Raw genomic sequence first — 144,179 nt, 5'->3', positions numbered from 1 at the left:
GGATCCTTCCCATCCCTCCTCATGCAGACGTCACCCCAGCACCCTGAGCAGCCTCTGCACTGCCAGGGTGAAAACACAAGACATGTGGGGATGGGGCTGCCCCTGCCAGTCAACCAGAGGGCAGGGCTGAGGGGCAGGGGGACAGGTGGGGGCAGCGTAACAGGAGGTGGGAAGAGGGACAGGAGGGGGGCAGCAGTACAGGAGGAGGGCAGTGGGACAGGGGGTGGGCAACATCATAGAAGGTTGGGGCAGCAGGGCAGGATGGGGTCTTTGTCTCCTGCTGATTGTCTCCTGCTTGACCCCTGGCTTGACCTGACCATTCTTCTGCCTGATCCTCTGTACTGGGCTGCCCGTTAGTTGATGAACCCGGCTCGTGACCCTGACCATTCTCTTCCTGCTTCTCCGGTACCTCGCTGCCCGCACGTTGCTGACCTGGCCTGCCTGACTACGCCTTACGTTACCCTGACGACCCATCCATCCATCCCGCACGAATCTGTCCCTGTTACCAGGCCTGCCAGCCTCTTCACGTCAGGTTCCATTTCCTGCACACCCCTGACGGTGCTCTCTACCACTGCCGGACGTACTCAGGGGTCGCGACCTGGTCTCAGTCTGCTCCAAGTCCATCTCCACCATCAGGGGTCCTAGTGAATAAGCAGATTGGGACTTAGACCCCGCGCCCTGAGGAACCCCGTGCTGTGGGCTGCTAGAGACACCACCAGGCGGTGCATGACAGTACCAAACGGCCAAATGTCAGAGCCTGGAAGAGGACCATCCCCATTGGAGGACATATGCCAGCACCTTGTGGCACTAACCCAGGCAGTAAAGACGCTGCAGGAGGGGTATACCCTTTTGGAAGGACAGATCCAGACAATAACTACGTCCGCCCCTGCATCCCAGTTCTCGGGTCCCTCATCATCGGCTGGAAGTTCACCGGAAACACCTGCCGGGGCAACGGCCTCTATGCCTGTACGGGAACTTCGTGTGCGAACACCTGAACGGTTCAATGGGGACCGCACCAAATTCAGGGCCTTCCGCAATGCCTGCCAGCTTTATTTCAGTTACGTTCCTGCCCAGCGAAATTGGGTAAGTGTGCATCTGTGTTTTCTGCCACATCTTCCACTGCCGTTAATAGTTCTAATTACTTAGCAGTACCTTTTTCCAGCTTCCCGGAAGGACCGTGTCAGCGACGGCAATCGTTGATTCCGGGGCCTGTAGCTACTTTGTAGATCTAGGTTTTGCAGCACAGCATTAGATCCCCCTGCAAACCAAAGAATGTGAATTGAACATCTTTTTGGCCGATGGGTCCCGAATCAAGTCAGGAGTGGTAGACCGGGAGACCCCACCTCTCTGTGCTACAGTGGAGGGTCACAATCAAGAGTTCCTTTGTTTGGATGCCATCGCATCCCCTCTGTTTCCAATTATTCTGGGGCTTCCTTGGCTACGGGCACACGACCCCCAGATTAATTGGAAAACTGGTACCCTTCAGTTCAGCTCCCCATACTGTCAGGAGCATTGCTGTCCCCAGGCGCATTTAGCTCCACGCTCTCTGTTATGCTTGGACACTGACGCAGAACTGATGCAACTCATTCCCCCGGCCTACCACAGCTATCTCGATGTGTTCAGTAAACGAGGAGCGGACAACCTTCCCCCATATAGGACCTATGACTGCCCCATTGACCTGCTTCCAGGATCTGAGGTACCCTTAGGGCGAATTTTTCCCTTATCGGAGCGAGAGTTAGGGGCGGGAATTTTCTTCGTTGAGAAAAAGGATAAATCCCTAAGGCCCTGTGTGGACTACAGGGAACTAAATAAGATCACGGTAAAGAACGGTTACCCACTTCCATTGGTACCAGAACTATTTCAGAGGCTCAGGACAGCATCCATTTTTACAAAATTAGATCTAAGGGGGGCTTACAATTCGGTCCGCATTCGGGAGGGAGATGAGTGGAAGACAGCCTTCCGTACCAGGTTTGGGCATTTTGAGTATTTAGTTATGCCCTTCGGTCTGTGCAATGCCCTAGCAACCTTTCAAAACTTCTTCAATGATGTGTTCAGAGATTTTTTGGACTTTTTGTGGTCATCTATTTAGATGACATCCTGATTTTCTCTGCATCCGTGGAAGAGCATAGAGGTCATGTTGGAAGCGTGTTGGAACGGCTCCGTCAACATGGGCTGTACGCAAAGGCAGAGATATGCAGCTTTGAACAACGCAGCATTTCCTTCCTGGGACTAATCATCTCTACCACGGGAGTAGCTATGGACCCCCAAAAGATCTCTGCTATTCTGGAATGGCCGGTGCCGGCCGACAAGAAGGGTGTACAGCGATTTATTGGCTTCGCCAATTTTTATAGAAAGTTTATCAAGAACTTTTCAGGCCTTGTGTCCCCCATCACCCAACTCACCAGACAAGGGGTGCGTTTTAGGTGGACACCTGAGGCACAGATGGCCTTCGAGTCCTTGAAGAGGCTGTTCACCGAGGCCCCCATACTGAGCCACCCGGATTCCTCGTTACCCTACATTCTGGAGGTAGACGCGTCTGAAAACGGCCCGGATCAAAGAACACAAAACCCGACGCACTCTCGCGTATGTTTGAAGACCCTGAAGAAACCCACCAACTGGACACCATCCTGTCTACAGAGAATTTCCTCGCTCTACAGACCGACCTACGGTCCCAACTACAGGCTGCGTCCGTGGGGATGCCGAGTCCACCGGGGGTTTCGTTACAAAATAAGGAAGGACTTTTGTGGAAGGAGGGATGGATCATGGTGCCCAAAGAAACCCGTACCGCAGTCTTGGGCCACTGCCATGATCACCCTCTGGCTGGCCACTTCGAGGTACAGAAGACCCTGGAACTGCTGCAACGTGCGTTCTGGTGGCCCAGCATGACTAAAGATTGTGAAGCGTACGTGAAAACCTGTGCAATCTGCCAGAGGAACAAGTCCACCAGGAACAAGGTCTGGGGTCTGCTATGACCCTTACCAATACCTAACAGGCCATGGGAGATGATTTCCATCGACTTCATCGTGGAGCTCCCACCATCCCAAGATCACACTGCCATTTTCATGGTTGTGGACCGCCTGTCCAAGATGGCCCATTTCCTGCCTCTGAGAAACACGCCATCAGCTGCGGAGACAGCACAAGTCTTCGTGAGGGAAGTGGTGAGACTTCATGGGGTCCCGAAGGACATTGTCTCAGATAGAGGGGTCCAGTTCACCTCTAAATTCTGGAGAGCACTGTGCGAGACCCTGGGAATCAAGCTGTCGTTATCTTCGGCATATCATCCACAGACCAACGGGCAGACGGAATGCACAAACCAGACCCTGGAGCAGTATCTCAGGTGCTACACCTCCTTCCTTCAGGATGATTGGCTAACTCTCCTGCCACGTCAGGTTCCATTTCCCGCACACCCCTGACGGTGCTCTTTACCACTGCCGGACGTACTCAGGGGTCGCGACCTGGTCTCAGTCTGCTCCAAGTCCATCCCCACCATCAGGGGCCCTGGTGAATAAGCAGATTGGGACTTAGGCCCCGCGCCCTGAGGAACCCCGTGCTGTGGGCTGCTAGAGACACCACCAGGCGGTGCATGACAGCACCTTTAAAGCAAAGCTGAAGTCAGGTATCTTTAGGTGCCTAAAGGTAAGGTTAGCTTGTCTGCTAAGCACCTGAGGAGCCCCCATACTCTGGGGTGCTTTGTTATGTCCAACAATGGATGTGGGAGGGGGTAGGGCAAGGTTTTGACTATGATATTGGGTTGAAATCAGCAAACTATTGTGTTCCACAGAGCTTTCAGTGCCCTTAACAGGAAAGTTACATTTCTGGGCACAGCACTCTGGGATGCCCAGCATGTCATATATTTTGGTCTATCTAACTTTTCCTGACTAGTGGATGTCTTTGAAGCCCAGGAAAACATTTTGGTAGAGTTGAAATGCAAGGCAAAGCAGCATATTCTGTTTTATGGTTAACATTTATGGTTAATATTTATTACCTATTTTTTTCTCTTATGATTGTACAAATATTTGAAACAGCCATTGTACTTCATCTGTGAAAACATTCTATGGAAACTTTAAATGACTGTATAAAGCTTACTGAAGACTTACAGAACAAACATTACTGGACAGTTGACACATTAGGCTGATTTACTGAAGGCTAATAGGCTATTCATTTTGCAAGAAGATTTTCGCTTAGCTTAATAAATGTGGTGAAAATTCACTTTGCAAAGACTACGCAATAACATGCAAGAAAAGTAAAAAAAAAAACTGTATTTTTGCTTGCACATGATTGGATGATGGAAGCCAGCAGAACTTCACCTCGTACACTAAGCAAAGGGGCAATTCACTTGCAAAGCAAACAGCTTGATTGCTTTTAATAAATCAACCCCACTGCATACAGATAACCTGCAAAAAAAACACAATAGAGGAAGCTGATGATTTCACCGTACAAAATTCCATTTGCAGACACTAATAGTTATTCCTTTTTGTATGAAATGTAAAAGTGGTCATACATGTACCATTTACCAATGTTTAATTAGCCCACTCTTTGCTATACAGGAGTATTCTACAAAACATATGTGGGGATGATTGACCTAAAAGCCAAAAAGCCGAAAAATGTCTGTATTGTTTTGATTAAGTTGTGTATGTTCAAATAAATGATGATTTTTGATTGCTCCATATTTACAGTCAAAATATTTAAAAAAACACATAATTACAAGTACATATCAGAAAGAAATCAATAGCATTTCTATTTATCTATCTCAAAGTATAAATGAACCCTCACCTTGTAAAACAATGTATTCAGCTGTAAAATAGAAATGCAAGGCAAACACATCTGTATATATATATATACATTTATAAATACTTTTTTTCTCTTTTTAATAAGTTATCACATGAATTCTGTTCTCAGCTGCATAGGGGGCTTAGAGAGCTAGGGATTGAGACTACAGGGGGCAGCGTCAGCAGGAGGCAGAGATAAAGCAATACATTTGTATTCCCAGTGAAGAGCTGTGCAAGGGGGCTGTCAGCACAAGCATTTTCCATTGGAGGACAGGTAGGCTATTTTCCCAGCACAACCAGAAAACTAACCACACTGGGTTGGATGTGCTTCTATGCCTACCGTGGTCAGTTTGATATTGGAAATCAGGGGTACTGGCTGGATCTCCAGGTATTTCCCACAAAGGAAGAAATGAAAAGAGAACAGGATACTTTTTAACTCCAGTACATGATACAGCATACACATATCAAGTATATGAAATGTTGGAATACCATACTCTTTAAGTACATGTTTTGCATTGTAAGTTTTTTTTCCATGTACAATGTAGGGAAGCATGAGAGTTATGTGCTACATAAACTTCATCTGAGTGAATTGGAGTAAAGAGTTACTTAGTTAAGTAAATATTTCCATTCAGCGTCACTATTCTGATCTTTGAAAATTAAACTATACCTAGAAAAAGAACATTTCTTTTTGAAATGGTGGTGAATAAAGAAGCAAGGACAAACATATTTACATTGTTTTTGAAAATTTGTCAGCTGCAGCAGTAATTGCATCTCTGCCAAAGGGCTATGGTGAGATCCTGTCTTCACTCTAATCCAGTACATTGACACAGGTCACATCACCAATGCCTTCTGACCTACCATACTACTCACTACACTTTAGAATGATTTAACAGCACAGCCATACATAATTTTTGCACAGTGTCATTTCATTCCTGTAGGCAAGATATAAATATTATTAGCAGGATGAACAAAATTGTTTCTGTATGGTTAGACATAGCAGACTCCTGCAAGATAACTGCCAGAGAGCTGCATGTTATAACAAACTGGCCAATATAAAGACTAGAGATGAAAAACTGGAACACATGTAGGGTTGTTGCCCATAATGACCAATTAGGCTTCATTTTTTATTGTAAATTAAATGGAAACAAAGAACCTGAATGGGCAGCACCTAAACTCTAAATTGTATATCCTCAGTGGGTTCATCTTCACACTGCCATCATAAAGAAGGAGTGTGCATAAGTTAAATGCCCCAATGCCCTTACAATAAAAGGGCCCTGGCATTGAACAATGTGAGGGCATCTCAGATGAGATTTTCACAACACAATTCATATTAAATATGAAAGGCTAAGTGTGTAGTAATTAACAACATGTTGCAGGTAAAATAAGACATTATTCAAACCTTAGTCAAATGAATAATAATAATAATTATTATTATTATTATTACTGCTATCCACACTTTACAGAATCAACATTTCTAATAATTCTTTGTACATCTGTGGATGTGGCCCAGCAAAACATGAATAACAACACAGGCATGCAAACAGAATTTAGCCAACAAAATATATTTTCAAAAAATCAAACAAATGTTTTTTCAACTTTGGAATATTCAGTAAAAATTAAAACTTAAAAAATCCTCTTCAATATGAAGTGATGCTATTGTGTACAGTGGAAATTCAAAATGATAATATTACCCTTAGCAGTGTTCCAGTGATGTTCCAGTGTTTTCATGACTTTGATCTATTAGCAACGCCTTTTATTTACCTGGCGTTGCCTTATAATTAAAGGGCGTGCCAGTGCTTCACGGCTAATTACAACTTTGCAACATCTCTTGATTCCCCTAACTGCTGTAAATAATGGTTTGACTAAAAAAAAAAAAACAGTAAACCGGAGAAAATATGGTTCCCTCTGAAAGGCAACAGAAGTCTGAATGACTGGAATACATTATTAAAGCTGATCATTCTCATGGCAATAAATAATGTATTTGAAAAACCCAATCACAAAAATCTCAACTTTAACATGTTAATGTAATTTCAAAAGTGATTTTCAGTATTATCAAATCTCAAAACTTTCAAAAATATATCTGTGAAGGTTCTCATTTATCCAGGTCATGGCATAACCAGTAGTGGTATGTCATTCATCTGGATTTGTTCTGTAGTGTTAAAGACATTTCAAAACCCATCCAAACCACTTCTTCAATTGTAATGGGTGTCAAAAAAATGCCCCAACATTGATATTCACACATGTAGCACAGACATCTTAACCAATTACCATGGAAAGGAAGTTATTAATGTTCAAGAACAGGATGAGAGGTGTGAATATTGTGGAACCACCTTGTTTTAGTTATCCAATCCCATCCTTGGTCTCAGGAAGCTTTCACATGTTAATCCTTCGATTTACATGGCTGAAAGTTTGGATTGTTGCCAAAATGCCAGGGTTGGACTATGGGTTACATGTCAAGGAGACAGAAGACTTGGACATTGAGGTCCATAGAAAAGCCACTCACACAAATCATATCTGCTTTTTGATTCCCATCACCCACTGGAACTAAAACTAGTAGTAATTAGAGCATTGTAACATAGAACTGAGATGGTAATAACTAATACGAAGTCAAAAGACAAAGAACACAGACATCTCAGGAGTACTTTGAGAGTTTGTGGTTACCTAGTGTAGTACTGGGCAGGGTTCTTTACATTTTTGCCCAGCAGTGCTGACAAAATAAATACAGAAATTACTTTTTTTCTCTTCTCTCCTGTGATGGACAGCTGGCTGCAGGGAGAAAGGGGGCAGGATTGTGCTCTGACTGGCTGTTGCTACAGCTGAAGAGGATTTGCCCCTAGCAACCCTGGGGAAGGAGGACTTCTGATTAGCTGTCTGAGGCAGGCTGGCTCCCAATTGGCTTTGGGACTTTGTTTGCCCCACCACCACTGGGAGAAGCAGGAGATCCATGTGGGATCTGATTGGAGGGCTCTGGGACCCATTTAGAGAGCTTGGGAAGCACTTGGGGAACAGGAGTGCCTGGTCAGTACGATATATGCCCAAGAAGTGTTCTGTCAGTGGGGAAAAAGGATCGAGTCACTTTCTGTGACTGCTATTACAGAGCCTGGATGCTGAATTGTGTTGTGTGTGCCTACAGAGTGTTAGTCTGGAATCCTATGTTTCCATTCCAGTGTGCACAGTTCAGTTCCAACACAGTTACCATGTGTTCCTGCTAAAGCTGCAGAGAGCTGGCTTGAGAGGGAAGTCCCTTTTGCCAGCCACTGAGGGACCCCTCAAGACCAGAATCTCTCATTAGTGGTGAGAAGTTTCCAGCCACCATCTTGTTTACTTTACTCTTCCAACACAAGGGCCCCATCCCCAGCAGACTCTCTACATAGTCCCACTGGTCAGTGGTTAGGCAGGGCATCTCTGCATTAGGTAGTAGGTAGGCTGTATTGTCATTGCAAATGCCATTTGTATTGCTGTACTGTGTTTGATTGTCAGTAATCTGCAATTACATGCCATTATCGCTCACTAAGACCTGCCTAGTGCACATTTTGCAGCAGTCGTCAGGCAGATGTGGTGAACGAAAAGTGACACCCTGTAAACCGTGTCACTTAACAATGTGTCCACATTACTGTATTGTAAACTGTTGTTAATTAACCCATTCCTTTCTAGGGCGTTGCTGTTAAATAAAGCCCATTTAAACCTTCAAGGTGTGTCAGTGTTCTGGGGTCCAGGAAAGGGGCGGGTCATTACAGGGGCAAGGCAGAAGGTACAATTCAGTGGCCCCAGTACAATTCAGCGGCCCCCTTGGGGATGAGTGCTACACCAGACTAGAATCCACAAGGTCAATCAAAAACACAGGACTAAAAGGGGAGAAGCAGGACATACAGAATAATATAGTCATCCCATATGTTGCTGTAGTGTTGGAAAAACTCAGCAGGATCTTTAACAAAAATCCCATGCTTGTATCTTTCAAGCCCAGAAATACACTTAGATAGAATTGCTGATAGCATGGGCCATGACAGGTCCTCTTTACAGAGAGATCTGGGGTTTTTTAGACCCGATATCCCTCCTCTGGCTTCTAAAGCATGGGTGCTCAACCTGTGACCCTCCAGGTGTTGCAAACTCTCATGAGACATTGCAAGGATCACAGTTAAAAGCATGACTCCCAAAGGCAAAGGCATGATGGAACTTGTAGCTGGTTGAGCACTCATGCTCTAAAGCAGTCCTTCAAACTTTAGGGGGGGCCAGATTGGCCAGTGGGAGTAGAAAATGTCCCAGCGAAAGTGGGAGATAAAACAATGACATAAAGCTTTTAGTCAGTGGAAGGAGGAATAGTGTCCAGTCATTGGTATTAGTTGGAAGAATAGTGCCCCATCACTGATATTTGCTGGCAGAATAATGCCCCATCATTGGTATTAGTGGGATGAATAATGCCCCATCATTGGTGTCAGTGAGAGGAATAGTTCCTCATCATTGGTACCAGTGGGAGGAATAGTGCCCCTTAATTGGTATTGTTTGAAGGAATTGGCTGGAGGAATAGTGCCCCATCATTGGTATCAGTGAGATGAATAGCGCCCCATCATTGGTGACAGTGGGATGAATAGTGCCCTATCATTGGTATCAGAGGGAGGAATAGTGCCTAATTGTTTATATCAGTGGGAGGAATTGTGCCCTGTCATTGGTGTCAGTGGAAGGAAAAATGCACCATTGTTGGTGTCAATGAGAGGAATGGTTCCCCACCGTTGGTGCCAGTGTAAGAAATGGTGCCTCCTTGTTGGTGTCAGGGGGAGGAAAAGTACCCCGAGGGCTGGATAGAGGCAAGCAAAGGGCCGCATTCGGCCCACGGGCCACAGTTTGGAGATCACTGTTCTAAAGCATCTGATTAGATGCTTTCACAAGCCAGTAATGGCTTGTTTACATCAGATCATAACCAGAAGTGACAAAATCCTTGTCGATAACAGTTTCTGATGTCACACAGTGGGAGGAACAACATCAGTTCCTCTCACTGTGTACCCAGAAACCAATGCTGCTGGTCTTCTCCTTACCTCTGGTGAGATGGGAGAGCCTGGTAAATGCGACGGGGGTGGAAGGGGGGCTGAAAAGAACAATACTAGGAATATGACTGTAGTTGGAATCATGATCCTGATATATATATATGTAACCACTTAAACCCAACGGGATTTATAAACAGCACACAGGTGGGAAGTGGTTAAAGTGATTGGATTCTGCTTTTTTTTTTTTTAAAATAACAAACATGTTATACTTACCTGCTCTATGCAAGAGCAGCCTTGATCTTCCCTTTCTAGGGTCCCCATCAGCGTTCTCCACTCCTCCTCTTCAGTGTCTGCCCCCATAGCAAGCTCTTGCTATGGGGGCAGACGTGTGGGCTCACTAACATTTGTTGCTTCCATTTGTGAATACATGTGAAGGCACACTACCCAGTAGGCAGGGGCGGACTGACAACTCATGGGGCCCCCAGGCAATAGGGGATCATGGGGCCCCTGTGTCCTTGCCCAAACACAAAAGCCTATGAAAAAGGTACCAGGGGCATCTCATGGGGCCCCCTACTGACCCCGGGTCCTAGGGCAGTGCCCGAGTTTCCAAATGGTCAGTCCACCCCTGCCAGTAGGGCACATCTGTTAGGGTTTCTCTGACATCTGCGCACTCTGGTATATTATAGTTGAAGTACCCTCCTAGTGTACAGTAGGCTGCTAGGTAAATTAAGTTGGCTTCATTGTAATCAGTGGACCAGAGGGTTGATTAAATAGGGCTGCCTCATAGGCTGCTGCTCTGTTACTTCCCCCTATCTTATAGATGATTCTAGAATCATAGTGGGAGGAAGAGCAGTGCATGCAGCCTGAATGTATATGGAACTCTAGCCAATCCCTGGGGAGGTGTGTCCAGTTGGTTGTGAGACTGTCCATAAATAGTCTGGGACCTGAGCAGCAGGGTGCAGAGTTCCTTGGTCCAATCCTGCTGGAGGAGACCCCTGTGCAAGGGAGGCCTTTGCTTCTGAGGCAGTTTTCTACAAGAAGCCATTAAGAAGCCTCCAAGGTCCCAGTTAGGTTTAGCTGGGGTGGGGGGCAATTCCCTAGCTTGAGTCCACAGTTTAAGTTGGGTCTGGAGATGCTCACTGGATAGAGACCAGGAGGTGAGAAAGAGTCCAACTGTCCTATGGTGGTATGAGTCTACATCTCCCTCACTAGTAAGTGCCTGGTGGATATCAGCAGGAGGCAACCAATGATCCTGTGGCTATATGAGTAAGTGACTTTAGTGCTGAAGAATTAGTGACTATGTGAAGCTTTCAAAGTCTGGAAGGAGTATTAGTCACAATCAGCATAGAAATCCTGTGGGACATTCCATTTTGTACTGCACAGCCAGAAAGTTGAGGAGTCTTGAAGTTATTCAGTTCTACATATTTTTTGGGTATTCCATGCTCCCTCCCCCTATCTAAGTTCATTGTTCCCAATAAAACCCCAAAAGGATACCCATAGACTGTTTCTTGGAGCCAGTGGAAGAGTGTAAAAAAGCCTGTATGCCTGGCTGTGTGCTCTAATTGGGTAAATAGGGCTGCATTCATCATCAGCTCCTACAGGGGGTGCGCTGCATAGTAAAACACTCCATTAGTTTGAATAGGCTGCCAAATCACCAGAATGGACATGAAACATCTCTGCCCTTTTTTCCAATGCAGTGCACTGCAACACAGGTACTTTAACCACTTCAAGTCCAGACACTTTTACCCCCTTCCTGTCCAGGCCAATTTTCAGCTTTCAGCGCTGTCACACTTTGAATGACAATTGTGTAGTCATGCAACGCTGTACCCATATGAATTTTTTAGAATTTTTTTTGAGACAGATAAAACTTTATTTTGGTGGTATTTATTCACCACTGGGATTTTTTTTTTTTTTTTTGCTATATAAATGAAAAAGTCCAAAAATGTTGAAATAAAATGTTTTCTTATAAAATTTAGCAAATAAATAATCTTTCTTCATAAATCTTGGCCAAAATGTATTCAGTTATCATTTTAGTAGAAAATGATAACACAAATTAGTTTATAACCAAAAATTATAATTTTTCAAAAAATTTTTTTTAACATATTGTCACCCTAGCAGTACAGTGTCACCACAGTGACACTGTACTACTTATGGGGGGTGATGAAGATTTTTTTTTTTTACACCGATTGGTTTTACACCCATAAAGGCTGTAAAAGCAATCATTTCTACTTCTCTCTGACTGCATTTTTGCAGCCATTGAGAAATACTGTGAGAGCTGTGATTGGTCACAGCTCTCACAGTATTTGTGAATAGCCTTGTACCATGTGATCTATGTGATCATTCACAGATTTCACAAGTAGTAAGCAATGATGTCAGAAGTGATCAATCAGTGATCACATGATCGAGACCTCACACAGAGGTCCCGCACAGCGATCGGTGTCGCGCGCTCCCAGGGAACATGTACAGGCTGCACTGCTCCCATCAGGCCATTTATGTACATGGGCCAGATGGGAAGTGGTTAAGGTATGTTACCATGCATTGGTACAAAGCTAAACTAAAGGAAGGTTTCAGCCATGAGGCATGTAGACTGCTGCAGGCCATGGCTATCAGATTCAGGTCTGTATGCATCTGGGGTTGGGGGGTTACTTGTGTTTAGGTTGCTAGGCAAGGGCAGTCAGGATAACTACTTATTCTAAAATTATAGTAAGGGCCTGTGTACTATGGACTTTTGTTGGTGTCAGAACTGCTCTTCTACCCATACATGTGGGAAATGCAAAAGTATATTGATACAACTTAGATAGAGGTCAACTACAGGTATTAAGGAGGTCAAATACACCAATGAACTCTGAATGATCTCAAAAGCATCTCAAATACAAACTGAATGCACCAGAAAACATGCTGCATCTACCCATTTACAGAAGTCGTTAAGGATTGCTGCATTTTGGTGCCTTTTGTTTTGAATGACAATCCACACACCTGCATAGCAATATGCTGAAATGCACAGGAATACACCATTGCATTTTTCATTACAGTGTAGTGACATCTGATTTTCAGGACATTAATTTCAATGTTCTGCCTTAACACAATGCATGGCAACACGTTAACACATGACCGTTAGTAAACCCCACAAAATCTAAATGGGGACTTAACCAGTTGTGGACAAAAAAAAACTTCAACAAAGTACTTTGAGCATGCTCTTCTCATTTTCCCTGGTGCTTATGGGCTCTGTGTCCCTTGGCTGCAGCCACTACCATATAAAATATTTTTTTTTCATATCTTCATTGAGCAAGACAATGTAGCAATATTACGTCTGTAGCCAGGTGCCAGCTATGTTATAATGGAAACAAAAGGACACTTACAAGTGGAACCACGGACTAGGCATTCTCCCTCAATCTCAATATTCAGTCGATTGGATCACTTTCTGCCTACAGAGTGAGACAGACTACCTTCCTGAGTACAGCAAAGGATCTTGGAACATGTAGTACTGCTGCAACCCCGCACTGTATTCCTGAGTGCTGTTTGAGCTACACATCCCAGGAGGATGGCGTAGCAAAGAGAATTGTAGAAGAGCCTATATATTTGTCTGAGATTGGTGGGCTTGCTCTCTTCAGACAGGGTGGTTGGAAGCTGCCAGTCTGCCTACAGTTGCATGGGACCCTTGCAACCTACCCGATCACAGAGATGTTCCAGATGGCAGATCTGCATAGCTGTGTTGCAGATCAATAGACTGGGTGTCACAGCTGTTCATCTGCACCCCGAAATTCTCACAGCCCATCTCCATGCTCTTGCCACTGCTTTAAACACAATTACAGCTTGCTGGGTGATCATTGCTCACCTGTTAGCTGAGTCACAAGAACTTGCACAGCACATTCTGCTTCCATGGAAGCAGCCTATAATCATCCAACATCATCTACGGGCCCCAACATTGCTAGCAAAAGACAGCCTCCTCCACCAAACTGGAACCGTCTCTGACACAGGTCCTGGGAAACTACTTATCCATTCAAGGAAACACTCCTATACCCATGTATACTATTACGAAACCAAAAAGGGTATCTTAGTAACAATTGGTCCAGTGGTCCAGAGGGAGCTGATGAGTTTCTAAGTTCTGCCAGTGTTGCAATTTGACAGTCATCTTTAAAGGATAAGTTCATCTTTTTTTAAAAAAAATAATGAATGCACAGGTAAAAAAATGTGCATTTATTTTTTTTTTAAATTAAGCCTGTAAAGCATTGCACCCATGATCAGCAGATTGCAGGTGCCATGCAGGACTCCAGCAGACTTGTCAGTTTATCTATCTGCTTGTACCTCATACGGGAAGGCAGATACACACTGACAGGAAGAGATAATGAACTACCACAGCACTCAACAACGCCATGGTAGTTTACTGAGAACTACAAGCCAACAGCTGTAAAGGCTGTCGGTATTTTTCTCATTCACAGAACTCTAAAAGAGTGACAGCTAGTGGGAAAAGAAGATCACCCACTAGCTGTCACTAGATGTGGGAAGTGACTGCGGGAGTGGGAATATGTTACATGTTCCACCCTAATGTAGCACCATCTAGTGTACTTAGTTGGTCAGAGTAGTTAGAGGCTTGCTAGAACATTGCGTTTAGATAAAAGGCTACTTCAGGTCAAGCTGGAGGGCTCTACAGGTCAGTCCTTTGGTGCCTCCCACTGCTCTAGAAACTTGGAGAAGCCTCTTGAAGCCAGTAGGTGGAGGTGAGGAGGGTCTGATCTGCATATTTATGGGAGTCTGACCAATCCCAGGCCAAGGGGCCTGGCTGTGTGGCAGACCAGCCCATAAATATGACAGAGCTTGACTAGTAGGGAAGTCAGGTGGAAGATGGAGTGCTCAGAGGTGCTTCTATGTAGCCTGTGAGAAGAAGGGGGGGGGGTCCTGCCTCCAGGCTGGAGGCTGGAAGCTGAAGGAGGAAATAAGAGAGCTGAAGAAGGGAGCTCCACTGCCCTGCAGCCCACTGGGGAAGAACAGCCTGCAACGCTTGGAGAGGAACCAGCCCAGCCACAAAGGCCTGAAACCAGTTATATCCAAAACTGCAGTTCAAGGACAGTGTGAGTACCTCTACACCCCCAGGGCCTAGAAAGGAGAAGTCTCCTGAATGCAAGTTCTTGGCGAGTCTTCAGGGGACAGTTCATAGCTTACCCAACCCCTTGTGCTGGGATCAGATACTGTAGCCAAGGTGGCCTGGTATTTTGTCCACTTAGGGGACTTAGAGCTCCTACAAGTTGGGACTTAGCTAAATATCCATTCAAGGGGACTCAGAGCTCCTGCAAGCTACCACTTTGCTACAGACTGTCATGGTTCTGTCTGGAACACAGTCATTCATCTGCAATTATTTTAATATTTTCTACAGAAGGAAATTGTCCTCAAATTGTCATTTTGCAATCAAGTTGAGCATTCCATAACCCCCTTATCCTTTTCAAGTTACATCACCTAATAAAACTAAAAAAACAAGCCCATGGACTGTTTCTTGTGTTTGGATACAAGTGAAAAATGCGTCTTGCCTGGCTGTGCAGGAAATAAGGGGGACCAAAAACCAGCAGTTCTCAAGAGGGTAGTGCTACAGTTAAAATGAGTGGAACATGTAACATGGTTTCAAAAGTGAACTTGTCTTTTAATTGCATTAAATCTGTCTTTATAGATATATACATACTTTGCTATTGAAGCCTTATTTAACCTGCTAGCATTGGACAGGAAGGTATATAATATTTACTTGGTTTAAACTTTTTTCTACATTTCTCGAATTCTTTCCTGGTTTCCAAGCATGGGGAAATTATGTCATACATTCCAGGAATCTTTAGGAGGGGTGGAGGGTTTTTCTCAGCTAAGCACAACCTCCTGAGCTTCAACCTTCCTGCATGCCTGAGCTAAGGGCAGATAGATTTCAGGAAGTAACTGCTACTTGAATCATATGACCTTACTCAAGATGACCATAGCCAGAATGCTAGGGGTGTTTTTCAAGTGTTTTCTCAGTAAAATAAAGCATTTAGACATGTATAGGTGGGTGAGTTTGCTTTGAATATTAAATATTCATTAATTAAATGTAATTTTTGGTTTGTGCTGCTCAGATGCAGTGTAGTTCCTCTTTATTTTTTTTCCTTAACTTTGTTAGTGTCACATAAACTTAAGACAGCACCCTTTTTATGTGTAAATATATTTGCAATGCTTTGCATCGGAAACTTAAAATTATATTTGCATTTGAAATGAGACAAACTGTAAAATAAATGTGGTACTTTTTATGGACAGCGGCACTGGTTGTTTTAGAACTAGCACTGGGAAAAAAAAAGTAATTATTTTTACTTTTATCTACAGAGTGCATAATAGGATAATAGGGTTGAATTACAAAAGACAAATAGACTGTGCACTTTGCAAATGGAGGTGCACCCTGTAAGGGCATTTTCTGCAGAGCTTAGTAAATGAGCGGAAGGTCTACTAACTTCCATTATCCAATCATGTATAAGCAAAAATGCTGCTTTTTTTTATTTGCATGTGATTGGGTTTTCTTTGTAAATCGAAGCATTGGACTTCTGGAGCAAATACCCTTCCCAAGTGCAACTGCACTTGCAAAATGAACAGTCTGTTTGCTTTTAGTAAATCAATCCCAGATTTTGCCAATTAAAGATTTTTTCAAGAGTGACAGAAACAAAAACTATAGAGCTGTATATTATCTCCATACAAACATTCAATGTATAGTGTACTACTGCCCTGGAAAATGTATTTGATTTGATGCGGTTTACAAGAAGCATGTTTTCTGATATATGTGTAGAGCTTTGATTAGCCTTTATCGTTGGTCACACAAAATTCGACTTTGAAACTGTGCGACTTCACTTGAAATCACACAATTTCAAAGTCGGATGTCAGTGTGACTTCAGGTGCGACTTGGAAGACATCTGTGCGACTTCATGCACAAATGTCTATCAAGTCGCACCTAAACTTGCAAAACGTAGTAGATGTAAAGGTCAGGGGTTCTGCAGCCTCATAGGACAATCAGGGAAGAATGAAAACTCCTCCTTAAAACTTTAACCAGTGCTCTACTGGATATTGATAGCAGTCTCAAGACTGCTCTAACTGCTGATGAGAAAATATATTTAGCAGTTTATATTTACTGAAATAATTGCATTTCCATGTTGTGTATACTGTGGGAGACCAGATATAGTGGATGCAGGGTCCTGGGTTTAGTAACACTTTAAGTGTATCAAATCAGTTACTGCCAAGAGTGAACAGCTATACCCAATTGATACAATGTTGACAAGTTAATTGACTGAAACCCTTTTACAGATCATCCCAGGTAAGCAGTGGAGTTCTGTCTCTGTAACATTTTATCAATTCTGTATAGCAGATTCCTCTCTGCAGTAAATATTTCATTACACTGTCAGTGGCAAGCACAGAAATATCTGCACACCTAGCAGAGATTTTCCTCATATTATTTCCTCTGCTGGTCGGATGTTCTTAGCCTATAGCAGTGATCTCCAAACCAGCTGAATGTGGCCCTTTGCGTGCCTTTATATGGCCCTTGGGGCACTGTTCCTCTTATTGATAAGACACCTTATTCCTCCCACTAACACCAATAATAGGGCACTATTCCTCCCACTGACACCCAGAGGTGTCCCTAGGGTTGGTGTCACCCGGTGTGGTAACACATGGTGTCACCCCCTCCAGTGAGGAAGGAGCGGTGCTGGTGTACTGGGAAAATGAGTATCCCGGTCCTGTGAAGATATGTATCCCCTGAAGCAACTGCGCATGTTTCAGGTTGAAGAAGCCGATCTCCGACTTTAGCACAGAGCTGCCACACAGTTAACCCCTTACAGGCTGCAAACCGCTGAAGCTGATCTCACGGATCACTACAGGTTGCAAGATTAGCTAACCCCTGAAACTGGCACATGTGCAGTTGCTTCAGGGGATACATATCTTCACGGGTCTGGGATACTCATTTTGCCGCTACACCGGGGGCAGCTGTCACTGTGCCAGGAATCCGGGATCACCCTAATAACTGGCCAGGACCTTCACAGAGCCCAGAAGTTCTGCTGGCATCCTGCTCCTGCACCCCCTGCAATGGTGTCACCTGGTGCGGCCCACACCTCCAGCACCCCCCTAAGGATGCCACTGCTCTTCAGTTTGGACATATTTTGGCTTTCATGCAGGCTGTTTGTATCGATTTTATGACTCTACTGTCATGATCCAGAATTATTTTGGCTACATGCTCCTTAACACTTTTGCTGCCATCAGTGTCAGACCTATGGCCTGCCAGCAGCTGCTTTTACACATGCTCCTGGAGTCTGCAGCTACCGGGAATGCCTATGTACTTCTTCAGCCAACTGTCAGCTTTCTCCAAGAAGCTGTCCAAGCACTTCAACAGGCATTTGAACAGACTGTTCACATTACCCCCCCCCCCCCCCCAGCCATGTGTTCCAGGTTCTGCTGTCCCACCTGTGGGTGGGCATGTCAGATGTTGTTAGATAGGATGGAAGGGGCTCAGCAAAAATGTATTCACTGATCCTCCCTACTGTGAATATACCAGGAGGCAAAATGTATTACATCACTCCCTGCCTTGAAGTTGTCATTCCCCAGTAGCGCTTACTTGATAGGCAATTAATAGAGCATGATCTGTGCTCCATTAGCCATAGTGGTGTACAGGGTAGACATCAGGGGGTCTAACAGACCCCTAATGTCTCATTAAATAAAACCTGTTACAACCTATATACTATCACATAGGAGGTAGTATGTAAACACGGTCATTGGGGTGCCTACAAATGAAAACAGTGATTGTTCTACACAATGATATATATTGCCATGTTCCCCAGAGTGACAGCAATAATTCTGGGGCCATAATCCATTCCATGGTTAACTCTAAACTGATGATCTGTAAGGACTTTTAAGTCATCACACATAGGCAATTTTGGGTATTTGGAAAGCTGATGCCATTTCCCGGGCTTATGCAATTTTAAAGCTTGACATGTTAGGTATTTCATTACTAAGTGCAACCTCACGCTTTGTAATTTACCAAAAAATTGGTTAATATTTTGCTTTTGTGTACAATAAAAATTACTTTAGTGTATTTTTTTCTGAAAATACATGTTTGATAAACCATTGCGGTAATGTCATGTATCATTAAAAAATTGCACCTACCACCATTTTATTCTCCAGGGCTTTAGGAGTGTGAGTCAAGCTCATGCTCCTATTCTGTTCTCTGCTGCCCAAGACCAGCCTGCATCTCCACCAACAGGCAATGGAGACAATGCTCCTTCACTTCCTATTGGTCAGAGACAGCCGCAGTCTTCTCTCTGATCTGTGTCTCTGTTCCCGAATGATGGGCTTGTGTCTGCGGACACCTCTACCTTCCTTATTGGCCAGCAGGGCCGCCTTCTGGGTTTGTAATAGCATCTACGACCTAGCTCCATACTTGATGTGCTTTGCTTGTCCCTGACTCCTAACCTGTCTTTGGACTCCCTTGTTGCTGACATCTGCTTTGCACTTAGATTACTCTTTCAAATTGCCACCTGTTTTTTTTATCTAGGATTGTTTACTTGATTAGCCTTGCCTGCTGCCTGCCCCGACCTTGAAACTTGACTATGCTTGCCCGTTACTTGCCCTGACCTCAGAAATGTTAACAGGATTATCCTGGCCCACTACCTGCTCTGACCTTGGACTGTCTCTGGATTACAGTGCCAGCTACTGTCTTCTCAGACCACCATCAGCCTCTGGACTGTTGTACAATGCTCTTCAGCAGGGACATGTACAGTTGCAAGAAAAAGTATGTGAACCCCTTGGGATTACGTGGAGCTTTGCATGAATTGGGCATAAAATGTGCTCTGAACGTGATCTAAGTCACAACAATAGAAGAACACAGTCTGCTGAACATAATACTACACAAACATTAGATGTTGCCATGGTTTAATTGCACATAACATGTAAACATTCACAGTGCAGGGAGGAAAAGGTATGTGAGGCCCTAGCTTAATGACTTCTCCCAGAGCTAATTGGAGCTAGGAGTGAGCCAACCTTGACTCCAATCAGTGTGATGATATTGGATGTGTTGCTGACAGCTGTCCTGCCCTTAAAAAACACACACCTGTTTTGGGTTTACTGGTTTCAAGAAGCACTGTCTGATGTGAATCATGCCTCGCAGAAAAGAGCTCTCAGAAGACCTACGATCAAGAATTGTTGACTTGCATGAAGCTGGAAAGGGTTACAAAAGTATCTCCAAAAGCCTTGATGTTCATGTGTCCACGGTAAGACAGACTGTCTACAAATGGAGAAAGTTTAGCACTGTTGCTACTCTCCCTAGGCGCGTTCGTCCTGTAAAAATGACTGCAAGAGCACAGCGCAGAATGCTGCATGAGGTAAAGAAGAATCCCAGAGTGTCGGCTAAAGACCTACAGAAATCTCTGGCACATGCTAACATTTTTGTTGACACATCTACAATAGGGAAAACATTAAACAAGAATGGAGTACATGGGATGACACCACGGAGGAAGCCATTGCTGTCCAAAAAGAATATTGCAGCACGTTTGAAGTTTGCAAAAGAGCACCTGGATGTTCCACAGCACTACTGGCAAAATATGCTGTGGACAGATGAAACCAAGATTGAATTGTTTGGGAAGAACACACAACAGTGTGTGTGGAGAAAAAAAGGCACAGCACACCAACATCAAAACCTCATCCCCACTGTAAAACATGGCGGAGGGAGCATCATGGTTTGGGGCTGCTTTGCTGCCTCAGGGCCTGGACGGATTGTTGTCATTGATGGGAAAATGAATTCCAGAGTTTATCAAGACATTTTGCAGGAAAACGTACGACCATCTGTCCACCAACTGAAGCTCCGCAGAGGATGGGTGATGCAACAGGACAATGACCCAAAGCATACAAGTAATTCAACAAAACACTGGCTGCAACAGCACAGAATACACCTTCTGGAGTGGCCCAGTCAGAGTCCTGACCTCAACCCGATTGAAATGCTGTGGCATGACCTTAAGAGAGCGATTAACACCAGACATCCCAGGAATATTGCTACACTGAAACAGTTTTGTGAAGAGGAGTGATCCAAAATTACTCCAGATCGTTGTGCAGGTCTGATCTGCAACTACAGGAAATGTTTGGTTGAGGTTATTGCTGCCAAAGGAGGGTCAACCAGTTATTAAGTCCAAAGGTTCACATACTTTTTCCTCCCTGCACTGTGAATGTTTACATGTTATGTGCAAATAAACCATGGCAACATCTAATGTTTGTGAAGTATTATGGTCAGCAGACTGTGTTCTTCTATTGTTGTGACTTAGATGATGTTCAGAGCACATTTTATGCCCAATTCATGCAAAACTCCACATAATCCCAAGGGGTTCACATACTTTTTCTTGCAACTGTATATATGCATACACTGTATGCATGCGAGGTAGGCTGCATTCACACTTGAGTGTTTTGTAGCTTGAAGCTCGAAGTTCAAAGCTCCAAAATGCTCAAATCATTTGTTCTGTATGGTGCCTATTCCCGTGATCAGGTGTGAACAGCCACCATAGAGAACATTTGATTTTTTGAGGTTGAGCTTTTTTGGAGCTTCAAGCTACAAATCGCTCAAGTGTGAATGCAGCTGTAGGGGCCTTGGATTGTAAGCTCCTTGAGGGCAGAGACTGATAAAATGTACAATATATGACAAATCGTTGGTGCTATATAAATACCTATCATCAGGGGCGGACTGACAACTCATGGGGCCCCCGGGCAATAGGGGATCATGGGGCCCCTGTGTCCTTGCCCAAACTCAAAAAGCCTATGAAAAAGGTACCAGGAGCATCTCATGGGGCCCCCTATTGACCCCGGGCCCTCGGGCAGTGCCCGAGTTTCCAAATGGTCAGTCCGCCCCTGCCTATCATAAATAGCAAAAATACATTTAATATTTTATGGCTGACTTATGCTAACCCTCTGCTTCTCAAACTGTCTCCCATGAATAAGGATACAATTTTAGTTAAGCAAATCCTTACAAAATAGATGTATACCACTTTATTTTAAATTTTCAAGCTGAAAAGGGGCTAATCACTGTCTCAAACATTAAAATAGACAATATTCTTTTTTAGCTAATCTATGCAATTTTTACAGCGGCTAAGTGGTTAGCACTTCCACCTGGCAGCACTAGGGTCATTTGTTCTAATCCCAACAACAGCACCACCTGCTTGGAGTTTGTATGTTCTTTCTGTGCCTGTGTGGGTTTCCTCCGGGTACTCTGGTTTCCTCCCACACTTCAAAGACAAGCTGGTAGGTTAATTGCCTCCTGTCTAAATTGACTCTAGTATGTGTATGAATGTAGGTTAGGGACTTTAGATTGTACACTCCTTGTGGGTTAGGGGCTAATGTGAATATTATATGTAAAGCGCTGTGTAAATTGACAGCGCTATATAAGTACCTGAATTAAATAAATAAAATATGGTGTCCTTTTATTCTTTCTATTAAAACTAGTACTTCAGAGAAATAACTTACTCCTTTAAGATGCACTACTACACACTATGTCGCGCGCAGGGGCGGACTGACCATTTGGAAACTTGGTCACCGCCCGAGGGCCCGGGGTCAGTAAGGGGCCCCATGAGATGCCCCTGGTATCTTTTTCATAGGCTTTTTTGAGTTTGGGCAAGGACACAAGGGCCCCATGATCCCCTATTGCCCGGAGGCCCCATGAGTTGGCAGTCCGCCCCTGCTCCAGACCCACAATCCACCAATGAGCGCTTTCTCTACTCATGGCGCTCAGTGCATTTTTTTCTTTATACATGAATGCCTCCTTCTTGTTCCAAAATTAGAACTATATTTAAATCTTGGAATATCCTTTTAAGCAGACATCTAGTATTTTTAGCAGACTTCTGCTTCTTACTGTCCTTAGAACAGTGTTTCTCACCCTTGTTTTTGTCAAGGCACCCTTTAAAATTATAGACAGTCTCAAGGCACCCTTTAAAATTATGGACAGTCTTGAGGCACCCCATTTTAGAATGGGGTGCCTCAAAACTGTCCTTAATTTTAAAAGGGCACCCCATTCTAAAATGTGAAAAACTATTCTAATAGTTTTATTTAACATAGCAACATCCACACACATAGGGCCCAACATTAGAGGTGATTTATTCTTCCAAAGCACTTTTGCACACTGGTACAGAGTAGTATCCCAGTGTTTCTCTTCCCCCTCGGTTTTTCTCCATCATTGAGTTAATGTGACCCCAGCACTGATAAAGAGGGGCAGGGGAGGATCAAACTAGGATGCTGTGCAGGCAACTGACATCCTCCTTATCAACTGATATCATTGGTTTTCAGGACGCAGGCGGCTAGAAGGTCGTACACAATGAAAACCTGTGGCCAGGGGCAGACTGACAACTCATGGGTCCCCCAGGCAATAGGAAATCATGGGGCCCTTGTGTTCTCACCCACACTCAAACCACACCAAAAAAAAGCCTATGAAAGGTACCAGGGGCATCTCATGGGGCCCCCTACTGACCCCGGGCCCTTGGTCAGTGCCCAGGTGGCTAAATGGTCAGTCCGCCCCTGTCTGTGACTTTGTATAACTAATAGGCAGTCTTGTTCCACCCGCTGGCTTGTATACAAGTTTTGGACAATTTTTAGATATTTTGCCAAGGCATCCATAAAGAAACCTCAAGGCACCCCAGGGTGTCTGGGCACCCTGGTTGAGAAAGGCCGTCTTAGAAGATGAGATAAATAGGTTTACAACCACTTCAACTGCTGTGGGACAATTATCTATTTATTCTTTAATTTACAATTAATTCATTTACAATGATTGTGTAAAAGTTTGAGTTAGGCTGTAATGCATTATAATCATTGAAAGCATTCATTTTTCATCACCAATATTTATGTAAGGAACAATTTGATACATTTGTATGCAGTTAAAGCTAGTTGATCATTCAGCAACCCAGGTTTTCATCGGAAAACACCTATTCCAGCAATCTCTATGCTTTTTCTATAAACCACCAGCAGGGAGCAGTATTGCAATAGAACTGTCAGTTCCCTGTGTTCCCTAGAAACCTTTTTATGCTCACATATATCTGAATAATGCCGGCCATGGCTTCAAATAAAATGGGTTCTCAGTACGTGTCAGTGTACGTATTAAAACTCAAACAATATTACGAGGGAAATATATATGAATTTGGTTGTATTAAACAGGTGACTGGCTGTTTAATGAATTACATTTGCCATGATTAGTCATAGAAGAGGAAACATCGTGTTTGGGATAAAGATAGATAGTTACATTTTAAAAGGGAAATAATAACAACAGCGGCATGTAAATATTTTAATACTCAATTAAGAAAAAAAAAAACAAAAAACATAGTGGAAGGCCCCAGCGAGATTTGAACTCGCGACCCCTGGTTTACAAGACCAGTGCTCTAACCCCTGAGCTATGGAGCCATCTGGCTGTCATTGAGAGTGTTTCTACTAAAGATACTAGAACTATGCATCATCGATTTTTTGCAATTATTGCAAAAATCTATTTAATTGAATGTTCTGTCTGTGTATAAATACAGGGTACGAAAGCTGTAATTACAACATGCAAACTCAGCAATCACCGAGATGCTTGGTGTTTTGGCTCGTTATCCTGAGACTCATCAAAAGCAGGTGTAAAATTTCAATCTGTAGTCTCTCAAGAGCCCATTACCTCCTCATTTACTTGTTACTTCCTTTGTGTCCAAATCAATTATGATTAATGACAGGCCTGGTAAATGCCAGATTTACACTTTCAAGTAACAAGACCACAGGGATGCCTTAACTAGACACTATGCAATATAGAGAGCCTCCAAAGGAAAGGATAACTTCACTTACTTTGGAATACTGTATGATCAGCACAAAAGTTTGATATTCCCAAACCCATAAATCATGTTGATTTAATAATTGTAATAATAAGAGAGATTGCTTTCCGTGCACATTATATTATGGTAAAACATTTCTTGAACTTTCTTTTATTCTTTCTATTAAAACTAGTACTTTAGAGAAATAACTTACTCCTTTGAGATGCACTACTACACACTATGTCACGTGCAGGGGCGTACTGACCAGTGGTTTTATGGTGTGTAGCGCCATTAAACATGGTAATGTGGATAGTCCAGATGCACAATAAAGAGTATTACATGTAGCTGGTCCAGCTGCACCTTGAGCAGTGAGTGATGACAATGGACAGGTCCACTACAAAATAGCCACTGCGCTTTTAATCTGTTAAAGTGAAGATTACTGTTTTATAAAGAATATTTAGGTTACTTCTAGCTATACAGTATCCTACAGTAAGATGCCTTGAAGTTCTCAAGAGACGTTTCAGTGCACTTTCTGACTGTAATGTCCTCCAGGTTAGCTAGATAGGATGCTTTTTTTCTTTTTTAGATAAAGGCTGAGTATCAGCCTCAGGATGAGTCAGCCTGGGAGTGAGGTAGTGAGGTCACCTCAAGACAGGCTGGAAGGCTATAACAGGTCAGGGCTTCTGGAGCCCTCCCACTTTTCCAGAAACCGGAGAACTTTCTGGAGCAGGGGAGAAGAGTGGAGGAGGCCCAGATCTGCATGTTTGAGGGACCTTGGTCAATCCCCTGGCTGGAGGCTGGGCATGGTGATCAAGGCAACCCTAAAATGTCAGATAGCCTGGGGAATAGTGTGCAGTGTCAGTTGGAAGACAAATTGAGGAAGGCTAGAGTGAGGAGCCTGGGAGGGGGCCCCAGGGAGTGGAGCCTACCTACAAGCAGATCACTGGAGAAGAGGATCTCCACTGCCTCAACATCTCCTGGGGAGGACAGCCTGTGTTGCAGTGAAGGAGCCAGCCCAGAGTAAGGCCTGAAGGCAGCCGCCAACTCACTAAGCTAACAGGAGAGGACAGTGTAAGTACTGCTACACCCCCTGAGCTATATAAGAGGAGAGGGCAACCCAACTAGTTTCTCATCTGGGACTATTCATTTGACAGCTTCTGGGCCCCCTTTTCCCAGAGAATATTCTCAGTACAGCTGGGTAAAGAGGCAGAATCATCAAGAGACTGAGGAGGTACACCAAAGAGGTTTAGCATTCCATAAAGAGAAACTGTTGCTAATCTGCATTTTTGTACGTAGTTGCTAAGGAATAGTTTTCAAGTTATACAGATCCCCGGGTATCCTATATACCCCTAGACCCTATCCAAGTTTAATCCCTTAATAAAATCACAAATCCAAGCTCAAGGAGTGTTTATTGACTACAGTGTGCAAAGTGTGAGACATGAATGTTGCCTGGCCTTGCAGAGCATAGGGGGACCCATTCAAACCCAGAGGCCCCTAAGGGGGTAGTGCTACTTGACATATGATAGCGCTTAGGCTCTCTGTCTGCAATGAGAAATCATTTGTCTATGCTAGAGGTCTCCAAACTTTCTAAGCAAACGGCCAGTTTATGTTCTTTAGACGGTAGGGGTCTGGCCTGGAAAATGACCCAGCATCAGCAGGCATAAACAATGCCCCATCATAGGTTTGAATAACAGAAATAGTGCCCCATTGTTTGTATCAATTGGAAGAATAGTGCCCTGTTGAAACTGTCAGTGGGAGGAATAGTGCCCCATTGATGATGTCAGTATGTGGAATAGTGCCCCAGGGACCAGATAAAGGTAAGCCAAGGGCTACATCCGGCCCCTGGGCCACAGTTTGAACACAACTAGTCCTAAGAAAGAGACCATCCACTGCTGCCTCTAAAGACAACTATTCTCTTGTGACTTGGAGTGTCTTCCTGGGTACCATAGTGACTGCTGAAAAAGCCATAGTAGCACTACTTCTGGAGGAGCCACTGGTTAGATGATGGGTCATCCTGCAACTCTCAGTGATGACCCACTCTGATCTAACCCCAAACTCACCGACATGCCAGTAGCATAAAGTCAGCTTTATTAAAGGGGGACTCTACTCATAACTATTGATAAAAAATAATGTTCTTTAGCAAGGAACATGCATTCCTCATTAATAATTATGCTACCAAAATGAGTGTGTGCTGTAAATTGCCTCCAGCATTGCTCCTGTTTCTTCTTGCTGGAGGCTGACATTTTGCTGAAGCCCAGACCCCCTAAGCATCAGTTAAAGCAAAACTAAACCCTCCTATCATTTTCAGCCAAGGAAGCTGCCATGTGTTTGATCTGCAACTGCCATGCTGCTGCACGTGATCATTTATAACACCAGCCATTTGATGGTTTGACAGTTTGGTTGAGAACACAAGCAAATGTGACAGTTATATTCCTGGCATGTACGGAATGTCACTGTTTTTTGAAACTGTTGAATCAATGGGTTTAGTTCCACTTTAACAACTTTACTACCATGTTATACCCGAATGACATTCCTCCCAGAACGTTCCCCCAGCTGCGTGCACCCTGTGCTGTCTGTGATCACTGTGTCCCTTGGACAAAGCTGATCACATGACATGGTAAAAGGCCAATCACAGCGGCCTTTTACCAAGTGATCAGATGTGTCCGATCACAACTGACCACTATGTAAATACACTTGCCTGTTATCGGCAGTACTTTCCTCATGCTGTCACAATGTGAGGAAAGTACTGCCGGAAAGTGGCAACTGTCAAAGCAGACATCCGCACTGCTTATCAGTGCAGTTCCAAAAGTGCCCAACAGTGCTGCCCAGCAGTTCCCAACAGCGCTGCCCAGCAATGCTGCCAGTCAGTGCTTCAGTCAGTTAATTTTCTGACTGAATAAATGAGGAAGGGGAGAGAGATGCCCAAGGAACTAATATAGTGTAGTATGTCATATCATATAATATAATATCATATTAAATCATATATTTCACTCACCAGGATGAAGTGTTTGCAGGCATGTCATTATGGCAGAAGTCCATGTCTAGTTTTACTGCCTTACCTCCAGGATTATGTTTATTCTCACGTCACAGTATGAAGAATTTGTTACATTGTATCATGTCTGTTTACTTTTAAATTGTTACAAGGTTCAGTCAATGAGTAGACCAGGTTGTTACTCAAACGCTAGTAGTGATTTGATCACTGAATTCATTAACATCACCTGATGTGTGAATGAGTGCCACAGGCAATTTTCTTTGTTTTCTTTATTTTCTGACTAAAGTTCCACTTTACAAAGTGGAACTTGCAGAAAAAGGTGTTTGGTGAAGCAGTAAACTTCACTAAACAACACAAACATAGCCTCAGATTTTGCTTTTGTGTATTTTAGGCCTGCAGTGGGTGTGCAAAAACTAAACACCAATAAGTGCACCAAAAAAGTGGATGTGAACACACACAAAAAAGTTCACTTATGGTATGTCTCTGGTCTACCTCCTGAAGAAGTAGAACCCCTCCTTGGCCCCCCAGGGTGCAAAGCTTCTGATGAGGGAAAGGCACACTCAGGTCCACCTTCCAAAAGGCCTAATGAACCCCTCTCCTCATGGTCAGCCAGAGCTGACCAATGAGTACTAAGTGAGGGGCTCTCCCAAAGAGAGTCTCTCCCAAGGAAGGACCCTAATGGCCACACTTCCCCTCCTTAGACATTAGGATAGGAACTACACCCTCCATCTTGAGTGAAAAGAGAGCACATACTGTATATAAGTGCAATGACGCACATGTGGAGAGCAAAAAATAAATAAATAAATATGCAAAAACAAAAAAATTGCAAGTGCAGGTCTATTGGCTAGTGCCAACCTTTGACCAGATAAGGCAGAACTGCTCAAATCAGGAGTCTCTTGGAACCCTCTGTGCCAGAGAAGTACTCCCAATCTACACATTATGTGGAGTATGCTCATTTCAGCTTCCATGCCCCTCGGGAAGACCCCTCAGGACCCCCATCATACCAGCGGGGATTCTATACAGCCAGACATCCAAACCATAAGGCCGTAATGATGAAGGAGTACACCTGCTGGACACTGGTATGAACAGATACTACACTTGATATTACCTAAAAAGCTGAGGCCGATTGGCAAACAACAGACACTAGCTACACCACTGTTGGGCAAAGATCTTCCTACTTCTGCTTCATTCATTCTGTGGCTATATGCCTCCGTCACCAGTTCTGTTGTTTATTGTTGCTCCCTCCATCCTAGCCGGTATTTCACCAGCCAAACTAGTAAAATGGCTCCTTTATGCAATATAATCTTAAAACAATCAGCAAATGATTTCAATTTCAAACACTTTGTTTCATATGCAGAACCTATCCCTTCATTCTATATAAACTTCCTACTAGTATGGTACCTGACAAACAGATAAAGGGAAATACATCCTTGGCTTGGCTTTGTGAAATCCCGTTAGTCATTGAGAGCTGTCTTATTTGACACTACTGAAGTCGCTCCGACTTTAGAAAAGGTTCCTGTACTACTTCAAGGTGCCTTCTATCTGACTTTTGCCCATAGGCTTTAATGGAAGTTACCTCCAAGTGGGATCCTCATCTATATTGATGTGATTTGGATTTGACGTTACAGGAAGATTACCTAGGCAAAGTCGCATGGCATGAAAGTTGCACAAATGTCATACTCAAGTCGCCAGCAAAGCACCAGGAAGTCTCCTGGCAATGTTGCACTGTAATTCGCACAACTTTCAGGTCGCAGTAGTGTAAACCGAGCCTTATTCTTCTTAAAAGGGCTGTGCAGCAGGCTGCTGCTCTTAGGAGAGACTGCCTGCTGCTGTGCCTGCCAATGCCAGAGTGTGGCTGTTACTTTGCTGGGTCTAGGCTGTGTGCTAGGAAGCCCAAGGCCACAGGATGTGCTACTGCAGATTTTCCAGTACTTCAAGAAAGAGGCTCTGCTACAAAGATAGAAGTGCACTTGTGGATATTTTGCTGCACCTGGGGTGAGTATGCTAAAGAGTTTCTAAGGCCATGTGTGCTGTTCCTATGTTTCTGATGCAGAGTGAACTGTTGACTTCAATGCTGACCTATCAAGAGAGAATTCTCCTGTTACTCCAGCATCCTGTTGCCATGGAAAATAAAGCAATCCATGGATTTCCAAATATGAGCATGCTAGAGAGGTAAGATCAAGGTCCGACAGGCTAAATTTGCCTGACTCCATTCAGGAGCTACGGTTCTTATCCTTAGTAGGGCCCTCCTATCCCTCTTGTATTGAACTGTATTGTTTCCCTTTATATTGTAAAGCGCTGAGCAAACTGTTGGCGCTATTTAAATTCTGTATAATAATAATATTTATTACCATTCTGAGTTGGAAAGTGTAAGTCCAGGGCTCGATTACAGCCAAGAGGTCTTCACCCAAATCTTTATGTGACATGCCTATTGGCCACCTTGGGGTTTATTTTGAGAGTGCCTACCTTTTTCATTGTTCATCCTGTGGGGACCAAGTTGTTTAAATTACCCCAGGATTACAAATGTTTCCAAATGGAATAGAGCACTCCAGCAAAAGTGATTGGGTCCTAAAAGAGGCAAGACTGTAGATCCTTACTGGTCAGTGATTTAGAAAGAGGTGTATGGTATTGTGATTTGAAATTACTTGTGTCTGTACCATGTTAGCTGCTTTAGTTACCTTTTCCTAACACTTTTCAGGGTTTCTGTCTTCAATAGAGCCCATTTTAAAAGTTCCATGTGTGTCTGTGCCACTCTGTGTTCAGGGATAGGGTGAATCTTCACTGAAGCCGGGCTTGAGGACCCAAACATTCCAGTGGTTCCCCTTGGAATAGTGCTTCATTACCTTTCCCAACCTTTCCCAACCTCTGTAATCACTATATCCTATAAATCAATTATCCTGTAGTTCCAACAGCATTTAAACACTAGGAGGTGCCTGACACACCTGACTGATTTTGTAACACTCCAACCAAGTTTGTAAGGGGCAACAAAAGCACACCATTAAGAGATACAACTAGGAGGAAAAAGAAAAATAGTCAATATTCAAGCTTATGTGGTCTCTTTATGGGCAAAGGAACCTATGCGTGTGTAAAAAAGATGTATACAGCCTACAATATAGCAGTGCATTGTGAATATGAGCACTATTGAGTAGTGGGCATTTGTCTTAAAAATCTGGCATTGTAAAATTAACATTATAACTGCATCTGTTGGAAAATTAGAGAAAAAAAAATAAAAAGCAGTGATTTGGGGTCAGGGCAAGTTCTTATGGGCATGAAACCATTAGTGTTCACTAACTTGGGAACCCTTTTTGCTGTTCCACAGAACTGATGTTGTGAGGAACTGTCCCTGTGTGATAACATTTTGCCCTTTCTGTTCTGTTTTCATCCCCTTTGTAAAGTTGTATATGTTTCACAGACATTCTACACTGTTTGTTTAGGGAAATGTGACCTTGTAGTCTTTCACTTCTATAGAGTTCCTACCCTATTGTTTGGTTGTAGGGTTTGTTGTGGGTGGGGAAAACCCGGTGCCAGGCTGTCTGGTGGGGGTGGGGGTGAAGTTTTATATACTGAGCTGTGTTTAATAAAGATTCATTAATTTTCACCCTACACGAAGTTCTGACTTGTGGTTTGGGAGAGCAGGGAAGTGAGTGTTTCTTTAGCTATAATACCTGCCTTGGGAGAGTGCTGGAAGACTTGCTGGAAAAGGGGACCATTGGGTGAGACGCACTGCTCCACACAAGGAAGCCCAGGCGGAACGGTTCCGCCACAATTGGTTGGCAGCGGTGGGATCTTTCCTCATTGCGGAGAAAGTCCAAACCACCAAACGGGACCCCATATTTTTCACGGAGACATCCCTGCTCAGCCAGATGGATAAGGGACCTCCGGAAGAAAGCCCTCCAAAGCCTGCTTGTCGCTCAGGGAGGTATCGCTGGCTCCAAGACCAGAGCGGAACTGTTGGACAAGATTATTGCCCTAGACCAAGCGGATGTGCACCCCACTTCACCTGATGCACACTCCGCTACGCTTAAAGCGAACACTGCTCCGCCAGAAGTGAACTCTGCTTCACAGGAGGAGTTGGAGGAACAGAGCAGCTCATCGGCCCCTGAAACACCAGGCCCACTTAGCACCGTACGGAGTCCCCTATATCATTCGGATTTACGACAAGAGGTGGAGTGGCGTTTGGCTCTGTTTGGCAGCGCTCCCACCTCCGAACAGATTTCCAAGGCCCTGGACGATGCCACCCAACTGCGGCTTAGTCACTCCCGGTCATCAACCGAGGACTCGGTCTGGGAGAGGATTACCTCCCGCCTTCTCCAGACTGAAACCGGACCAAAGAAAATTCCGTACGCTTGTTTTAAAACTTTCTTGGAGGCGGATGGGGACATTGACAGCTTTCTTCAGGACTTTGAATGGTTGTGCACCATCCATGCTGTGGCAGCCCAAGACCAGGTCCCCATTTTGAGCAGCAAGCTAACCGGTCGGGCTGCAGACGCATTCAGGACTGTACCGACAGCTACTGCTTGGATTATGATTTTGTTAAGGAACACTTGCTGGCCCGCTACGCTCTCACCCCAGAGGGTACCGCTTAAAGTTCCGGACACTCAAGAAGAAACCCCAGGACACCTTCACTGAATGGGAACATCAGTTACAACACGCTGCCCGCAGCTTGGTCTGAGGGTGTCAGATCACCAAGCTGCTGTTACCACTGCTGTTACTGGAGCAGTTTTACAATGGACTTCCAGGGGATGTTAGACATTGGGTCTGGGACAAACACCCCCTAACTTTAGCCAACGCTAGTCGCTGGGCAGATGAGTACCTGGACAACAGGAGGCTAACTGAGCCCGCCATTCCCCCTGCACCTCATCCACAACCAGTGTTGCCCACTCTGGTCACCTTCCAGATTTGTATATGTATTCACATTCTGTGTCTGCGTGTGGTGACAAACACAAATAACCAGATACACCTTCTGACCCAAAGCGGTCTGGCCCACGCTGTTATGGCTGCAACCAAACAGGGCACATCCGCATTAATTGCCCCTGGAATCCACCAAGGCCCCAGAGCAGCTAACCCTCTCGAGGCACTTCCAACCAACCCACTACTCTCTGTGGCCGAGCCTCTGTCTACTCCCTACAGGACCACCCGAGTGACACCGCCTCTTCATGGAGGAATTTTACTACCGAGGATGAGGACTTTGGGGTCTTTTATGAGGCTAACCCTCTCCAGGCTGCCACCCCGGACAATCGCCAACATCACCAACAGGTTGTCCATGTTAATGGACATCAGGCCCAAGGATTACGGGACACTGGGGCCACACTCACCCTAGTCCCACCCCAACTGCTACCAGACTGGGCCAAGATTAGGCGGTCTGTGGCCGAACGGGTAGCGGGAGGCCGTGTCTACTGGATGCCTACCGCAAGGCTTCATCTGGATTGGGGGACCGGGGCCAGGGACATTGAAATTGGAGTAAAGCAGAACTTGCCAGCTGAGGTTCTCCTTGGAAATGATCTGGGAGTCCTGCTCTCCACTTTTGGCACCGAGACCCCTGCTGAAGCTCATCCAGTCACCACTCGCCACCAAGCTAGAGAGCATGCTGCTGCTCCACATGCCAAGGTTCCAGTAAGAGTCGAGTACCCACCCCCTGCTGAGCTTTTCCCTGCCCTGACCTGGGATTCCCCCGCTGATTTCGCTAAAGAAATAGCCAGGGACCGGACCTTAGACCCCTATAGACAGAGGGCTGGAAGTGATCCTGGGGGATTGGGAGATGTGAGGTATGAGTGGGCCAGGGCAAGCTGTACAGGGTCCACGGGGGAGCAGGGGTGGGCGCTGCCCAAATACCTTACTGGCAGATGGTAGTACCAAGGAAGTATCGGCGTGACCTCCTCCAGATTGCGCATGATATTCCCCTTGCTGGGCATTTGGGCAAGCGATGGACCCTGCATCGCTTAACCCAGAGTTTCTTCTGGCCAGGAGTATCGGGGGACGTTCGGGACTACTGTCGGTCTTGTGAGGTCTGCCAGAAGGTAGGGAAGCAGGGAGACAGGCCCAGGGCCACTCTGAGGCCCCTACCCATAGTTGGGGAACCTTTCAGTTGTATCGCCGTGGACCTAGTGGGGCCCCTGAAACGGCCTAGTCCCACAGGCAAGAACTATATCTTGACCATTGTCGACTACCCGGAGGCGGTAGCGCTGAGAGATGTGCAGGCAGAAACAGTAGCTCAAGCCCTGCTGCAGATCTTTACTCGGGTAGGATTTCCTCAGGAGATCCCGACCGACCAAGGCACGCAGTTCACGGCCGAGCTTACCCAACAACTTTGGAAGTTGTGTGGGATCAGACCGCTGTACAGCTCTCCCTACCACCCCCAGACCAATTGGCTTTGTGAATGGTTTAACGGTACGCTGAAACAGCTCCTCTGAACTTTCACCATGTCCCATAAGGACTGGGAGCGGCATCTTCCCCACCTCCTGTTCGCCTACCGAGAGGTACCGCAGGAGTCCACTGGGTTCTCTCCCTTTAAAGCTGCTGTACGGCCGGAGGGTTCGGGGACCCCTGGATTTCCTACGCAAACACTGGGAGGGAGCAGTGGCCAAGGAGGGGACCTTGGTGGTGGCCTATGTGCTGGAGCTCAGGGAGAGGCTACAACGGTTGACGACCTTAGTATGAGACAACCTTGAGGCCGCCCAGAGCAGACAGAAACGGTGGTACGACCAGTCTGCCCGAGACCGAACGTTTCACTTAGGATAGAAAGTGTTGGCCTTGAAACTAGTCAGGCATGACATATTACAGGCTGCCTGGCAGGGCCCGTACCAAGTGGTGGAACAACTCTGTGATACTACGTACATTGTAGCTCGCTGTTCAGATGGAAGGATCCGGCAAACCTTCCATGTGAATATGCTGAAACCGTTCATCGAACGACAGGAGGATAGTGTAGCTGCTATTTGCGCTCCGGCTACCGATGACTCAGAAACGCTTCTTCTGCCGGGGCTGCTGGGGGGCGGACAGTCCCAGCTGAGTGTAGCGGATGTAGATGTTAGCACACGGCTGCCTCCCAAGGCCCAGGAACAGGCCCGCCAACTGCTCCAAGAGCACCAAGGGCTGTTCTCTGCCCCGTTACACCACCACAACTGCCCACCGGGTAGACATGCAGGGTCAGGCCCCCCTGAAGCAGGCGGCCTACCTAGTGCCCGAGTCCATCAGAGAAGGGATGAGAAGAGAGATTAAGGAAATGTTAGATTTAGATGTGATAGAACCCTCTGACAGTCCATGGGCCTCCCCAGTAGTCCTGGAACTCAAGAAGGACGGAACCATCCGGTTCTGTGTGGAATACCGCAGGCTCAATGACCGGACCGTGACCGATTCATACCCCATGCCCCGGATAGATGAGCTGCTGGACCGGATGGCCAGAGGTAATTTTCTTACCACTATCAATCTCTGCAAGGGGTACTGGCAGATTCCGCTGGATGCGGACGCAGTACCAAAGTTGGCATTCTTCACCCCTTTCGGCTTGTACCAGTCCAGGGTCATGCCATTCAGGATGAAGAATGCCCCAGCTACCTTTCAGAGAATGGTAGAAAAGCTGTTGGATGGACTGCAGGACTTCTCCTGCGCCTATCTAGACGATATAGCTATCTACAGTGATAGTTGGGAGGATCACCTCCGACACCTCAGGGAAGTGCTTGATCGCATTGGGCAAGCAGGGCTGACCATCCGACCTGACAAATGCTATGTTGGAGTGTCCGAGGTCCAATATCTAGCACATCGGGTAGGATGTGGGAAGCAACGACCGGCACCGGCAAAGGTGGAAGTGGAAGCAAATTGGCCCACTCTCCAAACCAAGACCCAAGTCCTTGCTTTCCTAGGCACTGCAGGGTACTACCGTAAATTCATCCCCAACTACAGCGCCATTGCTAAACCCCTAACGGATCTGACCCGGAAGAATCTGCCCTGACAGGCTGTGTGGTCCCCAGAGTGTGAAACGGCTTTCCAAAAGCTCAAACATGATCTGATCCATGCTCCCGTTTTGGCTGCTCCTGACCCTTCCAAATGGTTTTGTGTTCATACAGATGCCTCCACCTTTGGATTGGGCGCTGTTCTGAGCCAAATCGGGGACGACGGGAACGACCATCCAGTGGCCTACCTAAGTAGAAAGTTGTTACCTCAGGAGGTGGCCTACGCTGCTGTGGAGAAAGAGTGTCTTGCCTTGGTATGGGCTCTCAAGAAATTGCAGCCCTACCTGTACGGGCGCTCCTTTACCGTACTCACCGATCACAACCCCTGGTATGGCTAAACTGGGTCTCCGGGGACAATGGTCGTCTGCTGCGGTGGAGCTTGGCCCTCCAACCCTATAACTTTACAATCCAGTACCAACCGGGGAAGCAAAACACCAACGCAGATGGGTTGTCCCGGCAAGCCGATTTGGAGAAGTGACCCTCTGAACCGACCAGCCCCAAGCGGACCCGTTTGAAGGTCTCGCCGGGTCTGGCGGGTGTTACACAACGGGGGAGCCTTGTGAAGAACTGTCCCTGTGTGATAACATTTTGCCCTTTCTGTTCTGTTTTTATCCCCTTTGTAAAGCTGTATATGTTTCACAGACAGTCTACACTGTTTGTTTAGGGAAATGTGACCTTGTAGTCTTTCACTTCTATAGAGTTCCTATCGTATTTTTTGGTTGTAGGGTTTGTTGTGGATGGGGAAAACCTGGTGCCAGGCTGTCTGGTGGGGGTGAAGTTGTATATACTGAGCTGTGTTTAATAAAGATTCAATCATTTTCACCCTACACGAAGTCCGGGAGAGCAGGGAAGTGAGTGTTTTTTTAGCTATAATACCTGCCTTGAGAGAGTGCTGGAAGACTTGCTGGAAAAGGGGACCATTGGGTGAGACGCACTACTCCGCACGAGGAAGCCCAGGCGGAACGGTTCCGCCACAGATGTTAAATACAAATTCCTACACTCACAATGTCAACCAGTAACCCCAACTGACCAAACATGTTTGACTTCTTTAAAAGAAGTCCTGAGTTTCAGAGCTGTATTAGAGGAACAAAAATACCAAAGATCACTTACTTCTTGATATGTAAACATGGTCTACATGCCAAAGCTCAAAGGAAATACATTACCCAAAATAAAACGAAAGAGGACTCTTTGGTATGCAGGTACAGTATGTTCTACATCAGCTCAGGAATGTCTATCAGCTAAGCAATATTTTTTTTCTCATTTCCATCTTGTCCTACAACACAAACCAGCTTTTTTAAAAAATATTTTATTCCCCACTATGTCTAAGCATTTAACTTATTCTACCTTCTGCTCATATATTTTCAATAAAAGGCTTTACTATTTACCCAATGTGTCTGCCCAATCCTTTCTCCACTCTCCTCTAACAAGCTTCAATCTTTACTGAAAAGAGATTTCTTCCCTATGCCTTTATGCAAACAATGGGCAAGAGGTGCAAATATCAAAATTCCTCGATGGGTGGATGTCAGTCTGGAAGAATGGGCATTTCTAGGCAGACTGCACGTGCTTGTAGCCTGCCCTAGGTAGTGGCCATCTGTGATTCTCAGCCTTCATGATTGAAAGAACTGAAGTCCAATTTAAAAAACAGCTGGGTCAGGGACAATAAGGCTGGAGGAGGAAAGCACTAGATCGTGGGCCCCATGGTCCATGGATGAATTTAGTGTGTCCATGATGGTGAGATAAAAAAATAACATTTTCATTCACTATACAGCCCCCCCCCCTTGTTCCAGCCAATGGCTTTCCATTGAAATAAATTGAAGAAAATACACCCTGCCACTGCTGATAGCACCAATTGCTAAGCGTCTCTTGACTCGTTGTTGGTCCATGTTTACCATTTAAATGTACACATCATTCTCTGAATGGCCCCCATCCTGTGCCACTTCACAATACCAAGTGCTAATTCTCCTTTTCTAGTAGAAATACACTGTGTGCACATTTATTAGGCAAGTGAGTATTTTGACCATATCATCATTTTTATACATTTTGTTCAACTACAAGTTGTATAAACCTCAATGCTTATTGAACTTAAGTATATCAGATGATGTATGTTTGTGTAATGAGGGAGGGTGGCCTAAGGAGATCAACACTCTATATCAAGGTGTTCATAATTATTAGGCAGCTTCTTTTCCTCAAGCAAAATTGGCTAAAAAAGAGATTTAACTGACTCTGAAAAGTCAAAAATTGTAAAAGTTATTTCAGAGGGATGCAGCACTCTTGAAATTGCTAAGATATTGGGGCGTGATCACAGAATGATTAAACATTTTGTTGCAAATAGTCAACAGGGTTGGAAGAAACGTCCCAAAGATTTGAGAAGAATCAAACATGAAGCTACAAGGAACCCATTATCCTCCAGTGCTGTCATATTCCAGCGCTACAACCTACCTGGAGTGCCCAGAAGTACAAGGTGTTCAGTGCTCAGAGACATGGCCAAGGTAAGGAAGGCTGAAACCTGACCACCACTGAACAAGACACATAAATGAAATGTCAAGAATGGGCCAAGAAATATCTGAAGACTGATTTTTCAAAGGTTTTATGGACTGATGAGATGAGAGTGACTCTTGTTGGACCAGATGGATGGGCCCATGGCTGGATCAGTAATGGGCACAGAGCTCCATTTAGACACAAGCAAGGTGGAGGTGGGGTATTGGTGTGGGCTGGTATTATTGAAGAAGAGTTAGCTTGACTCAAAATAAACCTACTGCCGGTTTTTAGAAGACACTTTCTTTAAGCAATGGTACAGGAAAAGTTTGCATCTTTCAAGAACACCATGATATTTATGCAGGACAATGCTCCATCGCATGCATCAAAGTACTCCACTGTGTGGCTAGCCAGTAAAGGCCTTAAAGATTAAAAAATAATGACATGGCCCCCTTCCTCACCTGACGTAAACCCTATTGAGAACTTGTGGGACCTTCCTATAGGGGAGATTTATGGTGAAGTAAACAGAACACCTCTTTGAAAAGTGTCTGGGAAGCTGTGGTTGCTGCTGCAAAAAAAGTTGATCGTCAACAGATCAAGAAATTAACAGACTCCATGAATGGAAGGCTTATGACTGGTATTGAAAATAATGGTGGTTATATTGGCCACTGATTTTTTTCTAATGTCAGAAATGTTTATTTGTAAATTTTGAATTGTTTGTTTATTGTTCTCACTTTAACAGATGAAAATACACAAGTGAGATGGGAAAATGTTCCTTTTTCATTTAGTTGCATAATAATTCTGCACACTAATAGTTGCCCAATAATTGTGCACACATAGGTATCCTACTAAGAAAGCCAAAACCTCACTTTTACTTTTTTAAATATTCAGGTTTGAGGTTTAATATTTTGGATTGATCGAGAGTACTGTAGTTCAATAATGAAATTCATTCTCAAATATACAACTTGCCCAATAGTTATGCACACAGTGTAGTAGTAGTAGATAGTAGTAGAATTGAACAGAATTAAAATTGTTTTGTTTAATTTGCACAAGATAATTGTATTTAATATTTGCAATGAGTGTCCATTACATTTTTGCATGAAGTTTATTGTTTATTATTGATGGTGAGGGGCTCCATAGCTTTCTTCAGATTCTTAAAAGGGTCCGTGACTCAAGACTGACTCAAGTTAGGGCTGGGGTTTAGCTTTACTTATTAAAAACCTTTTACTTCCTTGGATCTCTACCTACATTTCTGAGCATTTATTGTTTCCTTATGCTCTGTCTGCTGGTAGCAGTGATGAGCTGAATGTAATTGGGTTCAGTTCAAGGTAGATTCACGAAGCATTAATCAAGATTGGGTGCTGAAACTGAACCCCTTTGAAGTCAATGGAAGCCAAATGTTAACAAAAAAGTAATGGCATTTTTCTTGGCTAATGAGCAAAGGATTGTAACGCAAATGACATGGGGGAACAAGGACATGTACCAAAGCAAAACACTTTCTGCAAAAATTCTGTTTGAGGAGAACAAATAATTAATGTGTACAGGGTAACTTTAAAAATGTAAAGTTCCTTTAAATAACATGCCTGGGAATGCTCTGAACCTGGGGAATCCCCCCCCCAAAAAATAATTTTACTGTTCCCCCTAAAAACACATAGCAGAACCTTATCTTTGATGAGGGACTATATTGGATGCCAAGGGTACCCCACAGAAAAAACACATCATGGTGTCACTCCCAATAGTAGGACCAGACCTTTTGGCCTGTAATGGATATTAAACAAAAATAAAAGTGTGAGTTTCCTTCCAAAGTCCACATCTGAACATGCAACCTGGCTGGCAAAGAAGGCAGGGGAAACTCTTTCCCTTGTGACATCACTGACCACATGGTCAATGATGACATCCAGTAGACCCCGCCTATTTCTTTAAATTTAGTGGTGGGGACCTGAAGCTGTCATTCACAGCGAGTGAGTGACAGCATCAGATGTATTATAGGCTTTTTTCTTTTAGCAAGTTGGTGGGCATTGTTTATCATGATTGACATGGATCTTCATTACTGGACAATGTGACTGACAATGTCTTTACATTGTGGGACTTTTTAGGGGGTATTTTAACTTTTTTTGCTATGTATTTGCATTTACTATGTACACCTTACTCATTCATGTAGGGCAGGGGTCCTCAAAACTACGGCCCACGGGCCACATGCGGCCCGCCGAGCACATTCATCCGGCCCGCCGGCAGGGGACACTAAGTACAGGGGCGGGCAGGGGGCTACTGTCTCTTACCTGGCTCCGGTCCCAGTCCCACGACGATCCAGTCCAGGATGCGCAGCTCCTTCACTCCGGCTGCTCCCTCACTCGATGTCCGCGCTGCCGCTCGGCTCCGCCTCCTCACCGGTGATTGGGCGCCAGTAATGTAGCTCAGGAAAGGCACACACCGTCGAGGAGGCAGAGCCGAGCGGCCCCGCGAAAATCAAGGGAGAGAGAGGCCGAAGTGAAGGAAGGAGGACAGCTGACCGCCCGGTAAGTGTGCTGTGCAGATGGTACTGCTGCAACTAGGTATGCTGGCTGCAGCAGCACCATGCTGGAACAGAGGTCGGCTAGTTAAGTGTCATTGCTGTCAGTGGGAGGAATAGTGCCCCATCATTGGTGTCACTGATAATGATGGGGCATTATTCCTCCCACTGACACCAATGATGGTGCACTATTCCTCCCCCCCACTGACACCAATGATGGGGCACTATTCCTCCCTCCACTGACACCAATGATGGGGCACTATTACTCTCACTGACACCAGTGATGGGGCACTAATCCTCCCACTGACAGCAATGATGGGGCACTATTCCTCCCCCCACTGACACCAATGATGGGGCACTATTCCTCCCCCCACTGACACCAACGATGGGGCACTATTCCTCCCCCCACTGACACCAACGATGGGGCACTATTCCTCCCCCCACTGACACCAATGATGGGGCACTATTCCTCCCCCCACTGACACCAACGATGGGGCACTATTCCAACCCCCCCCCCCCCCCCACTGGCACCAATGACGTACTATTCCTCCCACTGACACCAATGATGGGACACTATTCCTCCCACTGACACCAATGATGGGGCACTATTTCTCCCAATGACACCAGTGATGGGGCACTATTCCTCACACTGACACCAATGATGGGGTGCTATTCCTCCCACTGATACCAATGATGGGGCACTATTCCTCCCACTAATACCAATGATGGGGCACTATTCCTCCCACTGATATCAATGATGGGGCACTATTCCTCTCACTGATACCAATGATGGGGCACTATTCCTCCCACTGACACCAATGATGGGACACTATTCCTCACACTGACACCAATGATGGGGCACTATTTCTCCCAATGACACCAATGACGGGACACGATTCTTCCCACTGACACCAATGATGGGGCATTATTCCTCCCACTGATACCAATGATGGGGCACTATTCTCCCCTTACTGACACCAACGATGGGCCCTAATCCACCCCCCCCACTGGCACCAATGACGTACTATTCCTCTCACTGACACCAATGATGGGACACTATTCCTCACACTGACACCAATGATGGGACACTATTCCTCCCAATGACACCAATGATGGGGCACGATTCCTCCCACTGACACCAATGATGAGGCACTATTCCTCCCACTGACACCAATGATGGGGCACGATTCTTCCCACTGACACCAATGATGTGGCACTATTCCTCCCACTGACACCAATGATGGGGCACTATTCCTCCCACTGACACCAGTGATGGGGCACTATTCCTCCCACTGACACCAGTGATGGGGCACTATTCCTCCCACTGACACCAGTGATGGGGCACTATTCCTCCCACTGACACCAATGATGTGGCACTATTCTTCCCACTGACACCAATGGTGGGGCACTATTCCTCCCACTGACACCAATGATGGGGCACTATTCCTCCCACTAATACCAATGTTGGCACACTATTCCTCCCACTGACACCAGTGATGGGGCACTATTCCTCCCACTGACACCACTGATGTGGCACTCTAATTCCCACTGACACCAATGATGGGGCACTATTCCTCCCACTGACACCAATAATGGGACACTATTCCTCCAACTGACACCAATGATGGGACACTATTTCGCTCCATAAGACACACTTGGGGGGAAATGTCTGTGCGTCTTATAGAGCGGCCCAGTATTCCCACCGCCGCTGTATGTCCGCAGTCTCTGAACAAATGCGGACACAGTACAGGAGATGACCATAGTTTTTTTTTTAAAAACTATAGTCCGGCCCTCCAACGGTCTGAGGAACAGTGAACTGGCCCCCTGTTTAAAAAGTTTGAGGACCCCTGATGTAGGGCATAGGCAGTATCTGGAATCCCATTTATTTCACATCTCAACTCTGCATGAATAACTAACCCCTTCCCATCCACAAAAAAAGCAACCTATAAATAAAGACACCCATGCGCTTGACAAGTTGTTTAAAAAAAAAAAATACAAATCTCCTAAAAAGTCCCTGACTGTCCCATCCTCAATCATGATGCCCACCACCTGCTGACTTGCCTAGAGAAAAAGTTAGTTAGACCCGGGGCACATGACCAAATCTGACAGTACTCCTTATCAAATGATAGCTCCCCAAGCAGTCATCAGCTTTGAAAGGTTTTGCTTCTTCTTGGCTTCAGGGGTAGGTTAGGCCATGATTATTTTTACGAGTACTTAGATAGCGCCATCAATTTACACAGCGCTTTACATATATAGTGGGCATTCACATCAGTCCCTAACCCTCAAAGGGGCGTACAATCTAAGGTCCCTAGCTTACATGCATACATTCACAAACTAGGGCCAATTTAGACAGGATCCAATTAACCTACCAGCATGTCTTTGGAGTGTGGGAGGAAACCGGAGTTCCCGGAGGAAACCCACACAGGCACAAGTAGAACATGCAAAGTCCAGACAGGTGGTGGTATGTTCTCAGCCTCTGACAGTCTCCTGAAGCATGCCCCAAGTCTCTGACCATCTCTTGTATCATGTCTACAGTTTCTGACCATCCCTTGTATCATTAATTATATGATACAAGGAATGGTCATAAACTGTTGGACAAGGACCTGTACACATGGGCAGAATGTTGGCTGGTTTCTATTGTACCAGCTAATTTCAGCCAATATTTGGCCTGTGTGTTACGGGGCTCAAGGCTCTAATCACATTATGCGACTTGAGTCACACGGAATCACATGACAATGGAAATTACATTGTTTTGAATGGTGTCTGTTCACATCAATGCAACAGTAAATGCGATTTTAGAAAAGGTTCCTGGACTACTTTGATTCCAGCGCAATTTTGGCCCCATAGAATATGCAAGCCACATCCAAGTTGCACTATAAAATTGCACTGAAAATTGGATTAAAATCTGGATTTTAGCAGTGTGAGTAAAGTAGGTAGCAGAGCGCATCGGTGGACGATACTGTGGAAGTGTGGCAGCCAATGATAGATAGGAAAACCGGTACTGAGCAGCACTTCTAAAGAGTGGAAGCAAACTCTGTGCAGAAGGAGATGAAACAGGAAGGCACTTCAAAGTGTAGTATTCCAAGGTCAACTTTCAATAAAAGCAGTTAAAAACACTTACAATGTGGTAGTACAGACAGGCTCTAATGTAATCCGTCAATAGTAGGGCTCTGTCCTCTAAGAGATGGAGCCACTGTGCCAGCCAACGGCTGCAGGGGGAGCTTCAGAAGAGGTGTTAAAGATGGCCGCAGCTCTATTCGGACTGCTGGAGTGTACACTGGAACGCACGCTGTCCATGGACCAGAAATGACATGAGCATGGAGTGGTGATGCATTTCAGAGCATGCGCAGAGCTCCTTCTTCAAGACCAATGTCCAGGCTAAGGGAGAGCCAGTTAAATAGGGTAAAGGGGTGGGAAAGGGGCGGTCAATGGGTAGGAAGTTACACACCTCCCGAAGACCAAGCTGGATATAGATACGGAGCGGACTGTATGGTGTGAAACAATAGGAGACTGGGGAAGATGGAAAAGTAAGAGATAAAAAACAAAACAGAAATAAAACAAAAAGGAGGCAAAAACAGGATTATGTTTGTAAGGGCTGAGTAGGGGGTGTAACATAGTAAATAATTTTTAAAAATGGGGTGTGAACATCATATAAGAAGATATATAAAAACAAGAATATATGAAGAAATTAAAATAAGAATAACAATATAATTACAATTAAGAGATGGGCAAGAAGAAAAGGGGGAGAGGGAAAAGGGGGGGGGGGATGAGTGTGCAGACGAGTTGCTGCTGTAATGTGACAAATGATACATATTGGTAACCTGGGCATATTAGATAATAAAGAAAATTCAAATTAAATGCAGGAGGTAACACTGATGGGATGTGAACCATGGTTGAAAGGTCACAGCATAATCATTATACATAGGTACAGTCTAAACCAGCAATGGGCAAACTACGGCCCGGCGGACCTTTTAATCCGGCCCGCGGAGCTAGGCTCCCGCTAGGCTCCTCTCACAGTCCGCCCTGAAGACCGGTGTAGCCTGAAAATCTGTCTCCTATGAGGATCTGTCCCCCTCGACGTATCTGCGCATGTGCCGGAGATCGCCGATCGGCTACTAATGCCTGAAACTGGCACATGCGCAGATACGTCGAGGGGGACAGATCCTCATAGGAGACAGATTTTCGTGCTACACTGGAGCGGCGCGGGAATACGGCGAGAGGAACGCGCGGAGCAAAGGTAAGTGAATTGACTCAGGGGGGACTTAATATGGGGGATGAATTAATATGGGGGATGAATTAATATGGGGGATGAATTACTATATGGGGGATGAATTACTATATGGGGGATTAATTACTATATGGGGGATGAATTACTATATGGGGGATGAATTACTATGGGGGATGAATTACTATATGGGAGATGAATTACTATATGGGGGATGAATTACTATGGGGGATGAATTACTATATGGGGGATGAATTACTATGGGGGATGAATTACTATATGGGGGATGAATTACTATGGGGGATGAATTACTATATGGGGGATGAATTACTATAGGGGGGATGAATTACTATATGGGGGATGAATTACTATGGGGGATGAATTACTATATGGGGGATGAATTACTATGGGGAATTAATTACTAAGGGGGATGAATTACTATATGGGGGATGAATTACTATAGGGGGGATGAATTACTATGGGGGATGAATTACTATATGGGGGATTAATTACTATGGGGGATGAATTACTATGGGGAATGAATTACTATATGGGGGATGAATTACTATATGGGGGGATGAATTACTATGGGGGATGAATTACTATATGGGGGATTAATTACTATGGGGGATGAATTACTATGGGGGATGAATTACTATGAATTAATATGGGGGATGAATTAATATGGGGAATGAATTACTATAGGGGGGATGAATTACTATATGGGGGATGAATTACTATGGGGGATGAATTACTATATGGGGGATGAATTACTATATGGGATGAATTACTATGGGGGATGAATTACTATGGGGGATGAATTACTATATGGGGGATGAATTACTATATGGGGGATGAATTACTATGGGGGATGAATTACTATATGGGGGATGAATTACTATATGGGGGATGAATTACTATGGGGGATGAATTACTATATGGGGGATTAATTACTATATGGGGGGTGAATTACTATATGGGGGATGAATTACTATAGGGGGGATGAATTACTATATGGGGGATGAATTACTATGGGGGATGAATTACTATATGGGGGATGAATTACTATGGGGAATGAATTACTAAGGGGGATGAATTACTATATGGGGGATGAATTACTATATGGGGGATGAATTACCATATGGGGGGATGAATTACTATGGGGGATGAATTACTATATGGGGGATTAATTACTATGGGGGATGAATTACTATGGGGGATGAATTACTATAGGGGGGATGAATTACTATGGGGGATAAATTACTATGGGGGATGAATTACTATATGGGGGATTAATTACTATGGGGAATGAATTACTATATGGGGGATGAATTACTATATGGGGGATGAATTACTATAGGGGGGATGAATTACTATATGGGGGATGAATTACTATGGGGGATGAATTACTATATGGGGGATGAATTACTATATGGGGGATGAATTACTATATGGGGGATTAATTACTATGGGGATGAATTACTATATGGGGGATGAATTACTATGGGGGATGAATTACTATGAATTAATATGGGGGATGAATTAATATGGGGAATGAATTACTATAGGGGGGATGAATTACTATATGGGGAATGAATTACTATGGGGGATGAATTACTATATGGGGGATGAATTACTATATGGGATGAATTACTATGGGGGATGAATTACTATGGGGAATGAATTACTAAGGGGGATGAATTACTATATGGGGGATGAATTACTATATGGGGGATGAATTACCATATGGGGGGATGAATTACTATGGGGGATGAATTACTATATGGGGGATTAATTACTATGGGGGATGAATTACTATGGGGGATGAATTACTATAGGGGGGATGAATTACTATGGGGGATAAATTACTATGGGGGATGAATTACTATATGGGGGATTAATTACTATGGGGAATGAATTACTATATGGGGGATGAATTACTATATGGGGGATGAATTACTATAGGGGGGATGAATTACTATATGGGGGATGAATTACTATGGGGGATGAATTACTATATGGGGGATGAATTACTATATGGGGGATTAATTACTATGGGGATGAATTACTATATGGGGGATGAATTACTATGGGGGATGAATTACTATGAATTAATATGGGGGATGAATTAATATGGGGAATGAATTACTATAGGGGGGATGAATTACTATATGGGGGATGAATTACTATGGGGGATGAATTACTATATGGGGGATGAATTACTATATGGGATGAATTACTATGGGGGATGAATTACTATGGGGGATGAATTACTATATGGGGGATGAATTACTATATGGGGGATGAATTACTATGGGGGATGAATTACTATATGGGGGATGAATTACTATATGGGGGATGAATTACTATGGGGGATGAATTACTATATGGGGGATTAATTACTATATGGGGGGTGAATTACTATATGGGGGATGAATTACTATAGGGGGGATGAATTACTATATGGGGGATGAATTACTATATGGGGGATGAATTACTATGGGGGATGAATTACTATATGGGGGATGAATTACTATGGGGAATGAATTACTAAGGGGGATGAATTACTATATGGGGGATGAATTACTATATGGGGGATGAATTACCATATGGGGGGATGAATTACTATATGGGGGATTAATTACTATGGGGGATGAATTACTATGGGGGATGAATTACTATAGGGGGGATGAATTACTATGGGGGATAAATTACTATGGGGGATGAATTACTATATGGGGGATTAATTACTATGGGGAATGAATTACTATATGGGGGATGAATTACTATATGGGGGATGAATTACTATAGGGGGGATGAATTACTATATGGGGGATGAATTACTATGGGGGATGAATTACTATATGGGGGATGAATTACTATATGGGGGATGAATTACTATATGGGGGATTAATTACTATGGGGATGAATTACTATATGGGGGATGAATTACTATATGGGGGATTAATTACTATGCTTACTATGGGGGAATATTACTATACTTACTATGGATGACACATACACATCATTCATCTACTCTTGGTCCGGCCCCCGGGTCCAATATATGAACCCATTGCGGCCCTCAAGTCAAAAAGTTTGCCCACCCCTGGTCTAAACAAAGGATGACTACACAAAGGCGTGCGTGTAACAGCATGCAGAAAAGAAACGATGTATATACACACGCACATCCACACACGAGCACGTGTGCATGTGCACACACACAACCCCATATAAGCATGCATGTACATGCATTGGCACATGCAGGCATAGTGCTCAGTACAGAACAAAATGTACAATGGGATGGAGGAAGAGGAAAAGGAATTTAACCCTTTGAGGACCAAGGGATGTATTTGTCCCATGATTTTAATTGCCTGTATCATCTGATTAAGAACTTAAAATACTTTTTTTTTTTTGGTTTGAGTCAAAATATTAGTTCTTATCAACAATGGATCTAGCTATTTGCCAATTATTTCATGAAATGGCTTAGTTACAGCAACTGAAGTGTACGAACTTTAAAAACAAAAAATTTATTCTTTTGGCGTTCCGTAATCTTATGGTTCTCAAAGGGTTAAAGGAAGGGGTGAGGGGGAAAAATATGTTGGCACATATATAGGAGCTGATGGTGCTATAGGATGGTATGGATTTCAAGGTCCTCATTAAGACCCCCAGGCGATAGTACGTCTAAGATGTAAATCCAATAGGTCTCCCTATGGCATAAGCGTTGGAATCTCTCAGCTCTCGGGAGGTCAGTGGACATGACTTCAATTACCCAGACTCTTAGACCCTTAGTGGCTTTACCATGTTGTTCTGAGAAGTGTCGGGGAACACTGTGCTTATCAATGCCGTCTTTGCGGTGTTCGCCAAACCGTTTACGCAGGGTACGGATGGTTCTCCCTACATAAAGATCACAAGGACAAACCAGACAATATACCACAAACTCAGAAGAACATGTGTAAAAGGCAGGAATCTTTTATATTGTACCTTTGATATTGAAGTCTTTTTGGCCATGGTGTACAAATGGGAAGTTTAAACAAAGTGGTTTATTGCATCGGTACAAGCCTGTGATGGGGAAGAAGCTGAGGGGGGGGAGGGGGGGGGCAATGTCTGACTTGATTGGTTTTAATTTGCTAAGTGCTAAATTGCTTTTAATGTTACGAGCTTTTTGGTAAGAAAAAAACTTAGGTTTGGTGGGTATACTGTCAAGCAGGTGTGGATCTTGTAATAGGATAGACCAGTGTTTACGCACTATCCTTTCCATGTGTGTGTCGGTTATGGAACTGAGTGGTAAATATGATGGTGGAATTCTTATCCTTAGGGCGAGAATGGATGGTATTAGGTCCGGTGTTGTAGAGTGTATATGCTTCATCAGTGAGAGTGGGTGGGTAGCCTTTCTCAAGAAATTTTTCTTTAAGAGTAATGCTTTGTGTTAAGTAGTCTTGAAGTTTGGTACAGTTATGTCTTAATCTACAAAACTGGCTTTTAGGAATATTATTCAACAACCTGGGGTGGTGGCAGCTCTTGTAATGTAAGAGAATTACCTGCAGTTGGTTTTGTGCAAAGATAAAACTATCTTCATTGCACATAAGTAGGACTAAGAATGCTAAGGTGTTTTTATCGGTCACAGATGTGAAGGGAAAACCCATATTATTGTTGTTGCAGTGGGACACAAATTGTTGGACACTATCAACATCACCATCCCAGATGATGAGGATGTCGTCTATACACCTTCCATAGTATATGATGTGTGATGACTGTGGGTTATTGTTCCAAATGTATGACTCCCAGTAGCCCATGGTGAGGTTGGTGTATGAAGGGGCAAAGTTGGCTCCTATGGCAGTGCCTTAAATTTGAAGATAATAATCACCATCGAACTGGAAATAATTGTGTTTTAAGTAGAATAGAGGGGCATCTATTATGAACTGGGCTTGCTTGGGATTGATGGTGGGATCTTCAGACAGAAAAGATAGTAGTGTTCTAATACCAAAATCATGTGGTATTGAGGTGTAAAGAGAGTGTACGTCTAATGAGACGCAAATATAGGTTTTGTTCCCATGAGTACAGAGTGATTTGTTCTAACCGGTGTAAAATCAGACAGGCTGTGACACACACACACACCTTTTCAAAATCTTACCAGCTGGTCGGTGTCCTTTCCACAGTTTCAGGATTGTCTGCCCTACCCACACAATCATGAAATTAATAGGCTGCAGATAACACTAAGAAACAGGTCACTTGTCTGCAATTCCTCTTGTAATTATAACAATATTGTAATTTGGCCACATCTGTATAGTTTAAATATTACTATATGTTGGAACCCCACAAAATTTCAAGGTTAATTATTTAATGTATAAAGGACACACATTACAATTTCAAATATATTTTATTTAAGCATTCTAGAAAAAAAAGCTCTATACACAGAATAGAGGTATATATAACTTTACAAAGGAATGTTAAGCATAGACAACAGGAAGCTGTTCAACCCACACATAAACATGAGATAGATTACAGAGGCCAGTTCTCTGGAGCTCTAAGCAATAAAGATATTACCCAACACAAGAGTACAACTACTTCTATTATCTTAAGGGTGTAGAACAGTTTATTTAAAACTGAATTAGCAATGGAAATGTCAGAGTAAGAATGCTTTGTGGCAGTAAGAATATTGTAGACATTAAGCGAGCAATTTTTCACAGAACACAGAAATAGGTGTGTATATATATATATATATATATTGTGTATATATATATATATATATATATTTATTTCGTATTTCCAGCTAAGAAGCAATGCTGTGTGAGTTAAGATTGCTGAAAGCCAACTAAGAACTATGAATTCATTGTTCAAAGTCACTTTCTCAGGTCAAGAAGCTGACAAGTCACACTTTCATGCACTATTTTACCATTAAATTTTGTATTCTGTGAAAACTTTAATTTTTAAAAAATGATGCTAATAGATTAGGCTCTATTTATTTTGAGTCGTAGTCAAAAGGCTTTTATATCAGGCCAAGGACTGTAAAAACAGTAGAATGGGTTAAGAAAGTTAGCCTGAGAAATGCACATGTGTACCCAGTTGGAAAAAAAAGCAATAACACTACCACACATTCTAAATATGGTCACAAAGGAGTCAACAGGAGCATTTTTACAGCTACATTTATCAGATTTCTAAAATCAGCCTATCATTACAATCGCATGAATTACTGAAAATGTCTGCCTTAAAAGTGGCTGTAAATGTTCAAGGTTATTTTTACCTTCATGCATTCTATGCATGAAGGTAAAAAACCTTCTGTGTGCAGCAGCCCCTTAGCACCCCCTAATACTTACCTGAGCCCAAGCCTGATTCAGTGATGTGCACAAGAGCCTCGGCTCTCCGGGGACTCTCTCTCCTCATTGGCTGACAGCCACTGAGCCAATGAGGAGAGTCACAGCTCTGTGTGTGAATGGAGCAAACATGCTTAGGTGCCCCCATAGCAAACTCTGGGGGTGCTTGGCAAGAGGGAGGGGCCAGGAGCAACAGTAAGAGAGAAGAAGAGGAGGATCAGGGCTGCTCAATGTAAAACTATTGCACAAGTATGACTTGTTTTTTTGTTTTTTTTTTTTAATCGCCTTTAATATCACTTTAAGTCCTTAGAAAAAGAGCCCTGATTAGCATCAGAAACTTTTTTTTTTTTGGTACCAACTAACACCTATAAACAAAGGTAAAAAGTAATTGCTAATGATGAAAAGAACAGTTAGCATGAAGAATGCTGTAATGCATTACACGTGGACATATACAGTACACTATGAGTTGGCCCTTACTCCCGATCTTGTACCTCAATAATTTAACATTAATTAATTATTTTTCTTACAACCAATTATCATACAGGTTTACAATTTGGACCGTCTTTTAAAAAAATGTAACATGCACTTGACAGGATTTTTAATAATACAAATAAATAATAGTTATTAGAGATAAAATAGTAACATTGTTCACCAACATAATTATCTTATTACAAAAGACTTCAGAATCAAGGTAAAAGGAGAGTGAAATGGAGTGAATAATGGAAACATAAATAAAAGTATCTACAAGCCTAAGTGTGAAACATGCTATAAACCCTTAAATATTGGTACAGACGGGATGTCAGAGTGTGTAACAGAGGAATGGACTGTGGACATTATGATAGTAAAATATTGAGTTGCTGTTGAGGAATGTGCTGTTGTGCCACATGCTGGTATGTGAGTACAGTTAAGATGTGGAAAATAAGTTATTGTGTCTATGATTACAGAACTCTTATGCTCTACTAAGAGGCAATGAGTGCTTGGCCCAATCTGAAGAGAGTAGAGGACAGAATAGCAGCTTTATGCTTTCCCCACCCATGAAGTCCCATCAACTTTAACGCACATTATTGTTCGGTTCTATGCGCTGAACCAATAAAGAAACAAGCTTCTCCAGGAATTTGGCACTGTCTTTTCCAGCCTGCAGCACTTCCTCATGGCTAGCAATTGCTTCACTGTTGTAATCCATAGTAGCCTTGTTTGTAATAAGAGACATGCCCAGGACCCTCAGACCACAGTGTCTGGCCACAATTACCTCTGGAGCAGTGCTCATTCCTGGAAAATGAAAAAGGCAAAAATAAATAAATATAAGTGAGAATTGTTTGATACACTACAAAAGCCTCAAGGTTTGCATAAGAATACATAACATAAAAATAACGGGATTTTTTTGTACTCACCATAAAATCCCTTTCTCTGGAGTTAAATGACGGACACAGCAGCTACTTCTTTGACATTAACGAAGCAGGGTTTATAGCCCCACCTACAGGAGTAGGACACTAGGCAGAAAAAAAGGGACTTGGCACCTCCAATGAGCAGTCCTATCTGGGTATAAAAACCCCTCTATGTTATAGGTCTCCAGTCCACCACAAGCAGTGTCAAAGGAGAGAGCTCCTTAGAGGGGTGGGTTCCGTGTCCGTAAAATTAACTCAGTGAAAGGGATCTTAATGGGAAGTACAAATAAATCAAGATTTCTCTTACGTTCATTGACAGACACAGTGGCTTCTTCTTTAACATTAAGGAAGCAACAAGCCAACACTCTGAACGACCCCAAAATGGGAGGCCTAGGAGCCCTAAAAACAGCCACCTGCAACACTTTGTGGTCAAAACTAGCATCGGAGGACCAGGTCACTGCCTTGCAAACCTGAGAAACAGACACCTGATGTTGGAACGCTCAGGAGGTGCTAACTGCCCTAGTGGAGTGCGGGAAGGGGGGCTCCTGCCCCTTAACAGCATACGCCTGAACAATCGTCTGCTGAATCCAACAAGAAATAGTGGCAGAAGTTGCCGCCAGGCCCTTCTTTGGACCATCTGTGGAGGACAACGAGAGAGTGGGACCTCCGAAAGGCAGCTGTTACAGACAGGTACACGTGAATTGAGCAGACCACATCCAGGGAATGCAGGGCCACCTCTAGGGTGTGTCAGTCGAGGACACAGTTAGTGAAGAAAAGTATGCTCATTCAAATGAAAACCCGACACCACTTTCGACAGAAAGGAAGCACCACTTGTCCTTGTGTAAAACCATATAAGGCGGCTTACAGGACAAAGTTGCCAACTCCGACACCCTCCAAATCGAAGTGATAGCAAAAAGGAAGGCAACCTTTCGCAAGCAAGGGGATTTCCTGAATGGCCTCAAAAGGAGGCCTCTGAAGAGCCAACAGCACCCAATTCAAAAGAGGTGACAAAGGGGGGTATACAGGAGGAACCACGTGATAAACCCCCTGAATGAAAGTACGGACCAAAGAATGCATAGCCAAGGGTCAGTGAAAGAAAATACAGCCAGAGCAGAGACTTGAACCTCAGTTGTACTCAATGCAAGCATCTCTGATCCACACCCCATTGGAGGAAAGCCAACTCCCGAGCCACAACGAAGGAACACGGATGGAACCCCAAGGCTTCACACCAACCAATATAGGCTCTCCACGTACGATGATAAATCTTCCAGTAGACTTACGGGCCTTCAACCGTCAGAATCACCAAGCCAGACAACTCCCTGTCCTTGGCTCTCAATAGCCCTGCCATCAAAGCCAGCAATGGTAAAGCAGGGTGTAAGACCGGCCCTTGAGACAGAAGGTCTTTTCAAAGAGGCAGCCTCCAGGGTGTATCCGCCACCAATATCACATCGGCGTACCATGGACAACGAGGCCAGTCCAGAGCAATGAGGATGACTAAGATCCCTTCGTCCTCTATCCTGCGTAGTAGACGAGCAATCCGTTAAAGGGGTGGGAAGAAACTGATGAGAGTGTAGTGATCCCATGGCGCCACCAGCACATCTGCTGCGTCTGCCAGGGGATCCAACAATCATGCCACAAACCGTGGAACCTTCCAATTGAGGCGGGAAGCCAGAAGATCCATGTCCGGAGTCTCCCAGTGAATGCAGAGCTGATGTAACACTTCCGGATGTAGGGACCACTCACCCTGATCCACAGTCTGACAGCTGAGATAATCTGCTTGACAGTTTGACACCTGGAATGTGTACGACGGACAGAGCTATAATGAACCTCTCTCCTACCATTGCAAAATGCAAGATGCATCCAGTGTCACTGCTGCACTTCTCGTGCCCCCCTGATGATTGACATACACCACCGCAGTTGCCTTGTCTGACTGAATCCTGGTCAGCAGACCCGACAGACGGTCCGTCCAATGCGTCAGTGACAACCTGATCACCGGAAGCTCCAGGATTTTGATGGATAAGCGAGCTTACCCCGGAGTCCAACGACCCTGAGTACAGTCCGCTCCCAGGACGCCTCCCCAGCCTGACAGGCTGGCATCTGACGTGACCACAGTCCAGCAAACGGGGAGGAAAGACTTTCCATTCTGTAGAGCTGGGGACCTCATTCACCAAAGAACCAAAGAAGAGAGTCTCTCATCGACCGTTCCAGGTGAATCCAAAAGTCCAAGGAGGCAAAAGCCTTGTTCCATTTCAATAGGATTTCCATCTGTAGTGTTCTCATATGAAACTGGGCATACAGAACGGCTTCTAAAAGGTAGCCACCATCAAGCCTAACACCTGCATGCAAAGACACAGACGGCATCTGCAAACCAGGAATTGCTGAACCGCAACTGGAGCTTCAACAATTTCCCCGACAGAAGGAACACCTTGGCCTGCTCCAAATCAAGAATCAGCCCCAGAAACTCCAGGCACCTTGACGGAGTCAACACAGACTTCCTGAGGTTCAGGATCCACCCGAAGTCCTGTAGAGAACACATGGTGATCTCCACACTGTCTAATAGCGAGGAGCGAGTCTCGGCACGCAACAGCAAATCACCCAGGTAGCTGATCACTGTGATCCCCCATTGTCTCAAGAAGGACAGGACCAGGGCTAGGACCTAAGTACCGAGGTGAGGAGGCCAGACCAAAAGGGCAACACTACGAACTGAAAAAGCACGCTCCTGATGGCAAAATCGTAGGAAGCACTGATGCCCCTCGCATATGAGGATTTGAAGGTAAGCGTCCTTGATGTCCAAGGAGGCCAGAAAATTTGCCTGGAGGAGGGAGGCCACCACTGAGCAAACAGATTCTATCTTAAACCTGCATGAAGACAACAAGGCCTTAAAAGGTCCAGGATTGGGCGAACCCTATCCACCTTGGGAACAGTGAACAAGTTGGAGTAGAAGCCATGAAAACGTTCCAAATAGGGTACAGTGATGACCACTCCACAGAGCTGCAGTTCCTGCACAGCCCTGTACAGGACTTGCAGGTGACCTGGCGAAAGCCACAGATTGGAGGGAAATCTGGGACTGTCCGATGGAAGGGAATCTAACTATCTTTTATCTTGATAGAATGATTTTGTGAATCTACTTGTGAATGAGAGAGGTCCACGGGCCTAGAAGCCTACAAAGACGCCTCCCCATTCTGGAAGTGGGTGGGGACAAACCTTCATGCTGAGGGAGACTTATCTGTGGGCTTGGAGGACTTCTTGGGTCAGATACTTGGTGCCTCCTGCAAGGGCCTTAAAGGGCCTGGAGCCCTTGGCTACGGAGTCGGAGGGGTGATTAAAGCATTTGTGCCATAAACGTTGGCCCCTTCTTCCAACAAGGTTCTTTCCCCTTCTTGGCCTGAGGGAGGAAGGTACTCTTGCCCCCAGGGTAGGGCCAAAAAAGACAGTCACCCAGAAAGGGCAGGTCCGTCAGAGCCTTTTTTGGAGGTCTAGTCTGCTGACAAACACTTGAGCGAAAGAACCCACTGGAGCACAATGGCCAACTGGTCCACCAGCTCCACATACGTTTGGGGCAACTGACTGAAAGTCAACCCTTGTCATAGAGCCATGGCCCATTCCATCAGTGTCTGGGAGACTAAGGCAGTAGCCAACACTGGTCTAATCAATAAGTGCCACTACCAATGCCTTCTCCTGTTATATTTTTTTAAATATATTCTTCAGATTTTTTTTAACATATAAAAAAGTAATTTTAACATATATTTTTGCATATATTTGTAAATACATTCCAAAAATGTAGACTTGTATTTTAAAGACATACAGTATATTTGAAATATATATATATATATTGAATATGGCCAGAATTGTAGTATTTCAAATATATGGGAATATATTTGGGAAGAATATTTTTAAAATATATTTCAAATATATTTTTCTTCCATGTGGGCAGGAGCTGGCAAGGTGCCCACATGTCCCGCCACAGCGTATGTGTTGAACCTTGCCCCCACAAGTCCGAGGGAATGCTGGCCATGAGCTATGGCCAGTATTCCCTCGGTCGGAGGACACAGCGGGAGGACATTGGGGGATCACAGGACAAGGTAAGGATCGGGGGATAGCAGCACAAGCACTACAGTGTAATCCCAAGTGTGGCTCGAGGTTACCGCTTTTGGTACTGTAAATTAACCTAGAGTCACACTTGGGATTACCGCCAGGGAGGTTAAGTCAATGAGGAAACAGCGGGGGGGAAGGCCGAGCCATGGCTCTACGCGTCTTATGGACCCATAAAGCAGAGCTCAGGGAGCAAGCATGAACCAGTGCCTCCATAGCAAGCAGCTTGCTGCTGGGGGCACTGGTCAAGGGGGAGGACCTGAGAAGTGGAGGATCGGGGTTGCTCTGTGCAAAACCACTGCACATAACAGTTAAGTATAATAGGTTTGTTATTTAAATAAACAGCTGAACCTTTAATAATATACAAAGGCTGATTAATGTAAAATCCACATAGGTTGCCAAGAATGATTGTGCATGATATTTTTAAATTTCTGCAGCATCTAAATAACAGTTAGACAAGCTATATAAAATCAATATATACAGAACATCTGAATGTCTAATTTACGTATATATTCATGAAAGGAATATATATTGTATATCAGCCTGGCTTTCTTCAAAAATACTTACACATGTTATAGAACACTGAATTGTAAATGACACTGCAAAATGTCAGGCTGACCCTAGTATTTAATAATAAAAGATTGTTTCCTCTGTGTACGGTACGTCTATCTGCAGTTTGTTTAGACTGAAAACTAATACATACCCACTGCATCAGCTCCAAGACTGTTAAGCATTCGACATTCAGCAATAGTCTCAAAGTTAGGTCCCCCAAGGCTACAGTATACCCCTTCTCGCATTTTCTCCACATAGCCCAGCTCCTGTCCAACTCCCAGAGCCAGCTTTCTCAAGTCCTTGTCATAAGCATCAGACATGGGAGGAAAACGAGGACCAAACCTTTTGGAGATATAAAAGTGAGACAATATATTAGGCAATTCGAACACTGAGCTATTTTAAACTAATTATATATTCCATTGTAACTGAGGAAAACACTATATAATACAGTAGGTATAAGAGAACACATTTTTGCATAGATTAGGCCCAGATGCCATGCCTATGAGCAGCTTCAGACAGTAATCCCCAATCACCCCAATACTGCTCAGGGAAATAACTGCTTAGAAAACCTTGTCTGTCCACAACTGTTTACCTGAAGTAAGCGAACATGGGTTTTGTTTGCATGTATCTTCCACTGCTATCTGTCTGGGTATAAACAAGAATGCATGGCTGAGCATTCACCTTTATATTAGTGATTAAATGCAGGAGTACTTAAGGGTGGTCAGTGTCTGCACGTTCAAGTGTCCATCACAGTTCTAAGCATACCTATTTAATCTTTTTAAATATGTATTAAGATTTTACAGATTCTAACTAACATTGATTGTACAGTATTTTTAAAACCATGTTGCTATACTGTATAAATAATTACAGTTTTGTTTGTGAAAGTCATATAGTGTTCATTAAAGTAACAGACCAAAACCAGTGCTTTAAATTGAACTTACCTTTCCTCATTTGGACCAATGAGTGGATTCTGTCCTGCAAATCCTGGCATATTAATGTGATCCATTATCACCATAATGTCCCCAATCTTATAGTCCTGATTCAAGCCTCCAGCAGCATTGGTGACAATAAGCGTTTCTACCCCCATCAGGCGGAAGACACGAACTGGAAAGGTCACCTGACATGATATATTAATTATGTTAATACAGCCTATAATTCCCATGTTTTAATATTCAGTAGGACATAAAGTACAAACTATTAAAGTTTAAATTCAATACCACGCACTAAAATTCTGATTTCTGATAATCACCAAATGTAATCACATTTCTGCAGCAACAATAACTGGCTACATGAAAGTCACACTACAATTTCCATACAAAAAACATATTTATTGTAGAAATCTGCTAAACAATGAAAGCAATCCAGATGGTCTGTTGTATCCCTAACATAAGTGTCACTAGGAGTGCAGGTTAAAGCTAGTTGGGTTGATGTTGGTCCTCTACAACAATCTCTGTATTGAGGATGCTTCTGCAATAAAGAGCTTTTATATAATCATACAGATGTTGGACTTTTGCCTGGGTGTACTAGTTAATTTGGTGAAATATGTTGAAAAACAAAACAAAAAACTTTGATTCAAATTACCACATTAAGCCCTGGTTCACACTGATGCTGTGCGGAATTCACAGCGTTTTCATCAGAATCGCACCCAGTTCATGAGAACTGCTGCGGGTGTGTATGTTAACACCCCAAAAGCGGTCCGCAAAACGCAGGGCGATGTGCAGAATTGGATTGCATAGGTGTGAATAACCATGTGATCCAATTCTAGTGCAGACCAAAAAAAGGGTCCTGCACATTTTTGGTGCGGGTGCAGTGCGATCAGAGCCATACAAAATGTATGGCTCCAATCACACCGCACACAAATTGTGTGTGATTTGCACAGGAATGCGGTGTGGTTCCTGTGCGAATCACATGCGATATACCGCACCGCATATATGTGAACCCAGGCTAAAGCTTGTAATGAGCAACAAGTAATTGATTAATATATCAGTATTGATCTGGTCTATTAAATGTGAAGTCTGCCTGTTTTAGATTTAGGTCTTTTCCTCTCTGTTCATGGAGGATTTCTGTATATTGATATTCTTTGCTTTTCTTTTAAAGATTGGCAAGCAAAACAGTAAATGTGCAGGACCATAAAAGGTCAAATTAAGAAGCATGCCTCACTATTTGAATGAAGTTACAAGCTGCATTCTAAAAAGCAAAATGTTTACTTAAAAAGTTCTGACATTCTTTGTATTGTTTTGGATTAAAATAATTCTGCTACTGTTCACCAGGACATAACCATGATTTTATATAAAAAATTCTCACCTTCCACAATGGGTAACCCTCGTAGAAGTGAAATCGTCCTTGCATGCACACACATGGTTTCCCATTCAAGTTCCCAAATATAAGGCGTCCAGCATGGCCAGGAACTGTAGTAGAAAAGAATGGAGAAAAGATTAGCCAGGAATAGTGGGGGAAAGTGAGAAAGCCTTAGCCAGGGACTGGAGAGCAGAGAAAACAAAACAAAAAAAGGATTAGCCAGGAACTGTTGTAAAGGAGAGTCAAGACTTATACCTGTAGTAGAGAAGAGTGGAGAAAGAACCAGCCATGGAGTGTAGTAGAGGAGAGTAGTGAAAGGATTAACCATGGACTGTAATAGAGGCAATTAGAAAATGTATTAGCCTTAGACTGTAGTGGAGGCAATTAGAGGATGGATTAACCATGGGCTGCAGTGGAGGCAATTAGAGGATGGAATAGTCATGGGCTGTAGTGGAGGCAATTAGAGGATAGATTAGCCAAGGATTGTAGTGGAGGCAATTAGAGAATGGATTAGCCTTGAACTGTAGTGGAGACCATTAGAGAAAGGATTAGCTAGGGCCTGGAGTACAGGAGAGTATAGAAAGGATTAACCAGGAACTGTAGTAGACAAGATTAGAAAAAGGATTAGTCATGGGCTGGAGAGCAGAGAAAGGATTCGTCAGGGACTACTGTAGAGTAGAGTAGAGAAAGGATTACTCAGGGATTGGAGATTAGAGAAAAGATTAGCCAAGGACTGGAGAGTACAGAAAGTATTAACCAAGAACTGCAGTAGAAGAGATTACAGAAAGGATTAATATTACAGCCCGTGTATATATTGACACGTTATCTTTACACGTGTTAGATATTTATCTTACTATAAAGCCATTTAAACAAAAGTATGTCTTATTGTAGAATCTCAGCCACCCCTTGGTCTTGTAATTGTGCTTAACTATATTCTTCAGAGTAGCAGATCCTTTTAGTACCTTGGTTAACATACCTGTGCTCTGTGGAAAGTTGGGAATTTCACTGTAGTGGAAAACCACCTGGTCCTTCAACAGTTCACCCAAAGCTCCAAGTCCAGAGCCACATACGATGGCCACTGTCGGACGGTGATCTGTGTTAGCCAAAAGCCATTCTGCGGTGTCTTTGTATTCTTCATAGGTGTATCTGAAAACACAAATCAAGATTACACAATTTGTGCAAATGCCTCTTTAAATGGTAGGATCACATTATCATAATCTTATGAACCAGTAAGTCTCCGCCTCCTGTAAGAGCTGTCAAGTACCCTATAGTTAACTTTTACCATATACTTGAAAACACACGTGTCTAGATTTAAATAATTTCTGGACTGAAACAGTAAGTAGATGTCCTGACTATTTCTGAGGATGTGGAAGGAGGGTCATTGTAAAACATCCATTTAATGTTCCGTATTTCAAGGAAACCAATGAAAGTGGACAGGTTCTCCATTTTACATTAACAGTAGGTCCCAAAAGCAAAAACCACAAGATACCAGATGCCGACTTTATTTGAAAAAGTGCTCTTATTTCGTTTGTTACCGGAGTCTGGTCTTCCCTCTCCAATGAGAGTGATATTACTGTCCACTGAGGTTGTCTCACTGGGCAAAGGAAGGACAAAGGAAGGACATAGCAAGGACCTGACAGGGCTTAGCAATGAAGTAAGGCCCCATTAATAATGCTGAAACTAAATTTGAGGGAAGCACAGAAGCAGCTTTATTAACTAATAGAGAAAGTAGCAGGCATTTTGTGGAGGCTGCATTTAGACAGGAATTTACTTTTAAAAGTTTGAAGTAGAATACATATTCACCCTAAAGCAGAATTCCAGACAAAAACAACAAGATAAATATGAATAGCTAACTAAAAGGATAAAATAAAAACAACTTTTGCATAAATATTCAGCTTCAAATCTAGAGATTTCCCCCTCAGTATTTTTTTTCTTCCACTAGGTGGCCTCTGTCTGATGGCCAACATTATTTATTTCACTCTCTCTGGCCAGGGCATCCTGTGAGTGGACAGTGAAAGGATAAGCAGCAGAGTAAGGAGTTTGCTCTGTTTACTCCTACTGTCTCCATGCTTTCTGTTAGCACATGAACAGATTGGGTCCTTGTGCTGTTTCTTCCTCTCACATTCCAGCCCTGCTGTATAGGGACTGCAGGAGACTCATACCAAAGCACACATAGGTATTTACGCTGCTTGCCATAAAATATATATTTAATTATGTATTCATAATAACAAAGCTGCATTGATTTGTGTCTTTTCTATCTGCCTAGAGTTTAGCTTTAAATGTATGCAAGAAGCGTGAGAAAAAGACTAGGTTGCTTCTGTTTATAATAAAAAAGAAAAAAAAAAAATCAATGTAGCATTTATAGTAATAGAAAAATCTGTCATTAAATGAATCTTACTTATGCAGTTCCTAAAAAGTTGAAACATTTTTTTTTGGATATCAATTTCACACACGCGAGAGAGCGAATTACGGAAAACTAAACAAAATAGGTTTATAAGTGTAAGAAAATACTTCTATAGTTATGTTCCTTATAAGACACTCGTAGTAGTAATAGTAGTAACTTCAGAGACTCAGACAACTATCCCACTGCTTCTGAGTTACTGTTCTAGAAAATTAAACAAACTGCATTATGAACTCGCTTCCCATACATAACTCTGGCTTAAGCTTTATCACGTTACCTCTATTCTTAGAAAAAGACGGAAATTAAGAGCTCAAGGATTCCAAGGCAACCAACACCGCAGGGAAACTTTATTCAAAAACACACCAACATATTTCCCTTCTACCCTTTAGGAACCAAATACTTTAATCGGCTTACTTTCACTATACTGATGTAACAGTACACTCTCCTTTAGATCTATCAACAGCTATGTAGTGAAAGGGTCTGCCTGATTAGATATAAACGGATTGGATAGTTTAGGTAGGTTGACAAGCTACGACCTGAAGATTGAAGGAGCCAGGAGGAAAATTGTCAGCTGAACAATGACAGCAGCCAATCAGCTGCAGTCACTGTTTGGGAATTCTGACAGCCATGGGTGACAGCTGTCAGAATACAACAGTCAGCAGGGGAGGTTCAACCATCTGCGCTATTTTAGCATGGATGGTGGAAACTGTTGGCCCACAGGCTAAGCAAAAGAAATCTATTTGTGTTTGGTCAGTTTCAGGCAAGCCATAGAGGATTCAATTATAATCGCTGGCAGTAATCACTTGCAAAAAGTCCCACAGGCTGGTTGTACTGAAGCTGAAAAATGAATTGACTTCAGCACAACCAACCAACCCATAGATGGATCCAGTAGCATCCTGCACTGGGTGACACTTACCACACAGCCACACAGGGTGACACCGGACCCACTCCACGAAAAGGTAAGCTGTAAAGCAAGCCAACGATCCAGGATGGATCGAATCTGTGAATCGGGGAGCATAATGGATCAGAGTCCGATCCATTATGCTCAATCCACAGATCAGATCCATTCTGCGGGGATCGTTGGAGAGGGTGTCACCAAGTGTTACCGCACCAGGTAGCACCATCCCTAGGGACACCCCTGGATGGATCAATTCTCAGGTGGTTTCTGCTGAACCGGTGGAGATCCAATCCATCTATGGTTGGTTGATTAGTCTGATTTCTGCATGTGAAGCTGATCCAAACATTTTTAAAGTAAATTCAGCTAGAGTAGTTTCATAGTTTCAAGAATCAAGACATCCAATAGAAAAATACATAAACAGAAAACCTCTGTATACAAAACCCTATACCCAAATTTTATTCAGAGGAAGACAAACCCCCCCTCCCCTATAAAGCATGGTCCAACTTGCTCCAGTGGGGGGGAAAAAAAAAAAATTACTTCCGGATACCACGAAGGCAATATAAAAACAATCTAATAACATTAACTGATTGCACAGCTCAGCTCTGTTATTTTTTACTTGGATTTTATTTGACTTATTTACAGGTTATAAACCTGAGCTTCATGATACAGTCCAGCTTTCGCTTTCTCCTACATAGAGCCTTAGCCTGTTTCAATGACTTTCCTGCACACAGCTACTACTTTCAATACCAGCGTTTACTATAAACCAGCAGTGGTCAATGATCAGCCAGGAAAGAGTTTGGTAATTAAAAATAACATAAAATGGTACCTTTCTTTCTTCCCTCAGAATTTGGCCAGCTACATAAAGAATCTCTATCAGTACAAGTTTACTTTCAGATTCTAGGCCATAGAAAGCCGCTGTGTGTAGGCTGAATAACACTGTCTGCTTCTCTCTGAGAATCTGCCAGCTTACATTTTAATCAGATGTACGGTCCAGCCAAAACAATATAGTTCCAGGAACATAATGACCCTTTTCTGTGAGAAAGCTATGAGTGGAATTTATGCCCGGCAATGCCACACTGAATCCTTCCCGTTTAGCAGAAATGAAAAATTCCATTATTGTATTAGAAAAACTCTGACGTACAGCCAGATATAGAGTCTTTAGACTTACCTAGAAACTGGTTTGTTCAGGGGAGTGTGAATCTGGCCTGGCCACATCTAGACAGGTTAAGGCTGGCCATAGATGGATTCCCCCATCAACACAAATGAGGTAGATGGAGGAATCCTTCTTGCTGAGACTCTGGGGGTTCATTTACTAAAACTGGAGAGTGCAAAATCTGGCACAGCTCTGCATGGTAGCCAATCAGCTTTTAACTTCAGCTTGTTCAATTAAGCATTGAGAATAAAACCTGGAAGCTGATTGGTTTCTGTACAGAGCTGCACCAGATCTTGCACGCTCCAGTTTTACTATTATGATTATTATTATATAGGATTTATATAGCGCCAACAGTTTGCTCAGCGCTTTACAATATAACGGGAGACCATATAGCAACAATACAGTGCAATACAAGAGGGTTAGGAGGGCCCTGCTCCTTGGAGCTTACAATCTAAGAGAATTTTAGTAAATTAACCTCAGTGCATTCTGATAGCGGTGACTCTTTGCTGTCAGAATACACTGTTCAGTGGCAGCAGCCCATTGGCTGCAGCTGCTGACCAAAAAAAAAAAAAATCTTCCAACAAGCCTGTCTGACAAAAGTCAATTTTTATGTCAACTTCCATCCAGCAGAGCAGCCACATATGAATCAAAATTCGGCTGGTCCCTGCTGAACTATGCAAATTTTGAGCCATCTATTGCCTTCTAAATATAACTAAAGATATTTTGTTTTGCATAGAGTAGAGAGATTAGAACACCTGTAAAGTTTTTATTGCTGTATGTGCCCCTATTATTGCTGTATGTGCCCCTCTCTCCCTTTATCTTGTTTACTGTTATCACTGAGAGAAAGCGAAGAAAAACCCCACATTTTGGGTTGTTACCCAAATCTTCCAATGGGAACACTAATTCAGGATTCCCCTTATTTTGGTGGGATTTCCTCTCACTGCCTGTTTTGAATATGGGACAGGAAGTGAAGGGAAATCTCCCTAATGGGACATGGATGGCAAAAAAAACTGACAGGGTGATACCCCTCCCATACTACATTCCAAATGAAGAAAGAAAAAAAAACGTTTTCATTTCGTTCTATAAACATGACATCTTTAACCATTGAATAGTTTACTGTTTTTTATCTATGACGCACAATTGTCCGTGGCTAGGGCCTTGTGAAACCGAAGGAGGGTACAGTTTGACGGTAAACAATGAGTCAACATTTCCTGTAACTTCAAGAATGTCAGAACAGAAACACAGGTCTTAAAACCAGCAAACAGAAAGTCATTCTAGAATTACTGTTGTGAGTAGAGAACAGTATTTTTGGAACTGTGGGAAACGCCACTTCATGGTCAGCTGCTCGTGTATACACTTTGGGAAAGGCCACATAAACATGTTCTATTGATAATGACATACTGCAGCACATATCTAGGCAGATGTGCAGACCTGAATGCCTTTTAATAAAATGATTCTACTTTATATGACTCATAGCAGTTGACTTACTAAAACTGGAGAGTGCAAAATCTGGTGCAGCTTTACATGGTAGCCAATCAGCTTCTAAGTTCAGCTTGTTCAATGAAGCTTTGTCAATAAAACCTGAGAGCGGATTGGTTTCTATGCAGAGCTGCACCAAAATTAGTAAATCGACCCCATAGGTCCCAATCACAGGTGAAGATGATGACGTTAGAATGCATTACACGGAGTACCTTTTTATTTTATGTTTTTTGGATACGTGTTTTATATCATTTTTAGCAGTTCATAAAGTACAGCTTTCATGGTTTACAGAATGGAGACATGCACAAAAACAAACAAACAAACAAACTCATTTGTTAAGTTAATAATTTCCTTTTGTCATATTTGTTTCATCATATTCGATATATTGGAATGATTCATTTTTGGAACTTGTTTTGAATATTCAGATTTGTTTTGTATATTTCAGAAGATTGGCTATATTAATTTTAATGTGTTAATTGCTAGTCCAACCCACAAAGAGAAATGGAATAATCTGTTTTTTTTTCTATAATAATAAAAAATGTTAATGCAAAATAAAAATGAACTGGATCGTAAAGATAAATGGAACAAAATTAAAGTGGTTCTAAAAGCTCAAGGTTTTTTTTTACTATTCTATGCATGAAAGGAAAAAAAAAACCTATGTACAGCAGATGCCCCAGCCCCTACCAATCCCTACCTGAGCCCCCTCCGATCCAGCAACATTCTCAACAACATCTGCTGTCTGGGGACTCTTCCTCCTCATTGGCTGAGACAGCAGCCAGAGCCAATTAGCTCCCGCTGTTGTCAATCACAACCAGTGAGCCAATGAGGAGACAGCAGGGAGCAGGGCCCAGCCATGGCTCCATGTGTCTTTTGAACGCATAGAGTTGCAGCTCGGGGGCGAGCACACAATGGTGCCCCCAGGGTGTACAGCTTTCCCTGGGGGAGCTGCTTGAGGGGGAGGGGCCAGAAGTGCCGGTGGGGACCCAAAAAGAAGAGAATATGGGCTGCTCCACGCCAAATCATTACAGGGAGCAAGTAAGTATAAACACGTTTGTTATTTAAAAAAGAAAACTCTAGTGTCAATTTAAATTCGGAATCATTTGTTATCTTCTTAAGTTATTTTGGATGCATCAAAATATTAACAAAAGAGCCAAACTATCGCATCATATCATCCGAATAAATTTTTCGTTTTGCTATAATTTATTTCGGATTCACTGAAACTCATTACTATTGTGATTTGGAGATTTGTATACATACTTCTCCAAAAAACAAAAAATTTAGACTCGTAACAAAACTAATCGCACATGCCAATTACAGAATACAATGCCGGGCTCTTTGATGTATGTATCATAGAAAAGTGATGACAGAACAAAAAAAAAAAAAAAACACGCAAGTGGTCCGTCAAACCTGACAACTACCCCCCCCCCCATTTTTTTTTTTTTTCCCATTTATACATGTTTTTGTACTTTGGTAACTTTTTTGTTATAGGGTATAGATCTATGTTTGTACCCAGCATATTTGAATCCATATACTGTATACCTCAGCAGTCAGGTGATGTGCTTACGGCTATAGCTTCATTACCTCGGCAACGAAACTTCATTATTTACTGCTGCCTGGAGACAAATGAAGGTGAAATGTCACATAGCACATGACGGCATGTGGTTTTTCAATGAGCAGATTTCCTCTGTTCATACCTTTAGATGAAACATAATCCCAATCTTTATGTCATAACCCCAAAATCTGGATGGACTTTTCCAACGTCCCCCCTACAGTGACTCTAAAACTACCATAATAATACTGCTTTTGCTTCAAGTAGTAGTGTGCCGTTGTGTTAACATTTTAAAATGTTTGTACAAATAAAGCTGTTATAATGTCTGTAAACTACAAAATTAAAGCACACGGTCACATATAAAGTGAACTGTAAAGACATAACACCACTTATATATGTAGATAACATGGCTGTACAGTAAGATATGTCCACAGATTACAGAAAGGAATAGGACCATAAATGTTTTACTGTTTACTGCCAAACAAATACTCAGTATATGATCATATTTAATGTACCGATACATATGAATCAGCAAGAATGTATTGACTGGATGTGACAAGTTCACAATGTGAGTCATTCAAAAAGTCTAGATAATGAAACGAGCAGCTAGACAAGACAGCCATAGATGTCCAAACCTTGAATTCATTTTGACCAAAGAGAACAGAACTTCTTGTCATAGCATATATAGTCCATAAGGCTTTATTCACTGACATTAGGTTATGTCACAGCCCACCTATATCAAGATACCTTAAAAAAGTGGGAGGTGACTCATAGAAACGGTAGTGAATACAGTATTTGAACTTTTTAATGGCACAATACAGAAAAATTACCGCCAGAAAAGTGGCGCAGCAGCTATTTCGAATTCCCCTCAGAGTGCTGTTGCTACCTTACATATAAAATCTGTTCATAATCTATAGCTTTCATTTGCTGGGATCATTTTGCCTCAGACAGGAGATGTCCATTGCTATAGGCACTACCTCAGCTATGGAATTTTAATAACTGCGGCCTGGAAGCAAAACGTGCTACCTAGAGGCAAAATGTGCGGCCTGGAAGCAAAACGTGAGACCTGGAGGAAAAATGTGCGGCCTAGAAGCAAAACGTGCTACCTAGAGGCAAAATGTGTGGCCTGGAAGCAAAACGTGCTACCTAGGGGCAAAATGTGCAGCCTGGAAGCAAAACGTGCTACCTAGAGGCAAAATGTGCAACCTGGAAGCAAAACGTGCTACCTAGAGGCAAAACGTGAGACCTGGAAGCAAAACGTGCTACCTGGAGGCAAAATGTGTGACCTGGAAGCAAAACGTGAGACCTGGAGGCAAAATGTGTGGCCTGGAAGCAAAACGATCTACCTGGAGGCAAAATGTGCAGCCTGGAAGCAAAACGTGCTGCCTAGAGGCAAAATGTGCAGCCTGGAATAAAAACATGCGACCTGGATGCAAAATGTGTGGCCCGGAAGAAAAACGTGCTACCTAGAGGCAAAATGTACGGCCTGAAAGCAAAACGTGCTGCCTAGAGGCAAAATGTACAACCTGGAAGCAAAACATGCTACCTAGAGGCAAAATGTGCGGCCTGGAAGCAAAACGTGCTACCTAGAGGCAAAATGTGCAGCCTGGAAGCAAAACGTGCTACCTAGAGGCAAAATGTGCAACCTGGAAGCCAAACTTGCTACCTAGAGGCAAAATGTGCAACCTGGAAGCAAAACGTGCTACCTAGAGGCAAAATGTGCAACCTGGAAGCAAAACGTGCTACCTAGAGGCAAAATGTGCGGCCTGGAAGCAAGACATGCTACCTAGAAGCAAAATGTGCAGCCTGGAAGCAAAATGTGCTACCTAGAGGCAAAATTTGTGGCCTGGAGGTCACGTTTCACCTGAAAGCAAAACATGGCACACTGTATGGCAAACACAATTATATTGTTTGTGCTATAAGTAATAGTGTTTTATTGTGTTAAAATATTTGTACAAATAACACTGTGACAATATCTGTAAAGTAAAAAATTAAAGTGTATGTACACACATATAAAGTGTACGTTTGCTGGGGCTAACCACCATGCATATAGTCAGGGATTGACAGGAATCTGAGGGGTCCCAAGAGCCACACAATAAGTGCCAAAGGGTGGCAGGCTGGCCACCAAGAGGTATACAGTAGATGCCATCTGACTTTGTCAGCATGATGTCACCACATATATGACATCATACTCCAGCATTAGGTTTTCATATTGATTCCAGCCAATTATAATATGACCATGGTGACTCGTTTTTGTTTTCCTTATTCCTCTCTCCCTACTCTTCAAGATTAGAAGGAGCATTGAGTAAATAGACTGAAGCTTTGGAAATAAAATCCAATCTTGAAAATACAAAGATGATACAAGGTAGCAGAGTAAAGCTGGCCAAAGACTGATAGAATTTGATTGGAAAAAGTTTGTTTTCGGAACATTCATTTGATTTTCCAATAGTTGGTGGGGTCAACTGAAAGTTTGATTTCCACTGCAGTAATGAGACATTTTGAAGGAACAGGATGGAATTTTTTTTCTCAAATGAACAATTTTCTAATGGTTTATGTGGTTTTTGTTCAGGATATTCTATTCATACATAGAGATATAGAAAAGTGACGGCAGAAAAAGACCGAGTGGTACATCGAGTCAGCCCATTTTTTATTATTTTTTCTTTCGTTTTGTTTGTTATCTTTTTGCCTGCGTATAGATCTATGCTTGTCCCAAGAAGGAAGGAGCTTGACTTCCAAAAGTTCCCGTTACTTTTCCTACCAGACGGCTCTGCGATGGGACGGGCCTTTTAAGGCTGTATTTCTCATATATGCCTGCTGTTTTCATGCGTTTGAGTATGTTTTTGTCTCTTGGCATTTGTTTAGATTTTATGAAAGTAATGCACGAGGAGTCTGCGCCCTCTTGTATGTGTTCTTGTCCCAAGCATGTTTGAAGCTGTTTACTGTTGGCAGGCTCACTACCTCTACTGGACGTTTATTCCAAACATCAACTACTCTTTCAATAAAATACTATTTTCTGAGATTTTTGTTTTTAGTTTTTGAACTTTCCTCCTGTTAGTTTGAGGTCTGGTCCCCGTGTTCATGATTTTGGTTTCCTGTTGAAAACACTGCCCTCCTGAACCTTATTCCTTGATGTATTTAAAGGTTTTAAAACTGAGTGAGTGAGAAGCTTCCAACGCCTTGTTTCCAGATTTATCTTACTTCACATACTGTGCATGAGACACAATGAAATTTATAAGCTGGATTTTTAAGAAGTGAACTTGAATGGTGTGTGCTCTGCTAGCATCAGTTCCTGAAACTTTTCCTTGTGTCACAATTTCTTTCATGACCTTGAGTCATAAAAGACACCGCCAATGTTCCATGGCACTTCCAACATTGGTTTACCATCAACCGCAAACAATTCCATGGCTTACTCATTTATGGGCAGTCAATATACCCAAATATAGCAGTGAATGAGTCACATGTTCATAAGAAACGGAAGAAGATGATTTATCTCTTAGATAAGATTAAATATAAAACAGTAATAACAGAAAATATTTTTGCAGCAGGTGAAAGAACCTTTGAACCTCCAAATGGGTAAAAGGAATTTTCCCTTTCAGCTACTGAAAACAAAAATACTTTTCTGTAAAAATAAATATAGTAAGGTGCCTATAAGATAGTGTTCCTGCAGTGGTATGCATTACATATACCTGTCACTGTTTTAGGTGGATCAGAATGGAAGGTCAGTGTGAGTCATTGTAAACAGACTTTGGCCCATTTATATCCTATTACTGCCAAGTCCATCTACGTTCAAAAATAAACAGAAAAGGTTTACATCCATCATCACTTTTTATGACCTAAACATTATAGTAAAAGGATGTAAACAAACACGTGTTCTATTTAATCTGCTTGCGCATAGACCTTAAACTAGTTTCACACCTATGCAGTTTGCGTTTGACCCATTTCTGCAGTGCACTTTGCGGTGCGTTTTTGCACATGCGTTTTGACACATTTTTTTTTTCTTGTTGCTAGGCAGATTTAAAATGCATCAAAAATGTGGCAAAAACGCACTACATGCTTTTTCTGCAGCATTTCCATTGAAGTCTATAGAACCAAAAACACAACTTTTTTCATTTAAAAAAAAGTCCCTGACCCTTTCCAAAAAACGCACCAGGTAAAAATGTGATAAAGCTTTGAATTTTTTTTAATAACAAACATGTTATACTTACCTGCTCTGTGTAATGGTTTTGCACAGAGCAGCCCCAATCCTCCTCTTCTAAGGTCCCCCACTGGTGCTCCTGGCCCCTCCTCCCTGCCAAGTGCACCTAAACCAAGCTTTTTGCTATGGGGGCACTCGTGTGGGCTTGCTCCCTAGCTTATTCTGTCTGTCCATTGATACACAGAGCATGGCTCAGTCCTGCCTCCTGCTCCCTCCTCACTGGCTCTGATTGCCAGCAACAAGAACCAATGGCTCCCACTGCCGCCTCTCTGTCTAATGAGGAGAGAGCCGCCACTCTCATGCACATCAAGATGGGGCTCGGGTAAGTATTTAGGGGTAAGGGAGCACACTGAGAATGCATTAAGGTAAAAAAAAAAAAACCTTAAAGGTTTAGAACCGCATCAAGATAAAAATGAAAGGCAAAACATTTGTGCGCATGATATAAAAAACACATTCTAAATTCCCTTTTTTTTATAAGTGATCACATTCCCTCTGTGCTCAGCTGTATAGAAGGATTCAAGAGATGGGGATGGAGAAACAGCAGTACAATGATTTTCCCAGTGAATGGCTGTGGGTGGATGGGCGTGTCAGCACAAGTCTTGGCCATTGGAGGACAGGTAGGCTGTATCCTCAGCACAGCTAGAAAACTGTCCACACTGGGATGGATGTGGTTCTATGCCTAGCATGGTCAGTTTGAAATATGAAAGCAAGAGGGCTGGCAGGCCAGAAAACTGACCACAGTGGGATGGATGTGCTTCTACGCCTAGCATGGCCAGTTTTTAATAGGAAAGCAGAGGGACTAGCAGGATCACCAGCTATTTCACATACAGAAAACAATACAAAGAGAACAGGATACTTTTTGACACAAGCATACGATACAACAGACACAGATCAGGAATATGAAATGTTGGGGTGTAACGCTATATTTAAATCAGTGAGTTTATAGTAATTCTGCTTTAATATGTCTTCCTTTACTTTAACTTCCTTTAACAGACCACTGTCTCTGTGCAGAGAGTCACGAATAGCTGCAGCCGCCGGAAACTTGTCATAGTGAAAGGGGTCGGTGGCTGTACCTAACCGCTGGGAGCTGCAGCTAGAATCAGAAGATTACTGCCGCTACATTTCACGCCAGCCTTAATCACTGCTATGAATGCAGCCCAACAGTCCATTAAGAGCTAAATGAAAACAAATTCACCTTCATTCCAGAGCTCTCCCCCCTTAGTACTTTATTTGCACCACTAGATGTCCTCAGTCTAATGTCCAGCAGCATCAACGACCCCACTTCCTCTGAGCCCAGGTGAGAACCTGGCCCAGACAGTGAAAGAAGAGGCAGCCCAGTGATGAGCTCCTCTCCCTGTCACTGTGTGTATTTTGCTAAACGAACACTCTTCTCAGTCATTTTTCCTAGTCTCACCCTATCAACAGTGGCAGCAGTTTCCTTGGGATAGAACAGTTTTTATCAATGCTTTTTCAAAATCCCAGCCAATTTACAAACATATAAAATAATTTTCCACCTGATTTCCACTTTATAATATCATGTCTATCCTGCCCTCAGCTAATAATGGAATCTGCTACTCCTCCTACCAGTCCATCCCCCACAGTTACTACCTTTTGTATCACTAGCCCCTCCCTCTTAGATTGTAAGCTCCAAGGATCAGGCCCTCCTAACCCTCTTGTATTGAACTGTATCATTGCTGTATTGTCTAAATCTTGTATAATAATAATAATGTGTTTCAGAGTATAAGAGCTCTTCTAAATGTTTTCACCTAAAACTCTTACCCAAGACTTACACATTTTCCAGGTGAATCTCATGTGAAAAATGTGTACACTTGAGTGAAAACACGAACAGACCTGAATGTTCCATGTGCCACTCTCCCTGGGTATGCAGGGCATTATCAGAGATATAAAAAGGAGTTGTCGGCTATAAGTGCCTATGGCTCACTTACCCAGTGCGGGCACCACAGTCTTCTATCCTTCTAGATTCGTGGGTTACCGAGCCAGGTGCTGGGGGAGACATCTCTACACGTGATCCGGCCAAGAAGTATACAGGTCCCCTCTAGCCGCCTCTGTATATATAGCACATGCGTTGTCACTGCCAGTAGATGAAACTCCACTCTGCAGCCCCGCCCCCTCATGGAACACACACACACCAGGGTTTTCAATGTTTTAATGGCTGTTCATCACACTCCCCCATTCTGATTGGTCGCTGCTCTTCTCAATGATTCACTGGGCATTCCAGACAGGAAACATCACGGGTGAGGAGGAGGGTGTGATCACAGGATGTAGAGGGGGGACTCTAGAAATGCATTTTCCTGGTGGTACGTGACGCATCGTGCTTGTGACAACAGAGTGTCATAACAAACACAGTGTACCCGGACGCCGTGACACTGCCCATCTTGTGCCCTGTGAATTACATTGGATGACATCACATTTGTATGGAAGTCGGATCCCTGCAGTACGTGGCTGATTTCCAGGGACACAACAAGGATTTCTGTTCCAATTGTCACAGGTTCCCTGAGCTGAAAACACTCCGCCTTTATAGTCTATTCTACTAAAACTGCACAGTAACCAATCAGCTTCTAGCTTCAGCTTTGAAAATGAAAGCTAGAGGCTGAGCTGCCATGCACCCAGAATCCCCACTCACATCAATGACCCTCCCCCATCATGGTCCCTATTATTATTATTATACAGGACTGCTGAGCACTTTACAATATCAGAATTCCTCATTACATCAGGGTCCCTATCAAAGTCTCCCCCTTACATCAGGGTCTCCATCTAAGACCCCTCCCCCACATCATGGTCCCTATCAAAGTCTCCCCCTTACATCTGGGTCCCTATCACAGTCTCCCCCTTACATCAGGATCCCCATCACAGTCCCTGCTACATCAAGGTCTCCATCAATGACCCCCCGCCCCCCTACATCATGGTCCCCATCAGAATTCCTCATTACATCCGGGTCCCTATCAAAGCCCCCCCTTATATCAGGATTCTCATCACAGTCCCCCTTACATCAGGATCCCCATCACAGTCCCCCTTGCATCAGGGTCCCCATCAATGACCCCCCTACATCATGGTTCCCATCAGAATTCCTGATTACATCAGGGTTCTTATCAGAGTTCCCCCTCCGTTACATCAGGATCCCCATCACAGTCCCCCCGTATATCAGAGTTCACCTTTACATCAGGATCCCCATCACAGTCCCCCCCTTACATCAGGATTCCCATCAGAGTCTCCCATCAGAGTTCCTCTAACATCAGGATCCCCGTAAGAGTCCCCCCTAACATCAGGGTGCCCATCAGAGTCCCCCCCCCCCACATCAGAATCTCCATTAGAGTTTACCCTTACCCCAGGATCCCCATCAGAGTCTCCCTTACATCACAGTCCCCCCTTACATCAGGGTCCCCATCACAGTGCCCCTTACATCAGAATCCCAATCAGAGTCCCCCCACTCCCACATCAGAATCCCCATCAGAGTCCCTCCTTGCATCAGGATCTCCATCAGAGTCTCCCTTACATCACATTCCCCCTTTACATCAGGATCCCCAATACAGTGCTCCTTACATCAGGGTCCTCCATCAGAATCTCCCTTACATCACAGTCCCCCTAAGATCAGGGTCCCCATCAGAGTCCCACCTAACATTAGAGTGCCCATCAGAACCCTAATACACACACACACACATACATCAGAATCCTCATTGGAGTCCCCGCTTACATCAGGATCTCCATCAGAGTCTCCCTTACATCACAGTCTCCCCTTATATCAGAATACCCATCACAGTGCCCCTTACATCAGAATTCCCATCAGAGTCCTCCCTTACATCAGTATCTCCATCAGAGTGCCCCTTAACATCAAAGCGAACCTGATGAGCAAAGCACAAAATTGAGTAGGATAATTGTATGCTTGGTCTGTGGTACAATTACAGTCTGCAGAGGACTAGGTAATCCAGGAGGGGGGTTACAGGTAAGTATGAGCTCTGATCGAACCAAACCTGATATTGCAGTGTGCAAAAGCATCCAACACATGAATAGTTAATCTCAGTAGCAGAGGTTGGTGTCTATATTCAATAGACAAGCACTGATTGTACTTCACAGGAATACTCTATGTGTGTCCAGGACCCTCCAGGATCAGGGGTACCTATATCTTCAAAAGAGAAGAAGAGTAAAGATTGACGACAGGGTTCCACTAAATCATACAATACAATCTGAGATGGGGCTCCTCTTTGAAAGGAACTCCAGACCAAATCAAAGGATCTCAGGTAAATGCCCAATAAATACAACCTTAAAGCTGCAAATATCCACAATGTGTACATTTCAACATTCCCATCCCCCTACAATCATGGTAATGGTCCTAGTTCATGCATGCTAAGCATATGTTTACATTATAATAGGAGGAAGGGTCAGCCGCACACTGGAGGATTGATGAATATAGTGTATATTTATTGATCCATAGGACACACAAAACACCAGGACATGAATACAGGACTTGTTTATGTGTTTCACAGGATCTCCTGCTTAATCATAACAAAGAAAACAACAAAAGTGCTGTCTTAGATGGGAGTTAGTTAAAAAAGTAACACTTGTCCTAATCAGCACTCCTGAATCCTGAGGGTATGCCTACTAATACATTGTAACAAGACATATAAGACCATTGTATCAAAAGTAGTGATCTCAGAGAGCAAGAAAGGAGGAAAAAAAAAGGAAAGGAAAGTGGAATAAAAGTGGAAACAAATAACGAGAAAAAGAATGGATAACAATAATTGTGAAAAAATAATTATGAAAAAAAGTACAAATGAAAAATAAAATAACAAACACAGATAATAGTGAGTAAATATCCCAAGAAGGATATTTGGCTAAGAAGCCACATTTGTAAATAATAAATTTGTTTTTATAAATATATGCACAAAAAGCATACAAAAAACTCATTAAAAAAACGCACGTCTACTTGGGATAAAATATCACAAAAAAACATACATATTCAGACCAAAATATATCAAAACAGCAAAAAAAAAAAATGTATATTCACATGCAGGGGCGGACTGACAACTCATGGGGCCCCGGGCAATAGGGGATCATGGGGCCACTGTGTCCTTGCCAAAACTCAAAAAAGCCTATGAAAAAGGTACCAGGGACATCTCATGGGGCCCCCTACTGACCCCAGGCCCTCGGGCAGTGCCCGAGTTTCCAAATGGTCAGTCCGCCCCTGGTCACATTATGGTGTCCGTTTATGACACAGAGAATAGCTGCGATTCAACAGATCTCAGCTATTCTCTGGTCATTCACAGTTTATGACACTCAAGAGATCATGTCAGCCCTTCTCTGGAGATCTGTGTTCTCCCTCCAGATTCTCCAGCCCAGAGCTGGAGAATCAGAGGGACCGAAAACTAAGCAGAGATAATTTACCTCTGCTTAGTAAACTGATCTTTTACTGTAATCTCGCGAGATTATAGTAAAATGAGCCGTTTTCCAGAGTTTGTAGACCGTTCTCCAGCGTTTGGAGACCGTTCTCCCTTCGTTCGGAGAACTGCTTCATAAACTGCATTCATAGGAGAACTGTGTTCTCTGAGAATGCCGGAGAACTGAGCAGCGATCTATTACCGCTGGTTCATAAACGGACACCAATGTCAGGAGGTCTGGAAGTCTCACATGCATTGAATTCTGCTTTAGGGCCAGTTCACACTACATGCGTTTTAGTTGCTTTTTTTCTGTCATAGTTCATATCAGTGTTTGGAGTTCCAGTGCATTCCAGTTTCAGAAAAAAAAGTAGAACAGACTGCATTTTTCCTGTACAGAACTGTACTTGAACGTGGTAAAGAGCATAAAAAGTGCACCAGAATGCACCAAAAACGCACTGGAACGCACATGTCTCTATTTAAATTGAAGAAAAAGAGAGGGGAAAAAATTAACTGGAATGCATAAAAAACACACTGGAACGCGTCAAAAATGTGCATGCAAAAATGCATCCAGAAAGCATCTGGACTGCGTTTCTATAGTGTGAACCAGCCCTTAGGGCCGGTTCACACTACAGGCGTTTTAGTTGCTTTTTTCTGAATCCAAAATGCACAGAAAGTAGGGTATATGGTTGTCAATGTCATGATTCACATCAGTACTTGCAGTTTCAGTGTGTTCCATTTGCAGAAAAAAGGTAGAACAGGCTGCATTTTTCCTGCACAGAACTGTACTGGAACGCGGTAAAATACATAAAAAACGCACTGGAACACACCAAAATGCACCATAAAAGCACTGGAACACACATGTCCCTATTTAAATTGAAGGAAAAGAGAGGGGGAAAAATTAACTGGAATGCATAAAGAATGCACAGGAACATGCCAAAAATGAGTAAAAATTGCACATGCAAAAACTCATCCGGAGCGCATCTGGGCTGCATTTCTATAGTGTGAACCAGCCCTTAAAATGGTTGCAAACCCCTTACATGTACACAGAGATGAAACCAATTCTCCTACATAAGTTGTACCTGGTTATCTATACAGTGGGGATCGAAAGTTTGGGCACCCCAGCTAAAAATTTGTATTAATGTGCATAAAGAAGCCAAGGAAAGATGGAAAAATCTCCAAAAGGCATCAAATTACAGATTAGACATTCTTATAATATGTCAACAAAAGTTAGATTTTATTTCCATCATTTACACTTTCAAAATAACAGAAAACCAAAAAATGGCATTTGCAAAAGTTTGGGCACCCTGCAGAATTTATAGCATGCACTGCCCCCTTTGCAAAGCTGAGACCTGCCAGTGTCATGGATTGTTCTCAATCATCGCCTGGGAAGACCAGGTTATGTCAATCTCAAAGGTTTTAAATTCCCAGACTCATCTGACCTTGCCCCAACAATCAGCACCATGGGTTCTTCTAAGCAGTTGTCTAGAAAACTGAAACTGAAAATAGTATAGTTGACGCTCACAAAGCTGGAGAAGGCTATAAGAAGATAGCAAAGCGTTTTCAGATGTCAATATCCTCTGTTCGGAATGTAATTTAAGAAATGGCAGTCATCAGGAACAGTGGACGTTAAAGCAAGATCTGGAAGACCAAGAAAAATATCAGACAGAACAGCTCGCAGGATTGTGAGAAAAACAATTCAAAACCCACGTTTGACTGCACGATCCCTCTAGAAAGATCTGGCAGACACTGGAGTTGTGGTACACTATTCCACTATAAAGAGATACTTGTACAAATATGGTCTTCATGGAAGAGTCATCAGAAGAAAACCTCTTCTACGTCCTCACCACAAAAATCATCATTTGAACTTTGCAAATGAACATATAGACAAGCCTGATGCATTTTGGAAACAAGTTCTGTGGACCGATGAGGTTAAAATTGAACTTTTTGGCTGGAATGAGCAAAGGTACATTTGGAGAAGAAGGGGCACAGAATTTAATGAAAAGAACCTCTATCCAACTGTTAAGCATGGGGTGGGATAAATCATGCTTTGGGGTTGTGTTGCAGCCAGTGGCACAGGGAACATCTCACGAGTAGAAGGAAAAATGGATTCAATAAAATTTCAGCAAATTTTGGATGGTAACTTGATGCCATCTGTGAAAAAGCTGAAGTTAAATAGACGATGGCTTCTACAAATGGATAATGATCCTAAACACACCTCGAAATCCACGGGGGATTACATCAAGAGGCGTAAACTGAAGGTTTTGCCATGGCCTTCACAATCTCCTGACCTCAACATAATTGAAAATCTATGGATAGACCTTAAAAGAGCATTGCGTGACAGACAGCCCAGAAATCTCAAAGAACTGGAAGACTTTTGTAAGAAAGAATGGGCAAAGATACCTCAAACAAGAATTGAAAGACTCTTGGCTGGCTACAAAAAGTGTTTACAAGCTGTGATACTTGCCAAAGGGGGCAGTACAAGATATTAACTCTGCAGGGTGCCCAAACTTTTGCAGACGCCATTTTTTTGTTTTCTGTTATTTTGAAAGTGTAAATGATGGAAATAAATCTAACTTTTGTTGACATATTATAAGAATGTCTAATCTGTAATTTGATGCCTTTTGGAGATTTTTCCATCTTTCCTTGGCTTCTTTATGCACATTAATACAAATTTTTAGCTGGGGTGCCCAAACTTTTGATCCCCACTGTAGCTGTCTTTCCCCTACATCCATTCAAAGTGCAGATTTTACACAGTATCTCTCAGCTCTGAAAAGTAGGGGGTAGGGAGCTGAGATTACATCAGTGAGGAGAGTCCTGAGAGCTGATCGGAGGGCAGGGATGCACCTCCCTTCACACAGTTCACAGGAACAGAGCTGAGACTGTCAATCTGCTTGAGGTCCCTCCCGTCATCATTTTTCTCTTGGTGTCAGGAAAACGTGTCAGATGTGAAACATGCTTATAGCAGAGGAACAAAGCAGCAGACCGAAATGTCACTTAGTGTTCTGGATAGAGACAAGTACACACTATAGAGGGATATGCTTTGTTCATATTTGATGTCTGAGGTTTGCAACAACTTTAAATGACCCATTGCCTTCCCATAGCTTTCATGAGCTCTTCTAGTAAAATCTCTGTTGAAATACTTTCATCTAACTTCCTATTCTTGGGAACTCGCTGCTCTACTTGCAACAGTAATGTAACATACCTAAAAAAAAACCTAAAAGAATGAGCTGAACAGAAATAAGTGAAGCTAGTGTGTATTTTATACTTTTAACATTTATTCAAACTAGAAATCTTAGTTTTGACTGGGCTGTTCCTTTACTCTCTGAAAGCACAATTTCAGGCTCAGGATCCACAGATTCATGATCCACTTCATAATGTCTGCCTCCTGAATGATTATAAAATGTAAAAAAAAAAAAAAAGAGAGAGAGAGAGAGATTGGAAGTAATTGCATTTGTTCTGGAATTCTTTGAATTCTTCCCCTCCTCTGATGCCAGGCATATGACCAATATTGCGGCATGGGTCATGTGGTCTCTTCCACGGGGATTTGGGAAAGTGCTCATTTGGCAGTGCTAACAGGTCAACCTTTTACCTCCTCTTCAGATGAGAACATGTGACCAATGCTTCAGCAAAGATAGAATTTGATTATGTTCTGTTCTGTATAGCATACCTATTGTATATGGATGCATGTTTGGGAGAGTCTACAAAGGTGCACATGCATTTATTGGGACATCTATTAGTGAGCTGTGTGTATTTGCTACTCCCATCACAACTAATTATTATTATTATACAGTATTTAAAGGCAAATTTGTCTTTATTACGTTTTTATCAGAATTTACAGAACAGAACAGAAAATAAACATTGACTGCATATACAGGTGATCAAACAAATATCTGGAGCATGCAGAAGATCCAAACAACTTTGCTTAAAAAAATCCCAATACGTGTAAATTAATTAGTTTACGTGAAAATTATAGCGTTTACCAATGGGGGTCTATATAATGGAATTAGCTTTTTTACTAGTAAGGACGGTGCTCAGCGACTTATAGCGGGACTGTGGCGGGCATTCTGACACTGGGGGAACTGATTTGGTGGCACTGACATCCCCAGTGACACCAACACTGTGATCGGTGCTAATAAAAAGCACTGTCACTATACTAATGGCACTGGGCAAGAAGGGGTTAACATCTGGGGCGATCAAAGGGTTAACTGTGTGCTGTTTTACTGCGTGGGTTGTGCGTGTGTTTCACTGTAAGCACATTGCTTTGTATGGCTCTGCTATGCAGAGCCATATAAAGTAGTGTGCAGGAGCTGACAGGGGAGAGATCTATATTGTTTACATACAGGTCTCTCCCCATTCGGAGATACTAGGTGATCACCGGGAACCGGCGAGTAATCACCGGCCAGGACCCGATGATTGACAGCCGTGGCTGTGAATTGCGGCACAGGTAGGGCGTGCGCGCCCCCTATCTGGAACTGCAAAATCATGTATATATATACGTGATTGTGTCCATCCGTGCCACCCTGTAGCAGTATTTCTGATATAGGGTGGAGGGGAAGTAGTTAAAGGGAAATATTTGTATTGCATTTTTCTTGCACTTTTAGCAAAGTAAGGCCTTGTGCACACTGTACTGATGTATGAGCATCAGACATAACAGGCCGAAAAAGCACAGGGGTTGTATATCACTTGTATTTGCTTATGTTTATTTACTTGTTTATATTTGCAAATATTTGAGGATATGCATACTGCTAGTGTGCAAATCCTGAAATAGTTGCAAATATGCACAAGCAAATACACACAAGAAAATACAAGTGGTATACAATCCTAGTACTTTTTTCTGCCTGTTATGTCTAATGCTCATACATCAGTATAGTATTTGCACATATTTGTGCATATTTACATGTATTTGCAGGTATACAAGCAAAAATACTAACCAGTATCTCAAATTTCTGTATTTTTTTAATTTACTGATCAATACACAGCATTTGTTTATGCACCTGTGTGTACAGGGACATTGAAATCAATGGGATGCATTTTAAATCAGTAAAAAAAAGACAAAAAAAAACCAATATATGCTTGAAAACTGAGTGTTTACAAGCAGCAGTGTGCAAGAGGCAAGTGCTGCAAAAATGAATCAGTGTGAAAGGGCCCTTAGATCTTTTTCTAATACATTATTGCCATAATAATTCATAAAAAAAAGTCTTTATGCTTGTGCTAGATGAAATCTAACCTTTATAAATTTATGAAGTTATTTATTTAGTATCAACAACTACGAGATTGCTAAAAGAACAAACTGTTTATATTTTGCCTGCCTTAGTTTGTTACATTTAGATACAAACACAAAAAGTACAACCATATTGTTACACTCTCAATATTCTTTCTGCACTTCGTACACGTATCACCCTTGTCAAAAATGAATATATGAACTAGAATCACCTTTGCATCAGTTTATGTTTTCTAACAGTGAAGGCCATAGTCATTTGCTATCAGACCCCAGTGCTCACAGCAAAGTTCATGGCTTAGAAGGCGGTATGACCTGTTATGGAAAGAACATGCTGGGTGTGTTCAGGTTTCTATGAAAGAGTTAAGTGACAGCCCAAAAAGCTCCACTTTTCAATTTTTAATGCTGTATGAAGGAGGGATGCTCTCCACCTATCAGTGCAAGCAAATTCTCACACCCCCGTAGAAAGCCAATCACAACTCAGCAGTTAAGATCCACAAGAACACACCCTCCTCGATAACACAAAGCCATGAAAACTTTTACTTTTCTAAACAAATGACTCCTCTGTCTCCTGTATTCATTCTTCCCCTATACAAGTCATCAGTACAGTTCTATTGGAATCTTCCTGACTGGTATTCTCTTTCTTTGCATTACTGTATAGTTCCCTTTCCCAAACCAGATTAGGATTCTACTGAAGTCTTGTCTACAAGCAGTTTTCTGTTTCCTGTTCTGAATTTCAATAATTTGGATACTAAAATTGTTAACTTTTTCTGACTGTTGCTTTTGCCATGTATTGCATTTTTATAGAAGCAGCTTGTCCTGTTCTACTGAGTTGTAATTGTTTGTATTCCTTTATACAGATGAAGGCATGTAAATGTGATGTTTTAGGGGTTTTTTGTTTTAACAAACTCTATTAATCAGCTTTCGCAAATACAAGAAAAAAGCAAGAACAGGACCTGGATGCCTAGCGCTCGCAGGGGCGGGATATCCAGAACAATACAGTGTAAAATAGTACACGACCAGGGGCAGACTGACCATTTGGAAACTCGGGCACTGCCCGAGGGCCCGGGGTCAGTTGGGGGCCCCATGAGATGCCCCTGGTACCTTTTTTCATAGGCTTTTTTGAGTTTGGGCAAGGACACAGGGGTTCCATGATCCCCTATTGCCCGGGGGCCCCATGAGTTGTCAGTCTGCTCCTGTACACGACATAACCAAAACAGAACAACGTTAATGAAAAACTAGAAAAAGTAAAAATAAAAAACAAAGGTGTGCGTGTGGCTCTAGTTACAGCAACCGTATTTTGGCATAGATGAGAGCCCAACGTAGGTCCCCCTCAATTACAGGAACAATAAGTAATACATGGCCGATAATCCACCAAAGTCATGATTCCGTCTGAATGCCGGGGGGGGGGTCTAAACCATTGAATGTGATGTTTAATCACATTGTAGGCATATTGTAAATGTATATAATATGATTGCAATTTACAACATTGTAAAAAGCAATCTATTTCTTCCAAATAGAATCTTAAAGCAAGCTTTCTCTTGGTTGCATCTGACCTGATTCTAAACCTGACTCCCGTATCAATATACTGTACATATATAAAGGTTTAGTACAAATAAAAGATACAGGGGTTGGTCTACCAAAGGTAAATAGACTGATCGCTTTTCAACAGAATTTTCCATTTGCTTAGTGAATGACGTAAATACTGTACCTGCTGATTTCCATCTTCCAATCATGTACAAGCAAAAATACTGGTATTTAAAATATTCCTAGCACATGATTATGTATTCTTTGCAAAGATAATTTTGCACCACTTTCAAGGGAAAACTCCTTTGCAAAGTAAACAGCCTGTCAGTAAATCAACCTCATAGTGTCACTTTTTTTTAACAGCTATTCAACTACAAACCTCTTGGTGTTAGAAAACTATTTATGACCATTTTCAATCTCAGGTTTCAGTGCAGTCACCAGATGTTGCCATTTTTTTGTTAGATTAGCAAACAATTTAATGTCTATGCAGAGCCAGTGCTAGACTACTTTGCTCCCTAGGCAAGACCAGCTACTTGCGCCCCCCCCCCCCCAAAAAAAAAAAAAAATTAAAAACAGTAGAAAACATTCAATCAACAAAACATAAAACTGCTACATTTCTTTTAATTTGCAAAAATAAGTGTCATCAGTATTAATGACAAAATATTAACCAAATATAATGTAACTGTATTAACCAATCAGACAGAAAAAAAAAAAAAATAACTCCACAGTGATCAGCGGTTGCCAGCCGGCTTGCAGTAAGGGACTGAGTCTCAGAGGAACACTGGAAGGAGCTGCAGCTCAGCTGCTACACTGGTCCCAGACACCTGGCATCTTCCTCTGTCCTTTCTTCCTCCCCTCTGCCACCCCTCCCCATAGCTAAAGGATTATTCATGACCCGATGGCGTCCCACACGATCAATCACTATCTGCTCCCCTCACCCCAACCATTGTCCTCCTCCCTCCTCCTCCTGTCACCTCCATGACTCGCCATCCTCCTAGGCTCAGCTCATCTCTGATGGCTCCTGCCAGGGTCCGGAGTCCATGTTGCTACTCTCAATGAGGACAGGCGGCCTCCCAGCACTACACAGCCTCCCTCTCATACACTTTGGGCCCCGATCATCCTACTCACATAGGGTTAACCCTGCAACAAGAGCACAACCCCACCTATTGATTGGCTGTGTAGAAGAAGGTGGAGCCAGTGCTGGACACATCCCATTCCACCACCAGCTAGCTCCCTGTTACAGTTGAAGGATCGTGCATGCCAGTGTGTGTACATGAGATGTATGGACCAATCCTCCGATCAGAGACTGCTGACCACCCGGGGTCCTGGCTAAAGTCATCACTTCCCATCCTAGGGGGAGCCAGCAGCAGGAGAGGGGGATTCTGAAGAGAAATGAAGGATTCATACAAGAGGTTCATAGGCCACACAGAGAGAGTGCCGGCCTGTGATGTGCCCAGGCTCCCCTAGGTGGCAGTGCGCCCTAGGCGACTGCCTAGTTTGCCTAATGCAGGGGTAGGCAACCTGCAGCTCTCTAGCTGTTGTGGAACTACATTTTCCATGAGGCATTGCAACATTACAAAACTGACAGTTACAGCTATGACTTGCAGAGGCATGATGGAACTTGTAGTCCTGCAACAGCTGGAGAGCCGCAGGTTGCCTACCCCTGGCCTAGTGGAAGCACTGGTCCTGTGTCTATGGAACACTAGTACATGCTGACAGATGAGGATTGTGGAGGTGAGTGGACATATGCAATTTGCTGTTACGAATTGAAATTCGGACAAAATTTTTGTTATTCAGAGATTTGGATATATCCAAATTTCTGAATCACACTAGTAACAAATTTCAACAAATCTAAAATAATATAACAAAGCGAATTATCCAAATTCTAAAATGAATTCAAATTAAAAAATGTTCTGACTTTTGAACTCTTTTGAACTTTTACCCCCTTCAGGACCAGGCCATTTTTTGCAGTTTGGTATTGCGCTACTTTTGCTGGTGATTGCATGGTCATGAAATGCTGTACACAAATAAAACTTATATCACTTTTTTCACACAAATAGAGCTTTCTTTTTGTGGTATTTGATCACTACTGGATTTTTATTTTTTGCAATATAAATGTAAAATACCCAAAATTTTGAAAAAAAACCCCAATATTTTCTACTTTCTGCTATAAAACATAAACAATAACAAAATAAAAAAAAATCTAATTTAATAAATTTTGCCCAAAATGTGTTCTGCTCAGGGGCGGACTGACAACTCATGGGGCCCCCGGGCAATAGGGGATCATGGGGCCCCTGTGTCCTTGCCCAAACTCAAAAAAGCCTATGAAAAAGGTACCAGGGGCATCTCATGGGGCCCCCTACTGACCCCAGGCCCTCGGGCAGTGCCCAAGTTTCCAAATGGTCATTCCGCCCCTGATTCTGCTATGTCTTAGGTAAAAAATATTCCAATAAATGTATATTGATTGGTTGAAGTGAACGTTATAGCAGCAATAAACTATGGTAAAGATACAGGAATTTTTATTTATAATTTTTTTTTCTTTACTTGTAATAACAGTGATCAGTGACTTATAGCGGGAAGCAATAGTACGGTGGGCAATCTGACACTAACAAACACTGTGTGGGAACTAACTGCCACTGACATCTCCAGTGACACTAATACAGTGATCAGTACTAATAATATAGACTGACACGGTACTAATGACACTGGCTGGGAAGGGGTTAACATCTAGGGGCAATCAGAGGGTTAACTGTGTGCCTAACAAATGTAAAGTGTTTACTGTGTGCTGATTTTACTAAGGGATGTGCTGATTTTTATCTCCTGCTTTGCAGGGAAACAAAAACTGGCACATCATGCTGTCAGGGCAGTGCTCTGTGTTGTTCACAATCACAGAGCTCTCTTCTGTCATCGACTCCCCCAGTCAGCGGGTCATAAATCATTGGCTGGTACCCACAGATCGGCTTGTGCTGTGATGAATCACAGCACAGCTGGGGTGGTGCATGCACACATGTGCACCCTACCCAGGAGAGCAACATCACGTATCAGATATATGATCCAGCACAGAGTGGCCACCCTGCAGCAGTATATCTGCATGAGGCGGTCCAAAACTGGTTAATTACAAACATGTTATACTTACCTGCTCAATGGTTTTGCACAGAGTAGGCCCAATCCTCGTCTTCTCTGGTTGCTCCATGTCCCTTGATCCTGCTGAGTGCTCCCAGAGCAAACTGCTTGTGCTGGGGGCACTCGTGTGTGCTTGTTTCCAAGCTGCCTCTGTGTGTCAATCAGACACACAGAGCATGGCTCAGCCCTGCCCCCCTACTCCTTCCTGACTGGCTGTGACTAATGGCAGCAGGAGCCGTTGTCTCAACTATTGAGGAGGCAGAGACCTAGGAGAGCTTCTGCTCTCATGCACTTCACATGGGTTTAATTAAATACATATTGCAAGCCTGGTGTTCTCATACAACATCATTACCTGACCTCAAAATGCTCTTTTGGCTTAATATGCATAAAATTCCCACAGACAAACTTTTAAAGCTGCAAAAGGGGGGCAACTCCATATTAATGTCCATAGTTTTGTCTATAAATCTTTTGGCCATAAAGTCTAGCTACTTCCTGGGTTGGCTTTATTTCATCATTAACTGGTGAGTAGACTAGAGCTTTATGAATGATTTTTCCCTCTCTTTTCTAAATGCTTTTATATGCAGGCATGAGCTATCCAAGCATGCATGTTAAAGCAAAGATTGTTTTTAAATAATCATCACCCCAACTTGCTAATCCATTGTCTATGATCAGCTGATGTCTACTCAATGTAAAATAAGGGAACAAGGGCGCACCAGTCTAGTGCATTACCTGAGACAAAAAACGACCTAGTCACCAAGTCCAAGAGTGGCTCTGAGGACGAGGGGACCGCCCCTTGAAACGCATCAGCCATCTGAAGGGTCCTCTCATGGTTTGGGAGTTGACTTGGTGACCAGGTCGCTTTGGACTTTGACAAGCTATTGTTATCACAGCTGTTTGTGAGTATGTACTTATATTTGTACTATTAAAGTTTTTGTCTCAGATAATGCACTAGGCTGGTGCACCCGTCTTCCCTTATTTTACAATGATTCTTCTGGGTTTCAAAGCCTGTGCGAGGATTGGAAGTGCCAAAGACCTGACATTTATCCATCATCAGCATACCACCTTTGAGCGCAGGGGATTCTTTGATTTTTCTATTGGATGTCTGCTCAATACCAGATATGTCTGATCAATGATTTTCGCTAACTAAAGGATAAGTTCACCTTTGTAAAAAAAATACTAAATGTACATCTTTTTGCTGGGAAAAAAAATGTACATTTATTTTTTTTTACTAGGAGCCTGCAAAGCATTGCACCCCTGATCAACAGGTCGTGGGTGCAATGTAAGACTCCTGTAGACTTGTCTGCTCGTACCTCATAAGGAAAGGCAATTACGCAATGACAGGAAGAGACAATTAACTACCTAGAGCGCTCAACAGCATCCTTGTAGTTCTTTGAGAGCTACAAATCGATAGCCGCAATGGCTGTCAGTACTTGTAGTTCTTCCATTCACGGAACTCTGTGAATGAATGACGCAGCTGTGTGGGCGGAGCAGTCTTGTCAAATACTGACAGCTGGTACAGACAGAAGATCCCTGACCTGCTGTCACAGGGAGTGTGGGGAGCAACTGCAGGAGCAGGAACATGTTACATGTTCCACCCTAACTCCCAGTTCACATCTATGCGGGTGGTGCCGCTGCGGATTTGCATGAAAATCCGTGCAGCCACATCACCTGCACAGAGAATTGTGGACCCGCGGGCGGGTGCCATTAGTTCTAATGGCATGCCGCCCGCACTGGGAAACGCAACCGTACTGGGAACCTAAGCTCCCGTGTGGGCTGCGGTTTCCAAAGAAGTGCAGGGACTCTTTCCTGCGTGTCATGGGCACGGGAGTCCATTCAAATGAATGGGCTCTCGTGTCCATGCAAAACGGGGGCCGCCCGCCCGCATAGGTGTGAACCGGGGGTAAAAATGGGTGGAACATGCAACATGTTTCTAAAGGTGAACTCAACTCAAGGTCAACCCAAAGTGGCATATGGCTCAGAAGGTCAAAGCAGTGTATTTTAAAATGTTTCACTTTTGTATGGTCTCGAAAACCAAGTACATCACCCAAACAGCCGGTTTAGAACAAAGGAAAAACTTTTTTTCATTTTGGTGGGGTTGTAAGGCTCCAGGCACACTGGGCTTAAAAAAAACACCAGTTCCCTTTGCAGAGAAAGAAAAACCTCTGATATAGATCGTTATTACACACAATTTAGGCAAGTTGAGGAGAGTTTAGCATTTTTTCTGACAGAAAGCTCCAATCAAAAATGCAATACGGAAGCATTTTTTTTCCTGCCTTTATACATTGAGCTTAAAATATGCCTCAAATCATCCTAATGTACATGGACACATAGGATAACACTGAGCTGCTTCTACAGGCAAAACACACAACTCCTGTAGAAGCAGCAATTTTTAAGCCAGTGTTCATTGATCCTAAGGGAAGGTTATAACCCCCATCAGATTTTTTAATCCCTCTCCACTCTATCTACTTTAACATATTTACAAGGGAGCACAAGAGGCAACATGATGCAGCAAATGAAAGCAACCATTGCGATTCCACTTTCATGTAGCACTTTATCTCTCCAGTTAAAGTGTTACTAAACCCAGGACCCTGCATTCACTATATCTGGTCTCCCATAGAACACACAACATGGAAATGCAATTATTTTAGTAACTATAAACCACTAAATATCTTTTCTCATCAGCAGTTAGAGCAGCCTTGTGACTTCTATCAGTGTCCAGCAGAGCACTGGTTATAGCTTGTAGGAGGAGTTTTCATTCTGCTGTAGAAGGATGTAGAACCCCTGACCTCTGTCTAGACCAGTGTTTGTCAACCTTTCTTCAGTCTAGGCACCTTTTAAAATTATGAACAGTCCCATGGCAACCTTTAAAATTATGGACAGTCTTGAGGCACGCCATTCTAAAATGTGAAAAACTATTCTAATAGTTTATAGAATGCAGAAACATCCACACATGTAGGACACCCAATGTTAGAAGTGATTTATTCTTCCAAAGCAAATACACTGTTGCAGATTGGTACTGACTAGTATGCCAGTGTTTCTCTTCTCCCTCAGTTTTTCTCCATCACTGAGCTAATGTGACCCCAGAATTGATGAAGAGGGGCAGGGGTGGGTCAAAGTAGGATGCTTTGTAGGCAGCTAACATCCTCCTTATCAACTGATGTCATTGGTTGTCAGGACGCTGGTGGCTATAAGGTTGTAATGGTGCAAAATGACAACCTGTGGCTTTGTGTAACTAAAAGGCAGGCTTGTTCCACCTACTGGCTTGTATACAAGTTTTGGGCAATTTTTAGACATTTTGCCAAGGCACCCCTGAAGAAACCTCAAGGCACCCCAGGGTACCTGGGCACTCTGGTTGAGAAAGGCTGGTCTAGACAGTGCTTAGTGGCCCAGTGCTGACCACATGCACTCTCCCAAGAAAAAAAAAACCCTCTAGCAATACACACCATACTGAGCATGTGCAGAGTGACTCCACATGATATGTCTTATCAGAAAATAAGAGGGGGACACTGGAAGAAAGGAGGATCAGAAAAGTCAGGATCAAACAGCATTTTTACACAATGCAGAAGATTAACCCCTTAGGTTCCACCATGAGTATAACAAGAATGCTTTACTGCATATACAGACTGATTTTACTGTTGTGGGTTTAGTAACACTTTAAGGGCTGGATTTATTTAGCTAACTAATTACCTAATTGTCATATTATCATTTCTCTTGAGTGAAGAAGGGATCCCCCTTCGAAACACGTTAGCTTCATTCTGAGAGTCTCTCCTCTCGATGGGACCTGCACTTGTCTGCTATTCCAGTATGCTGATGTTGGATTTTATATGCTTTTACCAATGCTACTTTTGTGAGTATATATCTCAATGTAATACATTCACCCTTTACTTACTGAGGTAATGCACAAGTTTGGTGCACTTGTGTTTTTGTTCTCCGTTACAGTTTCTGTTGGGCTTCCCCAGTCTTGTGTTTAAGCTGCACAACCTTTGATCGGCCATTGGATGAACTTTTATATATGGTTCTACCAGCTGAATTCTGATTTGGGTCTCTGAGCGCAGGAGGTTTTGTATCTGCAGAGGATTAACCCCTTAGGTTCCACCATGAGTATAACAAGCATGCTTTACTGCAAATACAGACTGATTATACTGTTGTGGGTTTAGTAAAACTTTAAGGGCTGGATTTCTTTAGCTACTGAATTACCTAATTACCATCAGGGGCGGACTGACAACTCATGGGGCCCCCGGGCAAAAGGGGATCATAGGACCCCTGTGTCCTTGCCCAAACTCAAAAAAGCCTATGAAAAAGGTACCAGGGGCATCTCATGGGGCCCCCTCCTGACCCCGGGCCCTCGGGCAGTGCCCGAGTTTCCAAATGGTCAGTCCGCCCCTGATTGTCATATTATCCTTTCTCTTGAGTGTGGTGCAAAATGCTCACCTAATAGTCAGGGCTGAGTATACAGCTCTGTTGACTATCTTCTCAGACCAGAATTCCACCCAGTAATTGCAGCTCTGTAGATATAGGTTACAATTAGCTGATCTGGGGGATACAATAGGCAACAGAAGCACCTTTGCTACTGTGAATTATTCCACTACTGAAGAGCTTTCCCAGTATTTACTAAAAATGAACAATTTGCACATGGCCCATGTTCACTGTGCTTTAACATTAGAGTCCAACTAGCACATTAAGCCTGGGTTCACACTGATGCAGTGTGGACTTTCTGTGCGAATTCCGCACTGCATCACTATCATACCCCGTTCATGCGAACCGCTGCAGGTGTGTATGTTAACAACACGCTGAAATCAGTCCACAAAATGCGGTGTAATGTGCAGAATCGGATCGCATGGGTGTGAATACCCATGTGATCCGATTCTAGTGCGGACCAAAAAAAGGGTCCTGCGCCTTTTTGGTGTGGATACAGTGCGATTTGAGCCATACAAAATGTATGGCTCAAATTGCACCGCACAGAATTCACATGTGGAATGTGTTTCGGATCCTGTGTGAATCGCATGTGATATGCCGCACCGCACAAGTGTGCACCCAGGCTGAAGAAGAGCTGATCACTGCTATGGCTGGTAATTGCCTCAATTGCATATTTTGATGTACGTCTACTGGTTTTTGGATTAAATCTGCTCACACAGAGCAGCTGTCTTTATAGAGTAGAGCAGTAGTGACATCGCTAGGAATGTCACAGATTTGCTATATCAATCCTAATCCAAAAAGTCTGCCAATAGTTAGAGATATCAGCCAGCCTTCAGAGCCAGTTCACACCAGGATCGCAGAACACTATGCATATGTGTGCGATTCCTGTAAATTCCCATTCATTTGAATAGGTTGGAATTGCACCAGAATGTGGTGCATGCACTACTTTTAAAAAATGTGCTGCAACAAATCGCACAATACTGCAATCATTTGCAATCTATGCTTGGGGTAGACATGTGCGCTTAGTTTCATTAGGAATCAAAATTCAGACCAAATTTTCATTGTTCGGATATTATTATTATTGTTATCACTACACAGCATTTATATAACACCAACAGTTTACACAATGCTTTACAATATAAAGGGGGCAGTACAATTACAATACTGTTCAATACAGAAGGAATAGGATGGCCCTGCTCATGGAGGATATTCAGATGTACCTGAATTTCAGAATCACAATAGTAACGAATTTCAACGAATCCAAAATAAATTATAAGAAAACAAATGATCTGAATTTAAATTTGAAAATAAATCCGATTTCGAAAATGAATTTAATTTCAAAATGGAAATATATTGCAATAAATACAGTAGGATATAAAAGTGAAATAAGACGATGATTTCTCCTTAGGCTGTTCAATAGAATACAAAAAAATAGTATAGAATAAAACAGAATAGAATAGGAAATGAAAGCATAGAATAGAATGAAAGAGGATAGAATAGAATAAAACAAAATGTAATAGAATAAAACAGAATAGAATAGAACAGATTAGTATAGAATACAATAAAACAGAATAGAAAATAATAGGCTAGAATAGAATACAACAGAATAGGAGAGAATATGTAAATGGTCAGCACAGTGGTTAAATGGTTAGCACTTCCGCCTGGCAGTACTAGGGTTGTTGGTTTGAAACCCACCTGCCTGGCGTTTGCATGTTCTCCCTGTGTCTGTGTGGGTTTCCTCTGGTTACTCCGGTTTCCTCCCACACTCCAAAGACATGCTGGTACGTTAATTGGATCCTGTCTAAATTGTCCCTAGTATGTGTATGTATGAATGTGAGTTAGGGACCTTAGACTGTACACCCCTTGAGGGTTAGGGACTGATGTGAATGTACAATATATATGTAAAGCACGGCCCTATATAAGTACCTGTAATAAATAAATAAGAACTAGAATATAAAAGAATAGAATAGAAATTAAAATAATAGAATAGAAAAGAACAGAATAGAAAACAGAATAGAAAAGAACAAAATAGAATAGAATAACAAAAACAGAACAGAATAGACTAAAACAGAATGAATATAGCTGTTGTCTGAATGTCGATTTCTAATTGATTTGCAAATAATGAATATAAGAAACTAAGCCAAATATACGAAATAAATTCCTAAAATGAATCATTCTAACATAACGAATATGAGGAAATTAAATTATTAACGTAAACAAAGGAATTCTGTCGTGCACATCTCTAGTTTGGGGTGCCAGTAACATTACATTGGTACCTGGAGCAGATTGCAAAGGCAGTGCGTTCAAGTACCGTGCGAAGAAGGTGTGTTCTCTGTCCGTTTCCTGCACTGTGCTCAAATGCACTGCCTTTGTGGGAAACGCACACAGAACACAACTTTCTTGCACCACGTTCTGGTTCTTTCTCCTGCCAGGCCATTGTATTCTGACAGCTTTGAAGTGCCAAAGTGTTTTCATAAACAAGACAATGCTGAACACACACAATCAGTCTGTATCCGGACCGATCTGTCAGATCAACACAATTGGCCAATAAAGGTGTATTATGCTCTTCTGCCAGCCTGGATGAAATCTGAAAGGATTGTTTCTGCAGTCTTTTACACAACGTAGTGATAAATGCTGTTGATTTTACAAGTCCACTCTAAAAACAAAACCTTACTGTGTTCATCCATCATACAAAAGAGGACCTCGGCCCCTGTTATTTGGCATCTGGCCACAACCATTACCCACAGTTCTACATGATGGCCATTGTGCAGTCTTAGAAGAAAACATAAAAAAAGTAGGAAAGTCATTGTATCTTGTATAAGCAATGGTGACAGAATGTTTTTCTTCCTATTGGTACATTATGCCAGCCAGACAGGAATTTTCTAGACAGCCAAGGAAGAATATCTCTAAAAAGTGTTAGAAAAAAAAAGGACAGTACCACTTCTGGACAGGGGGAAAGGGGGAATGCACAACTCTTCTCATCGGCAAATGATAGAGCTGCATAGTACATAGGCCTTAAACATAGTATGTGTTTTATAGAACTTGCTTTTTCACAAAAGTGTGATACTACATCTGACAAAATAAATACTGGCTTGTGATGCCATTCTGTTCATGAGCTTGTCCGTAGGCAAACTTTTTTATGTAGAACTTCCCAAACAATTGGGATTGTGACTGGGCTAACCACTGGGAAAAAAAAAATAAACAAAAAAAAACATATATATATATATATATATATATATATATATATATATATATATATATATATATATTTCATTTATTTATTTATTTCAGGTACTTATATAGTGCTGTCAATTTTACGCAGCGCTTTTACATATATATAGTGTATATTCACATCAGTCCCTAACCCTCAAGGGGCGTACAGTCTAAGGTCCCTAACTCACATTCATACATACACATACTAGGGCCAATTTAGACAGGAGCCAATTCACCTACCAGCATGTCTTTAGAGTGTGGGAGGAAACCCATGCAGGCACAGGGAGAACATGCAAACTCCAGGCAGGTGGTGCCGTGGCTGGGATTTAAACCGACGACCCTAGTACTGCCAGACGGAAGTGCTAACCATTTAGGAGAGAGAGAGGGAGAGGGAGAGAGAGAGAGAGAGTATTTCTAATATATTATAGAATTATTTCATATTTTCAAAACAATTTACCAATCTACCAATGATAATATACTGTACATATATCACATAACTATTGTGTGTAATGCTGAATGAGCAATTTTTCCTCATGCTATTTTGAGCTGTGCCATATAAAGCATTTCCTCTATTTAGCAGGCTACCGCCATTTGCAGTTGGTTGTCGAGTTTAGATTTAATATAACCAGGTTGACATTCAAATACACAAAAAATGCATTTTTTATGGACGATTAATGATTTTATAGACAGCCTTAAAGTATTACTAAACCCACAACAGTAAAATCAGTCTGTATATGCAGTAAAGCATGATTGTTATACTCACTGTGGGACCTAAGGGGTTAATCCTCTGCATTGTGTAAAAATGCTGTTTCATCCTGACTTCACTGATCCTCCCCTTCTTCCAGTGCCCCCCTCTTATCTCTTGATAATACATATCGTGTGGAGTCACTCTGCACATGCTCAGTTTGGTGTGTATTGCTAGAAAGGTTGTTTGTTTTTTTTCTTGGGAGAGTGCATGGGATCAGCACAGGGCCAATCAGCACTTTCCAGACAGAGGTCAAGGGTTATGCGTCCTCCTACAGCAGAATGAAAACTCCTCCTACAAGCTTTAACCAGTGCTGAACACTGATAGAAGTCACAAGACTGCTCTAACTGCTGATGAGAAAAGGTATTTAGCAGTTTATATTTACTAAAATAATTGCATTTCCATGTTGCGTGTACTGTTGGAGACCAGATAGAGTGAATGCAGGGTCCTGGGTTTAGTGACACTTTAAGGACATTCTGTACATTTCTGGACAACTGAGGGCTCTGATACCACATGTTACAAGACTGTACACATATATAGGGGATTAAAAAAGATTGGCACATGAGGGGAAAATGTACCAGTTTCTATTTGCACAACAAAATGCATTTTTTGTTGGATGATAGTGGTGGCTGTCCATCTCTACACATCCACATCTCCTCTCCTCCTGTGGTGCTACTTGAAATATATTTTACAACTTTTTAGGGCTGCACTGCGGTTTGGCCACAGCACGGGTGTACCAGTGGTTTTCATGCAGTTTACTCGTGGTTCCCCATAGTCTTTCTATTAGGTTCTGCATTTTTGGCACATTTTCTGAAAGCACACCAGAAGTCCTGTATGCCGTTTCTTTGGTGCACTTTCAGAAAATGTACCAAAACGCATGACATAATAGAAAATCTACGGGAAACTGTAGGTATCTCTGTCTCTAACTTTTACCAATGTCTAATCCCATGAAGGAATCACATACATGAGATCCCCTATATAATTCCCTTATGTAAGCATGATGTGACTTCCACCTATTTCTAATCAGATAAAAAAGCCCCCTAAATAATTCCCCTATGTAAGCATGATTTGACTTTTGCCTGTGTCCAATCCCCATAAAGAAATCAAATACAGCGTTAACCCTATACATTTCCCTTATGTAAACATGATCTGACTTTCACTCATATCTTGTCCCATGAAGAAATCAGATATAGGAGAGCCCCTATACCAGTGGTCTCCAAACTGTGGCCCAGGGGCTGGATGTGGCCCTTTGCTTGCTCTTGCTTTTAATCAGCCCTTGGGCCATTATTCCCCCCACTGTCGGCAACAGTGAGGCATAGTTTCTGCCACTAACAATAGGGCACTCTTCCTTCCACTGATATCAAAGATGGGGCCCTATTCCTTCCACTGACACCAATGATGGGACACCGTTTACTCCCACTGACACCAAGACACTTTTTACTCCTGTTGGCCACAGTCTGGCCCTCCTAAAGTTTGAAGGACAGTGAACTGGCCCTTTTTTAGAAAGTTTGGAGACCCCTGCCCTATACATTTCTCTTATATAAACATAATCACCTATATCTTGTCTCATGAAGAAATCCGATATAGGAAAGCCCCAATACCATGTCCTCAAATTGCGGCCAGGGGGCTGGATGTAGCCCTTTGCTTGCTTTTATCCAGACCTTGGAGCACTATTCCTCCCACTGACATGAACAATGGGGCATAATCCCTGTCACTGATACCAACAATAGGGGACTATTCCTACCAATGACCCCAACAATGGGGCACTATTCCTACCAATGACCCCAACAATTGAGCACTATTCCTCCCACTGACACCAATGGCACAGCATTATTCTTCTCACTGATACCAATTATGGGGCACTATTCCTTCCCTTGATACTAACAATGGGGCAATATTCCTCCCACTAATACCAATGATGGGGCATTTTCTACTTCCACTGGTCACAGTCCAGTTCCCTCAAAGTCTTAAAGACGGTAAACTGGCCCTTTGTTTAAAAACATTGGAAACCGCAACTCTACACATTTACCTTGAGTAAACATGACTTCTGCCTATATCTAACCCAATGAAGAAATCAGATACAGGAGAACCCTTATACATTTCCTTTATGAAAACATGATCTGACTTTCACCCATATCTAATCCCATGAAGAAATTGGATATAGAAGAATCCCTATACATTTCCCTTATGGGTACATGATTTTCACTCATATCTAAAGCCATGAAGAAATTAAATGTAGGAGAACCCCTATGCATTTCCCTTATGTAAACACAATCTGACTTTCACCCATATCTAACCCCATGAGAAATCAGACACAGGAGAGCCCCTATATGTGACCCTTATGTAAACATGATTTGACTTTCGCCCATATCTAACCCCATGAAGAAATCACATATAGGGGAACCCCTATACATTTCCCCCTATGTAAACATGATCTGACTTTCACTATCTAATCCAATGAAGAAATCAGATACAGGGGAACCCTATACATTTATCTTATGCAAACATGATCTGATTTCTGTCCATATCTAATTCCATGAAGAAATCAAATGTAGGAGAACCCCTATACATTTTCCTTATGTAAACATGATTTGATTTTCACCCATACCTAACTCTATGAAGAAATCAGATATGGGAGAACACCTATACAGTAGCCTTATGGAAACATGATCTTACTTTCACCCATATCTAACCCCAGGAAGAAATCAGATACAGGAGAACCCGTATATGTTTCTTCTGCCCATTCTGCCCTTTTCTCATCCCATGAAGGAATCGTATATAAAGGAACCCCTATATAATTCCCTTATGTACTCATTATCTGACTTTCAAGCATTTCTCACCCCATAAAAGAATCAGATACAAAGGAACACCTATCCATTTCACTGATGCAAGCATGAGATGTCTTTCACCCAGGTCTAATTCCATGAAGGAATCACATGCAACGGATCCCCTATATAATTCCTTTATGTAAAGTGATCTGACTTTCACCCATTTCTAATTCGATATAAAGGAATATATATATACATTTATGATATATAAACATGATCTGACTGTAGTACATTTCTAATCCCATGAACGAATCAGGTACAAAGGATCTTCTATATAATTCCCTTATATAAGGGGATCTGACTTTCACTCATTTCTAATCAGATATAAGGGATCCCCAATACATCTCTGATATATAAGCATGATCTGATCATCACTTATTTCTAATCCCATGAAGGAATCGGATACAAATAATTTCCTATATAATTCCCTTATGTAAAGTGATCTGACTTTCACCCATTTCTAATCCTATGAAGGAATCAGATACAAAGGATCTCCTATATAATTTCCTTATGTAAAGTGATCTGACACTCATTAATTTCTAATCTGATATAAGGGAATCCCTATACATTTCCGATATTTAAGCATGATTTGACTGTTGTACATTTCTAATCCCATGAATGAATCAGATACAAAGGATCTCCTATATAATTTTCTTATGTAAAATGATCTCACTTTCACTTATTTCTAATCAGATATAAGGTAATCCCTATACATTTATGATATATAAGCATGATTTTACTGTTGTACATTTCTAATCCCATGAATGAATCAGATACAAAGGATCTCCTATATAATTCCCTTATGTAAAGTGATCTGACATTCACTCATTTCTAATCAGATGTAAAGAAACTATACATTTATGATATATAAGCATAATTTGACTTGTCCATTTCTAATCCCATGAAGGAATCAGATACAAAGGATCTCCTATATCATTTCCTTATGTAAAGTGATCTGACTGTCACTCATTTATAATCCCATGAAGGAATCGGATACAAAGGATCTCCTATATCATTTCCTTATGTAAGGTGATCTGACTGTCACTCATTTAAAATCCCATGAAGGAATCGGATACAAAGGATCTCCAATATAATTCCCTTACGTAAACTGATCTGACTTTCACTCATTTAAAATCCCATGAAGGAATCGGATACAAAAGATCTCCTATATCATTTTCTTATGTAAAGTGATCTGACTGTCACTCATTTATAATCCCATGAAGGAATCAGATACAAAGGATCTCCAATATAATTCCCTTACATAAACTGATCTGGCTGTCACTCATTTATAATCCCATGAAGGAATCGGATACAAAGGATCTCCTTTATCATTTTCTTATGTAAGGTGATCTGACTTTCACTGATTTATAATCCCATGAAGGAATCGGATATAAAGGATCTCCAATATAATTCCCTTACGTAAACTGATCTGACTTTCACTCATTTATAATCCCATGAAGGAATCGGATACAAAGGATCTCCTATATCATTTTCTTATGTAAAGTGATCTGACTGTCACTCATTTATAATCCCATGAAGGAATCGGATACAAAGGATCTCCTATATCATTTCCTTATGTAAAGTGATCTGACTGTCATTCATTTATAATCCCATGAAGGAATCGGATACAAAGGATCTCCTATATCATTTCCTTATGTAAGGTGATCTGACTTTCACTCATTTTTAATCAGATATAAGGGAACCCCTATACATTTCTGATATATAAGCATGATCTGACTGTCACTCATTTCTAATCCCATAAAGGAATCAGATACAAAGGATTTCCTATACATATTCCTTCTGTAAGTAGTGCCAATCATCCAACCAGTGACTGCCATAGATCACACACCTTCTCCATACCTCCTTTTCTGCAATGGCACAGTGATGGCCCTGGGGCATTCTGGAAATCCGCTTACAACCGGTTTTCTGGTACATTATACAGAATCTACACTGCTGGCACATTTGTCTGCTTTGATCAGGATAAGGATGGGAAAACATCATGAAAACAGACCCAGAGTAACGAAGAGGGATAATCCAGTGACTGATGACTGTGTGAAGGAGTCCATCCTCCCTCCCCATTGCTCTTGCTAGGAAAGCTCCATCCCTCCATCTAGGTGTGGACAAGGCAGTCTGTGTGTACACTCCTCCACCATGACACATTAGTCTCCTCTGTCCTAATCTACCTGTTACACCTGAACATCATGACCTTTCCTGTGAATTAGGCTTGATGCCTTCTACTTAGTGATGTGTCATTATGATCTGGCAGGTTCTGAGTGTTAGCCATGCTTTCCTCCTCCTTGGGGTTGTACTACCTGTGCTCCTCTCCGCAGTGTGCCATGGCAGATGAGTGTGGGATGCTCGGCCAGTCCTCCTCCTCCTCGGTGTGTGGCACTGGCTTGTCACGTATGGCTCTGCATCCACCTGATTGATGTCACAGATGACCTCACTGGAGGCAAGTCTCTGGCTGACCAATGGGGAGCGTCCCTGTGCTGAGGATGCTGCCGGGTGTCACTAAGGAGTGTTCTGTGTGCGAGGGATCAGAGAAGGAGAGGTGTATGTCCCATGCTCAGATCACACCTCCATCTCATAGGGAGCTCTGCTCCATGGAGTGTGTCATGAGAAGAGGGGAGAAGAACACAGCCCATCCTTCATGTATCCAGCCAGAGATTCCTGTGTATAGGGCTCCCATAGCATACATTCATCGGTGATGCCAAGCTGGGCTTACTCTACTCACCCAAAATCAAGACGAATGTTGCTTTTGTATTAACCCTTTAATCATCCATATGCCAGACAACTTTTTATTTCTGTTATTAACCCTTAAGTTATCCCTATGCCAGACTTTTTAATTTTTTTTTATAAACCCTTTAGTTATCCCTATGCCAAACATTTCATTTTTTTTTATAAACCCTTTTAGTTATCCCTATGCCAAACATTTCATTTTTTTTATAAACCCTTTTAGTTATCCCTATGCCAGACTTTTTATTTTTTTTACAAACCCTTTAGTTATCCCTATGCCAGACATTTAATTTTTTTTTTGTAAACTCTTTTAGTTATCCCTATGCCAGACTTTTTATTTTTTTTTTACAAACCCTTTAGTTATCCCTATGCCAGACTTTTTAATTTTTTTAATAAACCCTTTAGTTATCCCTATGCCAGACATTTGAATTTTTTTTTTATAAACTCTTTTAGTTATCCATATGACAGACTTTTGTTTTTATGTAGCACTACCCCCTTAGGAGTCGGTAGAGATCTGGGTCGCCCTATAGTCTTGCACAGCCAGGCAACACGCATTTCCTTCCAGCCTTGCACTCCAGAGACAGTAAACAATCGACAGATTTTTTTTTGTGACGTTATTAAGGGGTTGATAATTTGGATAGGGATGAGGGATGTATGGGATGCCCAAGGAACTGTTAAACTGAGGACAACTTTGTGGAACTATGGACAAATGATCAGAAAGGTTTCTCTTCTTTGGAGAGTTATCCAGCCTCAGAACCCAGATGAAGTCTCCTCTTCACCCACCCATGCAGAATCTGTCACTTTAAGATCAGCAGTCCCAGATGGGGGCTAGTCAGGTTTCCTACAGAGTGCCCTCTCACCTTATCTGACCCAGGGGCAGGCCCAGTCATTGTAGTGGGGCCCAAAGCAGCTGCCCCTTGAGCCCCTTGTCTTGGACGGTCCCAGTGGCAGTGGGAGCAGGGGTAAGGCGAGCATCGAGGATGGCTATGATTGAGAGCCTGTGAGCAGGAAGCCCTCCACTGACACCCGGAGCAGCAGTGGGCATAACATCCCCACGGCGGCACCTCCAAGAGCATGGACTCCTTTAACCTCCCAGCTCAGGGCTCCGACAATTGTAGGACAGGCTGACCAGGGGCCCAGAGGACAAGGACGGGTGGGAGAGCAGACAGCCAGGGAAGAAGAAAGAGCAGATCACCTAGAATGAGAATGGATTCTGCCCACTGCTGTCATACCAGGTACCAAGCATTGTGAACACCTACCAGCAGACAGGGACTTAGAGAGACACAGGAAGAACTGCAGATAGGGCTAGGGGTCTCTCTCATCCTCCCCCTCTCTCTCTCACACCCCTCTCTCCCCCTTCTCTCTCTCACCCCCTCTCTCCCCCTTCTACCTAACTCTCACCCCTACCTCACTCTCTCAATCTCTAACCCAGAGCTCAGCCTCCCCCCTTCTCCCCCCTCTCTCACCCACTCTCTCTCCCACTCACCTCTCTCTCTCACCCCCATTCTCTACCACATCACCATCTCTCTATCTCACGCTACCCTCTCTCACCCCCTCTCCTACCCCTTCTTTCTCACACCCGACTCTCGCTCCCCACCTCTCTCTCACCCCTCTCTCTCCCCCTGTCTATCTCACCCCTCTCACCCCTTAAATCTCCCCCTCCCCTCTCTCACCCCCTTCTCCCTCCCCCTCACCCCTATTTCACCCCCCCTCTCTCTCTCACCCCCTCTCTCTCCCTCCACCCCTCACACCCCCTCTCTCACCCCCACCTCCCTCTCTCACTCCCCTCTCTGTCTTTCACCCCCTTCTGTCTCTCATCCCTTTATTTCTCTCACCTCCTCTCTCTCATCCTCCCCCCTCTCTCTCTCATACCTCCTTCTCCCCCCTCTCTCCCCCCCTTCTCTCACCGCCTTCTCTTTCTCACCCCACCTCTCTCTCTCTCACCCCCATCTCTCTCTCTCTCACCCCCATCTCTCTCTCTCACCCCCACTCCTCTCTCTCAACCCCCTCTCCCCCACCTTCCCCCCTCTCTCTTACCCCCTTCTCCCTCTCACCCCGACTCTCACTCCCCACCACTCTCACCCCCTCTCTCTCTCACCCCCTCTCTCTCCCTCCACTCCTCTCACCCCCACCTCCCTCTCTCTCTCACTTCCCTCTCTCTCTTTCACCCCTTCTTTCTCTCACCTCCTCTCTCTCATCCCCCCTCTCTCTTTCTCTCTCTCCCCCCCTTCTCCCTCTCCCCCCCCCTTCTCTCTCTCACCCCCCTCTCCCCCCTCTCACCCTCTTCTCTCTCTCACCCCCACTTCTCTCACCCCGACTCTCACTCCCCACCTCTCTCACCCCCCTCTCCCTCCTCTCTTTCACCCCCTTCTCTTCCCCCTCTCTCACCTCCTTCTCTCTCCTCCCCCTCACCCCCCTCTCTCTCCCTCCACCCCTCTCACCCCCTATCTCACCCCCACCTCCCTTTCTCTCTCACTCCCCTCTCTCTCTTTCACCCCCTTCTATCTCTCTCATCCCCTTCTTTCTCTCACCTCCTTTCTCTCTTTCTCACCCCCTTTCTCTTTTTTCCCACCCCCTCTCTCACTTTCTCACCACCCCCCCCCTCTCTCTCTCTCTCTCTCTCTCTTTCACCCCCTACTCTCTCTTGCCCCCTCTCTTTTTCACCCCCTCTCTTATCCCCCCCCTCTCACCCCCACCCCTCTCTCTCACCCCCTCTCTCCCTTTCTTCTGTCTCTCACCTCCTTTCTCTAATCCCCCCTCTCTCTCATCCCCACTCTCTCCCTCGCCCCTCTCTCTCTCTCATCCCCTCTCTCTCTTACCTTCCCCTCTCTCTTCCTCTTCCTTCCTCCCATACAGGCAGGGGAAACGGAGTGGACACTAACTAGCAGATGACAGCAAGTGAGTGTCACTGATCCCATTGTCCCAGGCACTGCCACTGATCCCATACCCCCAAGCACTGCCACTTATCCCATCCTCCCACCAGCACTGCCACTAATCCCATCCTCCACCAGCAGTGCCACTCATCTCATCCCCCCTTCCCCAGCACTGCCACTCATCCCACCCCCCCCAAGCACTGCCACCAATGCCATCCCCCCCAGCACTGCCAATGATCCCATCAACCCCCCAGCACTGTCACTGACCACACCCTCCTCAGCGCTGCCACTCATCCCATCCCCCCCAGCACTGCCACTCATCCCATTTACACCCCCCACCGCCTGATCTGCTGCAGTAAACTTATTTTGAGGGCAGGTGGAGAGGAAAATTGAATGCGGGGGGGGGGGGGGAGAAAATGTTTGCTCAGGGTCCAATCAATATTAAAGACTGTGCTGCCCAGGGGGTGTGGATTGCTCACTCAGTCCTCAGTCCTCTCCTTCAAGCTTGTGGGTTGGTGGCTGCCTTCAGGCCTTCTGCTGGGCTGGCTCCTTCCCTGCTTCCTATGTGGTACAGGGAACAATTTAGGCTGAGAGATCCTCCCTTCCAGCTCCTCTGCCGGTAGGTAGGCCCCTCTCCTGGACCCCCTCTCAAGCTCCACATTCCATCCTGTTCACTCCTTCTTCCACTCGATCTCCCCTGTTACTGAGCAGGTGTCGAAACTCATAAGGGCTGTCCTAACCCCATGCCAAGCCTCCAGCTTGGGGATTGGCCAGAATTGTTTAAGAGTGCAGACCAGTTCCTGTCAGTTTTTATTGCTGTCTGTTCAGCTAATAGAGAGATTCACCCTCTCTATTTGTCCTGTTTACCATTATCATTAAAAGTGAAAGTAAAAGATGATTCTAAATTTTGGGTTGTCCCCAGAAAAAATAATAGAAGGGAAATCTATGAATGGGGACACTAGTTCTGGTGACTTGGGGGTCCCCAAGGAATTCCTCTAATTTGCAGAGATTTCTTCTAACTTCCTGTTTGGCTATGGGACACTAATGGGACTCTCAAAAAACACTTAGTGTAGCGCTTAAGCAAATAATTGACAATGAAGAATATTAGTGTCCAAATCCCCACCAAAGTAGAATAATTATATGCCGATATGATACATTAAATAAAAGTCTGTATAAAGGTCCACATGGTCTAGTGTTAACAGTGCTGAGTGAGCCAGAGACCAGAAGGAGAGAGAGAGTCCATCACCTTTCACCCAATCACTTAGCCTCTTACCGGAAAAATTGACCATCCAAAGGATTGGTCAAATAATACAGATATCAAGCCCATCAGATGTATCAAGGACTCCCAAATAAATCTCCCAAGAGATTCGGATGATATGCAGACTTCCCTCTAAGCAATGAGGTCTAGAATGGTAAATACTTCTGCGGGTATACTTTTTCCATATGTGGTGTTTACTGCCTGGAGAAGTATTTGCCATTCTAGACCTCATTACTTAGAGGGAAGTCTGCACGTCATCCGGATCTCTTGGGAGATTTATTTCGGAGTCCTTGATACATCTGCTGGGCTTGATATCTGCATTATTTGACCAATCCTTTGGGTGGTCAAAATTTCCGGTAAGTGTTAGTTTTCTGCCACACATAGCTTTTTGCTTTTAGGCTAAAAAGTTAAATTTGGGTCTCATTTGACCAGAGCACCTTCTTCCACATGTTTGCTGCCCTCCCCATTGGCTTCTCTCAAACTGCAAACGGGACTTCTTATGGCTTTCTTTCAACAATGACTTTCTTCTTGCCACTCTTCCATAAAGGCAGGTTTGTGGAGTGCACAACTAATAGTTGTCCTGTGGACAGATTGTCCCACCTGACCTGTGGATTTCTGCAGCTCCTCCACAGTTACCATGGACCTCTTGGCTGTTTCTCTGATCAATGCTCTCTTTGTCCGGCCTGCCAGTTTAGGTGGATGGCCATGTCTTGGTAGGTTTGCAATTGTGCCATACTCTTTCCAATTTCGAATGATTGATTTAACAGTGCTCTGCAAGATGTCCAAAGCTGGGGATTTTTTTTATAACCTGACCTTGTTTTGAACTTCTCCGCAATTTTATCCCTGACCTGTCTGGTGTTTTCTTTGGCCTTCATGATACTGTTTGTTCACTAATGTTCTCTAACAAACCTCTGAGGGCTTCACAGAACAGCTCTATTTTTACTGAGATTAAATTACACACAGGTGGACTCTATTTACTAATTAGGTTACTTCTGAAGGCAATTGGTTCCACTAGATTTTATTTAGGGGTATCAGAGTAAAGGGGGCTGAATGCAAATGCACGCCACACTTTTCACATATTTACTTGTAAAAAATTTTGAAAACCATTTATCATTTTCCTTCCACTTCACAATTATGTGCCACTTTGTGTTGGTCTATCACATAAAATCTCAATAAAATACATTTACGTTTTTGGTTGTAACATGACAAAATGTGGAAAATTTCAAGGGGTATGAATACTTTTTCAAGGCACTGTAATTATCCCACTTTGGTGGGGATTTGGACATTATTATTCTTCATTATCAATTATTTGCTTAAACGCTACACTGAGTGTTTTTTGTTTTTTTTTGTTTGTTTATTCCTGCCTATTTATTGTGTTAGCTGCTATTTTTATTTTAAATTCTCAAGTGCAGGTTTTCTGTTTAATTGCTAATGGGACACTGATGGCAAAAAAATCTCCCAGCATATCTGTCCTTAATCTATCAATTATTATATATGTGCTGCAACTTGGAAGTCTCTCAAAATTATAGTTAGGACTGCAGTGCACTGGAGTGCCATAACGTGGCTGCTGCAGTTTACGCATATTTTTTCAAATGTGCACAAACGAAATCCCTTGTTTTTTAACACAAACTGTTAGACAGGGGCAATTTGGTTTGTCGCAGGCTGGCAATGATAGGGAGTCGTCCATCTCCCTGCCTATCTAACAGCATTACACATCCCTGTTGATCAGCTACTAATGATAGGTCACATAAACCTGGTGAGTAATCCTGAGCCACTAGGAGAGCACTTTTGAAGGTGTGAAGCACCATATTTTATATAAGTACATTTTTTGCAAATTTCCTTCCTCAAATGGTGTCATTGCTATGGATTATTTGAATTTAATTATGTCAGTTAAAGATTGTTGGAATTGCACTAACATCCGCCTATAGCAGTACAAGTAAAACACCAAAATAAATGGGACTTTAAAGGTGCCTGTCAGGTAGACCTAGGTCATGCTCATGCTCAAACAACTGTGCATGTATGCAGAATTGTCAGGGATGTGCGCGCATCTACACGGGCACGTGCGCATGTGTTTGAATGGACTTTGGCTCCCAGTGGCCTTTTTAACCACCTCGATACCGGGCAAATTTACCCCCTTACTGCCCAGGCTAATTTTCAGGTTTCAGCACTCTCACACTTTGAATGACAATTGCGCAGTCATGTAACACTGTAATCAGACTAAAATGTTATCATTTTGTTCACACAACTAGAGCTTGATTTTAGTGGTATTTAATCACCACTGGGGTTTTTATTTTTTGCTAAATTAACAAACATAGACCAAACACTGCCCGGGGGCCCAGGGTCAGTAGGGGGCCCCATGAGATGCCCCTGGTACCTTTTTCATAGGCTTTTTTGAGTTTGGGCAAGGACACAGGGGCCCCATGATCCCCTATTGCCCGGGGGCCCCATGAGTTGTCAGTCCGCCCCTGGTGCCAAGTGTAAAGTTTGGTAGAGGGGGATTATGGTGTGGGGGTTGTTTTTCAGGGGTTGGGCTTGGCCCCTTAGTTCCAATGAAGGGAACTCTCAAGGCATCAGCATACAAAGACATTTTGGACAATTTCATGATCCCAACTTTGTGGGAACAGTTTGGGGATGGCCCCTTCCCATGACTGCACACCAGTGCACAAACCAAGGTCCACAAAGACATAGATGAGCAAGTTATGGGTCGAGGAACTTGACCTCAACCCGATAGAACACCTTTGGGATGAATTAGAGTGCAGACGACGAGCCAGGCCTTCTCGTCCGATATCAGTGCCTGACCTCACAAATGCGCTTCTGGAAGAATGGTCAAACATTCCCATAAATACACTCCTAAACCTTGTGGACAGCCTTCCCAGAAGAGTTGAAGCTGTTATAGCTGCAAAGGGTGGGCCAGCTCAACATTGAACCCTACAGACTAAGACTGGGATGCCATTAAAGTTCACGTGCATGTAAAGGCAGGTGTCCCAATACTTTTGGCAATATAGTGTATGTTAGAGTCTTGCAAATGCTAAGCTCTGCCCCTTCTTTCTAAGCACCACCCCTTTGATGAAGTCCCACCCCTTGTTGGAAGTTTGTCATGTGTAGTGCAAACAGCTGCTCCACAATGTCACATATGATGGGTAATGGGAGGAACTGCCACCTAAACATCAGGAGAGCGAAAATGTCAGTTCATTTATAGTGCATTATTAGCTTCCTCTGTGCCTGCTTGTTTTTTCATACTCTCCTCTTCCCAGGTACTGCAGCTCACGGAGGGAGGGGTTTAGCAAAAGAGGCAGTGCAGCCAATCCAAAAAGCAGTGGGCAGGACTAGGTGTGTTCAGGTGTTGAATGGCAAGCTACAGGTTTATCACTATGCCCCTTGCAATGTCTTCTCACTGTAGTGCAAGCAAGCATAGCCTACATGTCGGTGACAACATTGTTCCAAATTCAGAAGCAATGCAGCAGCATTGCCACCTATCACGGGAAGATATATGTTGTAGACTTGACTAATTGGGTAAAAAGGTATTTGTAAGACTTTGCAGGGGGGCTAAATGAAATGATGCAGCACATATATTTATTTTTTTTAAAGGAAAGACATGGTTCTACTTTAATTCTCATGCTGTCTCCTCTTACCTAACAAGGTATCAGGTCTTAATAAGGCCATTAGTACTTGGTGTTACCACTCCAGGCTGAGGTGTAGGGCCCCCTTGACAGAAGGGATGCCAGTGTAAGGAAAATTCATACAGTGGTCAATGAAGATTTGTGCATGAAACCACCACTCACCATAGCCCCTCCTGGTGTGGCTGTATAGTGTACAAGTGAAAGCTTCAGTCAATGCCACTTTTTGGACCATGCCATGTTTCACCCCATCCACTGGGGCTTAATCATAGGTTTTGGTCTACCTCCCACCCCCAACAACAAACATCATCTCCAGCTATGCTTAGCACCACTCTACCAATGCTTCCTATAGTCCATGAGCAGATTACGCTTAGCCATTTCAACTGATGTCCATTAAAAGATGCCTGTAAGTTTTTCTTACCCTGTCCATGACCATCTACTGTCTACCTTCCCTCAATTTCTGCAGCACATGTTCAGCTCACACTCTGCCTCCTCTCTCTTTCCTCCCTTCAGCATTTATTTTACATCCTTTGCTCTTCCAAAGTTTCTTTGGTCTCCCCTCCACCCCCTGCCATTAATTTCTTCCACTCTGCTTCCTCTGTGCCCCTTTTGGTCCACAACCAGTTTCCATTTTGCTTTATTTATCTTTCTTTTCTTCTATATCCAACCACCATTCTGCTTTCTTTCCTTTTCTTAAGAACCCTACAATGCCTCTATACCTCCCAATTCCCCATGTGCACTCCATAAAAAATTACTGAATGCTTTGTCCCCCTGTGATATTTTGAATGAACTGGCACAGTTATCAAAATAATATGTGGCCAGGTAAAATATTGTCTGAATGCTGAGTAATACATACCATTGTGTTCAATACTCAGAGACCAAAACATGAATGGGTACACATTTGCTATCTTATTAATTTTTCACTTTTATCCACATCACTGTTTAACTTTATTCACTGCAGAACAACATTCTGTTGATTTATGGTTTATACTGTACTGAAATGCAAACCTGGAATGTTTGGATAATCCAGTAGGGTAAATTAATGCATACTTAAAATTGATCTTGTACTCTATGCAGAATCAGCTTATTTAGTAAGGTCCATCTACGCCATCTTAAACCACTGCAAAAATAGAAGAAAATCATCTGTACGCAAAAAACATATGTAATATATTTACCTTTCCTCTGGCTTCTGTATTGCAGGAGATTCCTTCATACTAATGAGATCCCCAGGAATGCCAAATACCCCAAATCTCACAAGATGATGCTACAGCACAATGTAGTAAGGTCTTCTCATGAGATCTGAGCTACCCAGCCTTCTCCGCAATCTCACTGGAAGAATGGCGATGTCACCCTCATCTAGGCGCTGCAAGCAGAAGCTGGGAAAGAGTAAGGTTATTAACGAAAAAAGTGTAGCACTACCCCCTTAGGAGTTGCTAGAGATTTGGGTCCCCCTATAGTCCTGCACAGCCAGGCAACACACATTTCCTTCCACAGACTTACATCCAGGAGACAGTAACCAGCCCTTGAGCTTAGGTTTTTTGCTTTTATTAGGGGAATTATTTATTTATTACAGGTACTTATATAGCACCATCAGTTTATGCAGCACTTTACATATATATTGTACATTCACATCAGTCCCTAACCCTCAAGTGGCGTACAATCTAAGGTCCCTAACTTACATTCATACATACATGCTAGGGCCAATTTGGACAGGAATCAATTCACCTACCAGCATGTCTTTGGAGTGTGGGAGGAAACTGGAGTACCCAGAGGAAACCCACGCAGGCACAGAGAGAACATGAAAACTCCAGGAAGGTGGTGCCGTGGTTGGGGTTTGAACCAACGACCCTAGTACTGCCAGGTGGAAGTGCTAACCATTTAGCCACTGTGCTGCCTGCACGCTTTACATATATATTGTACATTCACATCAGTCCCTAACCCTCAAGGGGCGTACAATCTAAAGTCCCTAACTTACATTCATACATACACATACTAGGGCCAATTTAGACAGGATCCAATTAACCTACCAGCATGTCTTTGGAGTGTGGGAGGAAACTGGAGTACCCAGAGGAAACCCACATAGGCACAGGTAGAACATGCAAAGTCCAGACAGGTGGTGGTATGTTCTCAGCCTCTGACAGTCTCCTGAAGCATGCCCCAAGTCTCTGACCATCTCTTGTATCATGTCTACAGTTTCTGACCATCCCTTGTATCATTAATTATATGATACAAGGGATGGTCAGAAACTGTTGGACAAGGACCTGTAGACATGGGCAGAATGTTGGCTGGTTTCTATTGTACCAGCTAATTTCAGCCAATATTTGGGGCTCAAGGCTCTGTTCACATTATGCGACTTGAGTCACACGGAATCACATGACAATGGAAATTACATTGTTTTGAATGGTGCCTGTTCACATCAATGCAACAGCAAATGCGATTTTAGAAAAGGTTCCTGGACTACTTTTATTCCAGCGCAATTTTGGCCCCATAGAATATACAAGCCACATCCAACTTGCACTATAAAATTGCACTGAAAATTGGATTAAAAAATCTGGATTGTAGCAGTGTGAGTAAAGTAGGTAGCAGAGCTCGTCGGTGGACGATGCTGTGGAAGTGTGGCAGCCAATGATAGATAGGAACACTGGTACTGAGCAGCACTTCTAAAGAGTGAAAGCAAACTCTGTGCAGAAGAAGATGAAACAGGAAGGCGCTTCGAAGTGCAGTATTCCAAGGTCAACTTTTAATAAAAGCAGTTGAAAACACATACAATGTGGTAGTACAGACAGGCTCTAATGTAATCCGTCAATAGTAGGGCTCTATCCTCTAAGAGATGGAGCCACTGTGCCAGCCAGCAGCTGCAGGGGGAGCTTCAGAAGAGGTGTTAAAGATGGCCACAGCTCTATATGGACCGCTACTGTGTACACTGTTCACGGACCAGAAGTGACTTGCGCATGGAGTGGTAACGTGTTTCAGAGCATGCGCAGATCTCCTTCTTCAAGACCGATGTCCAGGATAAGAGAGAGACAGTTAAATAGGGTATAGGGGTGGGAAAGGGGCGGTCAATGTATAACTAGTTTTAGGCGATCTCTGAAAACCTATCTCTTCAGGGAAGCCTATCCTGCCCTCAGCTAATACAGAATGTTTTTACTCTTCCAACCAGTCCATCCCCCACAGTTACTAACGTTTGTACCACTAGCCCCTCCCTCCTAGATTGTAAGCTCCAAGGAGCAGGGCCCTCAAATCCCTCTTGTATTGAACTGTATTGTTACTGTATTGTCTCCCGTTATATTGTAAAGTGCTGAGCCAACTGTTGACGCTATATAAATACTGTATAATAATAATAATATAATAATAGCCATGTTTTTTATACAAAGGTCCCACTGTGTTCAGATTAACAAATATATTTTTTTGAATTCTATATGCTATATGCAGCCATGCCTTGTTCATCTTACCTTTCTTTCACAAATGTATGAGCCATATCAATTTAAGAACTCTCTACTTTTTATCTGCAGTAGCATGGCAAAGGGGGCATAAAGATTATTACTTTTTTGGGCCACATCAGTTGTTAGATACTATAGTAACTTTGAAGCAAGCCGATAGAATTGTCATAAGTACTATATATTATTCTTTAAATATTATAAGTTAAATGCTATTACTGTGTGGATACAAAATGATGCAACCAACTGTACTAGTCTCCTTATTTTACTGGGTCCCACAGCAGTCAAATGGTCTACCTAGGTTGCATGCATGCTCTTTGTGCTTTTCTTCTATAGGATACATCGCTTTGCTGTCTACAAATAGCAAGTTCTCCACTGCATACCTCTAACCTTGGATTTCTTTACTCAATATCATCAACTCTAAAAACAAAGCTGTACATGCTCCAGAACTTAGCATAGTCTGCATTTGCACTGAAATGGTCAAGTAAGTGAAGACATCATTGTGATGTACATGGTGATGTGTGGCTAATAGAAAGACAGAGACTGTAGATGATGGATCCTTAGCAATAGAGGACATGCAATTAAAGTTTCCACATGCCAGCACATACATGATAATACAATACAACTCTGACAAGATGTTGGATCACATTTTTATTATATTCAATAAGTCAGTTTTAAATATTTTCAGCAGTTGCCAGTGCAAGAATGAGACAAAGAGTGAAAAGAAATACATTCTGTAAATGAATAAAGAAAACCATTGTTACAAAAATGAAAATTTGGCAGGGAAGCACATGTTTAAAGCAATAAAAATATAGACTACATTATCAGCCCTCAAAACTTGATTCCAAGAACCAAGAAAAGTCAATTACTGTACAGATTTACATAATAAATACTTCCATCTTGGCATAGCGATTGTAATAAATACCTCCAGTTTCCAAGCTCTGAAACTTTCTGCTATGCTGAGATGTACATAAATCATGGCACAACCACTGTCTATTTCTGTTTTTTACTTTTACTTAGCAAGAGATGCAAAAAGTTCATTATTATTAGTGTTTCCAATTTAAATTTTTTTTGGAATAATCTCCAGTAGGGAATGAAAAGAAAACAATTTTAACTGCAATAGCCAAAGTAGTGGTGACGTCATCAAGTCAATGTTGTTCTCTGCATCATAGAGAATCGCCCACTGCCAAAGAAGATCTGAAGAGGAAGAGAACCCTGTGTGTCACAACACCAGCCTGATGACATCTGGAAAAGGTAAGTATAAAAAAAACAGAAGGGGAATAGGGGGATTACTGGATTATAAGAGGGGCAGCCCAGAGCTGGACTTTAAGGGCAGTCCAGTGCATTTTTTTTCTGCATCAAAAATGCATGCACAGTGTTTTCCATATATTGCAATGGCCCTAGTTTACACCAGTGCAGTCACTGCCAGTCAGTTTCTAGTGCAGATAAAAAAGTAGAAAATTCTGCATTTTTCTCTGCACAGAACTGTACTCAAACACAGCAAAATACATCAAAAATGCACTGGAAAGGAGTGTGGTATGAACTGTAAGCAAAACTGCATCCGGAGTGCATCTGGAGTAAGTTTGTTTGGTGTGAGCTGGCCCTAAAACTAATCTGTAGTTAGCCTTCTAGAGTTATAGTTATGTTTCTTATGCCCACTTTTGTTGTAAAAATACATTAATGCAGCACCCTCCTAGATTAGCTAGGGGGAGCTAGATCCTAATGGTTAGTCAGGAGCTGTTTAGCAGCTCAGGTGTGGTAGCCAGAGGGGTCAAATTGCAGTCAGGGCTTAGAGACTCTGCAGGCCAGCCCCTCTGGAATGTCCCCCTGCTCTGAGGCTTTCGGAGGAGGGCCTTGGAGGCAGTGGGTGGGTCTGAGGAGTGGCTGGCTGCACTCTTGAGGGACCTCAGTCAATCCCTAACAAAAGGCTTGGCAAGGGGCTGGGACTCTCTTAAAAGTGTAAGAGCCTGCTCAGTAGGATGAGTGGGAGAAGTTGGGTGGAAGAAGGAGTAGGAAGATGTGAGGCTGGAGGAGAAAGGCCGTCAGGAGGTCTAGTGGGATGGGGCCTGCCTGCAAGACTGGAGCTAGACTGAAGGAAACTCAGAATTCATTGGTCCACTGAGCAAGGACCACCTATGTGGCATGGAAGGAGCTGACGAGCTGATAGGACTGGTAGCAACAGCTATCCCAAAAGCAGTACAGGAGAGAATCTGAGTGAGTGCACTTGCATCCCCTGGGTGGATAGAAGAAGGAGCACTCTGGTGGGAAACCAGATTAGCACCCTACTAGTGACTGTTCACCTCACTTAAGGGGACAGGAGCCAGATCCCCTGCTCAGGAAAAGAAGTCCCCAGATTGCTGGGTGAAGAGGAGTTCATCTAGGGTCTGGGGTGTACAACTAGGAGATGCTGACTAGCACTCCATCACTGATTGTGTTGCAGAAGAAGAAGCTTGTGAATAGTTCAGGAAGTTGTCCTCAGTTATCGGTTCCCTTAAGCATTGTATACCCCCTCTTACCCTATCCAAGTTCTAATCCCCTTAGTAAAATAACAAAACCAATGCTCAAAGACTGATTTCTGACTCCGAGTGCAAGCTTGTGTGGAAAATGCTGAATGACTGGCTGTACATGATTATAGGGGGACCCAAATTCATCAGCAATCCCTAAGGCCTCTTTTACATGAGTGGACTGATAGGGTCTTCCTGTCTGTTTTCAGGCGGACCCAATCGGTCCATCCGTAGGCTTCTGTGTTATAATATTATTAAAAAGTGTTCATTGTTGAGGTCACCTTGGATTGACCAGTGAATGTTTATGTAGAAAGAAGCAATGGCATTGCCATGCTGCATTCAGTTATAATCAAATAATGAAAACTTTTTGAGAGATTTACTAAAACTGCTGCACTCAGAATCAGGTGTAGCTGTGCACTGCATCCAATCAACTTCTGAATTCAGCCTGTTCAATTATTCTTTGGCAAGAAAACCTGGAAGCAGATTGGTTTCTGTGCAGAGCTGCACCAGATTTTGCAGTCTCCAGTTTTGTAAATAGCTCCCTTTTGTCTACACCTTTTTGTGTTCACATTCCTTAATTTGAATTTGCACTTAGTAAACCTATGACCAGACTATGCACAGTAAGAAATTTACATATTCTGAACAAACAGTAAAAACACTTTAAAATAAGCCCTCATTCGCTCTTGTAGCTTATAGGCATTGTGGAGAAATTTGTATACAAAGTTCATAGTAGAAGCACTGAAATCCTAGCTCTATTCATATTGCTTTCTATTGCAGCAGAATCTCGGCAGACTGCAGACCTTCTAATGTAAATAGCCAGCAGGTGTTGCTAAGCTTTAGTCAGACTTTAGTTTTAATTGTAGACCTAAAATTGTTCTCGTTATTGAGCAGAACCTACGATTTTTGTGTATTGTGTACTGTTTTCCTACAAAACAAAAAATAGAATGAGAAAGATCTTGCAGAATCAGAAACAAATTACGACCCGGAAGAGCATCGAGCCATGAAAATACAATTCGTAAACACGAACGATATATTGTTTGCATACAATAATGAGTCATTCAAAATAAATATGAATGAATGTATAGGAGTGACATAAGCCAAATAAAATTAAAAAAACTATGGTGTTTATCTTGTTTATTAAAATATTCATAGAAACTACATGTTATATAAGGCAGGCCTTGAAATTTCCACTCGCCTGCTCGCCAATGGCGAGTGGAAATTATGGTGGGGGTGAGTGTGCCCCCCAGGGGCGTATTTGCCACGAGGCAAACAAGGCGTTTGCCTAGGGTGGCACTTTTTAGGGGGGCGGCGCAGAGGCAACGCTGCCCCCCCTCTTTCCCACGGAAGGGACACTTAGTACAGAGGCGGGCTGCTGTGTCTTACCTGGGTCCGCAACTCCATGTCCCAGTCCCACGTCGGTCTGGTCCACGAGGCGCTGCTGGAGGAGGGGTAGGGAGGTTGTCAGCGGGTCCGGTGTCTTCATTTCCCTGCATCGCGATGTGTGGGCGAGATGACATGCCACCCCTGTCATCTTACCACATCCCCAAGATCACTCAACAGCCTATGGCAGCTTGTCCCTCCCTCTGCAAGTACCGCCTCCTCGCCAATGATTGGCCGCCGGAACTGTAGCTCAGGAAAGGCACACGTGGCCAATCACCGATGAGAGGGTGGAGCTTAGAGAGGAGGAGCCGAGCAGCAGCGCGAAGCTCAAAGAAGTGAGGGAGCAGCTGGCGCAAGTGAAGAGGAGAGCGGCTGGAGAAGGAACACAGCTGACCGGTAAGTGTCTGTGCCATGTAGATTGTGTTGCTGCTGCAGCCAGGTATGCTGGCTGTGGATGGGAGAGGGAGGGAGCGAGCCCAGGCTGGAGCAGGGGTCAGCAAGGTAAGTTTCATTGGTGTCAGTAGGAGGAATAGTGCCCCATCATTGGTGTCACTGATACCAATGATGGCGCACTATTCCTCCCACTAAGACCAATGATGGGGCACTATTTCCCCCCCCCCACTCACACCAATGATGGGGCACTATGCCTCCCCCCACTGACACCAATGATGGGGCACTATGCCTCCCCCCTCTGACACCATCGATGGGGCACTATTCCTCCCCCCATTGACACCAACGATGGGGCAGTATTCCTCCCTCCACTGACACCAATGATGGGACACTATTCCCCCCCCCACTGACACCAATGATGGGGCACTATCCCCTCCCCCCCACTGACACGAAGAATGGGGCACTATTCCCCCCCCCCCACTGACACCAATGATGGGTCACTACCCTCCCCCACTGACACCAATGATGGGGCACTATTCCCCCCCACACACACACTGACACCAATGATGTACATGTATCTGTGTGTGTGTGCGTGTCTGTATGTGCCTCTGTGTCTGTATACATGTGTCTGTATGTGTTTACATGTGTTTCTGTGCGTGTGTGTACGTGTCTTTGTGTGTGTATGTACATGTCTGTGTTTGTACAGATGTCTCTGTGTGTGTTTGTTGGTGGCGAGTAACTCTTAAGGCCTGGCTAGTAGCTCAGGACTTGAAATTTTAAGCCCCGATATAAGGTATTGTATGGTATTGTCTGGCCAGAACTTCAAGATCAACAATTGAAATTGCTGCAGGTTGCGAGTCCTTGGAAATGGAATTTATCATTTAAATACAGTATAAAAGATCGGTACGAAAGATCCCCTGAAAGACACAGAACAAAGAAACCACAACACTCCGAATGTACGCTCAGTAGGAAGCATGTGCAATAGGGAGCTGGCTGTCATTCATTAGGAAGCAGGGGCAGACTGACAACTCATGGGGTCCCCGGGCAATAGGGGATCATGGGGCCCCTGTGTCCTTGCCCAAACTCAAAAAAGCCTATGAAAAAGGTACCAAGGGCATCTCATGGGGCCCCCTACTGACCCAGGGCCCTCGGGCAGTGCCCAAGTTTGCAAATGGTCAGTCCGCCCCTGTTAGGAAGTCACAGCCAGCTCCCAAATCCAAGATGGCAGCTTTGGGGACCAGCAGCAGTGAGAAAATGGCACTGGACTCCATGGCCTGGCAAGTACCCAATGCATTTTTGAGACCCTAACATTGCATGCATCAAATTATCATAAATCCAAACACAGGCTGAATAATTAAATTGGACCTTCACCCTTCCCATCTACTTTCTCCCATTCACCTTTTGCCCCCCTTCTTTGGATATTTTTATTTTTTTGAGGAAGAGGAAGGATACCTTTCTCAGGGACCCCTCCCTGGTTTTCCTGGTTGTATGTCTAAGCCAGAATGACATTTACACGGCCTGCAGCCTCCAGGAATACCTATGTCATGGGGTACTTTACACCCCATTGCGACATCAGGGGATGATGGTTGTCTCTTCATGGCTGGCACATGTGGATTGTTGCAGGACCACAGCACAACATGTAAGAAACAGCCAGTACCCTCTGATGTTGTCAGAAGAACATGGCAGTACTGGACCAGGTTTGGTGCAAGCAAAGAAGTGAAACCCTAGAGAACACCATTGGATCACCAGACGTGTGAATATGTTTTTGTACACAACCCAGCTTCCATTTTGGATGGGGTAAGGAAGGGTTAGAATTCTGCCAGCTTTTTATTAATGTGTGGGTCCTCATTGGGAAGATTAATCCAGACTTCTTATGATGTCTAAAACACCTGTCATTTTCTGGACAGGAAATGAGGGCAAATTTCCCCAAGGCAAGAGCTATATGTGTCTAAATGGGGGTATCCTCCTGTGCTTTATATAGATAAGATCCCTATATTAATAGCTGCTGTCACTCAACTTAAACCAATAAGTGATCAAATATGTATCCATAAATTAGTGAAGCGCTGTAAAAATAATATATATACTATAGTGCCATTAATAACTAATAGTGCTCTGTGATAATAAACTCATAAATACAAAAAATATGTAGTGACAAAAAAGTAAATGGATGATAACAAATATATCTTGTGTATCCATAATATTCAATAGAATTATTATACAATTATTTAACATATAGCTGTGAATCACACAAATGCGAAAACCATCCGTGTATATATGAAAACAAGTCCATGCTGGTGAAACTTTGTGAAAAAAGTGATCTTCACTTCTAGTGCACAAAATCCTCAAATGGCAGTAATGCCTGCTCACCTCCCCACACTGACCCACACAGGGCCAAAAGGCTATTACTCTCCTCTATACCAGATCCTTATTGTAGATTGCTCATCCAGGGATCACAGGATTTCCATTCCACCTCCACTCAATAGTTATACAAGACACAAGAGAAAACCTTCCATAGTGCAATATTGTTTAATAAAAACAGTTTTTGAAACACAATAATTACACTCACATTTTTTCCTCGTTATAACAGCATTTCACCTCATCCCATAGGTGTATAGCATGAAACCAGGGGAACCAATATGGCCGCTGTGTCTGCTTTGTTTCTGGAATCAGTATTTATAAGAAAAGTCCATAGGTTTTGGGGCCTAGAGGAGCATGTCTTTGACAAGTTTCTGCTTTTGTTGGTTCTGGATAGAAAATAAACCTTTACGATGCAGCAGTAACATTTTATCACATTAGAATTTAGAACCTTCAGCGGCTGATTTGGAAGCTGTGAACCAAAGGTTCACAATAAATAAAGAGGGCAGGTATACATATACTGATATTATAGTACTGTATTTGTTTACTGGTGATAATATGCTGACTGTATTTCTTACTGGTAAAATGGGGAGTCCTGTCAGTACAAACTACTATACTGTATTTTGTTCTTCACTCTTTTGGAAAGTGTACCTGTTTCATATTTCTGAGCTTGATAAATAGTACAGTTGGAGTCCTTGGCTTCCCTTTGTTGATGCCTCCTATACAGTGGAATATGGTTACAAATACTTGTTTTAGTTTTGGGCTGCCAAAAATAAGGACAATTGACTGGGCAGGTGAGTAAATATAGATGATCACTAAACAGCCACCGAATTCTGGGCTGTTCTGAGGGAAATAATCTATAAATACAAAGATTTCAGCTACATAAAATGACACATACACAATGAAAAGACAGCTTATTGTCCTGGCTGCCCGGATCCGTCCTTCTGCCCGAGCATTCAGTTCTCCCTTTGTATTCTTGTCTGACTTCTGAGTGTTGGTAACAAGTGTCTTGATGATCAACCCATTAGTAATTCCTACGAGGACCAATGGTAGGGAACAGCTGACAAGGTTACTGGGCAGTAGATATGCAGTGCTCAGTTTGGGGTATGATGCTACCTCACTCTCATTATTTGATATATTTGATTCCAGAGGATCTTTGTAGATGTTCCAGGCTGCAGGGAGGCCAGAAGCTAAGGAAATGAATAAGGAAACCAATATAAGCGGTGGAATCAGCTGAGCACCTGCAAGCTTCAGACGGATTAAAATAGGATGAGTGGTGATGACAATCTGCAAGTAATAATTGATGGAAAGGCAAACTGTAAACCAGAAGCTGGAATAAATTGGTAGAATGAGAAAGACAAGTGACACTGTAAAGACTCCGTCAGTAAAATACACATCACTGTCAACGTAACTCATAACATCATTGATTAACATAGTAATTTGAAATATAATGTTGGATATGCAGATAGTCACCACAATGAGGTCAGACGAGCTCATTTTTTTCCCCTTAGCTTTGTCTATAAGGTTCACAACAATGATGAGTAAGTTTGTGAAAACTGCAATGAGGGTGCTCAGGGACAAAATAGTCAATAAAGCCAGAATTAATACTGGAAACATTGGATATATTGAGAAAAGGCCAAAAATTGTGGAAAAAACTTTGCTTTCAGTGGTTTCCTGATCCACCTGTCAAAATTAATCTTGTACCATTTATACCTAGTAAAGAGAAAATAATGATGGTTGATAATAGACCTTTCAGGCAAGTTATATTTACTACTATGTGTTATCATATTTTTATATTATTATATCAGCCAAGGTTTGTTATGAGATTTTATGCTCTTATAGACATGATACTATTTTTTTTTTTTATTTGAAAGATTTACAGTTCTTAAAGACTGCCTCCCATGAAGACTGAGATTGAGCTCTGCAGTCAGTTTTGCAGAAGTTGTTTTTTTATTTCGGGCCACAATCTTGTGCAATGTCCTTTTTGCCTCATTCAGTCAGTTGACTGTATTGACTGCACTTATGCTTATCAGATTATGTTTTCCCGTAAACTGTATATGCCGTCATAACCTTTGATACTGTGCCTCACAACACAGTAAATAAATTGGCAACTTCAGTCACAGAGGTACGAACAATTTGCCCTCTTTGAAACTCAGTAAGCTCTGACATGACTGCATATTACTAGCATTGCGCACAGTGAATGACAAAAGTGAAGCTTCCCACTTGTTAGCTAGGTGACTCATCACACAGGGAAAGCAAAAGAATGTTACATCACTTCTGCTTTTAAAGTGAAACACGTGGTCACTTTCACACCTGCAAATAATGTAGTGTTTCCAATTTTTTTTTTAATATACCATGGCAGTCATGATGGTCGTCTATATTCATATATCTTGTTAAACACTTGTTTTGGTAATGATGATGATGGTATATGTTTGTGTGTCTATTTGATGATATGTGTATGTCTATGTATTAAATGGAACAAGTGATAATAGGTAATACGCTTTTTTGTTGCTGTGTTACAACACCACCATTTATCCAGTTTTTATTGAAACGTAGGCAGTTAGAGAAATTGCAAAGGAAGCCAAGGTGTCAGTGGGTATAGCTTCCTACACCTTTAAAAGGCACTTGGAAAGTAGGGAAAACTCTGACAGAACATGCCAGAAATGGATTTAGAAGACACATTTCTAAAATAAACAGCTTGAGCAGTAGGCTCCTCACAACAATTTCAAGTGCAGTTTAGCAGCAGCAGTAATTAAGTCTCCTCTTCAACTATGACTTTAAACTATAGATTTCACATGTTAAGCCATTGTTAAAATAGCAAAATAAGAAAAAGAGACTTTCCTGTGCCAAAACCCACTGCCAGTGGACAGCTAAAGACCAAAAGATGGTCCTATGGATAGTGAATCAAAAATTCAACTCTTTTATTATGCAGAGGTTTTCTGCATACTTGAAAAGGATAGTTTCTCAGTGTGTGACATCAACTATTAAACATGGAGGAGGAACCATGATGGTATGGGGCTCTTTTGTTTGATTTAGAGTCAGCAACTTGCTCAGAATGACCAGCATCCTGAACCAAAAGTTCTACCACAGCATTTTACAGTGCTATGCAAAACCTCCTGATCTACTCTATGTGTAGTTGATCAGGAGTTCATCTTACAGCAAGATAATTGCCCAAAACAATTGAGTACTGTACCTCCAGGCTATGTCAGAACAACTGCACAGAAAAGAACAAGATGGTAGGCTTCACACTATGGAATGACCAACACAGTCCCATCTAGCTGGTTTGGGATAACCTGGACAGAAGAGTGAAAGAAAAGAAAAATACAAGGGCAATACACTTGTGAGAACTTCAGCAGCAGTGTTGGAAATAACTTTACAATATTTGATTTTTAATTGTGGAAAGAATGCCACAGGCATGTTTAACTGTTAAGTCTGCAAAATGGGGCAATATGGAGGAGTAAACAATTTTGCTTACATTTTAAACAAAACAGTTCCATGTTTTAGCTTGAAAAAGCCACTTGCTTTAGTGGATCCTAGTATGGATGTGTGCATGTGAAAGCCTCAGTCAATGCTTCTCCTTGGGTAATGCACCCTAGCGGCATGGCAAGAGGAGTGGCATTGACTGAGGCTTTCACATGTCCATAATAGGATTGGCTAAGGCGAGCAGTGGTTTCAAGCTAAAATGTTCTTTACTCATTGGATGAGTTTTTCTTACTCTGGCCTATTGTCCTGAGTGCCAATGGGGCTCTACACCTCAGCCTGGAGTGGCACCACTGAGTATTTATGGCCTTAGTAAAACAATTCCATGATTTCATTTTTGTTTCCAATTTTTTTTTGTTCTATACTTCGATTTCAGAGTACAGTGAGGTATTAATCTGCATCAGTTACAATGAAAACTGGGAAAATGGTTGCGTTATAAAACTTTTCATGACAGTAGAATATAGTTTCTGAATTATCAACTCTGGAAAGTGCTACATTTATATGTGGAAAAAATGGAGATTCACAACAGTTACCGTACATTTAGAGTGTGTCTTTAACTACTTGCCCTCCACAGGATTTACCCCCCTTCCTGACCAGGCCATTTTTTGCATTACGGCGCTGCATTACTTTGACAATTGCACGTCCTTTTTTTCCCTCGAATTGAGCTTTTTTTCGGTGGTATTTGATCGCCTGTGCTTTTTTTAAATTTTTTTGAGCTATAAACAAAAAGATCGACAATTTTGAGAAAAGAACAATATTTTTGACATTTTGCTATTAAACATGTCCAGTAAAAAAAAAAAAAAATCACATTTTGTCATAAATTTAGGCCAAAATGTATTCTGCTACATGTTCTGTAGTGGATTGTGATAGACAGTCCACGTTCTATTAGATGATCAGTAAAATGACAATTTTATAGTCTTGCTACTTTCTGCTTCTTGCTCTTTAAATTCCTTACTCTCTTAAGTAAACAATCAGATATAGGTTGACAGAACAATGATAATTAGGATGGCGCCTTCATCCGGAGTCTCACCCTAGGTGACTCATTAGAAGAAAAGTATCTTTTAATGTAAACAACCCCCATAAAAGGGAATGATTCGTTTTGGTGACAATGATTGGAAGATATCAACACGGATGGAAGAACACGCAGGAAACTTAGGGGACTTTTCACCCAATCATCGGACATGCTTCGCCTGCGTCATGAGACTTATAAATGTTACTGTTATTTCCTCAATAAAGTAGAAATTAGAAAGTTGGCAAACTGCATTCTGTGCCAATGTCTTACTTCCACGTGCACGTATTCTCACATTAATTAGGCTCACTGGTAGATCACAACAGCTGTGGTCGGTTAAGTGATCACATCCAAAACAGTTCTTGCTAAGAAAAATCCCAATACGTGTAAATTAATTGGTTTATGTGTAAGTTATAGCGTTTAAAAATGGTGGTATATACACTGGGATTTTTTTTATTTGTTATTTTTACTAGTAATAGTGATGATCAGCAATTTATAGTGGGACTACGGGACTGCGGCAGGCATTCTGACACTGGGGGAACTGACTTGGTGTCACTGACATCCCCAGTGACACCAATACAGTGATCAGTGCTAAAAAAAAAGGACTGACACTGTACTAATGGCACTGAACAGGAAGGGGTTAACATGAGGGGTGATCAAAGGGTTAACTGTGTGCTGTTTTACTATGTGCTGTGTCCGTGTGCTTCACTGTACACTTGCCATCCAAAGCTGTGTGCACGAGCTAACAGGGAGGAGAACTGTAGTGCTGTCACTAATACAAGAATTGATGAAAAAGTAAATAATTGCTTTCCCTGGTAAACATTCAAGGAGCATGATGAAGTGCAGCAGAGCCTCCTTAAAACAGAAAATATATGTATGAACGTTCAGTTGTGCCTGGCATTGGTTTAAGGGATGGATTTTGAGCTCCCTTTTAGCCTACACCACAATTATTTGTCTTCTTTATACTGAAAAACTCATTTAGCAGTCAGTAGAGAACAGACATAAACCATTGTGGTGGTTTGGATCGTAGATCTGTAAATATATACTGCTTCGAGATTATCTAGATTGTGAACTACAGCTGGCCATAGACAGTTCGAATTTCAGCCAGATCTTGGTAAATCACCCAAAATGCGATTTGAAAAGTCAATTTGAAATCAACTGAACTGGATGAAAAATTATTGGTCACTGTTTCAGTATTCAAGTAGCCATAGGTGTTGCTGCTGCCTGAATACAGGCTAAGGATTCCTTCATTCTTGCTGTTTACCTTAGATTAGGGAAACAACTGATTTTCTGTTGTTCAGTTCGCAGGTGTGGCTAGCATTAATTTCCTGATGTAGCGGAAACCATGATACAATAAAACATAGATATATGTTCATACTAATGCAAGAAAATTCTTTCTGAATTCCAACATATCCATTTCAATGCTGCTGCCATTTGGATTAATTCAAAAACATTTTACTTGATCATTTCTGTCTCCCCTATATGAAATGTGAAAATATCCCAAACTGCAATTCATAATGTTGCCCCTTTTATTCTTAATACACCACACTAAGAAAGCAAAGTAAAATTAAATGTACCTGTTAAAAATATAAATAAAAATATTTTACCTTGTCTTTAGATCCTCAGACAAATAGAAACTCCTGTAATCTGTATGTCTTTATGTAACATATAGTTTTGGCTTAGGCTATTTGTTGTTCTTGGATTTCCAGAGAATAAAACAATACCTAGTCAATTTCCACTGCTGATGCACTTACAAAAAAAAATCTATTGAATAAGCTTTTTTTACAGGAAAAAAAAAGTCTTTAGCAATGGTGTGTTCTATACTATAAGGAATGTTTGGTGCTTTCTTACCCATAGAAAGGCCATGGACATGCAAAGCTACATTATTCTGACCTGTCTTGGGAGTAGTCTGACTTCTGCTTCTTTTATTGCCTTATGAATAAGAGCTACAAGGATAATTATATGTCTTTAACATCTCTTGATTCCCACGACTCCTGAAAATGATGACTTGACAATACATTAAATACATTAGGAACTATTATAAGTGTGCTGAGTGGCTACTACTGGTTGTTATGTAGTTTTGCTTTGTCTCAGGAGTACATGCATTCACTTTGCCATTGTTAACAACAGGACCATGTAACAATACTTTATTTCTTCATTACTTCTATTTCTTGTGCTACTGGACTATTTAAAGTGGTTCTAAAGCCTTAAAGTGTTACTAAACCCAGGACCCTGCATTCCCTATATCTGTACACACAGTACACACAACATGGAAATACAATTATCTTAGTAAATATAGACTGTTAAATACCCTTTCTCATCAGCAGTTACAGCAGTCTTGTGACTGCTATCAGTATCCTGCAGAGCACTGGTGAATCTTGAAAAAGGAGTTTTCATTCTCCTCTGACTGTCATACGAGACTGCATAACCCCTGACCTCTGTTTGTCCTGTGCTAATCATATGCACCCTCCTAAAGAAGAAAAAAAACTCTCTAGCACGGCACACTAAATTGAGCATGTGCAGAGTGACTCCTAGAGCTCTGTACTATCAGCAGATGGACTGGGAACAGTAGAAGAAGGGGAGGATCAGAGAAGACAAGATCAAACAGCCTTTTTACATAAGCAATAACCCCTTAGGTTCCACAGTAAGTATAACAAGCATGCTTTACTGCATATACTGAGTGATTTTACTGTTGTGAGTTTAGAAACACTTTAAAGTTTTTTTTCCCTAATGCCTTTTTTTACGGTCATGTATACATTACATTATTGACTTCTTATAGAATGTGTGGATGGGAGAATCTAGTGATTTTTTTTCACTCAACCCTCTGGTTGAAAAAACATGAATCATGATTATTTATGGGTGGCTTAAAGTGGAACTGCACTGCATGTGAGCACCACCAACCAAAAATGCTATTTAATGATTTACTAATATTCATAGCAAACTCACCCATCCATCCATGTCTCTATGCTTTATTTTGAAATTATTTTGAAAAACACCCCCTGGCATTTTTGGCAGTGGCCATCTTGAGTAAGAACAGATGATTCACGTAGCATTTACTTCCTGGAATCCATGTGCCCTTAGCACGGGCATTCGCTGAGATGAGAACCCTCCACTCCTGAAGAATCCTGGAATGTATGACATCATTTGCGTAGGCCTGGAAACCAGGAAGTAACTGAAGAAATGTTAAAACAATGTAAAACAAGTAAATATGATACATTTTCCTGTCCATTTTCTAATGCTAGAAGCATAAGAATTAAAAATAGTCCATGTTGATTGAGAGAGTGAAGTTCCGCTTTAACCTCTTCACGCCGGCAGCACACAAATGTGCGGCCTCCCGGCGTCTGGGCCTAGACGCCAAGCGGCCGCACATTTGCGTGCAATTAACAAAAAACATATGTGCTGAGAGCACGCACCTTGCGCGCTCCCAGCACACATGTCCGGTACTCACGGAAAGGTCCCGGTCTGATCTTTCGATCGGGACCTTTCCCGATCATGTGACCGCCGTGATGATGCGTCACAGCGGTCACGTGATCCCTAAACCCCACCCTGTCTGCCCCGCCTCCTGGCTTCTGAAACCCTTAACCTCCCTAACGGTATTCCCGAGTGTAGCTCGGGGTAAATTGTCTGTACCAAAAGCGGTAACCCCGAGCTACACTCGGGCTTACCATGCGGCGCTGCATAGGGAGTCCCTGCAGCACTTACCTTGTCCTTGGCTCCCACGATGTGTCCCCTGCAGCGTCCCCGGCCATCTCCTCCGGCGGACGCCGGCATCCGCCTCCTGTGTTCCGGTCCCTGTGACGTCGGGACGTCGGGACGTACGGGCGCCGGCGGCGGCGGTGGGAAATTTGAAAATGTTAAAAAAATCATTTTTTTCAAAACGATTTTACATAGTAAAACATTGCTGTTTCAACCCATTTCACATACATTTTGTCCCTACTGCTTTGTCCTGTCCCCTGTCTGCATTTTGATTGTTCTTTCTGCCTGGAAACTTAGAAAAGTCCATGGCGTCCAAAAAGCGTCCCTTTAGGTCAAAAGCGGGTTTAGATCAGCTAGAGAACAGCGATAGTAAATCAGAACTACTTGCAGAATTGAGTGATAATGATTCATGGGGAAATTCGTCATCAGACACTGAAAACGATTTTGCGACTTTGCTCAGCGATGTGCGAACTTGGCGCTCTATTTCAAATTTCAGTGTTTTTGGTTTGATTATATTATTGAATTAAATGTATGATTTAGAATCTTGTTCAGACAGATTTCAGTGAGTTATTCCTAAAAATGACAGCCTACAATAAAAAAAACGACATATTTCCATGCAAAATAATGGTACCGCTTTCAGCACCAAAAATATGAAATAATCATACCGCTAGGGAGGTTAAAGGGCCAGGAGGCACCGGCGGGAAGGGGTTAAGCTTGTTAGGGCCTGTTTCAACAGGCTTTTGTTTATGTCCGACAGGTTTTGTAAATCCATACAAGCCTGTTGGAATGCATGAAGCAGGTTATCTAACTGTCAAAATCACTTTACATTATATTCTGAATAACTTCAAAAGAATTTTAAACTGATGTCAAACTTATCTCATCAACGCAAGCCCAAAGCCCATTGACACAGGCTGTTGTCGGCCATGGATGTTAGAATCTCTGCCAGTTCAGCAGGGATCAGCCGAGATTCGTACCATCTATGGGCAGGCTGAATGTACCCAAATTGATTGTTGTACAACTAGTGCCTGTAGCCACTAGCAATAATCACTGTGTTCTCCTGGCAGGGAAGGCTTGCCCCTGCGACCCCCTGCCGGAAGAACACAATAGTTCTGTGGGAGGGATTCCCTTATGAACACTGACTGTGTTGAATTGGGGGAATTGAGTGATTCTCTTTCATGCAACCCAAGGTATCAGGAAAGAAAATCGTATCATCTATGGCCGGCTTTAGTCAGCCCACCCAGAGAAAACAATGCTCTCTCTGCGAGGGTGATATCTTATCACAGCAGTTAGTAAATCCCATGTAATGTTTAAGAAAAAAAAGTTTTGATTGATTCTGCAAAAAGACTTCCAAGGGAATTCATAAACAGTGTTGTAGAGACTCTTTAGTATTCCATTGTGCCTCCACAATGTAGTGTCCATACAGGAACGCACTTCATTCCTCTGATGAAGTGCGTGCGCACGTAACGTGTAAGGAGGAGCCCAGACATCGTGACGCTACGCCGCCGGAGCCACGTTGAGGCCCGGTGGCCATCTTTGAATCTCCTAGGGTTAGTTAATTCTATATACCTGGATGACATATGTTTGCAAACCGCTACTCTGTTTACAATAAAGTAGTTTTCTATCATACTACACTATGGGCGTCCTTCCCTGACTCCTTGAGAGGAGTTTTATTTGCAGAGCCCGTTATCACGATCCTAGGCACCATACCAAGAGGAGGAAGATCTCCTGTAAACAGGTAACCCCTCCCATCCATCCTGCATTAGGAGACCTCTTGTCACCTGGATCTGTTCCACTTTGCTTTTGGGCGAGTTCTGAATGCAACCCTGAGGAAGGATTCACCCATTCTGACCAGACCTTTTTCTGATGTGGATCCCCAAAATATGATATACACCGCTCATATTTATTTACTTTCTGGTAAGTGCGCATTTCTACTATACTTCACGGAGCACCACCATTGATTGCTACCAGTCACCTGGTATGACTTTTTATCAGTATCTGCATTTGTATATTTTATCTGTTCATATTTTTCTCAAGCGCTGCCCTGTTCTATTATTCTGGTTATAAGTGTACATTGGTTGCTTAGAGTGCACAGCTGCTTTCTTTTTGGTCAGCGCTCACTTTTACCACAATTCATACTGGCACTATGCCCACAGCTGATCTTTCTTGCACTGCTGTAGTTGTCACACAGCTAGCACAGCAGCCTGACAGGGATTCAGAGACACTAGTTCCCCATCAGGTCACTCTTCTTGTGATTGACAATAGGCAGTGGGCAGATCTGTAGCTAATAAACAGCCTGGTATTGACTATAGAATCCACCCGCTGCCTACTGTTAATCACAAGGAAAGAGTGGACCTGATGAGAAACCAGTGTGTCAGCTTCCCCATCAGGCTCACGGTCAGCATCATAGGCTGTTGGCGGTGAAGCCAACAGTATCCTTAAGAACCAGTAGAATGTGGAGAGGGGAGGGGGTAGGAGTGGCAAACATGCTGTCTACTACACATCGCATAGAGACAGGCACTCTGCCTGTCTCTGTATGCCAAGTTACAGGTGGTCTTAACCTCCCTAGCAGTAATCCCGAGTGCGATTTGGGATTAATTTACAGTACCAAAAGCGGTAACCCCGAGCCACACTCAGGATTACGCTATAGTGCTTCTCCTGCGATCTCCCGATCCTTACCTTGTCCTGCGATCCCGCGATGTCCTCCCGCTGTGTCCTCCGGCTGATGCTGGCGTTCGTCTTCCAGGTTCCGTTCCCTGCGAGCGTTGGTATGCAGGGGGGCGGAACCGGCGGGAGATTCAAAAAAGTAAAAATATGACATGCACACAATACATTGTAATCTCTTAGGATTACATTACTGTATCAAACCATTTCAACTAAACTTTGTCCCTAGTGCTTTGTCCTGTGCCCTGCCTGCACTTTTACCATTCTTTTTGCCTGGAAACTTGAGAACGTCCATGGCATCCAAAAAGTGTTCCTTTAGGTCAAAAACAGTTTTAGACCAGATAGAAAACAGCAACAGTGAATTAGAATTACCGTGGACACATGAACATCAAGGCTTTTGGAGATACTTTTGTAACCCTTTCCAGCTTCATGCAAGTCAACAATTCTTGATCGTAGGTCTTCTGAGAGCTCTTTTCTGCGAGGCATGGTTCACATCAGACAGTGCTTCTTGAAACCAGTAAACCCAAAACAGGTGTGTGTTTTTTAAGGGCAGGACAGCTGTCAGCAACACATCCAATATCATCACACTGATTGGAGTCAAGGTTGGCTCACTCCTGGCTCCAATTAGCTCTGGGAGAAGTCATTAAGCTAGGGCCTCACATACTTTTTCCTCCCTGCACTGTGAATGTTTACATGTTATGTGCAATTAAACCATGGCAACATCTAATGTTTGTGTAGTATTATGTTCAGCAGACTGTGTTCTTCTATTGTTGTGACTTAGATGACGTTTAGAGCACATTTTATGCCCAATTCATGCAAAACTCCACGTAATCCCAAGGGGTTCACATACTTTTTCTTGCAACTGTAAGTATATAGTACTGGTAAAAGGTCAAATTCCTTCATTCGGCATGCACAATGAATCCTAAACACAAAAGGGTTGAAGAAGGCTTCTGATGGCTACGTAGAGTTTTCATAAGGGATTTGAAACATGTCCAATACTTTGGATGTGGCTGTGCAGAAAGTTCATTTTCAGTATGTGCTGAGCCAGCATCCCTTTGTTGGAGGAATCTAGACATAGTTAACACTAGCCAGCCTGCTAACATCACTGTGCATTCCCATACTTCAAAAACAGTGCCAGAATATAAAAATCCCAGCTGTAATAAACTCCAATGTTACACACTTAAAAAAGTCTGTCTGTAGGTTGTGGTTGGGACACCAAAGGCTGGCAGCATTGTACATTTTGTATCATGTATTATTTTATGCCAGATCCATTAGACTAACTCATGCTAAAATAAAACAAACACAAAATCCCTTTCTGCATGGTTGGTGTTTAACAAGGAAGATACAATGTACATTAGACAATACAAATATTTTAATAGCATTATGGCATAGCACACAGGAAACATACAAATATATAAAGATAATGTTCTTCATGTATAAAAATACTTGGCTGTGGACTTAAAGTATAACTAAAGGCAAAACAGTTTTTTTTGTTTTGGGTCAAGTGGAGAGGGATTATAACAGCTGCCTAGCTTTATTGCTGTTTGTGTCCCCATTAGTAAGATTCACCCTATTTGTCCTGTTTTACTGTTATCACCAAGAATAAAAATGACAACTAGAGATGGGCTTGATGTTCGACTTGAACATCAGCTTTCCTGTGTTCAGTGAACACACAAACGGTAAGGGTGTGCGCCCTGGCAGTGCATTGTGATTGGTCAAAGCAATGCACCTAGCCTCAAGTCGGGTGCAATGTTTTGGCCAATCACAGCACATGATGATGTCACAAGGGGGCAAGGCTACCTGGTGATGTCAACTGGGTGACCATGCCCCCTTGTGACATCATCACAGTGTTTAAGATCTGTCAGGCTGGAGTAGCTGTCAAACGGTGGGAGCCAGCATCGAGAGCAGAGCGTTTTGGTTTTTTCTTTCTTTTTCTGTCAGCAGTGGCAGCATACATCGTGATTGACATTGGATCTACTTCAGGGGCCACTTTTAAAAATTTTTGTTTTTAATAGAGGACTTGCCAAAGACTGTCTCCTGTAATTTTTTACACTACACTTTTTGTTGTGAATGAGTAGCATACCATGTACAACATACGCATTCACATGGGGGGGGGGGGGTCTGGGAGCCTCCTTGTTAAAGGGGGTTTCCAGATACCGATAAGCCCCCTGCTCGCAGACCCCACAACCACCCACCAGGGTTGTGGGTAAGAGGCCCTTGTCCCCAACAACATGGGCACAAGGTGCTTTGGTGGGGAGCCCCCCTGCCCCAAAGCACCCTCCTATGTTGAGGGCATTTGGCCCGGTATGGTTCAGAAGGGGGGCTCGTTCATCCCTCCCTTTCCTGACCTGCTGGGCTGCATGCTCGGATAAGGGTCTGGTATGGATTTTGGGGGGGGGCCCATGTCATTTTTAAAAAATAAATTTGACGTGGAGGTTCCCCTCAAAATCCATACCAGACCTGAAGGGCTTGGTATGGATGGGGGGTGGGAGCCCACACCATTTAAAAAAACATTTTTGTAATTGCCAGTAATTATTTTTACATTCAGCTGTCAGCAGGGAACCCCGCTGATAGCTGAAACATTAAAGAATGTTTTCACTACTAAAATACCGCATGACTTAATAATATAACTCAAAATAATAATAATTGGATGCAGTAAGATACCACTTAATGATCTGTCCCTGTTCGATGTTTGCGGTTGAACTTTCGTTAAGTTCAAATGTTCAACCGCAAACTGAATAGGGGGGTGTTCGGCCCATCACTAGTGACAACAGATCCCAGATTTTGGGTTGTCACCAGTAGTGGAGAGCTGAACTTAACTGAGTTCAAGCAGGCTTCACAAACATGACTAAAGTTCAGGTGGGAGCTAAATGCTAAAAATCAGTAATGGCCATTTTCCAGGCTAATATACCAAGCATTGTCAAACAAATGGCATGGAGGGCTACGTACTGTCCTGAGAGACATATAGAAAGGCAAAACAAATTACATTTAATTCGGAAGAGAGCACCAATTTTAGTGATTCTTAACCACTTCCCGACCGCCAGACCACAATGTACGAGTACGTTGCTCTGGCTGTACCAACACAAGGGGGCACTCAGCACTCCCCTCCCCAACCATGATTGCTGTGTCCAGCAGAAGGAAAATCCCGATGAACAGGACCTGGTGGTCATGTGATCGTTATGCAATCACATGATCACAATGTAAGAAAAGCTCTTATGAATCAATCTCATTCATAACAGCTCTGCTTCTCTTCCTAGTGAGCTATGATTGGCCCACAGCTGTCACATGATACATGGGACCAATCACAACACCCTGTACTATGTGACCAGCTTCAGCCAATCACAGATCAATATCCTCAGCTGTCAAAAACTTAACTCATTTATGACAGTTCATGAATGAGTTAGATTCATGACAGCAAGCTTTACATTGCAGGAGAAATTACTGTATCTTTATTTCTCCTGCAAAGCAAAAAAAATCTCTGATCACCCCCCCCACAGTAGTACAATGTTACTATGGTAACATTGTACTGTTCTGATAAAAGTATTTTTAAAAAATATATAAATATTGTTATAAAATAAAATAAAAAATACCATATTGAGAATTTAATTTTTTAAGGGTTTTATTTTTAACTACTTGGCAACCGCTTGCCAGCATTTTGCGGGCAAGCAGCAGCTCTTGGCAAAGTGATGTAATCTTGTGTCACTTCTTATCTTGGGTGTGAATGTGCCTGCACCCCCGCTGCCCCCCCCCCCCCCGGTCAGCTACAGGCATCATCCTGGTATTGTTATTTTCAGCTGGCGGTCGGCTTTCATTTAAAAGCAATCCTAGTGGCCAATTAGCTGCTAAATTGTTTTTACAAGCAGTGAGAAGGGACAGCCCCCCTCCTGCTGCCTTCCACAGGTTTCTTGGGCTCTCCTGTCCCACAGGGGAATCCAAGAATGCAGCCGGCAGATCCGCTGGCTGACTATAGAGCTGATCAGAGACCAGAATAACTTCAATCATCTCTATAGTCTAAGAAATCGGAAGCTACAAGCATTTCATTACTTCAGTTTCACAGGATATAACCAGCACCATTTGTAAATTGGGAAAGCATCAGAAATGTGATAGGCAGTCAGAAAGTAAAAACAACGTAAATTCCAATATATATACGCTATGTAGACGCTAGAACTTTTACACAAACCAATTAATATACATGTATTGAGATTTTTGTTACCAAAGACATGCAGCAGAATACATTTTGGCCAAAATGTATAACTAACTTTGAGTTTCTTGGATATTTTTTATAACCAAAATTGAAAAATATAGTTTTTTTCAACATTTTTTGTCTTTTTTTTGTTTATAGCGCAAAAAGTAAAAATCACAGAGGTGATCAAATACCACCAAACGGGGCAGACTGACAACTCATGGGGCCCCCAGGCAATAGGGGATCATGGGTCCCCTGTGTCCTTGCCCAAACTCAAAAAAGCCTATGAAAAATGTACCAGGGGCATCTTATGGGGCCCCCTACTGACCCCGGGCCCTCGGGCAGTGCCCGAGTTTCCCAATGGTCAGTCCGCCCTTGCCACCAAAAGAAAGCTCCATTTGTTTAAAAAAAAGGACATACATTTTGTTTGGTTACAGTATTGCACGACTGCACAATTACCAGTTGAAATAGCGCAGTGCCGAACAGCAAAAAATGGCCTGGTCATGAAGGGGGGTAAATCCTCAGGAGGGCAAGTGATTAAAGCTACATGACATTAGACTCTCACCAAATGGGTAAATGTTCAGGTGTTTGGTCCAAGGTTTGGTCCAAATTTGTTTTCAGACTGAACTTTTAGCTCATTCAAAGTCACCAGAATAGGAATAGAGGGGGCATTTTCCAATAGGGACACTATATATGGTGATCCTGGTGACAGCCAAGAATTCCCTCACTGTAGAGAGATTTTCTCTCACATCCTGTTTGGCATTGCATCTTAGAAACTACTATGGCAAAAATCTTCAGATTCTGACTGAATTTTCAGGAAAATTAAAGCTCTCAATTCCATTCTTCCCTAAAAAGAACTAAACACTAAAGTGGTTGTAAAGGCTAAAGTTTTTTTTAACTTCATGGATTCTATTCATGAAGATAAAAAACTTTCTGTGTGCAGCAGCCTTCTCTGCCCCCCCCCCATACTTACTTGAGCTCCATCGTGATTCAGTGATGTGCACAAGAGCCTCCACTCTCCGGGGACTCTCCCTCCTCATTGGCTGAGGCAGCAGTGAGAGCCATTGGTTCCCACTGCTGTCAATAACAGCCAGTGAGCCAATGAGGAGAGGGGGTGGGGCCAAGCTGCGGCTCTATGTGTGAACAGACATGCTGAGCAGTAGCTGTGGGGCGACTCTGCTTGGGTGCCCCCATAGCAAGCTTTTTGCTCTTGGGGCATTTGGCAGGAGGGAGGGGTCAGGAGCACCAGCCTGAGACCTAAGAAGAGGAGGATCGGGGCTGCTCTATGCAAAACCATTACACAGAGTAGGTAAGTATGACATGTTTGTTATTAAAAAAAATCTTTAATATCACTCTAAGGTCTACCAAAAATAAATATAACAACCAATCATTAAAGGATAAAATGCTACATTACCATGCTATACATACTGAAATAATGGTCCACAAAGCTGCACTTTCAGGCTTATACTTGTAATTTTATCATGGTAACATGCTGACAACTACAGTAACATAGCAGCAACTGAAAACATTTATCTCCTAGATTGTAAGCTCCAAGGAGTAGGGCCCTCCTGTCCCTCTTGTATTGAACTGTATTGTTGCTGTATTGTCTCCCGTTATATTGTAAAGTGCTGAGCAAACTGTTGGCGCTATATAAATCCTGTACAATAATAATAATATCTGTTTGGGGGAAGTAGACAAAACAAAGCATTTGGATTTCATGGTAGGTTTTGTTTTTTTTACACCGAGTTAGAAACCAAATGTTTGTATTCCAAAGTAAGAGTTTAACAACAATTAAGCCATGATTATTTTGTCTTAATTTTAGACTTCTGACGTCATTAGCCTGTAATATTTGCAAGATATCCTCAAGGTATAGTTATAAAACTAAATAATAATAATATATAAACAATAATTAATATCCTGGTCTAAATTTTACATTTTGCTGTACATTTGTTACACACCATATTTTTTAAATATTTTTTTCAAATATCATGTAATTGAAAAATGGCATGATACAACAGATGTGATCTTGTAGACAGGTCTTTGAAAAAAAAAAATTCCTGTCTCAACTGACAGTTACACTAAAACAAGTAGGTATATTTATATAAAATGAAATGCGATGCAAGTTTGTTTGCAGTGTCAGCAGACACTGAATTCAGTGCGGGTGTTGTCCGTGATCATGCAGTTCTCATTTGTTACCTGAAACCTTTTTTTTTTTTTAGAAAAAGAACTACTGGGGAGCGTTTATGTAAAAAGAAAACAAAATGGCACACAACTGTTTTTTTGTTATTTTTGCAACAAAATACAGCACATACCTCTCTGGCTTCAAAAATATAGTTCAAATATGTTCATTTGCAATTTCAAATATATGTTTTATTAGATGTTTGGCTTAAATGAAAATTCCCGCAACAGAAAATGTAAGATTTAATTACATTAAAGGTTTCTATAGCTTAAAATGTATTTCTAATTTTGCAGTCAAATTGGGATGACACCTGCTTTATATTTGTTAGATGTCTTCATTCACATAGCGTAACTTAACCACTTGCCCTCTAGAGGATTTACCCCCATTCCTGACCAGTCCATTTTTTACGATACAGCGCTGCGTTACTTTAACTGACAACTGAGCAGTCATGCAATGCTGCACCCAAATGAAATTGATGTCCTTTTTTCCCACAAATGGAGCTTTCTTTTGGTGGTATTTGGTCGCCTCTGCATTTTTTATTTTTTGCACTATAAACAAAAAAAAAACAATTTTGAAAGAACCCCCAATATTTTTGACTTTTTGCAATAAAACATATCCAGTAAAAAAATATTAAAAATCAATTTTTGTCATAAATTCAAGCTAAAATATATTCTGCTACATGTGTTTGCTAAAAAAATCCAAATACGTGTAAATTAATTGGTTTATGTGAAAGTTATAGCATCTACAAATGGCGGTATACAGTATATACTGGAATGTTTTTTTTTATACTAGTAATGGTGGTAATCAGCAGCTTATAGTGGGACTGCAGGACTGCAGCAGGCATTCTGACACTTGGGGGGAACTGACTAACTGCCACTGACATCCCCAGTGACACTAATACAGTGATCAGTGCTAATAAAAAGCATTGACATTGTACTAATGGCATTGGGAAGGAAGGGGGTAACAATGGGGGAGATCAAAGCAGCATGCTGCTGCTGACAGGGGAGAGATCTGTACTGTTTACATACAGACATCTGTATGTAAACATACACTTCCCCACCACCCTATAGCAGACCTACTGCTACAGAGCGGCAGAGCTGTGCAAAATCACGCCCTACCCGCAGCGCCATTGTCAAAGCAGACATCTGTACCGATAATCAGAGTCCTGATCTATAAGCAGTTGGGGTTTGAACAGCAAGGGCCCTATCAATCAACAGAGGTAGTTAGAGAAGCCTTGCACCAGAGATCATAAAAGTTCATTCCTGTCCAAGGCTCAGAGCTGAATTTTGAACAGCTGATTACATAGGGTGACTATAAGGGCTCCTTCACACTTGACTGTTTTACCAACGCTTGCCAAACGCCCCTATAGCGTTTGGCAAGCATTGGTCCGGTGTTTGGGGAGCGTTTTTTAATGCCCGGCAAACGCTCCGCAAATGCCACATGCGCAGATTAGCGGCGGTTGCTAGGCGTTTGCCGAGCGTTAAAAACGCCCCACAAACGCCTAGAATGCAGTTTGAATGGTGTTACCGCTCCGCAAACGCCCTGCAACCGCATCGCAACCGCACTGCAAACGCCGGCCGGGCATTTGTGGAGTGACACCATAGACTAGAATAGGAGGCTTCAATGCCTCCTGACTTGACCAGAGGCGTCTGTTTTGCCGTGACGCAACGCGACGCAAATGCTCCCGTTAGAACAGCATGGTGCTGTAATGTGCAGAATTGGCAGAGGTGTTTGGGAAGCGGTAAAAACGCTTCCCAAATGCCTCTCTGCCGCCTGCACACAACGCTAGTGTGAACGTAGCCTAACGATTCTTCCCCCAGCAAGAATGTTGCAAGCCTGAACAGGTGTAAACCATTAATACCACCAGGGGTCCAGCTGGTCAATTTACTGACAATCCCAGGTATTCATTCAGGGCCGGGTCACACTGAAACACATGCGCTTGCAATTATGTGTCCCTGTGTGGTACATTGCATTCCTGTTTAGGTTAGTGGGAGATTGAATTCTAAAGGCATGTTTTGTTTGAAGCAAAAAAAAAAAAACATGATGGGAGGAAAGTTGGACAAGCATTTAATGGATGTCTGCGCTGGGGTTCCTGGCGTGAAGTGAAACGCTATGTTAATGAACCTATCTTGGAGTTTCCAGAATTATCCTCATCATTTCTGATGACCCTAGAGCTTCCCACCATTGTAACGGTGCACTTCAGCACTAAGCACCAAAGGAATGCGGGACTTTTCATCGTTTTATGAGTACTGGGATTGCAACATGTTTTTGTATTACAGCATGGAGATTCAGATTGTGTTTAAAGTGTAGCTAAAGCCAAATCTTTTTTAAATTAGTTTTCCAACCCTTTCTTTGTTGTTTTTTGTTTTTGCTGTCTTTGTCCCTCTGGGGAGAATTACTATCATTTCCTGTGCTGTATACACAATATGAAGTGAGAGGATATTTCTGCAAAATAAGGGAAAATCCCCTTTAAGGCTGGCTTACATTTTCCAACAAGCTGGTTTGAGAGAAGTACATCATTAGATTGACTTCTCTGGAACAGGAACGTCATAGATGGATGGAAATTTGGCTGGTCCTTGCTGAACTGATCAAATTTTGATCCATTTATGGCTAGCATAATGCAGTTCTCACCAAAACAAATATCTCCAGGGGAAAGTTTCACAAGATTTTGTATGTTCTCTCACTTTTGATCCTGGGGACAGGTGTGTCCAGATGATGAATCTCCCCAGAACACAGAAAGCAATGCAAACAGCAGATGTTACAACCTTTTCTAAAATATAAAATTAAAAAGTTTGACTTTAGCTGTAACCATGTCCCTCTAAGCCACATCTACTGGGATGTGGCCTTAAAGTGGAGTTCCACTCACTCTTTAAAAAAAAGAAGTCAGCAGCTACAAAAACTGTAGCTGCTGACTTTTAAAAAAACAGCCACTCACCAGTCCCACTATCCCACAGTGCCCCCGCCGCAGCCCGTTTCACCAGCCATCCTGTATTCCAGGCGCCTGCATCTTCAGTGTGGGCAACCAGCTGTGACAGCTTGCGGCTTCACAGCCGGGTGCCCACTGCACATGAGCGAGTAGCGCTGCGCCTCCTGAATGGTCCCGTAGTCTTCTGGGACCTGTCACGTGTCCCACAAGACTACGTGGAGGGAGGGTAGGAGGACAACTTCCACTTCCGATCGCCTAGGCGATTGCAGCGGAAGTGGGAGCGGGTACCTGTCAATTTTGGGTACCCGCTCCCCCCCACTCCCCATAGGTGCCAATCCTTAATCCCCCTGGCGGTATTCCCGAGTGTAACTTTCAGTACCAGAAGCGGTAACCCCGAGCTACACCCGGGATTACACTGCAGCGTTGCTCTGGGATCCCTCCAGTACTGCCCTGCGTTCCCACAATGCCCCCCCTGCATCTCCTCTGGCCGATGCCAGTATCCGTCTTCCGGGTTCCATTCCCTGCGAGCGTCGGGACGTACGGATGATGGAACCGGCGGGAAATTCAAAAATGCAAAAATTTGACATTCACTCAGTACACTAAAATCTGATAGTATTACATTACTGTATCAAACCATTTCACATACATTTTGTCCCGAGTGCTTTGTCCTGTGTCCTGCCTGCATTTTTACTGTTCTTTCTGCCTGGAAACTGAGAAATGTCCATGGCGTCCATAAAACGTCCCTTTAGGTCAACAGCAGTTTTAGACCAGCTAGAGAACAGCGATAGTAAATTAGAACCACTTGCAGAATTGAGTGATAATAATCACATTATTGAATTAAATTTAATATTATATTATATTTTTTTATGATTATTTATTATATTATAACTTATTTCGTGTTTCAAATTTTATCATACCCGGGATGTTTACTAGACTCTTGTTCGGACAGATTTCAGTGAGTTATTCCTAAGAATTACAGGCCTACAATAAAAAACAACATATTTCCATTGAAAACAATGTACCGCTTTGAGCACAGAAATACTGACATAATCAGACCGCTAGGGAGGTTAATGGGGAGCGGGGGATCAATCTTTAAAGCCGAACTTCCCCTTTTGGGCGGAACTCCGCTTTTAAGTAGCGCTCATTGCCGAAGCTTAGTTTGTTTCCTGGTATATTGTTACCTTATTATATGGGTTTCTTTCAAGTGCTTCTGTTTTTTTTACCACAAGTTTTAGGATCACACTGCTGCAAACCCAATGTCGTGTGACTTGATTGCAATTTCCTTGTAACTTCCTTGTGACTTTTGTGATTTAAAATTGCAGTCTAAGGCTCTCAAGTCACACCAAAGTTGTAGAAAAGTATTGCAGGAACCTTTTTGTCACTGTTGCTTGATTTGCATTGATTATTATGATTAAAATGGCACCTATTGAAATGAATGTGTTTTGGCTTGTCATGCAATTTTACGTGTTGCAATGTGCATGATAAGTTGCAGCAGTGTGAACTGGGGCTTAGTGACCATTCACACCAGTGGTCGTGCGTTATACTTTGAATAAGTGCCTACTGGTGTGCACTGTGAAGGGATGATGTACCATGTTGTTACAACATATCACACTGTTTAACTTTTGTTTTTCTTTTCTTCAACTTTTTAATCTGTCACAATATACACTGTTGCATACAAATGCATTCTTTCCTACCTTTTTTCAGTGCACGCTAACAATACATCCTGTTGCTGTGAACTCAAATAATAGGACATAAGCCAGTTTGTTTTGTATATGATTTGGAACTATGTTTAGCAATGCTGCTCAATGCAGCCTAACACATATGGTCTGATTTTGGTAGGTTAGGGTGCTGCTGTTAAATGGACTGGAAGGTCACCATGCCCTGGAATATGAATGTTTTCTTATACTTTAGTAGAATCATCAGAGTGCAATGACCTGTGAGCCAGGGTCTGATATGAATGATTCACAGTGCTCTGTAAAAAGCTGTATAATGTGATAGCACTATAAAAATAAAGGAATAAATCATAATTACCCTAAAGCAGAACTCTAGGCAAACATTTTTTATACATGTCCTAGTTGCTGATTTCCTACCTTTTCTGAATATGTTACCCATCTTCTTGTTAGCTCAATAGTTGCTCTGAAATAGGTTGATGATTTTTAAATCAAACTGTTAATTTGTTAATTCCCATGGGATTCCTGTTTGTAAGACTGGTGGCTGCTATTCCTCCTATTTCCTAAGCCACTGTTCTTGGCACATCCCTTCAGTAGTTCTTTTTTCTTGCAGGCAGTAATGTACTTCCATCCCTGGAGACTGGCTCCCGGTCTATACTGCCCATGGGGGCTGTGTCTTAGCAATTACAGCTCAGGATACTCTGGGTCTGTCTGCCCCATCCACAACTCCCCCCCCTCCCCCCATAGACAGGAATCTCTTCCCCTCCTCTGCTGCTTTGCGATCAGCAGCCCATGTCCTAGCAACCTATTTCTTATCTCAGAAGAGAAGCAAAGGGGGGGTTGGAATTCAGAACAATCAGCATTATGACAGCCAAGGGGACACAGTCTCAGTCATCACTATTAACAGCACAGGTCAGATCCCCCCAGGATACACAAGGGACACAGGATTTAACAGTAATTATGTATGGGAAGAAGAGAGGAGAGCACACTGCCAAAGAAGGAGCCACTCACAATTAACCCCTGAATTGTCTGACACACTTACCATTTACCCATTTTAATTTGCTGTGCTTGATGGGAAATGCAGTTTCTATTTACTGCAGAGAGAGGGAGAGGATATGACGTGATCCCTGCTATTTCACCTCCTCCTCGTCAGAGCAGATGCTGTTATGTTTTGAATTAAAGAGATGCCTTCCTGAAAATTCAATTTGAGATTCGAATGGTAGGGATTATGTTAGTAACTGTTTTGTTAGTTGGAAATGTTAGTAACTGTTTTGTATAGGGAGTGTGTACGAACGGATGATTTTTTGCCCATCCCAGAGTTCTTCTTTGAAATAAACAAATGTATGATGATGTCATGGAGGGTTACAAAGGATCTGGGATTTATTTCTATCACCCATTTTAGTTTTCCCGTGTTCCAACATTCTAGTCCAGATTTGGACCACTATACTGTATTTAATTTTCAGTTCTTTTTAAAACATACAATGGAATCTAGTGGATTAGGAAAAATGTTCTAGTTATGCAGTTTCACCTTTTTTTAACCACTTCCCACCCAGCCACTGCATATAAATGGCCGAGTGGGACAAGTGGACCATCAACATCTGTCAGCGTCCCAGTGCACCATCGGTAATAATATCACCAGAGCACCATCAACATCTGTTAGCAGTGCAGCATTTACATCTGTCATAAAAACAGCAATGCAGCAATAAACATCCAAACACCATGTCTGAAAAATACACCACCGAGCAGGCATTCCAGATACTGAGATGGACAAGAGTAGTGGGTAACTCTCTCTGTCAGACTCAGATTCTGAGTATAAGCCAGATGAAAGCAGTGGGTCAGTATTGGATTCTGAGGATGAAAGAGTCCCAACAAAAAGATTCAGGCAATCTGAGGAGTAGAAAACTACCAGTAGCACTGTAAATCCTGGTGCAGTGGCAAGCACAAGCAGCGCAGCACTCCCAGATGATAGGCCAGGTACTAGTAGCATCCCATCCACAAGAATGAGGTAGGGCCCATACGAGCTTCCCAGACTTGCTTTTAAATCCCACATGGCTGCCCGTAATTCAGCAGAACCTACAATGTCTGCTTTTACAGAGCAACCAGGTCCTCAGATAGCAACGGTAAATGTTACCCCAACTTTTTTCTTTCATTTATTTTTTGATGATTTGATCATTTTGGAGCAGATCCAATACATTGCCAACTCAAGTGCATACCTGAAATACCAAGAGGACATTGTTACTATCTGGATGGCCATGCCCCTGAACTCTGATTCAGTGACCAGATTTCATGAAAGACATTTCCCCGATATCTTCCCTCTTACCCAAACATGCCACTAACCAGTTTCTGCATTCCACGTGAACTGACCTCAGCCAGGTAATCGGCCATGCTTTTTGCCTGCCTCTTGAACTGATCTTTTGCCGTGCCACTGTACAAGTGATATTCAAGATAACACGGGGGTCTCACATATATGAGGGGCACCAGATTAGTTTTTATAAGTGGATAAAGCAAAGTCTTTGGTTTTCATCAGCTTTTGTAATTCCCGGATTAGGGTCTGGAGACCAGATGATTCGAAGAGATTTGTGTGGGAAGAAGCCTCTACCCCTGTGTCCAGGTCTTACCTGATCGAATCCCCAAGCCTGATGTTTATGCCTGCTGACATCTGACCATGGCCAACCATGCCTCTGCTGCCTGGACCCTGCACTGCTTATGGATCATGTTTCTGCTATCTTCCTGCATGTCAGCCTGCTGCCTGAACTGTGTGGACTATGTTCCTGCTTGTGGCCTTGACCAATCCTTTGACTATAGGAAACACCAGTCCAATTCATCCTCTGCTGACAACTGCACTACTAAAACCACAGGTGGGTGTTTGCTTTCCAAAATGTGGTCATTTTGTGGGTGTTTCCATTGTCCTGGTGCTTCAGGGCCTTCAAAAGTGTGATCAGTAGTCAGGAAATCAGGTGTGTAATTTATGCCCCTAGAACACTTAAAGATGTTGTGCCTCTCTATATGGCTAACCTGTGAAAAGGTCTCACACATGTGGTATCACCATACTCAGGAGAAGTAGCAGAACACATTTTGGGGTGTAATTCTTGCTATTTGCTATGTCCATGCCGTGTATTATAAATATCTTATAAATTGACAACTTTGTGTGAAAAGAAAAACATTTTCATTTTCTTTCTACATTTTCCAAAAACTTAAGGAAAAAACTGACATGTTAAAAAGACCTCATTGAATATACATTGGGGTGTCTTCTTTCCAAAATGTGGTCATTGTTTGGGTGTTTCCATTGTCCTAGTGCAATTTCCTTGGGACACCTAACAATGCTCCTTGAATGTTGCACCTCTGTATGTGGCTAGGCTGTGAAAAAGTCTCACACATGTGTTATCACCATACTCATGAGAGGAACAGAATATATTTTGGGGTGTACGTCTTACTATGTCCATGCTGTGTTTTAGAAATATCTTATAAATTAACAACTTTGTGTTTAAAAAAATAACTTTTCATTTTCTTTCCACATTTTCCAAATATTTATGTTCAAAAGACTCATTATGCCTCATAGCATATACATTGAAGAGTTTGCTTTCCAAAATGTGGTCATTGTGAGGGTGTTTCCATTGTTCTGGTGCTCCAGGGCCATCAAAAGTGTGATAGGTAGTCTGGAAATCAGATCTCTAACTTATGTCCCTAGGACACCTGATGGTGCTCATTGGATATTGCGCCTCTGTATGTGGCCAGGCTGTTAAAAAATCTTACGCATGTGGTATCACCATACTCAGGAGAAGCAGCCTATGCTGTGTGAGAGAAATAACTTGTTAATATGAAAGTTTGTGAATAATAACAAAAATAGTTTTAATTTCTTCATTTTCAAAGAATTGAGAGAAAAAATTACAACTTCAAAAAAAACTTACCATGCCTCTTACTAAATACCTTGAAATGTCTACTTTCTAAAAAGGGGTAATTTGGGGGGGTATTTGTACTATCCTGGCATGTTAAGGCCTCAAGAAATGAGATAGGCAGTCAGTAAACCAGGTGTAATCAATTTTCAATTATACATACCATAGCTTAATAATATACACTAATTTGGGTAATTTTTAACAACAAAATCTGGCAGTATACATTTTTGACAAAATTTATGAAGAAAAAATACTGTACGGCAGATTTTTTTGGTTCAAAAAAAGTCACTACCGATTTTCGATTTGTGCCTATGGTGTGAGATTAAGAAAAGGATGTAAAGATGACAAGACTCTATGTTGGTGGGACTTCTTGCCCGCAGGACTGGGAGAGTCAGGACAGCTACACAGGTCTGGAAAGACTGACAAATTTGAGGTGACTAGTGAGTCCACAGAGGGGGCTGGAGGGAGTCCTGTGTTCCCGAGAAGT

General features: G+C 42.8%; 2 protein-coding genes and 1 non-coding gene across 4 annotated transcripts; all 3 read right to left on the bottom strand.

Annotated features, from left to right (window-relative positions):
• Positions 1-24,075: 24,075 nt before the first annotated feature.
• On the bottom strand, positions 24,076-24,148 carry TRNAT-UGU (transfer RNA threonine (anticodon UGU)). Its single transcript has one exon. It is a non-coding gene; the product is annotated as a tRNA-Thr (tRNA).
• A 25,879-nt stretch (positions 24,149-50,027) lies between these two features.
• On the bottom strand, positions 50,028-99,911 carry PNP (purine nucleoside phosphorylase). 2 transcript variants are annotated; one of them, XM_089687066.1, is made up of 6 exons: positions 99,758-99,911; positions 60,284-60,453; positions 59,314-59,417; positions 57,951-58,126; positions 57,161-57,351; positions 50,028-52,249 (listed from the first exon to the last, which is right to left on the bottom strand). In XM_089687066.1, the coding sequence occupies exons 1-6, from the start codon at positions 99,781-99,783 to the stop codon at positions 52,032-52,034; spliced, it is 885 nt and encodes a 294-aa protein (XP_089543192.1). In that variant the 5' UTR covers positions 99,784-99,911; the 3' UTR covers positions 50,028-52,031. The 2 variants fall into 2 exon arrangements, with proteins under 2 accessions (XP_089543192.1, XP_089543191.1); XM_089687065.1 differs by lacking the exon at positions 99,758-99,911 and adding an exon at positions 72,929-73,114.
• An 18,236-nt stretch (positions 99,912-118,147) lies between these two features.
• On the bottom strand, positions 118,148-119,612 carry LOC149454900 (taste receptor type 2 member 40-like). Its single transcript, XM_089686963.1, has one exon. The coding sequence runs from the start codon at positions 119,610-119,612 to the stop codon at positions 118,626-118,628; it is 987 nt and encodes a 328-aa protein (XP_089543089.1). The 3' UTR covers positions 118,148-118,625.
• Between the last annotated feature and the right edge of the window lie 24,567 nt (positions 119,613-144,179).

This window comes from Staurois parvus, unplaced genomic scaffold (assembly GCF_062004578.1).
Source record: "Staurois parvus isolate SC_StPar_1 unplaced genomic scaffold, SC_StPar_1.0 ptg000415l, whole genome shotgun sequence".
Taxonomy (NCBI): Eukaryota; Metazoa; Chordata; class Amphibia; order Anura; family Ranidae; genus Staurois; species Staurois parvus.
This window is presented reverse-complemented; position numbering and strand designations above follow the sequence as displayed.

Bases quoted from the DNA above. Each gene is read 5' to 3' on its own strand.
- PNP (XM_089687065.1), bottom strand. From the start codon at position 72,999: ATGTCTCCCCCAGCACCTGGCTCGGTAACCCACGAATCTAGAAGGATA. The intron at 60,454-72,928 runs GTAAGTGAGCCA...TTGTGTTTTCAG, and splicing joins GACTGTGGTGCCCGCACTGG to ATACACCTATGAAGAATACA. The intron at 57,352-57,950 runs GTAAGTTCAATT...TATCTCCAAAAG, and splicing joins ATTGGTCCAAATGAGGAAAG to GTTTGGTCCTCGTTTTCCTC.
- LOC149454900 (XM_089686963.1), bottom strand. From the start codon at position 119,612: ATGTTTCCAGTATTAATTCTGGCTTTATTGACTATTTTGTCCCTGAGC.